General features: G+C 49.3%; 1 protein-coding gene and 1 pseudogene across 1 annotated transcript; both read right to left on the bottom strand.

The window, feature by feature from the left end:
- Positions 1-32,517: 32,517 nt before the first annotated feature.
- On the bottom strand, positions 32,518-127,105 carry LOC144142018 (sodium-dependent proline transporter-like). The gene is made up of 8 exons (XM_077673448.1): positions 126,748-127,105; positions 123,728-123,927; positions 106,975-107,089; positions 98,173-98,411; positions 58,929-59,172; positions 46,863-47,036; positions 38,223-38,534; positions 32,518-33,112 (listed from the first exon to the last, which is right to left on the bottom strand). The coding sequence occupies exons 1-8, from the start codon at positions 127,081-127,083 to the stop codon at positions 32,837-32,839; spliced, it is 1,896 nt and encodes a 631-aa protein (XP_077529574.1). The 5' UTR covers positions 127,084-127,105; the 3' UTR covers positions 32,518-32,836.
- LOC144141224 (V-type proton ATPase subunit E pseudogene) lies at positions 79,866-82,681 on the bottom strand (annotated as a pseudogene).
- Positions 127,106-144,179: the final 17,074 nt, after the last annotated feature.

Here is a 144,179-nt window from a genome sequence, read left to right as displayed (position 1 = left end):
GGACTACTCGATGATTAGTCGGGCACTCTATGACAGGCTCAGAAAGGTCAAGACCCCATGGGATGGACCTCAGATTCGGCCTGCCGGGGGTCACCCAATGACGCCTGTCGGACAATGTACCGCGAGGGTACGCATTGGCGACTCGGATTTCCTCGGTACGTTTGTCATCCGTCCGGAGTGCTGCAGAGAGCTTATTATAGGAATGGACTTGTTGCGCGATCATGATGCGGTAATCGACGTCGAAGATGGCTTTGTAAGTTTTTATACGAAAAATAACACACCAGAACATACCGGCAACCGACCCCCACACCTGCGGATTGTTGGCGATGAAGTTAGCCTACCCCCAAGGGCCTGCATGCTTGTTTTCCTTAGGTGTGATGGCCTATTAAGTGGCCCTGGTATTGCCGAGGTCTTGAGTCCTTCTGGAAAGTGGGATCGCCATTGCTAGGGGCCTGTTGGCGCTAGCGAGCGGCGAAGCAGAAGTCCTGCTGACATACTTTACCAATGAATGTCGACGAGTCGCCAAGGGAACGGCGGTTGCCGTCTTCGAAGACATCGACAACGCAACGGACTGCTTCGTTCTGCAGATTAAAGCGCCAGCCGAGAAGCCGAATAAGGTCGTAATCGACGTTAACCGCAACCTCCCGCCGACAGAGCAACGCCAGCTTTCTGAGCTCTTAAACAGTTTCCGGGACTGCTTTTCCTCGACGTCGGGCATCCGCCACACTCAGTTGGTCAAACACCGTATAATTACTGCCGCAAATGAAAGACTGGTTCGGCAGAACCCCTACCGAGTGTCCGCAAAAGAACGCGATGCGATAAGGCAGCAGGTAGACCAAGATGCTAGACGACGACATCGTTCAGCCATCGACAAGCCCCTGGGCGTCACCCGCCGTCATGGTCAAGAAGAAAGATGGCAGCTTGAGATTCTGCGTCGATTTTCGCACAGTGAACCAAGTAACCAAAAAAGACGTATATCCTCTGCCGAGAATAGATCACTCACTCGATCGATTAAGACATGCCCGCTACTTTTCGTCAATGGACTTAAAGAGTGGATACTGGAAAATTGAAGTCAATGAACGTGACCGTGAAAAGACTGCGTTTGTTATCCTGACGGACTTTATGAGTTCAAAGTTCTTCCTTTTGGTTTGAGCTCAGCCCCTGCAACATTTCAAAGAATTATGGATATGGTTCTGTCTGGATTGAAGTGGCAAACGTGTTTGGTATACCTAGACGAAGTCGTCGTCTTTTCCAGGACCTTTCAAGAGCACTTGGAGCGATTGACGTCCGTTGTCCAGTCTATCCGATCTGCCGCACTGACATTAGAACCAGAAAAATGCCACTTCGGCTATGAAGAACTATTCTTCCTCGGTAACGTTGTCAGTCGAGCCGGCGTACGCCCGGGTCCCGATAAACGTGATGCCGTGTCGAAGTTTTGCACCCCTACCGACAAAAAGAGCATTCTGCGTTTTCTGGGGCTGTGCTCTTCTTATCAGAGATTCATAGCGCCCTTCTCCAACATTGCGGCTCCACTCACTTGTCTCAAACGTGACGACGTAGGTTTCATCTAGAGTGATGAACAACAAGAGGCTTTTGACGAGCTCCGGCGTCGTCGCTTACAGACACCACCTGTGCTGGCCCATTTCGACGAGGATGCCGCAACTATGGTTCACACGAATGTCAGCAATGTGGGCGTCGGCGCTGTTCTCGTCCAGTGGTAAGACGGCGCCGAAAGAGTCGTCGCTTACGCCAGCCGAACACTATCACGGGCCGAAAGTATCTACTCGGCCACCGAGAAAGAGTGCCTTGCTGTTGTTTGGGCCCTCCTCAAATTCCGACCACACCTTTATAGGCGTCATTTTACCGTGTGAGCGACCACCATTCCCTCTGCTGGTTCATGAACCTTAAGAACCCTACTGGCCGTCTTGCGCGATGGAGCTCAACGCTCCAGGAATTCGACGTGACCGTCATACACAAATCCGGCAAGTGGCATTCAGACAGACTGCCTCTCAAGAACTCCTGTTGGCCTTCCCCCCGCCGATGACGATGACAGCTACGATGCCGCGCTAATCGGAGTTGTGGAAGCACCCACCATTTCGGAGTAGCAGCGCGCGGATCCGGAACGATCGGTGTTTGATTTTTTACAAGGCCACACTACTGTCGTACCGAAAGCATTTGCCAGAGGACTGTCCTCGTTCTGTCTGCAGAGCAACGTTCTCTATAAGGGAAATTTCGCGTCGAGTGGGAGTAACTACCTGCTTGTCGTACCCAACCTTCTCAGGAATGAAATCTTGCAGGCCTGTTACGACGAGCCTAGCCGGTCATTTCAGTTACACACGTACGCTGGCATGGATCAAGCAGAAGTACTACTGGCCGAAGCTATCGGCCACCCTACGGCAGTATGTACCAACTTGCCGGGACTGCCAGCGACGTAAAGCCCCACCCGGACGGCCAGCCGGACTTCTGTAGCCCGTTCAGGTTCTTAGAACGCCTTTTGAACAAGTTGGCATGGACTTGCTCGGCCCCATTCCAACTTCACAACTGGGAACAAATGGATAGTATTCGCCATGGATTACTTAACCAGATATGCCGAAACGGAGGCGCTTCCACGGGCTACAGCACTTGAGGTTGCGGAGTTTTTTCTAACAAGAATTGTGCGGCGGTATGGCCACCTGCAGTGCTGATTACCGACCTTGGAACGGCCTTCACGGCGCAGCTGCTGCAAGATGTGTTGAGATTGAGCGGCACGTCCCACCGAAAGGCCAGCGCGTACCACCCCCAGACCAACGGCTTAATAGAACGTCTGAATCGAACAATAGCTGACATGCCCAGTATGTACGTCGATGCAGAACACAAGACGTGGGATGCCTTACATAACGTTCGCGTATAATACGGCCCAACAAGAGACGACGCAAATGACGCCATTCGCACTTGTCCACGGTAGGGAACCTTCCACAATGCTTGACGCCATGCTTCTACCCGATACCCACGACGACCAAGACGGCCCCCTTCACGAGTTTGTGCGTAGCACCAGCGTTGTGACCCCGCACGCTACAATATTCGCCACCTACATGCAACCTTCTCCCCTGGGGACCAGGTCTGGGTGTGGACTCCAGTTAGGGGCCGAGGACTCTCGGAAAAACTTATGCGGCGTTACTTCGGCCCACACATGGTGATGCGACAGCTTAGCGATTTTACCTATGTAGTCGCTCCAGCCATCCCAAGCGCCGCCGGACGTTCCCGATCTCACCCAGAAATTGCGCATGTGGTACGCATGAAACAATACTTCTCGCGATGATCACACAATGCATCTAGCAGCGGACTACATTTCCCGCGCATAATTGTAGCATCGAGTCGATGCTTTTGAGGAAAGGGGGTGATGTCAAGTGCCAAACTGTGGAATGACAGCCTTATCAAGTAGGACGGACATGCTAATCTCCCGCGTGGGTACGTGCCGTGTGATGCGGCACAGCAGAGGACGACGAAGCAGAGCGTTAGCTAGTGGCTCATGTGCTCGGTTCTTGGTCACCATATTGCTAGCCAGCTACCGGTGCCCTCTGTATGTTTCCCCTGACAAATTAAGAGCCTCGCCTAATAAATACTTTTCCCCTGCGCCTTCGCGAAGACAACTTCCCTGTGTCCCTGTTTGACAGGACGCACCAATATCTAAATGAATATAATCATACCTACAACATCCACGCACGCTTGCACACGCACATGCACTAATACATGCATACATGTGCACCTAGCTTGCTATCTACGTACATAAATACATATGCACCCACACATTAAGGCGACAAGAGTCAATTTTGAAGAAGGCATAAGTAAGAATAATAATTTTCAAGTGATAATAAAATTTTTCGTTCAAAAAGATCAATAAATAATCAGGGATGCCTGCACTCGCTACAAGACTTCAATGGCAAAGATGTAGTTCAGCACTGCGAGACACATTGTTGCCCGCATAAGATTCCCGCATCAAAAGGGTGCGCGGAGGTACTCCCACGGCCTCCACTGCAGCCGTGACCTTTGTCACGGCAGTGACCTATGCAGGGTCACTGCTGGAGACCTAACTTCCTGGCTTAGGCATGCTACGTGTACGTTTGCGAGTATATTCATAGTTTATTATATTGGCTATCTTATCTGGAATACTGGGCACTATCGCAGTCGGATATGTGAATTTTCTTGAACTTAGATGAACGCTGGAAAGACAGGAAATACACGACACAACGAGAACTAACAAGTGTGGAGCAGTTTATGGCCCAGACGTTTTGTCGTAGCTCATCCGCAGTCACGGTGTCATACTGCGCCACACACAAAACTGAGGTTCGAAAAGTTACCCGCTTGTCCATCTACGCAGCATACCGACCAAACGTTAAGAGGATACTGGAACAGCAGGTTTATGTAGGCAGAACCATTCGAAAATCCTGCAACAGCTGGCACAGGTAAGAGAAACGGGTGCCTCGTTTGGCACAAAAACACTGCAGGTACATTAGAGGCATTTGGCCCCGTTTTGGCGCAAAGAAAACTGCAGGTACACTTCAGGCAAAATATATGTACTTAACTGGCATCAATTGCGTTCATTTAGGTATAAATTCTTGTTGAATTGGTTCACTTCCGCCTCCGAAATCGGACCTCCGCCTACCGCCTTCATAGCGCGGCAGGCGGAAGTCCGATTTCGGCCACGGGAAGAGTTTTCAAGGTCTGAGCAATTTAAGGGGTGCCGCCTTGTAGTAGTCGTAGCTCGTTCCATGTCCCGCTGTCTTGCCACCAGCACAGTGGCTTGGCGTAGCGACGTAACGGACCCAAGCAGAGCCCCACGGCGTAGCGGCGTAAAGGACCAAAACAGAGGCTTCGAAGAACAAGCAGTTTATATAGTCATAAATTCGAAACTCCTGAACAGCTGGCGTGTGTCACGCATCTCCCCGTTATTTAGCGCATACATAACTGCGGGTACATTTCAGGCAAAATCGGTGTTTATAACAAGCAGCCCCACATTCATTTAGTTAGGAATACAGTTGGGCTGGTTTTTACGTTGGTAAGCGAAAAAACTGCCCACCAAAAACAACGTGTTTAAAACTGCCAACCAAGGCTCAAGCTCGTGCGAGATGAAAGCGAGCACAAAAAGTACAGAACTCCCGCGTGTGCTGTTCGAGGCAGAGAGCGCGGCAGTACTGCGAAGACCGTAAATTTGAATTGCCTTGGACAAAACCTCTGTTCAGTTAACTAAGACAGGAGTGAGAAAGGGAGAGGAGCAGCAACAGGGGCGGCAGCAATGAGTAGGGTACGACACCAGAGCCCCAATGGTGGATTAATCTCTGCTCTGAGCTTCCGACCGCTCTCACGATCAGCCGAACTGTTTAATTTTTTTCTTTCACTTCAGCCACAATCATTCATCTTCATCTTTACCAAAAGTTGGCTTCCCTGCAGGGTTATTGGCGTACAACTCCATCATTGAGGACAATAAACCTACGCTCGTAAATAAACCTACGCTCGTAACTGTCCCTTTTGAAAACGTCCCTTTTGCGCCCCTTTCTCGTGACGTACTTCCGGTTAAGCAATGAGCGTTTGCAGTAGGTTTGCCGCGCTTGCGTTACGTCACTTCCGGTTCCGTTTTAGCCAATCAGGGCTTCCCAAAATGGACATTTTTGAAAGGGACGCAAAAGGGACAAAACTTGAGAATACCGCCCCAGAACTCTCTCTCGTGCTAATGAAGACAGGAGGTAAAGAAAAGGACTCCATCCAGGAGAGAATGCCCGGAGAAGATGCGGGACACTGCAAAGGCGGGAAAATTGTATTCTCTTGAACAAACCTCCGTTCAATTCATCAAGAGGAGAATAAGAGAGTGAGGGGAAGTGCGTGAGAGCTGGTAGCAGGGTTGAGAATTGCGCCACAGTCTCTCTGGCAAGTCAGTGCTTTGCACTTGATATTCTTCACGTCACGTGTAACTCATGAACCTTTTTTCGTGAAGGAAGCACTCCACACTCTACACAACAGCACACTACAATATAGACAAAATAGTGTCCGGATGTCATTTCCATGAATAGCAGGGATTGCTGTGCAGAAATTCTTTTCCAATGATTCAAAATGCCACACAGATGCATGCTTCCAAAGATTCGTCTATCGCCATAGCTAATACTTCTGGTTTAAGCTTGCTTTTCTCAGTTCCGATAACCTCTCTGCTGTTTCATAACTTTAAGCCGATTCCCATTCGTCTATGTACCATTTCACTATTCAGACCTGATTCTCTGCTCGAAACAATTTCTTCATTCCCAAAATCGTCCGAAATCGTTCCGTACAGCCCAACAGAATACTGCTGTGGTGTAGAGGAACAATATACGAAAAGAAGTTACACATTGCATTCTTTGCGCAAAGCACATAAAATAACGTGGAACAATATACCGAAAGAAATTTGCAAATCAAGTGAGACATTGCATTCTTTTCACAAAGCACTTGAATTATATAAATTAGAGGACTGTGTGTCTAATAAACTGTTTAGTATAAGTTTATTTTGTATAATTGCTGTTGAAGATTTTTGTAAGTCTCTAATCAATGAAGCGGCATTGCACGGTTCCTGCTTCAGGTTTTGTTGTTGGTTCTCTTAGGCATGTTGAATGTTCTAAAATCTGCTCAACTGCTTGTTTAGTTTTTTAATATAAATTAGGGATGCAATGAGGTCCCCCCGACAGTTTTCAATTTCTGGACCACTTTTGTTTTAATACTCGCTGATGTTATCCAAAAAGAACCCCCCGCGGTGGCTCAGTGGCTAAGGCGTTGTGCTACTGAGCACGAGTTCGCGGGCTCGATTCCCGGCCGTGGTGACCGCTTTTCTGACGGTGGCGAACAGCAAAAACGCCAATGTGTACGAGATTTAGGCGCTCATTAAAGATCCGCAGGTGGTCAAAATTAATCCGGAGGCCTCCACTACGGCGAACCTCATCGCCTGCGTTGAGTCGTTGCTTTAAACCCTACAATGAATCAATATCCGAAAAGTGATATACACTTAAACCCGAACTCGCACGTAACTGAGGCATTCGACGCAGTCCTAGTGCTCCAATCAAACTTTACGTTGAAATTGAGGTTTTAGGAGCTGAACCAACACGTGCGCTTTGAAGCGTGGTGGGATGGAGAGCCGTTCATGCGTTGAGACGAGCTGTGGATGTTAAATAAGGGCCAAAATGTCGCTACACAGGTGCGTTACTGCAAATGTGCGTTATGCTGCCGAGAATCGAATAGCCGGCTCCAGCTTTCATATTTCCTACTAGATACACCAACGATGCTTCGGAAAGACAATCTAAAACCAAGAATAACACATCTCATTGAAGCCTGCACGCTATAAAAGACCAGGAAGCGTAGCAGTAGTAGCAATAGTATTGGTATTGGTAGTAAATAACATTTATCCAGCGGAGTGCTGTTCGCTGAGAGGTATAAATGGTTAAGAAGAATGGCAAGTTGAGCTAGTTGGTTCATAGTGACCATATCGATCAGGCAGCGTGTGGTGTAGTGGCGTATTTCGCAGAGTGTGCGAACTTCTTTTGCACGGGAAGATGATGTGGTGTAGTGGCGCCCTCTAGTGGAGCGCCCGCTCACTGTGGGCGCTTGGTTGTGTTAATTGTAACTAGATGTCGTTGCTGTGGTCGCACGTGACGGGTCACGTGCGTATGCGTCTAGGTGTCGTCTTGTCGAACAATAAACGTTCTCTTTGGGTTTGGTCTTGGTACGAGCAGGCCGCACTCTTTCTTCTTGGGCTTGTGCGTGGGCCCGGCGCGCTGAGCCTTCGCTCCCGTCGCTGCCGAGGCCGCTCGCCGTCGCCCACGACACAACACAGCGCAAGAAGGACGGGACAAAAGAAGAATTAATGACGACACAGCGCTGCGTCGTCATTAATTCTTTTTTTGTCCCGTACTTCTTGCGCTGCTTGTTCGATATGGTCATAAATGGTTAAACCGCACAAGGTGTAAATAAAAGTTCGACTAAATCCTTATATGCGGAAGGAAAAGCTCGATCGAAGAAGGGTTCTAGTGCCCCAGTGCCCCAGAACTCCTGGCTATCTTACAGCGCGGCAAAATTTTACAACTCACCACCGGTGATAGTCCGCTTATGCCCCCCGTGGTGGTACCGTGCATATTCTCCGGTTGAAGAAAATGATGCCCTCAAGATCAAGATGAAGCAGCTGTCGGTGGGCGACGCCGGGTCCTCCGAAAATACTTATTCTTCTTCGTCTTCGATTTCTAGAGGATCACAGAAATTCTTGTTGAAAAAAATCGCCTTTCGTTTATCGTGTCGTTCTCTTATGGTAAAACTGAGGCGTGCAATACGCGTAAGAATTATCATTAATAAAAATATTTACTGAATCTCAAAGGCATTATTTTCCCGTCGTAACGCCTAGCGTGTAAGTAAATTCGCGTGGTTAAAGGAACCCGCCCGAATATAGCGCCGTGTATTGGACGCACTGATTCTCGTGCATTTTACCGAGGTTGTGTAAGTATCACGTAGAGTGGGCTCCAAAAGGTTAACATTAAAGGAAATGGCAAATTGCCCTCAATGTTTTTATGCTGAAAGCTTGCTTTCACCACTTAACATCAGCCTTCCGGCAATTCTTCCGATGTTCTCTGAAGTCGTAACTGCTCCTATGTCCATCGACAACGTTTTCCCCAATAACGCCAAACTGCTATTCACACGGATACGAAGCGGGCCTCAGCCAGGGCAGAGGCCGTTACCACGCTTGAGTGTGCAACGAACTTCCAGTGCAAGGAAGCAGCACAGTGTACATTCACCTTGCCAGTGCAGCAACAGCCTCAATGGCCACAACGCAGTCAACGGCAGCCGCCTAGATGACTTTGTGCACGAGTGAAGAGTGCGGCAGTGTTTCCCCGCGTGTGTCAGTGTGGTCACTGTTGTGGACAGTGCATGCACATCTTCGACCAAGAGACGTAGTGAACCAGACTGGGGTGGGGTGTGAACGCAAGCCTAGGCCACCATAACTAGCTAATCAGTAGCGCCACCTTCCATGCCATTACGCCGACACAGCTCCAGGCCTAAGCGAGGCCTTGAACGGGCTTGCTTCTTCTGTTGTTCTTTTGTGCCCGCCGCCGGCGTACTCAGTCGTGTCCTGCAATGGGCAAAAAAACGCCTTGTTTTCAATAATTCCGCTTCACTTCGCTTCGCCGCGATACTGATACTAGCAGGTTGGCTGGACGAGCATTTGGAGAATTTGCGCTTTCATGTAGTAGTGGGAACGGATGCATCGGGAAGGCGTGGCAATTGTGGGCCCTCAGCTTAATTGGTCATGTCCTTATCGTTTACCTGACTTTACTCCTGTATTCAAAACTGAGTTTTCTGCAATAGTTTTCGCCTTAAAATATTACGTCCACAATATTTATTCGCCACTGTTATTTCAGAATCACTGCTGGCTTGTATTGTATCTCTAATAAGTTGATTACCCATTCGTTCCTTAACTCGCCTTGTGTCTCCCCCATTTCCGCGACATTCGTCCGATTTGGGTTCCAGGTGACCGGGGCCTATGGCGCAATTAAATGGCTGATTTTTTGGCCAGATCATCTTCCGTTGACCCTTTGGTGGACCTCATCCCTGCTCCATTTCTCCTGGCGCGAGCAAGGTTCCGCAGATACCAATGGCTAAGGATAATACAAGAAGGAGCTATCACATGCTTGGACGACTACGCCCATCTAGTTCACACTTCGGATGCGCGATTTTGCGAGTCCCTCCAGTGTGAGGTCACCTTAACCAGCATCAGATGTAGCATACCGTAGCTTAATTTTTATTTGCTACGCGCTTGTCCCACTCCCACCCACTTTTGTGCTGCTTGCGGTGAAAGAGCAACAAGTAATCACTTTTTCTTCTATTAACGCTGTTTTTCTATAATTAGAAAACGTTATTGAGCCGCGCGAATTCAATGCCTTGGCCTTGCCCTGTCGATGCTTGGGCTACTTTAGTTCGGGGCCACATGCGTGGGCTTTTGTCACGTGATTGCGGCCATTCACTGCTTTTTTTTTGCGATAGTATGCTCTTTGCCATAAAGTCTTAGAGGTACAAGTTGGCACCCGTTTCCCGGAGGAAATCCAGAAGGCAGCGGTAGTGGGTCCCCCCGCAGCCATCGTTGGAGATCAGGGGGTCTCCCAGGATGCAGGCCTGTGCCGCGAAGGTGTCTGGATCTCGCTGCACTCAGGGAAGGGCACGTCCATAGCAGGTGGTTGGTGTCGGCGTCTTCGGCAGGAACCGTACAGAAGGGGCAGGTGTTGGTAAACGGGGTCAGGTATCGTGGTGTTCACGCCCGGGTTACCGCAGGAGATAGGGCCACCCCAACTCGAAGTCTACGCAGCAGCGAGCGAGCCCACTGGGAAGGTCTGTTCCACACGGTGGGATGAGAGCGCGTGTGACGCGACGCAGATCTTCCTTTAGTTGTTCACTCCTATATGCATGAGACCTGACGCCTGTCTTGTTCACTCGTGCAACAATTGGTTTTTTCGCCTATTCTCCTAAAAATGTCATCAATCTCTGATTCTTCTGCAGTTCTATTATAAATTTTTCTCTGTTTCCCTAATTAAATTCTACAGGCTGATTGTATAGGGTTATGAGGTGGGTGTGGGTGAGGTTGGTGGGTATGTGAAAGCCATCTCATTTCATGGCCAATCCCAACACTAAAGGAACAGCAACAACAACAAAAGAACACGCCCAGCAGACATCTAGAACTGCACTCGCTTCTACTCACCTTGTACTGACCATGGCACAGCTAGCGCAACCACAACAAACGTGGGCTCAGCCACTCTACCTCGTAGGCCGCTTACAATTTTGTGAGCCGGACAAGCAGCTTCGTCATGGCATCACACCGTTGCTTCCCAAGCCACAACGCGAATGACGGAACGCGACGAACGTCACTCGCACTGCCATGTCTACTCGGGCTGACCCCGTTTGGCTCCATCGGTCTCCACACCGCGTGGTACGGGTTTCGCGCGAGCCATTTTTACGTCAACAATATCCAGTCTCAGGATATCAATTACCCCGTCACCTTACAGAAACTACCTGCTGACCTCACTGAGCGCATCCAGCTGCTGGCCCCAGAACGTAGTACGTACGACGATCTGAAGGCCGCTGTCTTAACCCACTACGGTATAAGAACGCAGCGGACGACAACGGAAGCTAAACCGACGCCATCCTGTACCCCACCACTCGTTCCAACGGGGCCTGTAGATTCCACTTCGTCGGAATGTCAAGCATCGCCCCTCCAGGAAACTCGGGCCACAGCTACGACTAACAGCGCGACGATGGACTCGATAGTGCATCCTGACACCTCACCATAGGTAACCGCATCTGCTGCACAGACCCACGCAAGCATTGGTCCTCCTAATACTCTTATCTGGGAACCTTCAACGCGTTTGCAGGGAATGGCTGAGAGTGATCTCCTCCAACACCACTCCACTCCCTCTGAACGACAGCACTCTCCCTCGCCTCAGGATGTACAGCTGCCTCAAGTAGCCAACAACAGCTCGAGAAGCTCGGAAGTCCAACTTACCCTCACAGCAGATCAGTCTAGCGCCGACAATCGTCACGTACTACCTAGGATGGCAAGACAGGAACAGGGATTGCGGCACAAGCCGACCAACAAACATTGGCTCGGCCACACTACTTCTTCGGCCGCATGAATGCGAGGTGTTATGTAAATGCAGTCGAAAGACCACACTCTTCTGCCGCCTCTCTCCGCCCACCTCTCACGCTCTTGCCCTCCCTTTCAAACCTACCCGAAAACACACAGTGTAAGTAAACGAAAACCAATTTTATTTCCCCGCCTAATACCGCTCGCGCCATCTAGCAGAACCTATCGGTACTGTTGAATTACGCACACTGCCTCAAGGACCAGGCTTGCGCGACCGCTTTTCGTAAGATATAATTTTCAACTGGTATTTTAACCGCGGAAATTTTGCCCAAGCCCTAGGTCCTTTGTTGAAGGGAAAAACATTGAGAAAATGCCGACCTCTCGTGATTGCGTGCTCCGTGATGACCGCTGAGGCTCCGGCTGGCGCAGCAGCTTCAGCCAAAAAAAAAGGAAGCTCACACTACCGTGTTAGACTTGAAGGTAGCGAAGCTCTGTCGAATGTTCATGACCATAACGAAAATGTATGTGCAGGGTTGCAGCAGATTTACTTCTTTGCTGCCGCAAGTACCTTTACCGCATTATTGTTGGTACGAGTGTGAGCTTCTTACAGTTTTCTGGAAAGGATAATCATTGAAACTCACCTTGGAGGGCCGTGTGCCATGACGGGTCTTTTTTCGTTCCGAGGAGGTGCTGCCATGATAACGGCGAAGGCTGGAATTTTTTTGCTAACCTTGGCCAATCGGCCTAAGCAGGTATCCTTGGCTTAACAAACGTGCGAAGAGGCACTGGGAGGTCGTCGTGAGGCACGCACACACGAGTGCTAGGCATTTTCTTGGTTTTGTTAACTGCCGGGCGGTCACCAGGAGGGTGGCCCTCGCGGCGAGCGCCCGGCTCACCTGCTGGTGCTCGGAAATTTCTTGGCACTTTTTACTCCGGACACACACAAAAAAATTACGATTTGCAACACAGCTTCGCCGTTAAAAAAGACTCCAGCGCTGTCGCGAAGCTCTACCGTGCATCTAAAAAAACTCCGTGCTAATGCTGAATTTAAAGTACACCCCGATCGAAAGAGGCCACTCCGACCACTGAATTTTTCGGAAGCCATTATGAATAAATGGAATCACCGCTACAAGTATCCTTCCCGAGAGGACTTGTAGATCCCGCCAGCGCTACCTCGAGTAGATGCCGAAGAGCCGGTGGAAGTCTACAAAGCTGAGATTGAATTGCCTGCACCACTCACCGTGAAGAAGACGTCAACCCTTTGATGCATATGAGGACGACTTCTAGCACAGCTACAATACAAATAAACACTATGATACTGAATTCTTAACTACGTGTCCGGCAGTACTCGCTTACAACAGCTTCGCCAATAATGTCTGGCGCGTGAGTGGAAACTTCCCTTGTGTTTTTTTTTATTTTTTCGAGCAAATATCAAGCACCCATGTATATTTATTAGAAGAACACTGCGAATACCACTTATGTACTGTTGTTTTGGCTTAAATATGTCTAATGACTAATCGTCTGTCTAATTTCTAATGTCTAAATATGTCTAATTGGGGGCCCGAAATCGTCAGTCGCTCCACGTTCACCCTTCAAATGTTCCAGGTCCTAGCACGCCGGCTCCCCGTCAGTACTGGCCCGTCCGTAGATCTACAGCCGCTGACTGGACCCTGCGAAACCGAACGCTCTTACCTCGTTGGTGCGGAATAGCCAGAACACCCAAATCTGGGTCGCATTGGAACCTTCGCCTGGAAACAGCCGCCGTCAACAACGGCAGAAGTCACAGAGCCTGAGCGCGGCGTATATAATCTGTGCGATACCCCCCCCCCCCAACTCTGAGCATGACATCGTCAGTCGCACCATGTTCCCTTCTAACGTTGCATGTTAGTTATGTCAACCATTGTAAAGAATATCGCTGTAGTAATCGCTGTGTTATTGCGGTGCCATGCCTTATCGCCCTGTACTTCCACTGTATCGATTGTGCCTGTTGTCGCATGTTCGCACAAAGCTTGCTGAGCCAGCTACTGTTGCTACTTAGTGGAGACGTAGAGCTAACCCGGACCCCACTAAGGAAATCACAGCCATTCTAAATGCGATTAAAGAGCTAAAGGATCAACAGACTTCCACCCGCGGAGAATAGCCCATGAAACGCGGGGAGGTACAATATCAACGCTGTCCTGCAGGGTGTCTAAGCTAGGGGCCTTTCACGAACATCTTGACGCCGCACCCATCACTGTCGAGCCAGGCAATCTAAAACAAGACATTGCAGCTCTCAAGGCTGCAAGTGTTGATGTGAATAAATGAGTTTGAATTTTATTGGTGCAGCAGCCAAATTTGGCTATAATGTGAGCAACCGGCTGCACAGAAACAATTTAATTTTCCTTGAAATCGACGATAATGAAAAGGAAACGTGAAAAGACTCGGAAGATACAGTTTTGGCATTCTGCAAAGAAAAACTGTCCTTTGAAATCTTTCCGAACAATATCGAGGGAGTGCATCGCATCGAAACACCTTCGTCTGAAGAAAAACGGCCCATAATAGTTACATTCATGAACTTTAACACCAAAGAGAAAATACTGTCTTGCGGGCCCAAACTAAAAAACACTAACTTTGCTATAAGAAACGATTTCGGTTCTGCCACCCGTCTTGCTCGCTCAAAACTTCTAAAATTCATCAGACCAGCACAATGTGCATTTAAACTTCGTCTTGACAGGCTGCATGTAGGCAAGAAATGCTAGTATCACGATGCCGCGTCTGACTCTGTCCTAGAATGTACGAGAAAACTTGAAAATCTAACAAAAATCGACGATACAACCACTCACCCGACCGGAAACAGTAAATGAGGTGATTCTCCCCGCCCCAACCCTAACGACACCCCTTGGCATTTGTCATACTTGAACTTTTGCACCTCATCCCTAATATACGCAGCCTAATACCAAAGCGCGACCATCTAGACAGTTTCATATGTGAAGCAAATGCAGACATAGTCATCCTAGCCGAAACGTGGCTACATGATGCCATTCTTGACCATAAGTCGGCAAAACTGGATGCCACTCACTCACACTCACACAAGAAAATATATTTATCCTACCGCACTCACTCGCACTCGCCCTCGCCACTCCGCCCTCACCACGCACACTCACTCGCACTCACGCTCGCCACTCCGCCCTTACTAGTCCAACTCACTCGCGCTCACGCTGGCCTTACATAACACTCGCATTCACTCACGTTCACGCTCACCACTCCGCTCTCACAACTCGCGCTCACTCGCACTCACGCTCACCCCTCCGCCCCACCACTAGCACTCACTCGCACTCACGCTCGCCACTCGGGCCTCACTACTCGCACTCACTCCCGTTCACGCTCACCACTCGTCGTCACCATTCGCACTTACTCGCACTCACGCTCGCTACTCCGTCCTCATCACTCACACTCACTCACCACTCACACTCACTCCAGGCGGCGCCAAGTAAGCGCCGCCTGACTTTAGCGCGGGCGTCCTCATGGACACGAGTTGCCTGGCGACAGTCTCCCTCATCGTCCCCCTCCCTAAACGGCGCCAGCCTGTCATAGAGCAAAACCGCAGCTTGATCCTAAACTACACCGTCATGCCCTCATGTCGAAATTTTATACGAAATAACGGGGAGAATAAGTCATCGGACACACACATGCACACGTACGCGCACGCACGCACGCTCGCATGCACACACAAACACGAACGCACGCACACAAACACGAACACGCACGCAACACACACGAACACATGCACGCGCGCACGCACACAAACGCACATGCACGCGCACACACACCAACGCACTTGAACAAGCGCACTCACGCACACACATACGAACTCGCACGCACGCGCACACGCACGCACGTACTCATTCACTCACTCACCCACTCACAAATTACGCTATCCGACTGCCGAGAACGTGTACTATTCGTAACACCCCACAGTGGTCACAGCACCCCTCCTCTAGTCTGTACGCAATCGGCACGCGGACGACAATCTACATACGGTGCACAAGATATGAGGAACACTACACTGTGAAGCCCTTTTCAGCGAGTCAGCGCAGCAAGCATGACGGGCACTACAGTGTTTGGGCTGACCACTACGCTAAATATGAAAATAGCACCAGAAGCAATTTCGCCTTCATAACTAGCTGGTTGGCGACCGTGAACGGACAGAATGAAAAAAAGCAAAATGCGGGAGCCCAGGTTCCAATTTCAACTTGGGCAGGCAAATCACAAGCGTAATGGTAAATGACCGTCGCTGACAACAGAGCAGCGCGAACAGGGAGCATCTTACCTTTCGCGATCTGACGGTATGAAATATATACTTCACAAAATGCACGCAACAGTAACGCAATCAAACTAACTCCGCGATTCGGGCGAATGAGGAGACATAACGTACGATTCCTGTGAATCTGCACGAACAGATACACAAACTTCACAGGGAGACAGCGAACTAAACGAAGGGGTGCAGTCATCATGACAAATACTATGTGAGGTGATGCTAAGGCAAGCTTACTTCGTTTGCTTGCGAAAGGTACGCATATCGGCGTATATGAGTCAATGCTACATTCACGCAACCTAACGAAACGTAAACATTTTGGTGAAGTTTGCCATAAAACATCAGCGGTGAAGTTTTCAAGCGTGTCAAACACCTGGACAGCAGCAAATAAAATCCCTCAAGGCACGCACCGTAACTGCCGTAGAAGGATGTGTAACGCCAAGTCTGCGTGAAAGCGAGTGTCATAACAGAGCGCCGCCGTAACAAGTAATGGCAAATCCTGATACGTTTAATACGCCAAGGCCTCAAAAATGAGCTACTGCTTCCACAGCACCAACTAGCCCATCAGAACCGTTTCGCCAACCTGATACGCGAATCCGTGAAAATATGCGATACCTTTTCAAACGAATATGGGCACTCACAATTTGCGCTTCAAAACAGCCGGCCTATTGACAGCTGCAGCAAGCCGGCCAATTATGTACACCAAGTACTACTCCACTAGACCACGGTGCTTCCTAATGCCTCCATCGCAGCGCTCAGCGGGAGTGAAGTGCAATCGCTTGGTTGCGACGACGTTACCGGCACTAATTCCACCACAAAACGCTGCGAGCCAGAAACATCATTCGGCGAGAGTGCGGGCAACAGCTTCTCAATAAGTTATGAGAGTGAGAGTATCAGTGCATTATGACGTCAGACATCCATCCAAATCGTATTACTAAATGAACAGGTCACTGGAGAGTTGATTCCACGGTGCCTTAATTATAAAGGGGAGTAGCCACATACTCTCGAGGCTGAAGGCAGTCGTTGCATTAACTAGTGGCTGTGCGTACGAGTGGATATCGCCAGCAGCAATGGCCACAGCAAGCGGCTCCTGCGCCGAATGCCAACAGCGAGTGATTCTCACCGCGGTAAGCCCCGCACATCGCGCAGGAAGCACGCGTTCACTCGCTACTCACTCATGAGTGGTGAGCGGGGCTCGCCGCGAGGGTAACACGCACTCGCGAGTGGTGAGTAGGGCTCACCGCGAGTGGTGAGTGGGGCTCACCGCGGGTGTAACTCGCAATCGCGAGTGGTGAGTGGGATTCACCGCGAGTGCAACTCACACTCGCGAGTGGTGAGTGGGGTTCACCGCGAGTGTAACTCACACTCGCGAGTGGTGAGTGGGGCTCACCGCGAGTGTAACTCGCACTCGCGAGTGGTGAGTGGGATTCCCCGCAAGTGGAACTCACACTCGCGAGTGGTGAGTGGGGTTTCCCCGCGAGTGGCGTTCGCTGTCGCGAGTGCTGAGCGGGGCTCGCCGCGAGTGGAACTCGCACTCGCGAGTGGTGAGTGGGATTCACCGTGAGTGGAACTCACACTCGCGAGTGGTGAGTGGGGCTCACCGCGAGTGTAACTCGCACTCGCGAGTGGTGAAAGGGGCTCACCATGAGCGGCGCTCCCACTCACTCGCACTCGCACTCACCAGGCCAAAACGACGACGAGGCTCACTCACCACTCACTCCTGAGTGGTGAGGGGGGGGGGGGGTGCGAGTGCACTCATGAGTGAGTTTGCTGACCTATGAACTCCAGACGTATTAAGGCTGATCTTCTTTTCCTGTTCAAAATCATTCACCGCACATTGTCTTGTGGTGAAATGGTGTCTATGTCTATGTGCCGCAAAAATCCACCAGAAGACACGACACTCTTTTTAATCCGAGCTGTCTGCGTGGCTTGTGCCCCATGTTTCGCCTCCAGTGTACGTACAATCAGTACAACAAATATTTAGATATATTTAATAATTTCTCGACACAGTTCCGCAAACATGTCTGTGAGCTTGTCATGTAAGTGACCTTTTTTATCCTCTGTTCACACGCGGTTACTTGAGCATGAAGTGATGAGAACACAAAACTTTCTTTTTTTATATATTCCCCTTATTCCATGTCTGGTTTTCACTACATGTACATTCATTCCATTATCCGTTTGTTACTTATAATCTATCTTGATTCACTCCGTTTCCGTGCAACTAAATTTTGTTAACATATATGTATACTTTGAAATTATATGTGTGTATGACGACCATCGGGGTGAAGTCACGCTGTTCCCCGAGATGAAGTCACATGCCTTACTGCAAGGCGCTGTACCTGTTTTTGTGTGTATGTGTGTGTTTGTGTCTTCTGTGGGTGCATGTGTATTTTGGTGTGCGACAGTAATTTTTGTGTGCGTGTGTCAGTATCCCTGTCCTTTAATTGCATTACTTGTGAGGTGTGGGCATCTTACATCGCCTGTTTTTTTTTGTGCACCAGCTCAAAGGCCCTCCGGCTGTTCCTGGGCACGTTAATAAACGATTAATTAATTAATTAATTAATTATTAATTAATTAATTAATTAATTAATTAATTAATTGCTTGATTGATTGATTGATTGATTGATTGATTGATTGATTGATTGATTGATTGATTGATTGATTGATAATATTATTTCCTAAGGCACATCCATGCATCGTACAATACGCTAGATGTCCGCAAGGTTAGAAAAGCCGCAGTCTCTAGAGTTACGTTCGACGGAAACTAAATTGAAAACTAAAGTTATGTTATACGGAACTTTAGGATATTATTTAGAGTTATGTCCGAAAGACCCAAAAATTTAAAATTAAATTTAAAACCGACCCAACTTTCAGCCAATGTCTTGAGTTATGTCCTAGGAACCCAAAATTGAAAATTAAAATTATGTGCGACAGAACTTCATGCCAGTGTTTTGAGTTACGTCCGGCGTAACAGCCTGTAAATGAAATTGAAGTTATGTCCGACGTATGCCACAGTAAAAATTTAAGTCCGAAATGAAAATTAAACTGACGTTCGACGTGAGGTAAGCACTGAAAAACGTTTACAGCTGTCGGTACTAAATCCTGCTAGGTTCACTGAAATCTACGCAACATTGTTGCAAGGGTCCGTTGTACGATAGGTGACGTCAAAGGGCAAACAAAACGAATGTTGCTTATATACGGCCTAACCGGCGCAGAATTAATTGGTAAATAATAGTTGAAACGCTTACGTCGGTTTGTCCTGTCGTCGTAGATTACAGGGTGAGATTTTAGGACTAGTTTTTTATGCAATAATGAGAAAAAATTCCCATTTAGTCGAGCGGTTTGGAGCGTGTTACTTGCAGCCGAACAATGAGACGATGCGCGTTAGAATTCCACCTGGGTCATTGGAGTTCTCTCTTAAAATTTTTTATACGAATGCACGTACACTCTTTTCATATTTAACAAACGAAAAGAAAGGAGAAGTCGGGAATTACAAAATAGAACCTCTTGTCGAGGGCGGCGGAGTTTCAGTTCATAGCGTCTGCAGCTCGTGCCAAGAACAAAGTTTACATGCGCCAAGAGTTTTTTACAAATACAATTATGAGGAGTATGAGGAGTATACAAATATGAGAAGTAGAGATGGGACTGGCTTGGTACTCTCTTATTCTGCCCAGGAAAGAAGAAATCTCAAGAATTTTAATTATTATAACTGGCTCACTAACAAAAAATGTATTTTATGAAAGCGGCAACTACTATGGGCAGACGGGGTGATTGTTACGCCGTATTTAATTTTGGCGCATGCAGTCACTTTATACGCAGATGTCAGTAAAATGCTATCCATTGAAGCTGGATTGTCTTGAAGGAAATGGTTCGCACGCATTTTTTGTCCGGGAATTAAGAACATCCAAAGCTTTATTCTTTGTGTTTAAAGAGTTCCATACTGAAACACGTATATTAGTACCAAACTATATATTGGCGTACACGCTCTACAGAAGATGCATAGGTGGGCACGCGGTAAATGGTGCAGCACAATATAACCTTTATATTAAAGCTCATCGTTACGGGGGGATCTTTTGATTTGTTTCTCTACTTGTCGGCAAGCCCGATGCGCCTTTTTCGGGGAAGCTGCGACAAGCCGGCTGTCTGTCCCGGCTGGTGCTAACGCGCTGCGACGGGTGATGAAGAAAACGGAACGGCGTTCCTGGAACTAGTTCCTTTTGGGAAGAACGGATATACGCTACGGTTCGACTAAGGGCCGGTGGGACAGTAATGGTAACTCGTTAGGCTTACGAAGCAACAGCGAGGGAACAACGGCGTTCCTTCTGTAAACGAGCCATAGCTATAGGATTTGGCTCCTTTTCACGCCAAGGCTTTAGAGCGCTGAAGCTAGTACAAAAAGCCACAGACCGCTGCTGTGTTTCTCCCCCTATAGGCTGCCAAATTTTCCCGCCCTTTCGCGGAACGCACTTCCTCAAAGGTCAAAGGCAGAAGAATATCCCCGCCGCGAGCCGCACCTGTCGGTAGGCTGCACCTGGTGCGACCGGCCTCTTCGCAACGGCGGGTGAAGACCCCAATGAGACACGTGCATTGGTGCCCCTTTAAATTGCGCCATAGAAATGTATGTGAACAGCGAATGCCGGATTGCGGCTGGGAATGACTGCGGTGAGTTCAGGACTGCCTGCGGTTTGGCAATCAAAGGTTAGTTACCTAGAAGATGACCTGGACAGAAACAGTTAAAAAAGGTCATTATTGCGCCCAGTGCATATTAGAGCAATGGATACAAGTATGGTGTTTTTTGTGAAATCAAATCAAATCAATATGAAAGGCCCGGATGTCCTCCTCTGTCATTATTTACTTTAGAACGCGTCGGCACGCGACACTTTATGGCCAAGGCGCGGTGCCAAAGTATTGGACAGGTGCGGACGACCACTTCGTCGGCATGTTCATCTGTGCGTCTCGGATTTACAAGCCGCGCAGCACGCGCCGCACACGGCATTGAAGTGGCACGCGCGTACGCAGCGCGTACTATAGAGTTAGGATTGGCGACCACTTGAGGCGCAAAAAACTACTACCGCTTGCCTCTCACTTCACTATAGTGCGTTTTTTAGATGCAAAGCATCTCTTGATCTCGGCTCCGTCGTCCGTCGTCGGTCCATCCACCGGCACAGAAGACACCGCTCCAGGAGCCCTTTAAGGGGAAGCGTTCTCGTCTCGTGCCGGCCCAGGAAGACACCGGCAACACTGTCACTCCAGCATCTCATGGTCGGGGCTATGTCCCTCCCTTGTTGTGGCGCCGTCCACACCCCCACTGCGCATGCTCGACTCATCTCGGGCTGGCCCAGGAAGACACCGGCCACACTGTCGCTCCAGGAGCCATTAAAGGGTAAGACACCACCGGGCGTTCAGCAAGCCGAGCATGCGCAGTGGGGGTGTGGACGGCGCAACAACGACAAGGGAGGGACATAGCCCTGTCGCATCTAATAAAATTACACCATCTTCCCGTAGGGGAACCCTGAGCGAAACAGCCATGGGCTCGACGCAATTTCCCATTTCGTAGTTCCGGTAAGTGAAAAGTGTGGTAGTTGCCATAGAAACCAAATTGTAAATATAACGGTAGCAACGTACTTCAACCTAACGGAAACGACGAACTGAAAACTAACGGGCACTTGAATCGACCCCATGGCTGCTTTGCATACTACTCAGGGTTCCCCTACGGGAAGACGGTGTAATTTTTTTTCGTTAGTTCTCTGTTATATTTTTTATGACCAGGCAACACAACAGGGACCTGGGTAGGCTTCAGGCTTGTCCAGTGACGGTCCCTCCTGTAGTTTCCTTCCCCCATGCCGGTATGTCGAATAGGAAGTTGGAGTTAGACATGTCTGGAGTATGTCGGGTGCTCCCTCAAAAAATTCGCGTGGAAGCGTTGATTTTGGTTCTTTGGATCGCCAGATAATCTGTTTCCGGCGGTGTTCATATTAGTACAATATACGTAGTTCGATGTCAGTTTTGAATTGCTCACTTTATTTCGCCGCGGGATTATCCGGCACTGTATTTTAATACAGAAAAATCAAATGTAACGTTAATGTAGCGACAAGTTTCGGTGTTGGAAATATAACTAGATTGATTGATTGATTGATTGATTGATTGATTAAACTTTATTTAGGCCGGCAGAACGACGTTTTTACGCGCCGCGACGCGGTCCTCGGCGTCGTCCTGGTGGCTACTCATCCGAGACGTGAGCTCGCCGTTGCCGACTCGCGAGTCTCATGCCTTGCGAGCGCCCGCAGGACCTGCTGGACGGCCCAGTGTTGATTTTCGTAGGTGCAGCTCCTTGCGGCTTCTGCAAGCCGTGGCGGGATGGTTCTTGACCTCGCTTCCATTGGGCTCGTGACACAGTTCCATAAGATGTGTTTCTGGTCTGCAGTCTCCCTGCAGCAGAGCTGGCACATGGCAGTAGGGTATGCTTCCGGATACATTCGGTGCATCAGAGCCGGGGTGGGTAGGGACCCGGTTTGAAGTTGTCTTAGTAGCACTGCCTCCGCCCGGCTCAACCCCGGGTCCGGAGGTGGGAAGGTCCTCCGAGCCAGGCGGTAGGCTTTGGTTATTTCGCTATAGTCTGTCATTCGGTCCTTAGCACCGAACCACGTTGGACGGTCAGTTGCGGGGGCGCGGTTGGTGAGTGCTCGCGCCTCCGCGTGTGCCGTCTCGTTGTGGTTTGAGTTCTTACTCGACACGTCCTTGCCCGCATGCGCCGGGATCCACTTCACTCGAACAGTTCTTGCGCCTTCTAGACATGCATTGCGTAGCACCTGCAAAGCTTCTTTGCAGATGCGTCCCTTGGCGTAGTTCCGAACTGCAGTTCGTGAGTCGCTGATCACCGGCTGGCAGCCTGCGTCGGTAATGGCCAGGGCGATGGCCACCTCCTCTGCGCGTTCTGCATCGGTGCACTTGACGCTTGCCGCCGTCACAGTGTCTCCCGTGGTGGCCTTTATGACAACGGCAGCGAAGGCTTCGTGTGGATATTCCGCCGCATCTACATAGCGAGCGTGCTTATCCTGGGCGTGTAAGTCGACGAGGGCTTTAGCCCTTGCCGCCCTTCTGCCCTTGTTGTAGTCAGGGTGCATGTTTTTGGTAGAAGATCTACCCTGATCCGGCGACGTATCTCATCCGGGATGGTGAGTTTGTTGTCACCACCGCTGTGGCGTATGTATCCTAGGTCCTCTATGATCTTTCTTCCAGTCCTCGTTGTAGATAAACGCTCGAGCTGGGCCGTACGTTGTGCTTCCGCTATCTCCTCGAGCGTATTATGCACTCCTAACTTGAGGAAGAGCGGTGTGCTTGTGGATTCAAACAGGCCTAGCGCGGACTTATAGGCCCTCCTAATGATGGCGTTGATCTTATCACGCTCGTGTTGTAACCAGTTGTGGTATGCCGCGACATACGTGATGTGGCTGATCACAAAGGAGTGAACTAGCCTGATCAAACTGTCCTCCTTCATGCCAGCCTTCCGTGATGTAACTCGTCGGATGAGCCTCATTGCGTCCGCGGTCTTGGCTGTGATGCGTGCGATAGTCTCGCCGTTTCTTCTGTGCCGTTCGATGATCATTCCGAGTACTCTGATCTTGCTGACTTCGGGAACAATTTGACCAGACCGCGTAGTTATCCTGATCGTGCCTTGTTGCCTGTCCGTAGTGCGACCCCTCCGTGGTGGTATAACTAGGAGTTCTGATTTGCTTGGTGAGCAAACAAGTCCTGAACCATCCAGATGTTCTTCAATGGCGTCGACTGCTTCTTGTAGTTTGGTCTCAATGTGACCGTCGCTACCCCTGTCTACCCACAGTGTAATATCATCGGCATAGATAGTGTGCCGGATCCCCACTGTGGCGAGTCTGTTGGCTACTCCTATCATTACTAGATTGAATAGTAACGGCGATATCACGGACCCTTGCGGAGTGCCAGTGCTGCCGAGCTTCTTATCGTCGAGTTGTAAATGGCCTGCCCTTAGCTGAGCGGTTCTACCCGTTAGGAAGTCCTGGATGTAGTTATAACTGCGTTCACCCATGTTGAGCTTAGAAACTTGCGACAATATAGCAGAGTGCTTGACGTTATCGAAAGCACTCTGGAGATCAAGCCCTAGGATTGCCTTATTATCTCTTGAGGCACCGGAGTCGTCAAGGATTTCGTGCTTCAACTGAATCATCGCATCCTGGGTACTTAATCTCTTTCGGAAGCCGATAACCGTGGTTGGGTATAGATCCTCACTCTCCAGGTAATCCTGCCATCGATTCAAGAGGACATGCTCCAGCACCTTGCCTACACACGACGTAAGAGATATGGGCCTCAGATTGTCGGTGTCTGGCGGTTTACCTGGCTTAGGGATGAGAATGGTCTTGGCTGTTTTCCATTGCCGCGGCAGTGATCCTGTTTTCCAACACTTGTTGTAGAATTTTGTTAGGTTTTCAATTGAGTGGTCGTCTAGGTTCCTGAGACTCTTATTTGTTACTAGGTCCGGGCCTGCTGCAGATTTGCTGTTTAAGTCGTGTAGTGCTACTCGAACCTCTTCTACATCGATTTCCCGATCGAGTCTTTTGTTTGGTAGCCCTTGGTATGGACCATGTTGCACAATTGGGGTAGGCGGTAAGTATTTGTCATTGATTTTCTTAAGTACCTCCTCTTCACCGTGTTTCTGTATGGCGCGGTGCATAAGCTTGGTTAACCTATCACGTTGATGGGACTTTGATTTAGTTTCATCCAAGAGATGGCGTAAGAGGTTCCAGGTCCTTCCGCAATGTAACTGTCCATCCGCCGCGTTGCAGATCTCATTCCACTGCTGAACGCAGAGGGCGCGGCAGTGTCCTTGGATCGCCCTGTTGAGCTCAGCCACCTTCTTTCTGAGGCGCCTATTTAGCCGTTGTTTCTTCCAGCGGTCCAGCAAGGACCGTTTAGCCTCGATGAGGTGTGCTAGTCTGCTGTCCATTTGTTCAATGTCTGTATCCGTCTCAATGGTTTCTGTCGCTTTTCGTACATCCTCGGTAAGCTTCCTGGCCCAGGCTTCTATGTCCTCGATTTCACAGTGTTCTTTGGGCCTACGGTCTCTGAAGGCGTTCCAGTCGACCAGTTTGTGCGTCCTGATGCTGGTGTCGTTGTATTCCGGGATGTTGATTTCAATTATAGTATGGTCACTTCCAAGGTCGACTCCCGTGTTGGCCCAGGTAATTACTCCTTTATTATCGTTCTTCACGAACGTGAGATCAGGTGTGGTATCCCTGGAAACCGAGTTTCCGATCCTGGTTGGATTTGTCGGGTCCGTAATGAGCGTGTAGTAGAACGCGTTTCTTTCGCGATAAACTTGCAACAGCAACTCGTTTCAAACTTTGGAAGGAACGAGGAACGAGCTTTCGTTCCTGTTTGAGAGGAAGGTGTACTACCATTACTGTCTGGGAGGTAATGGTACGACGCTGCCGTCCCTCCCTTTTTATCGGGCGCCGATTGCCAGGTGCGGCATCCTCTGCTCCTTTGTTATATTCCGGGTCGCCTATTTAGTGTTCCGGACGGCCGATGTGCTCATTTTAATTTGTATTTCGCACTCTAATTTTTTACTTTGAAATACCTGGCTAAGCCGGACGTAACTGAAATCATCCGGTTGAAGTTACGTCGAATGTGATTTAATTGGCTATTTTCGGTTCCGTCGAACGTGACTGTAGACACTGGCTAAAGTAGGAAAAAAACTTTTGTTGTCAATTTCGGGATCCCTCGGAGGTAATTCTACTGCGTAGAAAAAAAAGTGAAAGAAGAAATGGAGCTTGCTGGTCAGCTGTTGTGGCCTCGCATGACACGAATAAGGCGACGCTCATAAATTTTGTACAAACACACAGAAGAAAACGACCAAGTACGCATGTACACAGTTGTTATCGTTTCTCGCTGCCTTACCGTTAAACGAATTGCTCAGAATATTTAATCATACTTCAAATCTGCATAGTATGCCCACTTTTTGTTATCAATGCTAATGATGCATTCGAAAACTCGTTCCTGCTATCACTGTTGTCTCCTGGTAGCATATGATCATTGCCTCTTGTGACGCCAGTGCTGATGTTCATCGTGAACAAGTTCTCGAGAAACGCATTCTTTGAGTTTTAAACGTTTTAATTAGATCAGTTGGTTATTAATAACACAAATATGAAAAATACTATACACTACGGCACTCCGTAACAACTAGAGCCGCAATTTTCTTGCTTTCGATAAAGAAAACTGTTCTATAATGTCATCGAAGCTTGTTTTTACAGTTTCTTCTTTTTCCACACTCAGCACAGCAACATGAGAAAGTCTGTCGTGGACCCTTGTGGCGCGCAAATAGGAAAGTATTAGTTTTAGCTTGCTGAAGGACTTTTAACAGCCAGCGATATGGAAACGGCTATGCCTAACTTTATCTGAATCGCCACGCGGAGGTTGGGAAGTACGTTGTATTTCCCATACTGTAAGATAAATTTCAGAAGTTCTTCATGTTTTGATAATCTCCGGTCAACACTCCGTGAAAACAGCAGTGGTCAATTTAAAGTCTCTTCATAGAGGTCCTGCGCGCTACCATCGGAACGATAAAACTCGTTCTTATTTGTTCTTATTTCGTTCTCGTGGTCACCGTAGCACAACTTTTTTATGTCCAGGAGACAGCCAAACTTGGAATCGGTATTTGTTCTTATTTCGTTCTCGTGGTCACCGTAGCACAACTTTTTTATGTCCAGGAGACAGCCAAACTTGGAATCGGTATCCTGCAGGCGAGTAAACCTCTCGTTCATTTCAGAATGAAGACGGTCGAATGTGGATTTCACGACCCTTTGTATTTTCTGCTTAGCCGTTCACGCCTCTCGTTTCCACTTTTCACCAGCCATTTGTGTTTTTTTTTCGTCTCGAACGCCTTTCGACAATGACATCCCACGACTCACAGACACCAAGCCCTTCATAGAGTGACTCACTCACCAGCGTTTCCCTTTTGTCACGAAACTGTTCTCGAAAAGCGTTCATGTCTAAAGCAGCGTCGTTAAAGTTCATTGTTGAGTCTTGCAGCCTTTAAACAGGACCTATTCGAACCAGTATCTTGGTCCAAAAGCCGAGCAAAATAAAAACATCATATATTAACATCTGCCGGTGCAATAGCTAGTGTGCGATCACTTCTCGTTTCACTCGTTTCTTTGTCGTTATTTGCCATAACTTGGAATACTTCAAGTATGTCTTCAAGATACCTACTGACTGGCTTTACCGCTTAGGCCCTTGCACTACGTCTCCGACTCATACTTGACAGCAATAGGCAGCGCTACTTTTAAATACCAGGATCTCTACAATTCCCTGAACGCTGTTCACCTTGCCTTGTAAGAATACCTGCGAAGGGCTAATGGAAATATAAGGGCGCAAATTTTAAGCACCCCCCCCCTCTCTCGCCGCTGTCGGAATACAAACAAGAACACACGAAAACACATGCGAACCGCACGCACGCAAGCACACTGGAAATCATCCCGTGTTGCCTCTCGAGCTCCCTCATCCGGGCGTACCCAAGTATTCATACATGCGTGCGGCGCTTCCCGAAAAGAACAGTTTAACTGCTTGAACAGCGGCATTGTAATTGCCGCAGCATTGCAGGATCCTCATCCCCGGTACCACCTTCCCACGACACCAAACGTCGTGCCCCATACAGTAACCATAGCGGGAGCTCATTCTCTGTCCTTTACACTAACATTTGTAGTATAATACAAAAGCGCGAATCCCTTGCCGATTTATTTCAGACATCAGAATTTGAGTCATACTTACAGAAACCTGGCTATCATCAACTGCATCCTTATATAACGACGTGACCGCATACTACAACGAGGGAGTGGTGTCATGATAGGCATGCAAGCATGCGTTCGTCACAGTAAAATCGAAATCAAAACCCCTCTAGAGAGGCTCTGGTTATCATGCGAACGCCCGCAAGGTCTTATCATCTTAGGCGTGTGGCGTGTGTTACCGAAGAAGTGCAGCTTGCTGGGCCAGTTGGTACATAATGACGAATGGGAAACTGGCGAAAAAAGAATGCAACCCAGAAGGCGATGCTGAAGGGATTGATTCTTGGGAAAGCAAGGACCGAAAGTGAGAGGGAAATACTTGAAGCGTCCTTCATCAGACAACAGCAGGAAGGCAACTGAATTTGCGCACCGTCTATTTCCCTCAGCGATAAAGAAATCGGGTTCCTACAAAGTTGAGCTGTGACTATACGAAAGCACAAGGAGTTTAGTGAAACTATCATTTTTTAATCGAGTCAGGCGTACGTATTGGCGAATGCGTTGGCTTTGTTGTTCACAGGGTGTATCGGTTTCTTCTATTAAATTTCAGTTGCTAGTCCAGCGTTGTGTTGTGTCGTCTCTCCTGTGTTGCGTCTTTTTAGATGCGCAGCATCTTATAGTCTGGCCATGTCCCGCGTCGGCGTCTGCACTCACACTGCGCATGCGCAACTCTCCTCCTTCCCTCTCTCCCACAGCTGCGCGATACTCCCGCCACTTCTTCTCTCGTACCAGCTGCGTGCACTTCGCTTTCGCTTCTCCCGCGTTCTCGCTGTGCTTTCGCGGCGCATGCTCGGCGCTTGCGCATCTCTCCTCTTCTCATCTCCTCTCCTTCAACCTTGAATGTAAATCGGGTAGCGCGCTGCGCGCGTTCAGTTCAGCGCTTGCTGCGGTTGACTCCACTTCCCTCCGTTCTTCCGATGAAGTGTGATGGAAGCAACAGTCCCGTCAGTTAGTGGGTTGGCGCAAGCAAGCGTCAGCACCACCCCTCAAACTAACAGCAAGGCTACGTCCACTGAAGACAAAGCTGCGCAGCGAAGGGCACGCGACGCTCAGAGCAAACGCTTGAAGCGAGCGGCGGTCCCTGAGCTTCGTCGGCGCGAATGCTCGGCGCTTGCGCATCTCTCCTCCTCTCGTATCCTCTCCTTCAACCTTGAATATAAATCGGGTAGCGCGCTGCGCGCGTTCAGTTCAGCGCTTGCTGCGGTTGACTCCACTTCACTCCGTTCTTCCGATGAAGTTCTACGAACACAACGGAAACACAACGGAAGCCCGAGATGCTCCGCTTCCACTCAGCGTTCCCTTCGGGAAGATGGGGCTAATTTTTTTCAATGGTTTCCCATCTGCGTGTTACCGACCACCAAAGCAGGACTTGGATTTTGTTAGAAGCCTTAACGATACTCTAGACGATCTGCACAAAAAGTATCCCCGTGCAGATTTTATACTATTTGGAGACTTCAGTTACCCAAATATAAATCCGAGCACGAGGTCGCGGGTTCTATGCCTGGCCACGGCGGCCGTTGTTCTGATGGAGGCGAAAAACAAAAATGCCCGTGTGTACGAGATTTCGGCGCATGTTAACGATCCCCAGGTGGTCAAAATTAATCCGGAGCCCTCCACTACGGCGCTCCTCATCGCCTGCATTGCGTCGGCGCGTTAAACCTTACAATGAAATCAATCAAATACCCAAATATAAATGGGGCTAATGACTGCCAAACTAGCTCGAGAGAATGCAGCGAATTTGTTAATTGCACTGAGAATTACCATGCAGCTAGCACGACTGATCCTCCATGCTACGAGGGAAGCTGAGCATATTAGATCTCATCCTCAAGTAGACCCCAGCAGCCTTCAATCACTTCACTACCTTAAAAAATTAAGTGACCACAAAGTAATTCTGCCTCGTTTTGATCAATGTCGAAAATTCAAACAGCCAGCCCTAACCAAAATAAATTGTATGACAGTGGAAACTACGAAGCATTTAACACTGAGCTTGAAGAATTTTACACACTATACAAAGGCAAATTCTATAGCCGTTCCGTGGAAACAAACTGGGTAAAGTTTCGCGACGAACTAAATGAATTAACGAACAAATTCAGTCCGCCAATTACGATAAAAAACAAAAAGTCTGCGCCCTGGTTTAACACTGCTATAAAAAGGTAATCAGTAAAAGAAAGTGTCTTTTTAGAAGGCCCAAAGAAAGAAATAGAGCGGACACTTGGGAAGCTTATAGTGCTGATAGAAAAGTGGATAAGGCCATTCACACTGGTAAAATAACTTTTTATCAACCAACACTTCCCAACCTGCTCAAAATAAACTTGAAGTAGTTCTGGAAAACCATAAATTCATCCGTTGCTCCCCCAGTTGCCTTATCTGACAGCTCTGACTCAGCGATAGTGAAGCTGCCAATTTATTTAACCACGCTTTTTGCTTAGTATTCGCGAAAAAATTACGCCCATCTTCCCGCGAGGAAACCCTGGTGTGATGCGACGCATCGGGGGGTTCAATTGGTGTTTCCGTTGGGTTGATTCTCTAAATCGCGTGAAACGTGTTGTGAACACGTATGATGCATTTCCATCACATGCGGGTGTTCTCATACGCGGGAAGATGGGCCTAATTTTACTTTTCATGCACATGCATACGCGACATGAGAGAGTACACGTGTTTGTTAGTTTTTTAAAGCCGGAGCGAGAGCGCTCCCGCTGCGCACAGCTGTCGGAGAGGAGAACGGAGGAGACTTGCACATGTGCAGTGAGCGTGCGGACGCCGCGACAACGGAGGGACATACCCGAGAGCAAGAGATGTGTCGCAGCTAAAAAACAAAACGGCTGTTTTCCAACAACTACTGACGGAGCTCAAGGTGAACTCATGCCACTCATAACAATAGCTGTTAAAGGAATAATATGCATTATCAGTGATACAAAACTTTCATCAGCTGCTGGTATAGACAACATCACCAGTAAAATATTGAAAAACACAAAAGAACTAACAAGCGCTCCTTCATAGTAACAGCGCTAACAACACGAGACAAAGAAAAGACGGCACAAACACAGCGCTGACTAACAACTGAGTTTCATTGCTTATGCCGGTGGTTTTTATCCACACATGAGCAAAAAACAACAAAAAGGAAAAAAGAAGGAAACACTAAATTAACACGTGGACATTTGTGACGGCGTGAGCGTCGCATCATAATGACTTGACATTTCTTTACCCGTTAATCTACTTACACGTTAACACAACACACCATCCCTTTTTGAAATCGCAAGAGCACTTTGGAAACTAAGCAAAGATTAACAGGGTGGGACATACTGAGCAAAGAATCTACACTATTTGTCTGTGAGGGCAATCGAAGGGGTGCTTACACATTGGTCACTTAACTTGTTAATTTCCGTAGCCTCGCACGATCATGGTTGCCATGCTCCCCGATAACAACGCTCTGGTCCAAAAGTGGCTGGCATTTGCTGTCGCAATCACGACAATGCTGGGCGAGATGGCCACTGAACGTTTTTGAAACGTTGTAATGGTGCTCCCTTAGCCTGTCATTTAAGCATCGGCCATTTTGGCCGATGCTTTTTGTTGTTTTTTGCCCATGTGTGTATAAAAACCACTGGCATAAGCAATAAAACTCAGTTGTTAGTCGGGGCCTACCTCCGACGAACCTAAAACGCGCTCCTCCGCAACTCAAACTACAGGCTTGTAGCACGCTCGTCCGCCCCAAATTAGAGTATGTTTCAACAATCTGGGACCCTTACCAAACTTACCTCATCAATCAACTTGGAAGCCATTCAAAATCGAGCCGTTAGGTTTAAAAATTCTGACTTTTCTTCCTTAACAAGCGTAACAATTAAAACAACGCGCCAACCTTCCTCTCCTTAGTAACCACCGAAAACTCGCCAAAATGGCCCTGTTCCACAGATACTATCATTCCCTCTCACCCAGTGGAACATCCGTACATTCGAATGTGGAACTTCGGATGCCTTAGGCTCTATAACCGAGGATCATGGTGCAGTGTAGCGGAGAGGGAAGACTCAATTACGGAACAAATTATTCCATTTTACCCTGTCTGTACACTGCAACGAGCCCACGGCCCCGCTCGCCAAAAGTATAGCGCGCGTAGACGACACGCCCTGCGATTGGTCGGGGAAGCTATGCACACGAATCTGCGATCGCACGGCTTTTGCCGTTCTTGTCACCACCACGAGAGACTAGTACAACGTATACGAGCGACCCTGCGTAGAGTTTCCGAACATTGCCGTGACGTCGATATTGATTGATTGATTGATTGATTGATTGATTGATTGATTGATTGATTGATTGATTGATTGATTGATTGATTGATTGATTCTGAGGTTTAACGCGCCGACGCAACACAGGCGATAAGGCGCGCCGTATAGTGGAGGGCTCCAGGTTAATTCTGACCATCTGGAAGTTTTTAACGTGCGCCGAAATCTCGCACACACGGGCATTCTCGCTTTCCGCCTCCATCAGAGAAGCGGCCGCCGCGGCCAGGAATCGAACCAGCGTCCTCGTGCTCAACAGCGCAACGCCTTAACCACTGAGCCACAGATGCGGGTGTTCTAACTTCTACCCAGTCGCTACGGCTGAGCTCCCATGGCACCGGAAGCGTCAGAAGAAAAAACACGAGGTGGACACTCACTTGACGTCCCAGATTTGTGGCCATATGAGTAGCGACGATTAAATGGTCAAATACTGCTGCATACGGCCCCCGTCAATATAAACGTTCTGTTGAAAGGAGGCGTTATTGACAAGTCTAATCCAAGTTTATTAATTTTAATAGAAGTGCAAGGATACATACGGGTAATACGCAAAGAGGCACCAGAAAGGTGGGACCTCTTATAGTCGAATGCGTGAATAAGTGAATACAGTAGCGGTATAGCCTTAGTAAATCATGCATCATTTTGCGACCAAACGAACAAAACCAGGCAGGGGAAGTACATACAAAGTAATAATCTGCGCATCTTTTAACGAGAGCGTTTAATTCAATGTCAATAGCACGTTCACACAATAAAACGCAATGGCATCCGCACACACACGTGCAGCGCCGGGCCCACCATAGTGTAGACAATGCGGCCGAATGGACGCGCACTTCCAATTGAAGAGCGAGTCCTACTCGCACGGGAAGGGTTCCCTGACGCGGGCGAAGAGGCGGGCGGAGGGCGGCGTCGCTTGGGCGGCCGCTCGTATGAAGCGCCCCATGTACTTGGGCGAGTGGCGCACCAGGTAGAGGGTGAACTTCTCGGCCACGGTCTCCTTGCGGTCGGTGCGGTGGACCTTCTTCTGCGCCGGCAGGTCCGAGTGCTTGATGGCCTCGTGGTAGGCGCGGAAGTAGATGGCCTCGCGGGGACCCCAGTGGGCGCACGGCAGCTGCGAAAGCTCCACGTCCTGCACGGAGCCATTGTAGGTATACACTCAGTGCTTCCCCGCCTCTGTGAGAAGTGGACGAAAGCAGCCGGTAAATCAAGTACAGTCGTCCACAGGCTTAGCTACAGCAACGCTTTACCCACCTCCTGCTTTGGTGTAAGGAAATTTAGTCATGACTGCGGCATTTCTTTCAAGTTTCAAGGGGCTCTGAAATGCGCCACATTCTTTAGAACAGCTCTTGTTGGGAACTTTTAGATATTCCACGCTAAATTCAAACCTGGTGCTCCAGCTAAGCCTGTGGGTGACTGTATGCCTGGTAATACAGGCACAGGCCATTGACCAAGTTGAAGAAATAAGAACGGCGTTTCTGGAGTGCTACTTATCCCTGTGAACAGTGATTCGGAACGAGGGACAAGTGGCGTTCCAGAAACGTCATTTTTATTCGGTCCGTGACCCTACTTTCATATTTTGTACTACGCTACCTGACAAGAAAATATATGCCGTCCAACCATCGACTTCATCAACGTTCCGGAAAGCAAAGAAGACAACTGATAATTTAACAAGATATACGAAGGCACAATTCCCCTTCGTTCTGAGTCCCTTTGGCAACTGCACTCCCCGCCGAGAGGCCCGACCGGGGCCGCACCCAGTCTCGCGCTCCCAGGGCCTGTGGCCGTAAACGCCATTTCGTCTTGCGCTTCATACGCAACAGCTATCACTTCACCATTCACAAGTGTCTTCTGGATAAAAAAAGGGTCAGCTTATGGCGGGCCTGGGTACAGTTGTACTTCGCCCGGAAGCAATAACAACAGGGCTGACAGCAAACAAAATACAAGGTGTTACAGGGATAAATGAAGCACCTTAAATTTTTAGGGCGCAGCCCTTTAGCGGCCGTCTATGGGCTGAGCCGCGTTGTCGGCGTAACCGGGAGAACGATGGCAAGACCGACGAGTGAAAGAAAAAGCGAACGACGAAAGAAAGCAAAGGAGACGAGTGGCGTGAAATTGGGAAGGGAGGGCGGTTCGCCATGGCAGCGCGAGCCAGCGCTCTCCCAAAGTGTGCGGTGGGGGAGGGGAGGAGGCAGTATGCTGTGCCCGCACGACGCGCTAGACGTCGCGACGCTTGGCCTTAAGCTTAAGCCTTCGCTTAAGCCTTCGCTTAAAGGAGCTTAAGCCTTCGCTTAAAGGAGTACTGACACTAAATTTCTCGCTTCCGCGAGCTTGCCATAGCAGAACTTTGGCGAGCTCGGTGAGGCGCACAGGCCGCTCAGATTAGACACCACGCAGTTTTCGGCACCAGTCAAGGGAACACCATGCGCCGGCCACAAACTGAAGAGCAAAGACGTGGAACACACAAAGTGCGCAAAGTTTACAAGCATTTCTCACAGAGGTACACCCACGCCTCCAGCCGAAACGAAGACCACCGACAACAGCAGCGCAGGTTCCCGTTCCCAAAACGACTATATGACGCCACCCTGAACCGGCCAGACACGTCGGACAGTGTGTCGTCACGCCGATAGCGATTTCGCTAGTGCTGCCGATTTGTGGTAACTCGCGGCCGGGACAATTAAACTCGATTTTTGATGTGATTCCGGCATCGGATCGCTGCAAAAACTTCTGTGAGGCATCTGTACCAATTACTGAAGCCAATTATATAATTTTTTAGGCGTCAAAATTTGGTGTCGGTTCGCGGTCCCTTTCTGAGACGCACTTCGCGCCGCCGACGTAGAGGCTCATCACCACTGCCGTCGAGAGAACTCACGAGTGAGTGCTGCCTCAGCGCACTGCTGCTGCGCCCAGATATCGCATTAGGGAGTATCGTAATCACCAGCCAATTTTTTTTCCTTGAGTGAAGCTCCGTTCGCGCTCAAACTTCGAACGAAGGCCGCATTTGGTGGTCTAATCTGACACTGGGAACAACGACGGTACTTACCTTTCTATTCTGAAAATAAAGAAGAACGATTTTCAACTATAGTAAAATGGCGGCTAATTTGAACGTGCAAGCTGATCTTGTAACGACGGTGCCACCTGGGATAGGCTAAACGAAACGCGCGATGACGACCGACGACAGGAAGGAGCCAGTGTCGTACGGAACGGCGTTCCTGGAACTAGTTCCTTTCGGGAGGAACGGAGGAACCTCACCACTCCATTAAGAGTGACTGGAACTGTAACGGTAACTCGTTACGTTTACGAAGGAACGGCAGAGGGAACGGCGTTCCTTCTGGAAAAGTTCCATCGCTGATGCCAAGCTGTTCTTGATGCCAGGCTGTTCTTGATGCCAAGGCTTTAGGGCGCTGACGCTAGTACAAAAAGCCACAAGCCGCTGCTGTGTTTATCCTCCTTTAAGCTGCCCAATTTGCCCCCCCCCCCCCTTCCGCAGAACGTGCTTCCTCGAAGGGCAACTACAGAGGAATAACCATGCAGCAGACCGCAGCCTGTAGGGCAGGCTGCACCGGGTGCGCACGGTCTTGTTGCTGCGTCGGCTGCACATACGGACGATACCGGTGCTTCGGTGGCTCTTTGATTCGTCTTCTGCCGCAACCTCTTCTTTTGTGCATAGAAGTGGAACGCGAAAGCCGAGAAGAAGAAGACGTGACTGTACCGTGTTCATCGCACACGTGTTATCTACAGTACAGGCAGCCGTGCCAGCCTAAGGAGCCGTACAAGACTTCTCTGCTGTCTGTCAATGGACATCATGGCCGCCGACTTGCGCTCACCGCATGTAAAAACAGGCGTCAAGTTTTAAGCCTCGGATTCTCGAAAAACTGCCGCTGCCGCCCAAAGCGAGGCGAGAGCTACCTTATCTCATGCGCAACAGCAACCATTCCTGAGAGCTGCAAGCCGAATCTGACCTCGGACGTTCACCGCCCTACGGCACGGCCATGGCACTCGAACGCGCTGCCGTAAACTTTCTCACGCACCGAGCGAACCATCGGTTTCGTGATGTGCCAACTACCAGGTTTGCTTTGACTATTAGTTTTGGAATTTTGCTGGAGGTTATTGCGCCGCCCCCTGGGGTGGCGCAATAACCTTCACACCATAGCAGTGCGACGACTGTGGTGTATTGTTAAGGACCGGTTCCGACCAGTGCTTCATCCGGGCACCGATGGCGAGCCGAGTAGCGCATACTCACGTAAGGTTACCAACCGTCTCGGATTTCGCGGGACTGTCCCGAACTTTTCATACAACGTCCCGAGTCCCGTGCCGTTCCTGTCGGGACAGCTTTATATCCAGGATTCGTTCCTGACCACCGTGTTAGGAATTTTTTCGTGATCCAAAGCACGCTCAACAAGGCACGTCACCCTCTGAAACACAAAGTTGGAGCGAACTTGTCCAGGCAGGGCTTCAGCTAAAGCTGAACTTCGACGTGAAGTGCGACAACTTTCACGAGTACATTCTCCAGCAAGAGAAATTAAGGCGAGCAGCATGTAGCCAGATTAATTACCACTTCAGGAGGCCGCAACAATAAAGAAACAATGAATTTGTCTGAAAGATACTGCCATTAGGAAAACTGATTTCGTTGCCTCTCTATGTTAGAGGTCCCCCCCCCCCTTTCTCCCGCCGTGCCGACCTCCTTCATTGAAGAGTTGGTAACCCTAAGCTGATGGCTGCTGCCGTGCGCAGGGTTCCTCCACTCCGACAACGAGAAGCCGGAGGCCAATCTTAAAAACTGTAGCATAAAGTTACAGCAGACAAGGCTGCGGCAAAATGGCGGCCATGAACTCTCAATCCAGCAGAGTAACACTCTGAATCTCTGTTGTTGAGGCTCTGGCTCCGATGCTCGCGCGTGCCAGAATTTAAGGAGCAATCCAGAACGGTCAAATTTATGCGCACGGCACCACAGAGTATTTCCATGGTCGTCAAACAAAATATACAGAAAAGAACCACTGTCCATGGTGAGCGAGGGTTGTATCATGCTAGCACCTATGAGAGCTTGCGGAGAGTCTCTGCCTGAGGGACTGAACCAACTTATCCTCAAGTACAACACGGTAGCGCCCTCAAGAGCATTGGTGGTACGGCTCTTCAACACTGCCAACGAAGCGTTGACGAAAAAAACGGGTTCGTCTGTCCGACACCAGCATCTATATGCAACTCTCGCTGAGTTTAAACCAGACTCTACTAAGTTGTGAATATGTATTGTGGACATTCTTTTTCCCTCATACAGTAATATTGAATCAGCATTCATTAAACACCTATGTATTGATCATTTCGATGTGGTTTCTTGTGCAAGACATTTATGTTCGTGCATGTGAGTAACTTTCCTTTTGCACATCTGAAGCGCAATATCCTGACTGCGCATTTGACCACCCAAGAGGAAAGCGCCATATGTGTTGCACTTGTAATTGACGAGCGCCGCATTTGCAGTTAAACATGTCTGGAGTATGTCCGAAAAAATCCGTCCAGGAGCGTTTCGTTGAATTCTTTTTATCTCCAGATAATCTGCGGCCGGCGGTGTTCATATTCGTATAATATACGTAGTTCGATGTGAGTGTTAAATTGCTCACTTCATTACACCTCACGATTATCCGAGACCAGATTTTAATTTTAAAAAATCAAATGTGGCGTCATGAGATCATTCACAGCAGACAAAAAGGCAGTCTGTTCACCTGCGGCGAATGATCTCATGACGCCTCATGATTCATGTCATGATTCGTATGAGCTCTTATGTAACTATTTGTGGCCACCATTAAGTATCGACAAAAGAGGTTTTCTGATCCTCTGCTACCTCATTTTGCTCCTTCCAACCGCGAATCGCCATCGCGCGCTTCATTTGGCACACCCCAGGTGGCGCCTTCGTTACAAGATCAGCTTGCGCGTCCAAGTTGGCCGCCATCTTCCCAAAGGCGAAAATCGTTTATATTTCTTTTCAGAATAAATAAGTTTGTACCGTCGTTGTTCCCGGTGTCAAACAAAATAGACCACAAAATGCGGCCTTCGTGCGAAGTTTGAGTGCAAACGGACCAGCGGTCTACTCACGAAAAAATTTCTAAGTGTTCCTTTTACCGATGTAACACCCTGCATGTCGCAAATAAAGCGACTGACAATAAACCAATGACGTGTACTGGGGACGGATCCGAAACGTTTACGGCGAAGATATATACTGTGTTCGGCTGTCCAACCGATTGGCGCACCAGGTTGTTCTCGAAGAGCCAGGTCATCACGAGCAGCGGCACACCGGCGAGCGAGCCGAAGAGCACGAAGAGGCAGGCGAGGCGCGCCTGCACGTCCAGCATCTCGATCTCGCGGATGAATTCCTGCAGGGTGGTCAGGGTGGCCCCCAGCACGGTCAGCAGCAGGCAGGGGGTCAGCCAGCTCCAGCAGCGCACCCAGTAGGGCTCCGGGTGGCCCTGCTCCATGAAGACCATGTCGAACAGCAGCCGGTCCACGCCGTAGCCCCACACGAACGCCACCGTCTCCAAGCACGCCACCAGCAGCTCCGGGATCTGCGCGCGACGCGGACAAGGCTTCTACGCTCGCCCTCTGTGTGCAGGACATGCCGAAGCAGTACGCAGCGTTCGCCTGGCCTAGCACTGATGCACTTGCACATGTACTGATCCGTTATTCTGCTGTCGACAGGTTGTTCGGTTGCGCACGCATTTCAAGCAAACCGGCCGGCCATCAAGGAACACTCATCGACATGTGCGGGTTGCTTGCATCGCCGACCTTCGCATCAAGACACCGAAGGACCAACACCGGCTTCGTTCTCTGCCACCCACCGGCGCTCCCATCGCTCTGGTCACCTGGTCTCTGCCGACGTCATGAAGTTCAACTACCGTCTACAAAATAACTGCTCCCGCTGACTCCCGTCGCAGTCGGCGGCAAAGCTGCACCATGTACTGATCCGTTATTCTGCTGTCGACAGGCGAGTCTAACCACCTCCACCTACCTGCCTGCGTTCCTGTTCTATTTTTCGCTCTCTGCCGCCGACTGCACTACAATGCCTGATTGTACCATTTGTGCCGAGTCATTGCCGCTAGACGACAAGTTTCTGACGTGTTCTATCTGCAGTGAAGCTTACCACCTGGGTAAAAACTTCTTGACGGCCGCTGAGGCAACTTTTTCGAAAATGCCAGCAGCAAAACGGCGATCTTGGGTCTGCCCGGCATGCAAGATGCAAGCCGTTAATAAACCTGCAACAAGCAATAAATCCGATGATGGAGCATTGGCGCAACAACTTCCGACTGTAAACGATAAATTGGACCGGCTGACATCCACAGTCGCAACGTTGGCGAGTCGTGTGGGAGAACTGGTGACCTTCAAAGCTGCCGGCGAAAAAACTGCACGAACTGTCCTAGAAATACAGGGGTCGCTCGATTCCCTTGGCGCGAAATACGAATCGGTACCGTCCACTGTAACTGCTAACCAGATAGCAGTCAGCGAGCTTGGTACGCAAGTAGATACACTCTCTGCTACGATTGTTGCCCGAGCTGAGCTGCGCGAGAAGGTTGGCTCTAAGCTTCCTGACTTAGAGCAATACAGCCAACGCTGCAATTTCGAGATTCATGGCTTGCCTTATAACCCCAACGAGGATCTGTCCTCGTTTTTGTCAGAACTGGCTGCTAAGCTAAACATTTAGGAATTCAAGGCGACCGATGTTTCTGCTGTTCACCGACTTTCTGCACGGAGCAATAGCATTCCTGCAATCCTTGTGCAAGGCTCAGTGCACGAGGGTTCCTACGTGAGCTCGCTCATGATAGCACCTCTCTACGGCTTTACTTCAATGACAATCTTTCGCGAGCACAACGAGAGCTGTATCGGCTGGCCAGGCAAAAAAGCAAAGAAAAAAATTTCAAATTCGTCTGGGCCAAAAACGGAAGGATACTGGCTGAGAGGGACGAAGCAGCACCTATCCTTTATATTAAGGCATCTGATCTTGAATGAGGTCTGTAGTTTATTCCCCAAATACCAATGGTTGCGCCTTCCGTGCTGTTCATGTCAACATTCGCAAAATTAGAAAACACTGGGACCACTTCCATGCCTTCATCCCTTCGTTTACCTCCTATTTCGATGCGATCGTGCTTACTGAGACTAACATTCCGTCCGCCTGTATCAACCAGTATAAGATAGCTGGATACCAAGTTTTTTCATACAATCGCCCAATTAGAGGGGGATGAGGCGTAGCAGTTTTTGTCCGAGACCCGTGGGCGATAACTGAGCTGGTTTTCTCGTTTTGCCAAGCTGAAATTGTTGCAGGGCGTCTTTGCGCACCTTCCTTGTCGCTAATTTTGCTCGCGGTTTGCCGTCTATTGGGGACGGCAATTCGTCGTCTATTCCTAAGTCTATTCCTAAATGAGCTTGATGCCGCCTTGGACTCGATGTCATCAATGGACCATGTATGCCTCATTAGCGATTTCAACATAGATACTCTACGCCCTTCAACAGCTATTGCTCGTAATTATCTGGACGTCACTGCCAGGTGGGCCTTGCAAAACACTGTTTGTGAAGCTACTCGTGAAGAATTCCTTGCTGGTCACCTTGTCATATCTTGTACAGATCATATAAATATACGTGCACATAACTTGGTTATCAAATCTGCCGTTATTGAATCGAAACTACCTGATCATTTCATGGTTTGCTGCTCTCTACCTGATGACACTAGTGACTCGGTCGCTTCAAGCGAACTGAAATAAATCTGAATTGTTGACCCCATAGCCTTCGACAAATTCGTAATAAACCGCGACTGGCATAACGTTTCGATGACCGTTCCTCCAGGTGATGCCTAAAAAAACTCTGTTAGCCCTCATTCACACAGCCGTCACCTTCTCCGTCACGGCACCGTCACGCCAAGAAACCGCGACGGAGACGTAAACGGAGTAGCGTTCGTACTGGAGCTCTCCGTCAAAGTACAGGGTCGTCTGCCTAGTGATCAGTTTAGCCTAGAATTGAGCGTGCTTAATCTGAACAGTAAAGAAAATGGCTTGTGCTCACTTTTCGCTAAATTTAGCCGTAAAAATTTGTTTTCTGATTAGCTGGTTTACCACGGCATAGTCCCGTCGCGTTGACGTGACGGAAACGTAGAGCTCGGCCTCACGTCACCGTCGCACCGTTTTCGGCGAGAAATCGCCCGAAAAACCGTCGCCGATGACGGAAGACAATGACGTGACGTTGACGTGACGGTGACGTGATGGGGTGAAAAACGGCTGTGTGAATGAGGACTCACGCTGTTCAAGAGTTTCCGCCTTGCAGCTAGGTTGGCCTGCAAAATGAAACAACGTAACTTGGACCGAAAGCGGATGTCGGCAGATATACTCGCGGCAATCAAAGCAAAAGGTCTGTTATGGGTGCAATCAAAGACAAGTACTAACTGTACTGCTTTGCCGCTTCGGTTTAAAGAGCTTAGAAATAAGGTCAAAGCTATGATACGTCGAGCAAAACGTATACGTGCAAAATTTACGGACGCTCGTTTTGGCATTAGGAAAACGTGGTCCCTAATGAGCAATCTAAGAGGTGCTGACGTAAACGCTAATCGTCATGTTGAATTGATGTCTCGTTTTTCTTCAAACGGACATAAAACCCCTAAGGACTTTAACTCGTTTTTTCGGAAGTATCTAGTGTAGCGAGACCTCAACGAGGCAGTTTCACCTTGCAAAGAAGTATTTCAGAACGCACCTTCCTTCCCATGCTTTCGGAACATGACCTGAAATCGCTCCTTTTCAGTCTGAAAGCAAGTAAGTCTCCAGGAATTGACGGATTTTCAATATTAGAGCTGCGCAGAACTTTCGAAGCGCTAAAGGATGACCTGCTGCTTCTCATTGTAAACCATATTATTATTACTGGTATCATACCGGATTATCTGAAAAATGCGGTGGTCATTTTTAAAAGTGGCGCACGCAACAAAATAGAAAACTATCGGCATATTCCAATCTCGTCATGTATTGGGCAGATACTGGAAAAACATATGCACCAAACAATGAGCAGCTTTTTAAACAAGCATAACGTTTTATCTCCTACCCAGTATGGGTTTGTGACGAATCGGGGCACGCAGCTGCTGCTTGAAGATTTTTCAGACACTGAACTTTGCGTTTGAGCACAATCAGATTGCTTGGGCAGTGTTCCTCGACGTTCGCAAAGCATTTGACAGCGTCTGTCATATCATCACGTGGCCAAAGACGAAGCAAAGTTTATTGGAGCGAACTTGTGCTGCCCTAACAACTTAAAGAATACAGAGCCGGCGAAGCAGCGGTCAACAAATTGACTTGCGCAGGCGAAGATTGTCGAAAGAAATGCCGCGACGTCTGCTCTGCAGGCTTTTATCTTTCGGCGCGAGTGTTTCTGGAACCGTCGATTTACATCCAGAACATTGTAGACCAGAGAAGATTATTCTGGCCTAGTGACGTTACGATGAAACAGTCTGCTTATCTGAATGAGATAGCCCTTGCGGCATAAAAGTAAAGAATGGAAGACGCGCTTCGCTTGGGACACAGATAAGAGAGCCGGGCGTGGCCGGGCAGTAAAAACAAACAATACATAAAAAAACCCATACATGGTTCGCGGCAATATACATTTATTGATTTATAAGCCTCCTGTGCTCTTTGATGCAGGAATGGCCTCAGGGAGCAGCAGGGCCACCCAGCAGCAGGTTGTGCCGTTACCATGTGTGGCAGCAAGTGACCAAATAAGCACTGCTTGTGAGACTACTGCAATTTTTTATTTAATTTAGTATGGCGTGCAATCAAGCTGTTGTGTTTTAGGGAATTTGTGGCAAGTGTGAAGCGCATTCGATAATTTTCTGAAGCGACGGATTCATGCCTGGATCAACACTTCATTTTAAGAGTAGAAATTATGCCTTTGGCTCAAGAAGCCTTCGTCACTCAGCTGGTACACCCGGGAGCAAAAGCTTCCAGGGCGAGTTTTCAACGTTCAAATTTAATTTCCCTGGTGGCTGAGTACTCGATAGTTATCGCATTTACTCGATTCTAAGCAGCACCCCTTTTTTGCACAATCGCGATGCACAAAGTGCTTATATTCGAAAAACCTAAATTACCCCCCCCCCCCCCCCCACCTCCGCAAAATTTTTTGCGACCCTATCTTGACGAGATGAGTGCAATGAATAAAGTTCTATTTGTGGAAAATTCCAAAGAAGAATGTGCAGGCAGTGAACCAGCACTATCAGCTGATACCCTAACTCGAGACCCTTGGACTCCACAGTGCAGCTTCGGCTGCCGCTCTCGGTGTCCCCCAGCAGGAATACGGCATTTCTCAGTGAAGCGTAACGATTCAGAGCATCATCACAATATGCGTATCACTGCCAGGCATGGGAGAAATTAACTTCTAATATTGAAATTGCATACTGCAAATAATTGACCCCAGGTGGTCATAGTCTAGCGTGAAATACTGGCCAATTTTGAATGAAGTGCTTGCGGTGCCAGATATTATGTTCACCTTTTGTGTGATTCTAAATTTAAGTTTCTTTGTTTCTCAGTTTGTGAATTTTCATATATGCTTGTAATCTTGTCTACTGTAAAAGAATTATTTTTGGGGACTAGTGTTTCTGGTTACTGGCTTTTCCTTGCTGTAAATGAGTATTGACGTTTGCTGTCACTTTTTCTGAAGCTGCAGGGGATTGCGCACCTCTTACGGACAATGAGCAGAGCATCCCGGATTTTTCGTTACCACTTGACGGACTTGTAAGTACTCATTTACAACTATTTTAAGTGCAAGCAGCAGAAAAATGCTTTGCACCATTTGTGTGATTGGAGCTTATATTTTGTGCACTGCACTCTGTTTTCTAGTTTCACCTCTGCAACAACACTTTCGTGAAGCCGCAGCAGGCGCAGAAAGTGTTTAAAAACAAGAAGGGAACCATTTTGGTGCGGGATGCGGCCCAAGCTGTTTGGAGAGTCGAAAAACTTGCCTAAAGATCCGTGAGGGCCAAGCTGGCGCCTGGAAAGGCCACCAAGGACGAAGATGGAAAGCAGCTCACACGAGCCAAGGTGGAAGTTGTGTATGGTGAGTATTTTACAAGGATTTGCTAGCAGTCGTTCATGTCATTTTCATGTACTTTTTGTAGGCTGCCTGGAGCACTGGGGGCGCACCCACAATGAAGATACGAAGGTCGCTGCAACTGCGCACACTCAGCGACAAGATTCAAGATGTCAAGCGCAAGCTGCACCTGAGTGAACTGATGTAAAGCCCAAGAGTGTGTGCAATACAGCTGTTCAAATGAACAGTTTTGCTTTTGTTTTACTATTTTCCTACACTGTGCGGCCAGTAGTGGCCACACAATGGAATCTCGGCAAACAGCTAGAAACGAGCTTCCAGCAAGGCATGAATTCCCGGCTGGATATGATTAAAATTCCGGCAATACTTATAATTTCCAACAAGAAGTTTCGTAAATTCCAGTGAGATTTTGTGCAGGTTGTAACAAAATAATTCACAGCCGGAAGTGCATGCTTTTCCAGCAAGGAATTTGATGGAAATCAGCTATTTCCAGCAAGGAATGCACATACTTCCAGCTGGAAGTGCTGCTAATTCCAGCAAGAATGAAGCTATTTACAGCTGGGAATGGGAGCAGTTCCAGGTGGAAATGATGAATTTTACAGCAAGATCAGAGCCAATTCTATCTGGGAATAATCCAAGGTCCAGCCGCAAAAGGTGCCATTCCTACCCGGGAATTTATAGCCGCCAGCCAGATTTTCTCCATTCCATGCTGGAAGTAGATTTTCTAGTTCCGGCTGGAAATGATTTCCTGTTTCGTAACACAGCCGGGACTGGAAATCATTTCCATCTGAGGTGCACATATCCCAAATTTGTTACTGTATCCCAAATTTGTTATCCCATATCCCAAATTTATTACTGCCACGCGTCAATTTGATTTGCAGTGAAAGAAATCGCGCTATTTGTGCGTTTTGGTTCATATTTTCGTGCTGGCGTTCCATTTGTCCATGACTGTACAAGGCGAGTGATACGTCACGACGCCATACCTAATGCAATATCGCGGAGCATACAACACTGGCATATCCGCTCGACAGTTAACCACTAATGATTTCGCGTTCCCAAGATCATAAGGAGTGCTATTGGGAGTCCAGTGTGTACTGAGGCACTTCGAACGTTGAAGTTGCGGAAGATCGAACTACGTTTTCTAAAAAGTCGCCAGAGGGACAGACAGATGAGAGAGTGAGTGAGAGAGAGAGAGAGAGAGAGAGAGAGAGAGAGAGAGAGAGAAAGAAAGAAAGAAAGAAAGAAAGAAAGAAAGAAAGAAAGAAAGAAAGAAAGAAAGGAAAGTGGCAGGTACATTAGCGCCCCATTTACAGAATTCATCGGTGCCGTTCTGCCACCGAATTATCGCAAAATGCTTGCGGCAGCATAATAATGCTGCCGCAAGCATCAGTTAACTACGCAGGTCGAAAATGCGCCGTCCATGCCACAAAAAAATGGCCGACTGCTGAAGCAATAAAGGAAAGCGCGGAATTACGCGACATTTCTCCGGAAAGCTCCTATAAAAAAGTAACTGAGTTAAAAAAAATTGGTAACCTCTTCGCTGGGCGGGATTCGAACCATGGTCCTCTGGAATGCGAGACAAGCACGGAAGCCGCGAATCAACACAGCTGGATGATCCCAGTTGACTAGAGGTGAACCAAGCGAACGGGTTCCGGCCTATCTGCTTGGAACGTGTGTTAGAGACACGTAGCCAGTACTATACACTAGAAAATGTAGCATGTTAATTGCGCAAGTATGAATTAGCTTGGCTGCACAGCACGCAGCCGCTAAAAATGCACATCTGGAACTCAACCGTAGTAACCGAAAAGGACAAGCATCACGACCACAGTAATTAGAGGACACACATGCGTACCACTGGACACGTGCCACTGTTTACGCATCACGTCGGAACCGTGCATGGAATGAACGCGGTGCACGCGATATTTTTTCTTCAAATTTTATCGGTACAGTGCATGCGGCGATGGACTGCATTACCAGCAGCTGTGAACCATGACGCCGCACTGCACAACACCAGCATATCCATTCCACAAATGAACACGATAGCCTTCACTGCACCACAAGAAGGGCATCGGTACCGTCGAATTTTTTCCACGCCATTTCCACAGCGATACTTGAACATGCATGCAGGGTTGGGTGGCCGATTCAGGCGTCCCTGTGGCACCTCCGCTGTCGATTGCAAACACAACTCGAGCGCATTCTATCCGTCGAGCTGCAGCAGCTGTTTTTCGTTTAACTGTTTCCACCACATCGAGGGCGATAGTTCGGAAACCCCTTCCTGATTGTGCGTTTTTTTTTTGTAATTTAATGGGAGGATGGTAATAACAGGCTTTTTTTGCCAAAAAATACTTGTTTCCCCGGTCATTCACTAACGCAATTTTTCCGCCATATTTTCGTTGTATCCTCCCCAACTTGGCAACTTACCCTTGGCCAATAAATTTGTCGTAGTTTACCGGCAACGGCGATTCCTGCCTTAGCACATAGGCGAAGGGTCTAGCCTTGAACAAGCTTGACAAGGGATTACATTCAGCAGCATTCTTAATTCGTTTCTGAGCGTCACCGGGAACGTGAACACAGAAAAAACGGAAGCAGCGGTAGGAAAAATACAGTAATACTCTGCTGCTAGTTACCTGGGTTTGTGATCTTGAAACAAATTGCAATAGCGCGCAAACCAAAGCGGATACGCGCAGACACACACCGACCCTGATTTCCAACAATTTCACACTCTAAACACAGCAGAAACCTCCAAAGGATATGAAAAGCAAACAGCTGGCCGATATTGTGCAGAGCTGAAGCAAGCTGTTTCGACGTTCACGACAAGGGCGCGCGAGTACCTGGACGGCGAAGCGGTTGATGAGCAGCGCGATGACGAATCCCTGGGGCATGACGTAGGGCACGCTGGCTGCGAAGCCCAGCACGCACACCACGGCGATCAGGCTGCCGGTCATGGGCCGCAGCGAGGGGAACTCGTCCGTCACACACGTCACCAGGGTCCATGTGCCGGCCACCTGCAGCGGGCCAATTTCCTGCAGTCTGCACCGCAGTCGCCATCTACACTGCAGTAGTCATCCACACTTCGTCATCCCTGCAGTCGTCATCTGCACTGCAGTCGTCATCCATGCAGTCGTCATCTACACTGCAGTCGTCTCAGCACTGCCATCTGTACTTTCGCACCACGCAACAGAGTCTCTGTTGCGTGGAGCGAAGGTACAGATGTCAGAGCTAAGACAAAACCTCTGCTCTTCTCCATCGAGAAAAATACGCCAAGTGGACAGGGGCTTTCAGAAATAGACAGTTGGGCTAGTTGGTGTTGATAGATCTTAAGCAGCGCCTAAAACTTGACGACAGCAGCGAAGACACACAGTTATGGGATAGCCCCGTCGTGTGTGTCTTTGGTACTGTTGTCCCGTTTCAAGCGCTACTTAATGAAGGGCTTATCTACCGGCGAAGCTACCCTTGACCTGCGAAGAAAGGCTCGGGCGCACTTAAACACAGCCTTCCCAAAGCACTCAAACAATATATATACGTGGACTGACACGTATATATATATTGGTAATACTCAGCGCGAGGTACTTCGCCGTTACCTTGTGCGCGCGTGATAAGCACTGCTGTGAAGTCTTATGCGTGGCGGTGAAGCCACTACATTCCGATCTTCGACATACATCGACACGTCGGAGTCTCGCTAGGGTGCCTCGATGCCAGCGCCGCCGTACGGCGGACGCGCGTGAATCGAGGCATAAATCTGGCGGCAACGCAACTTCCCCAAACCTATGAGTCACGACTACTCCGTGGTCACGACTGTTGCCGAAACTAAGATCCCGAACGAACCGGTTCCAGCGGCGGCGTGTGCGCTTCATCCCCCACCTCCTCCCTCCTCCATCTCTTCCGCAAAGCGGGCACCGGATTCTGGAGACCGCGTCGCTTATTCTAGGGACATTCGAACACTGCAACTAGGGAAGATGCTTTTTCTGTATTCGTACTTTTTCGTGCCGGGCGTAACACGCTGAAAGCCTGTGGACCATTGGGAATTAGGGTTATACACTCTCGCTCTTCGGCGAGCCGAGTCACTACGTCGTCGGCAGGGTTGCCAGGTCTGGCGATTTGTCGCCGAAGTGGCGACTTTTCCAGACCCGTGGCAGCGGAAATTTCAGTGTGGCGACTTGGCTCCTTTGAGCATTGGTGATTTGATCTATTTCCGGGCACTTCCGACGTTCCACTGCTAAAACAAAGAAGGGGTCTTATTTGACCCTCAGTTCATTTCAGCCGCCGAGACAAACTGAACAAACAGAACAAAACAACTTGTAGGCAGACGACGGCTACTTGGCAAAGTCTAGAACAGGTCCCAAGGAATCAGTCACTCAAACGCACCACCGTATAGCGCTACTTACCGACACAGATATAAATTTGCCTTGGTCTTTATGCTATCCGGCACCTGGTGTCGTATGCATAGCGTCAAAGCTGGCAAGCAACGCCGTCGGTTTAAAGTTTGGTGCTTCAGTAGGTTACGTGAGCTTGAGATTTCATTGCATAGTGTGTATGACGATGTATAAGAGGCACGGGAAAGTAAAGAGGCAGCGAAAGGGATAAAACATGGTGTGCAGCGAAGGCTCATTCTAAGTCATTCATATTTTTTGGATGCCTTACCCAAACCTACATATTTTAGCTTTTTTGTAGACGTCAGCTGCCGCCGCTTTCCCGTACCACAGGAAACGAAAAAAATCTGTGTTACGGTATATTCTACTTTCCGATATTTCAGCATTTTTTCCGCGAAGGTAATCCAAAAGTACTTATAGCATCGCCTTGCTGAAAGTAGCGACTTTTCTGGGTCCTTTTCACACGACCACTTTTAGGTGGCGACGTTTTTGGCTACTTTCGGCAATTTCCTGGCGACATTTCCTTCTGAGGACCTGGCAACCCTGGTCGGTATCTGAGCGAGACGTTGCTCTGCCCGAGTCATGTTGTAATCACGCCAGCGGGCTCCCTCCTGCATCATCGCTGATTCCTTGTCGCCATGCATTAAACAAGTTAAGCTTTGCTATCGGCTCTAGGTCGTTCTAAAGCCAACTCCCCTACAAGCCGCTCTTCTAGCGCGCTACCACGGCATTCGCGGAGGTCGCTTCTAAGACGCCTTCGCCAATTTATTAAACCCGAGTTGACATGTTCATTCTGTCACGCTGTTAATTTCGGCCGCACAGGAGGCGCGGCTGATTGAGGAGCATGAAATCGCTGCCAGGAGTGTACGCTGAGTGCGCGAGATCACGGCGCTTGTCGAGTACGCAGTGCTGCAAAAAATGAAAAAAATGCCGCTTGGTGCTTTTCAACGATATTTCGTGAGGTACTTATAAACGCGAATATTTTGGACTGCCCGCCCGCCCTTCAGCCTCCAGGCCAAATGGTAAAAGAATTCTTGAACGAGAAGTGGTTAGATGTGTCCTTGATACCTGCAATGGCCAACAAAAAATTACCGTTGAAAACAGCGTTTTACTAAAACTACAAAAATGTCTCGCGCCCTCGTGGCGGCATTCCAAAAACGTTTAACGGTAACGAAAGGTTCCACTAGATGGCGCGAGCAATGAAACGCGGTGAAATTGAGTTGACTTTAGCAGACGTTCACCGTGTTTATCGTTGGAGGAGCGAGACGAGGGGAGAAGAGCGTGAGAACTGGGCGGGAGGAGAGAAGAGACGCACTTACGTAGCGGGGGCGGCAGACGACTATAGTTTTTCAACATTTGCAGCGAAGCGAGCAGATATGCAGCCATTAAACACGAAATAAAACCCGAAAGTGTTTTATTCCCGGATACACAAAGATTTGACTGACGTCATATCCGTCACGGAAGTGACGCCAGTACAACGAAGCAAGCGGCCTGTAAAGGATGCACCCCTGTACACAGAGCCATCTTGTGGGGAAGCAACCTTTAGTACTAAAGGGTACGTTATACTGACGTTGTTTGTTTTCTGGTTTTATATTTTAACACGACAGTGTTTTATGCCGGGATACACCAAGATTTCAGTGACGTCCTATCCGTCATGGAAATGACGCCAGTACACCTTTGCCAAAGCACCTGCCAGCGCGACGTCGCTCGCCAAGCATACCCACGAGACAGTCGCCGACCCGCAAATCATGCTCAGCAGCAGATTTCGCTGCCGATTCCTATGACAGAGGAATCAACCACATATTTTTTTTTAAATGGAGCTTACTCGGCGAACAAAAATCCCGGACCATCTCCACTAACGTGAAACCTGGAAGGGGCGAGTATCAGAGTATTCAAAGATCGTAAGTTTCTCTCTTGCCCACAGCGCGCGCTGATAGGGCGGCGGAGAAGCGCCGGTGAGACGAGGTATCGCGCGCTTGTCGAGGCAGTGGCGCCCTCTCTTGCGTTGAACCGGATTTAAGGAATTCACATGCCCTATCTACCCAAGTTTAGGGCGCGGCAGGGGCAAATGGATAAATGCGTTCCTGCGTTTTTTCAGCAAGCCGGGTTCACCCGTGTTCAGCAACGCTTGGGAAGTTCACCCGTGCAAGCCGGGTGAACTTCCCAAGCGTTGTTGTCCCACACAAGGGCCGAGCGCCAGGCCGGGGAGTCGCTTGTACCTATTTTACCGGTAGGTGCCCGGCGTCACCAAGGGCACACGAATGCACATGGTGCTTTCCACAGCCACGGTGGACGCTCAACTCGCGACCGCCTGTGGCACGACACGCCGCCAGACTCTTTCACCCCCGGCAATGGCGCAACGCGGCATGATGGCCGTGGACCCCACCGGATGGACAAGGGTCAGAGGCCTCTCGCAAGGGTAAAGGCAGCTTTCCAGGCGTGATTTTCCCTTTCAATGGTCCGTACTGGACCAGGGACGCCTGTACCTATTAAAGAAACCGGTGGGTGCCCGGCGCTACGCCGATTCGAACCCGGTACCTCCCGCATACGAGGCGAGTGCTGTACCTCTGAGCCACTGCTAGTAGAATCGTGGGCCTGAAAATTGATATGCATAAAACTAAAGTAATGCTCAATAGCCTCGGGAGAGCACAGCGGTTCGAGATAGGTGGCGAGGCAATGGAAGTGGTAAGGGAATATATCTACTTAGGCCAAGTAGTGACACCGGATCCCAACCATGAGGCAGAGATAATTAGAGGAATAAGAATGGGGTGGAGTGCATTCGGTAGGCATTCTCAAATAATGAATGGCAGCCTACCATTGTCCCTAAAGAAGGAAGTGTAAGACAGCTGCATCTTACCGGTACTCACCTACGGGGCAGAAACTTGGAGGCTCACAAAGAGGGTTCAACTTAAATTGAGGACGACTCGGCGAGCAATGCAACGCAAGATGATAGGTGTCACGTTAGAAGACAAGAAGAGAGCGGAGTGGGTCAGGGAAAAAACGCGTGTTAAGGACATATTAGTGGAAATTGAGAAGAAATGGACGTGGGCAGGGCATGTAATGCGAAGGGAATGCCGTTGACCATTAAGGGTAACAGAGTGGATCCCTAGAGAAGGCAAGCGTGGCAGGGGGCAGCAGAAAGTTAGGTGGGCGGATGAGATCCAGAAGGTTGCGGGGATAAAGTGGTCGCAACCGCAAATCCCTATTGTGACAACTCTGGACTGCCGGAAACAGTTAAGCACATTTTGCTAGAGTGTCCGGCATACAGGCAGGAAAGAAATCACCTAGCACAAAAGATCGAGTACCTCGACTGCGGATCTATATCTTTAAAGCTCTCATTGGACCCTGGCCCTTGTTGGGACTAGGCAATGTCACCGTTACCACCACTGCTGCGACTGGCCATCCGAGCGCAGTCACCTGAGCTGCGACGTTGCCCTGGTTCGTCCGCTATCGACAAGGCGACGAGCAGAGCGATGAAGTCCTGAGCCGACGAAGAGTTGAAGCAGCATTTATATGCAGTATGTACGAGGGTAACAAAGGCGTTCCATGGCTCGCACGAAGTCGAAAGCACGTCTCCACGAGGTGCCTCCGAAAAGTGCCACGCCCGCTGTGTTTCCGGGCTGGTTTTATACCCCCGGGGGTCCGTCGCAGCCGCTAGCGGTTTGAATCGCTCCAATCAGAACTCTAGCTGGCCGAAGTTTGAACCTGACGAATGGAGGCGAAGCGGTTGCGTCAACCGAGCCGCCACGACGGGGAAAGGGAAGGCGACTCAGCGGCGCCGTCTCCAGGCGTGTAGCTGCGTGTCTACCGCGGGCCGTTCGTCCGAGGCATGATTCGGGCCAGCAATTGAGATGGGGAAAGGAGAGGCGACCCTGCGGCGCATTCAAGTTAGGGCACGTCTGCCGCGCGCGGTTTGGGCCGGGCGCTCTGCCACAACAGCACCCCCCACGCCAGGCAATTCGCCAGGAAGACGAGCTGCTTTCTCGTGGCTCGGATGCGTGGGCGTTAAGCGTCATGATCATCCGTCCGCTTGCACAGTCCCTCCAGAAGACGACTTCCACGTCGTATCTGTCGGCGACGTTTTTCACCCGTGCGAGAAGCCGCTTTCCCTGAGCCACCCGATCTGCACATTCAGGCTTTATTTTACGGCGTGTTGGCGCGATTTATACATAGCCTGCACTAGGCACGCTGTGGCTCTTCCTATTTTCACCAGTTTGGATTGCCCAGAGTCGTGTGGGAGCAATTTCTTCTGACTTCTGGTCAGGTACTTTCAACACGCGTGGCCACCTTGCAGTGCGAGGTTGACGTCCAGAAAACTAAAGGCACCCGTCTTCTGGCAGGTCGTGCAAACATTCGAGGCTTGCATGGACATTGCTGAAGGCTTCCAAAACCTTCGTTACTCTGTCTTCTTTCAGTTCTCCCCACGGGAAGCAAATGAGGAAGTCGTCCACGTATCGGAAGAAGCGCGTGATGGCCATCACCTTCAAAACCGGCTGCAACATGCGGTCCCCATATGCCGTATAGATATCGGAGAGTACTGGTGCAATGCACGATCCTATAGACATGCCGTCCTTCTGCGCGAAGACACTTTCTTCGAAGCGCACCCGCAGAGCATTCCGGTAAAGCTGAAGCAGCCCTAGAAAGTCCCTGGAGGCCATCGCACACTGGTTTTGGAAGAGGACATTTCCGTAGGTGTCAATGCACTCCTCCAATGCTGCGGTGACGCCTTTTTGGGGTACACTGTAAAACAACTCCTTCCCGTCAATGGAAAAGCAATACAAGGGCGGTGCCTGCTGCAGAAAGGTCACTAACTTCTGAGGGTTGCATAGAAGGTATAAGGGTCATCCACCTTGAGTGTGGTGAGGTGTTGCTGCAGAAACACCGCTACCCTTCGCTGCCATCTCCCCTTGTCCTGGATGATCGCCCTAAGGGGCATGCCCTCTTTGTGGGTATTCACGGCGAAGAAGACATTGAGCAAATACTCTTACTCACTTCTCTTGCTAACTTCTCACTCCGGCACCTTTGCAGAATGAAGCCGCATGGAACTCCTCTTTGGCCAGAGCTTTGTCGTCCTTGCACTCCTCCTTCGTAGTTTTTGAGCATCGCTTGCGTGGCTTTGTGTGTTGCTCTTTGTCGAGGACCACGAACTCCCCCGTTTTGTCTCCCAGGAGTACTCGGCAATCATTCTGTCTCAGCCACTTGACTGTTGACTTTTTTTCTGCCACGCTTCTCTTGTCCGCCGCCTTATGTTCGCCGTCCTTCGTCTTTGTCAATGTCAATTTTGCGCAGTGTTTTATAAGTATAAACAGACGCGGAGGTCGTGCTAGAGACGCCGAGTTTGCAAAGGCGGTTGCCGCGAGTTCTAGCGCGGCAACGCTGCGCGCGAGTTCGTCTTTGGGAGAGATATGAAAGGCTGTGGACAAACCGATCCGGGCCTGCCCGTCATGGGGAACTTTCAGCGGCAAGTTCGGAAACCCACGTGAGGTTCAAAAGTCGGGTCTCCGACCAAGGGTTAGTGGCTGTGAGCTCTGCTCTTTCTCCAGCCTCGCACGACGAGTGCAAGCTGCGCCAATTTTTTTACATTCTATCATCTCGTGGAGGAACGCTCAAATTGCCTCCCTAATTGGTTTACTCCGCTTTTTCTTTTGTTTTTGCTAAAATGTATTTTGAACGCTGTTTCTGGAGTGGGGCAAGTGCTTGTTGTTTTTGCGCCTCTTTAAAACTCGATCCGCTGTGCCAAGCTATAGGCAAAGCAAGCACCACGTGCAAGTACAAGGTACGGCACATGCGGAAATTCGTGAATCGTGATCTGCGCCCAGGAATTCGTCTCAGCATTCCATTGTCTTTTTTTCTTTATTATCAGTCTTCAACACACATGTACAACACAAAAATAACCACACGCTGCATGTGGTACGACACACACCGACATAAACCTACCAGACGTGACTCCGGCTAGGTTTTGTCAATTGTCACTTTAGAGTAATTAACGGCTCTAGAAAATCCAACCAATCTGGTACTGGCTGCTGGACTCTCAGCCCCTCAACGAACTGCGTGACACTCTTCCGCAGAAACTGCCGGGCCGGTCGGGCATCCACGTCGCCACGGAGCCACGCCATGCGCGCCCGCCATAGGCTGTGAAGGCCCAAGAGCATTATTAAATCGTATACAGGGGACTCCTTCGTTATTTTCTGTGGGTAAATACCGTATACCATGCGGGTTAAGTGGGAAGTCTTTGTGTAAAGTTCGCTGCGTAACATCCCACGGAGTATCAGCGCACAGGCACGTGTCCCCAGCGAGGCGCTGTTGCACGGGTTCTTGCAGCACGCCCAGCCAGGTGCAACTGCGGAGCCGCTTTTGAGCAGGCTGCAGTTTTGCCACGTTCGAGAGGTAGAATTTCCCGAGAGGAAGCCACGATGCATGTCGGGCCGTGAAGGAGGGCGTGCAAGCTCCCATTGTATCGCGCCGACTGCGCGTAAACGTTTTGGAGAAATCACTGTATGTATGGCACGTGCCACTAGCGTGTAACCAAAAACCTTTACCCCCACTTTTCGTAATCTGTCGTCGTTCTTGTGCTCCGCGGAGTGTATACGTTTTCTTCTCATTTGGAATAAACCCAGTCGTGAGTGCGCCGTCTTTACATCGACGTACACGCTTTTTAAAGCGACAGCTTTATTAATGGGACTGATGGCGTCCTGTCAAAAAACTAATGCATCTACCCATATACCGGTTGGTTGACCGACAAGCCCTGATAAGATCTGTGGTCACGCGGCGCGTGCGTGAAACCGGACATCCATTGTGCCAAAACGGGTACTTGAAAATCGCGAACAAGGAACGGTCTTAGATAAGACAATACGTACACCCAAGAGCGGAAGCTTACGGACCACGAGAGCAGCAATTTTGAGTTATTTCTGCGCCGCACGGCAGCCCGGAGTACTATGTGCGGTAGTTTTCATTAGTTCAGTACTTATACGACGTCTGGCATGCATTCGACAGTTTGACGGGTTGCTATAGGAGGAGAAATAACTTAAAATTGGTCCGTAAACTTTTGACCGTGGCTGTACATCCATAATGAAGGAGTATAATATTTTACCTATTTTTCTATTTTTCTATTTTCTATATTCTACCTATTTTTACAATATTTTACCAATAGTTTACCTTTATCTTGTAAACCGCGCGTCGCTATACATTTAGATCGTTCGTAGATGCGTTTACTTATGGCGCGAAAAATGGTCGCATGGGTTTGTTCTTTGTTTGTGATTTGGGTCTGGTTATTGCGCAGTGTTCATGGGAGAAAGCTTTCGCGCTTCTTCTGACTTTCTATAGGAAGGGGTTGTGAAAAGGAATGCGTTTGCGCAAAAGACGACGACGAGGAGAAGGGAGGACAAGACGAGCTGCCAGACACGTCAGCTTGTCGTTCTGCTGCGATTCCTCGCTGCGTTTTCTGAGACTGCTACGACTGCACATCGGTACCGTGAGTGGGTGTTTTGGCTAGGGCTGAAGTTTTAAATTTGGGCGAAATTGTTGCAAACCTGTACAAGTGGGGGATACTAGGGCTATGGCCCTAGGTTCTCCGGGGCCCAGCATGGCGTCTTGGCCCGCCAGCTTGCCTGCAAGCAGCTTACCCTTAGAAGCATTCAAGCGGCATGGCGTCGAAAGCATTCCGGTAGCACTTGTCCCCGCAGGTGACGCGGTGATCCGAGCAAAAAATTCCAAGCTCCCTCAGGGGCAGCTGAAACTAGTGAGCCAGCATTACATGGCTATCTCGGAAGTAAGGCAATCTGGCAGGGCAGGGCTGTTGTGCCGATCCAAAGACTTGGATTGTGTCGTGGACCTGCTGCGGTGCACATCATTCGCCTCGGTTCCCGTGAATGCCTTCATTCCGCCGCACCTAGCTTGTGTAAAGGGTATTGTTCGGGACGTCGATCCAACGTAGTCACCTGAAGAAGTCCTCGAGGAGTTCAAAATGGCAGCTGTGACGGCGGTCTACTACTGCAGCAGAGTGGAGAATGGCAGGCGGATCCCTACCGCGTCCAATTATCACGACTTTTGCAGGACTCAAATGTCCCTCTGAGGTGATGGCATGGCCGCTGGTGCGCAGGTTAGACCTTTTGGAGCCTAGGCCACTGCAGTGCCAGAAGTGTTGGAGATTTGGGCACACATTTCGAGGATGTACGTACGTCAAACCTCAGGTGCAAAAAGTGTGCAGGCAGTCATGATGCGCAATCATGCCGGTCCGACATCGAACTCTGCTGCCTCTGCAAGGAAGCCCACGAAGAAACCCATTCCAACTGCCCGGCTAGGTCTCATGAACGTTCCCTATTAGAGATAATGGAGAAAAACGGCTGCTCTAGGTTTGAGGCTTCGACTCTGTTGAGAAGTCGTACCCAGGGTTATGCGGCAGCAGTTCACAAAACAAATGCAGCTGCTGATGCCACGTTTCCAGCCACTATAACTCCAGTCATTGAAAAGTCTATCACGCAGGTAATGCCGCAAATGGTCGCTCCGCTTACTGAGACACTTGTCACGCTGACTCGTGTCCTAAGCCTTTGGGCGACAAGTTAGGATGCTCACTACCGGCTGTTTCTATCGACCACCAGGCCAAAGGTTCTACCTCTGAACCTCAGATTGTAACTCATTCCGAAAAACTTGATACCCAGGCTATTGCAGACTGCTCCGCCAGGAATAAAACAGTGTGAGATTCAGACTGGAACAGCGGCGAGCCGGTCGCTCCGAAGGGAGTTCAGGTTGTTAGTAATGACGAGGTTGGAACAGGTGCCCCGGCTGTCGACATCGAGGACTTCTACGTCATGCACGTGAATGACGTTTCTAAAACTAGGATTCTCCCAACAAAACAGAAGAGGTGCATCTCCCTTATAGATGAAGCTAAAGCTGCACGTTGCAAACCAGACAGGAAAAAGGTGTCCCCTACGACTGCAACTAATGGCACTGATGTACTCGGGGCCATTGTTGCATCAACAGTACACGAATCAGTATAGAATCTCTGAAGGTTGTTCAGTGGAAGTGCTGCTCCATGAATTCTTTTTCTGTCGATCTCAAGTATCTAGTTGCAAATTATAGTACTGAGGTCCTTCTTCAAGAATCGTTGCTTACTACTGATAAATGTTTTGCTTTGAGAAACTATCGGGTCTTTACGTCAGACCGCAGTAGTAGAGGGGGTGGTTTACTAACCTTAATTTCTTCAAAACTTTGTCACAGAGCATTTATCTCGTTAGAACTGATGTCACCCAGTGGCGAAGTACTCGTGGTACACTTGGTTCTCCCTGGGAGTCCTCCGATCTCCCTCGTCAATGTGTATTTTCCGGCAGCCTTCCGTTTTCCAGTAGGCTTCCGTAGAGCAGATAAACTGGACAGTTTCATGACCAGTAAATCGAGAGTTATTGTTGCCGGTGACTTCAATGATCACCATGTTTCTTGGGGCTCATGGTTTAGAGCTCTGGCGCTGGCTGGAGGAGCATGGCCTTTGGTGTCATAATTCCCGGACAATTACATTTTTGCGTGCGGGATCTCGATTGGCCTTATAAAAGGTGGTCACAATGCCATTGTCACCACCTTTTACACTTGTTAGCATGATTATACCTTGGTTGATTTTTGTTGTTGTTTATGTTTAGATAAGTCATGTATAAATTTCGCGTGGTTTGCTTCAAATAAACAGTTGGAAGTTGGCGCCTGTAATGTCTTACCTCGTTTCCTTCGTCCACGTCTAGTTTGCGGCACGTTTTCTTCTTCCTTAAAGTAAAGGCCTCCCTTTTTTCCCGCTCACCTCTCATTCCCGTCTCGTTCCTCCCAAGATGAACACGCTAGAGCATGCGCTAGATGTTTGCCCAGGTCCATTTAAATTTACAGCGTTCTACTGCTATAAGTCGGGTGTCTCAATGCCAGCACTGCCATACGGCGAAGACGCGCGTGAATTGAGCCACCCTACTACAACATTTATAGAACCACGACGCCCTGCTGCACGAGTGTTCCAGGCGGAAGGTGTATCCCATCTAGTGGAACCTCTCGTTGCTATGACCGTTTGATTTCTTTAATGCCGCCAGGAGGTAGCGCTGGCAACACCAGGCGACGGTTTTCTGCCGTTGATGTAGTATTTCTTTTGCTACCGCAAAAACCAAGCATCCGTGATTTTTTTAATAAAGGAACACTGCAAATATCCCTTATGTATTGATTTTCTGCATTATATTTGCGTAATTTTTTGTTCTTGTTCAACAATGTTGATAAGTATGAACACTCACACCGGACTTGAACGTTTAGATTTGGCTGCGAGTATATAAGACTATTGCGCAGATATTATTCCACTTTGGCTGGGTGGCTGAATTAGTCACAGACAGACAGACGAACAGACATACAGACAGACAAAAATTTCTGCGTTTACGTAGCCCAAGAAAGACTATGGTCTTTAAAATGCCGGCACCAGTGTTCCCCATCCTGTTATCGCTCCGTACATCCGCCATAGTCGCCTAAGTAAGCAACCGGCCCAGAGTGGGGAGAATGGTCGGAGGTGCTTACCGCCTGGTTGAGTCCCAGCTGGAGCAGCGTGACGGCGAGCAGGGAGGAGGCGTACTGCGGGTAGGCGGCGTCGCCCACGTACTCGCTGATCAGCATGAAGAACATGCGCGTCGAGCCGCCGTCCGTCACGTAGTCGCCCAGCGGCCGCTGCGTCTCCGCCGACAGGATGCCCAGCTCGGTGAACATGAGCAGCGACGACAGCAGCGACGTCGCCACGTCCATCAGCACCACCTTCTGCACCACGCTGCACGAGCAACGACGACGACGATGATGCAGGGCATATAAGCGTCCTGGTGTGAGGGGTTGGGGAAAAACAGCATTCGGAAAAAAAAAGTTTTTAGATGCGACTGCATCTCATTCACTCGCCTTGTCCCTGCATCCGGCGTCGACGTTGTTGTCGGCGTCCGCCCCTCCCCCGTTCTCCTCGCCGCGTGAGCTGCGCTCTCCACCGCTCACCCCCTCTCCTCTCTGATAGCGAACACACTCCCGCGAGTATTGGATTCGAATGGACTGGCTTGGATTGGCTTGGATTGGATTAAAGTGGATTGTGTTGGATTGTGTTGCGTCATAGCCGCGGCAGACGCACTGGCGCCGGCGCGTCCCCACACCGTTACGCGCGCTATAAAACGCGGTGTCTGCGCCGCTCCGCTCCATCGTTCCAGCGCCGTTCCTCCGCTGTCCAACGCTGCAACGTGAATCCCCTATACGTCGCATCTACACAGGGATTCCCGAGAGGGGAGGTGGGAAGAGGAGGAACAAACGTTTATTTTACATATTTAGAGCAGATGGGCGGCCGCCTTAGTCCAGGTAGCCGCGTGCTGTCGCTGCTCGGGTGGCCCGCTGGATCAGGCTTTGCTGGTCCTGCAAGTCCGAGCTGGTCAGCGCGCATTCCCACTGCTCGAGAGTAGGTGTGGGGAGTGAGGAGGGGTGGTGTGGGCAGAAGAATACGAGGTGGGGAGTTGTGTCTGGGGTGTGGCAGTCACGACAGTTACAGGTGAAACGGCTGGGGGAGATATGGGAGAGGATGGTGCCGTTGTAGAATGTATTTGTTTGGAGACGTCGCCAGATGCGGGATTCTTCGTTGGTGAGTGCAGGGTGTGGGGGAGGGTATTCTCGGCGGGTGTGTCGATAGTGCGCTAAGATGTCAGAGTAGGTGGCTGGTAGTGGGTGTAGCGTGTCAGTCAGGGTGTCCAAGTCGCCCGGCCTCGTCGGGAGTGCCTGGAAGTGAAGTTCGCGGACCGCAGCATGGGCTGCTTCGTTTCCGGGGAGGGAGGCATGACCTGGGGTCCAAACGATGGTCACGATAGGAGGTGATACTACGGCTTGTAGAAGCTTGAGGGCAGGTGGAGGAATTCTTCCAAGGAGGTATCTTCGACAGGCTTGCTGCGAGTCCGTGATAATTGTGAGGTAGTCGCACGTTGCTGTATGCATTGCTAGGGAGATTTTTTTTTTCGTTTTCTTTCAATCAAGATAATATCGAAAACAAAAAACAACACAGCTTTTCGGGCAAAATTTCTTGAGATGCGACCAATGTGCAGCGAGGGGAACGATTTTTGAAATCAATGCCTTGACCTGAAATCGTGCGGATATTTTGAGAGCCAAAGCTCCGCGGGACTTTTGTGCTACAGCATGTAACAATTCTATTCTTTTCGGTGTTAATGGAAAAATTAACGGAAAAATTACGTGATTTCAAACCGAAAGCCAGGGTTTATTCAAGACTTCTTCACTGCTGCATCGTGTTTTTGCAGTGTCGTTCATGTCCACCTGTCATGCGGCACGTATCTGGATAATTCTTGTTCCATCCTGGCACGGTGCAGGGCTAGGGCTATAGTCACCACATGTGGCTGCGGCTCTTGACGACCCGAGGGGGCGAAAGTCAACTAGGTCGGGTCAATGGTACATGAACAGCCGCGTTGTGGTCCGTACGTCAGGTGTGCTTGGAGTATTGGAAAGAATCCCCAAGGGCATATTATTGAATGGGATGCATAGAGTGCAGTGTTTGTACGCTGGTGATTCTTCTGGATTTGGAGAAATGTCTTCTGCTCAGTTAGATGCAGTGTTATTCTGCGCTTCTCTTATATAGTGGCATCGCTTGCTGCTGTTACGAATCGGCCAGCGCCACAGTACTTCCCTGCATCACTCCTCGGCTGTGCAGCGAAGCCACTCGTGCGCCTTTGAAAACACGCGCCACCATGTCGGCAACAAGTTGCGACAAAGCCGCGTCAGACGCTTTGCTCTCGGAAAAACTTCGGCGGCTGCCTGCAAGGCTCGTCTCCACGCTCTTCAAGGACACCGAGGCCCCGTCGATGGCAACGGAGTCCTCGTCTCTCCCTTCTCTCGGACTCAACGTGCCCGAGGCTATGAACAGCTTACGAACTCTGGAAAGAGTGTTGTGTGAGTCTGTGACGTTCGCGGCGTGTTCCAGCCTGTTGCGTTGGACCGTTGTCGCTTTTGGGTATAAATAGAGCTGCCCAAGCGTTGTGAACCATTCCTGTTTGAGCAGCGAATCGATGTTGTCGCTATGCTCGAGTCCTGTATTGTAACCTCGCCCGTCGGGGCATTGTTCTTTGGCTTCGGCTCACCTCTCGCTATGAAGTAAACAGTTACGTTAGCCTACGGCTTCTGGACTTCTTCACGGCTGCAACAGCGGCTGGCCGCTCGCATCATACACGCTACCACTCGTATGTCGGAGGCCACGGAGCTCGGATCGGGTGCCCCCGCCCGGTCGCAACAACTGGTGGCAGCGGTGGGATGGCAACTTCGTAACACCTGAAGCCAGCGGTGCGAGACCCAACACCACGGACGTCAAGGCGGCTTCGGACTTCGCAGAATTCACGGCGGTCAAGGGTGAGTGCGGGACTTTTCTTCACTGAGTTTTACCAGGCTTCTGAGGATAGCTGGTAGGGCGTGTTTTTTTGTCGCGTGGGTTATTCGAGTTTAAATTCGGAAAACAAAAAAACGTAGTAGACAATTACATTAGGTAGGCTTTCGCGAAACACCTCTATAGTTCAGTATATTTAACCATAATTAACTCATATATTTCGGTAATATTCAGCTATACTCGGCTGTCGAAGCGGATATATCTAGTTCTCCTCGAGCCTCTTCGAAGCACCCACGGCCTAACGTGCGAGTACCGATTTCCCAGAAGTCGCCTAACTTTGCCCTCACTGTGACGCAAATATTTCAGCAAGCCAGTATTGAGGAGTAGCGACAAGTGGCCCAACGACACGCCCGCGGCTGAAGCGCCTTCTAAGGCGCAAGTTACACCTCATTAGATGGCTCCCACACTTCCACGTCTGCTGGCGCTGCATTTGTCGTTTTTTCAGACCTTGACACCATAGAAGCCGTCCAAAGATTCCGCTTGGTTTCCCCCACTAGTTCTTTCAATGCTGAAAAAATAGCCCTGCACCAACTAATCCAGTATTTCTTCTGTAACACACCCACTTCCCCGTTGCACATATATACAGACTGCCTCTCCCTACTCATGGCCCTGAACAACCCTTTCACCATTTCAAGCAGCATCCAAATCCTCAAGGACAACATCAGCTCTCTTGCATCCATCGTACCAGTACATACATGCCACGTCCCCAGTCACTCTGGAGTCTGGGGAAATGAACTTGTTGACATAATAGCAACTCACGCCGCAACGCGAGGTGTAGTTGTGCGCGGCAAAATCACTAAGCACATGGCCCGTTCTGCTTTACTAAAAGCTGGTCGCTTAGTGTGGCAGAACTCCTGGTCGACCAATCACTGCAGTACAGAACTGTATCGATGGACCCCGAGTGTTTTGGATATACCGAGGTGTTTCCCGCCCCCCAGGCAGTAGCGGTCCCAGAGATCGGTTTTGGGGGGGGGGGGGGGGGCGATTTTTTTTTTGGGGGGGGGGGGGGGCGAATTAAGAATCGCTCCTCGCCTTGCGGCAATTCTGCGGAGGTGGTGATAACCATGGACGCGTGTGCGCGTATGCGGTGCACCCCGCTGGGATTTAACTTCGCGCAAGTGGAATGCTTAAAAAAACTAAAAATAAGAAACTCAGGACCTCTTTGGGGGGGGGGGGGGGGCGACCGCCCCCTTCGCCCCCCCCTTGGGACCGCCACTGCCCCCAGGAAACTGACTACATTGTTAACAGGCCATGGACGTTTCCCGCACTACTTTTACCGCCTGCAATTACAGAACAATTCCCAGTGTTTTTGTGGACACAGTGCCTCATCTGTGGCTCATTACTTACTGGACTGCGTTAAAACAAGACCCTACATCCACAAATTGCAGAGGCTCACAAGGCACCCTCTTGAACCACCACACCTGAGATCTCTACTTAATGACAACGCTGCAATCAAAATCCTTACAGACCTTGTGGACTACGTGGCTAGGTCTGTACCAGAAGTTTGACTGCCTCGCCTGTCTTTCTGGAAGCAAACTTCAAGATACGAAGTCATAAGCCGTCACGTGAATTGTGTGGTGATGTGTTGCGCAGTGTAATACAGCAGTGCGGTGATCTGTGGAGACTGTACCATCGGCCTAATACGCGTTAGTAGTAGCTCATACGTCACCTAAGTGCGGTTTGGTGAATGATGAACTCTAGTTTTGGACCACGGTGATGCAGACACGGCAGCGCAGTGAAGTGTATTTAAAGTGAATGACTGTACAATGTGAAAAGCGGTGCAAACTGTAGTGCACGATAGTCTTTACTTTACAGCCGAGTACTGTTTATTTGAACTATGTGGTTTTGTGTCACTTCTAGCCGGTTTATTTCTGGTTGATTTCTTTTAGAGTGATCGTTGTGTCCATGGGTCTGCATGTGGTGAGAAAAGGGTCATTGATGTACCAACTAATTTTGCATAGTTCTGGAACTCACTGTAATGACATTGCTATAGTGGACTGTTTTGCACGTATTTTTTTGTGTGTTCTCATTTTATAACGCTTTTCAACTTTTTTCGCATCTTCACTGTCATATTGTTAGATTTAAAAAGTAGCTGTGATGTATAGGATTATTTTAGTGTGGATGTAGACAGTAGCGCCTTTGGATGTGGAGTGTGATTTTTTTTTCTTTTTATCAACATCAAATCGGCTTTTTTCTAAAAGTATTTTGGCCTAGTGCCTATTTTATTTATTTTGAATTGGTTTAAACCTGCGATAGCTTTGTTGGTGCGGGTTTTGTCCTCGATTTTTTTTTTAGTTTTTTTTTAGTGTGTACATTAGAGGACAGGAAATAAATGGGAAATGGGTTATTCGCGCAAACATTTTTGGAGCAGTGGGAAAGCAGTACTCTAGACCGGCCATAAATTTGAAAGCGTTGAAAAAACCGCAGTTGTTGGAGCTTGCAAAAGAGTTGCGCTTGGATGTTACGGACGCGCTGAGAAAGCCAGAGCTGATACAGGCTATACTCGCTGTTGGCTCTGACGATGACGAGCTGTCGCTGACGATGACGAGCGCATTGAGACGATCAATGGCAGGGAGACCGCTAAACGTCAGGCTGCAGAGGCTGAGCGCCAGCGTGAGGAACGCGAGGAAAGAAAGCGAGAACAGGAGCTCGAGAGGCAGAAACAGGAACGCGAGGAAAGATGGCACAAAGAGGAACGAGAGCACAAGTTTCTACTTGAGCGAGAAAGACAGGAACACGAGGAAAAGATGCGAGGGTACGACCTCGAGCTCGAGCGCCTTGAACAGGAAAGAAGGGAGCTCGAGGGAGAGAGACTCCAACGGGAGAACAAGACCCTAGAGCACAAAATTCAACTCGAGCAGGAAGAAGCGAAACCTGAGTTAGAATTATTGCTCGAAAAAGACCTCGTTGTCGAGGAAAGCACCGTGCCAGCGCTGCCAGTAGCAGACGCTCGGGAGCGCGAGTCGGAGGCGACGGTTGCGGCACAGGTTGCGGCCCAACAGCGCGTCAAGGTTGCTGAGAGAGATAACGACGGCGCATTAGCTCAGACTGTCGGCAGAGGCGGCAGAGGGCAGTGCGTGTCCACTGAGTGCGATAATGTGTCGGCGTGTGTTTCGGAGATCTCGGCGGAGTGTTCGGACGGTCCAAATTTGCGGGAGGCCTTGGCAACGGCTACCGACTTGAACGTGAACACTTCGCGAGATAGCGACGTTTCGCAGGAATGCGTAAACGATGAGGCTACCGAAAGGCAACACGAGTCCGCCGAAACGGAGGTTGTTCTTTCGGACGGTAGCACAGAAACGAGTGATGTGGTGGCAAAGCCTGCAGTCGAGGCAGCTAACGGTTTGCACGGTTCGGTTGGGAGTCGTGACGATCTCGCCACTGACCAAGCCGACGCCGTCCTGCCACCAGCTCAGGTAACTGACCTCGAGCAACGGCCAGCCGAGCTCGTAGAGATTCAGGTGTCTGGGGCGGCCGAGCCGTCTTTTGAGACAGGGCAGCCTGGTTGTAGTGTAGTTCTGGCAGTGAGGAAGGAGAACGGGAACACGCCTCGGTCTTCGCGTGCCGAGGCTGTCGCTGAAAGCGCGAGGGACGACGAGGTAGTGACTGTTGGGAACTACAAGGTGTCTAGTGAGCACGTCGTGCCCTTTTCACTCCCTGCTGATGCTCCCGACGATAGGCCAGCATCGGCGGAGCTAGTTGAGGTTCCGGTGTCGCCTGTGGCTGAGCCGAAGTTGGGAACCGACCAGCCAAGAGAGAACGTAAACGCGTTCCGGCGTTTGCTTGCCGAACGCGTTCGCGAAAAGGCGAGCAAGAAGGACAGAAGGAAAACTTCTGCGCGTACTTGTGGCGCGTGTTTCAGTGCGGGCATGCCAAGGGGCAAAGCCGTGAGCTCACATCGCGTCAAGAGAACGCTCCCTCCAAGAAGGAGTGCGCGCCTAACGTATGAACCAACGTTGGTATGAACGGTGGAAAATCCCGCTCGCTCCTCCGCACGCTCGACTGTTGTCGAAAAGAACGGCCGGTGTCCTCTCACGCGGTCGCAGCAGCGTTCAGAGAACAGCCGCACCTAAAGTGCGGTACAAAAAGGGAAAAGCTCGGGGCATTGAAGAGAGCTGGGATCGCAGCTCTCAGCGCGAGAAGTGGCCTGTAGACGCCTGACTTTCTCAATTTCAGTATTTTTCCTGACGCAGGTTTCGCCCTTTACGATTACATTTTTTTTTTGCGTGTGGGACATTTCCAATCACGCGAAATGTCACCTTTCAGGTTTGTTCACTTGTCTAAAGTACTGCTGGGCAAAAATATAACTAGAGTAGTTAGTTAGCGTATTTTATCGCAACTAAAAGCCTGGTAGATTTTCAGTGTGGATTTGTCTTCGCACTTGCCGGCGATGCGGTTGTGTCTTCCTGTGTTGTTCTGTTGCTTGCCTGACCAAGCCAGAGACGTTCTTGGGGAGCCACTACTCGTCCAGTGACCCGCCCGGTGAAGCTCCAGCACGGTGTCGTACAGCCAAGGCCTGGAGTCGAGCGTCTGCCGAACACTTCACTTCGACAGCATCCCTCCGGACAACGGTTGCAGACCCTTATCCATCGGGATCTCGGACCCCCGGCGGAGAAGCTGTTACGAATCGGCCAGCGCCGCAGTACTTCCCCGCATCACTCCTCGGCTGTGCAGCGAAGCCACTCGTGCGCCTTTGAAAACACGCGCCACCATGTCGGCAACAAGTTGCGACAAAGCCGCGTCAGACGCTTTGCTCTCGGAAAAACTTCGGCGGCTGCCTGCAAGGCTCGTCTCCACGCTCTTCAAGGACACCGAGGCCCCGTCGATGGCAACGGAGTCCTCCTCTCTCCCTTCTCTCGGACTCAACGTGCCCGAGGCTATGAACGGCTTACCAGCTCTGGAAAGAGTGTTGTGTGAGTCTGTGACGTTCGCGGCGTGTTCCAGCCTGTTGCGTTTGACCGTTGTCGCTTTTGGGTATAAATAGAGCTGCCCAAGCGTTGTGAACCATTCCTGTTTGAGCAGCGAATCGATGTTGTCGCTATGCTCGAGTCCTGTATTGTAACCTCGCCCGTCGGGGCATTGTTCTTTGGCTTCGGCTCACCTCTCGCTATGAAGTAAACAGTTACGTTAGCCTACGGCTTCTGGACTTCTTCACGGCTGCAACAGCGGCTGGCCGCTCGCATCATACACGCTACCACTCGTATGTCGGAGGCCACGGAGCTCGGATCGGGTGCCCCCGCCCGTTCGCAACACTGCCGATATACGCTACGATGAGGAGTTTAAATAAGGGAATAAGTTGGCGACACAGTGTCGGATCAAAGTGGCGCTTCTGGCGGGAACATAAAAATTCGGTGCCCTTCCGGTCATTGAAGAAGGATGACCAGCGCAGCTGGTCGCAATCTAGCCAGTGCACAGAACAAAACACGTTTGTTTGTATTCGGATGGTGTCGATCTTTATTCTAGCGGACAATCATGGAGCTGTCTGTTTCCCTCTCGCGTCACACGCATCTTACCGTCTGTGTAACGCACTATCGCGGTGCACGCCTTTATCACCACAGCGCACGAGTAAACCGGCGACCGATGATAGACGCGAAAGACACCGCCGAAAATGTTGTTCCACGATCCCTTTAAGCCACACAAGAATTACTGGCTCACAAACATTGGCGTTCCATGCAGGCAAGTTGCCCTCCATTCGGGAGAGAGAGAGAGGGGGGCTAATTCGGGGGAGGGGTGGTGACCGAGGGAGGAAGGTCCCCGGTGACTTTGGCAGCCCGGGCGACGATGGCACCTTGCACCGCCGAATCCGAGCTGCCCAACGCCCTCGCCCACTGCTCACCGTCTCGATATGGGGGTAATGGGTTGTGGGGCCATTGCCAGAGGAGGCGATCCATGGTTTGGACCACCCCACAAGCGGGGCAGTGGAGTGAGGAGTACAGAGCGGCGTACATGCGGTGCAGGCGGGAGATGCAAGGAAGGGTATACGTTTGCACTACGCGGCATAGGCGTTCTTCGGCGTGAGAGAACGCCGGGTGTGCAGGGGGCAGTAGACGGCGGGAGAGGCGGTAATGATACGTAATCTCACGAAAAAAAAAAAAAGGAGCCGATCTCGAGCTGACAGGGCTCCAGGGAAGGGTTCAAGGCTAAGACCCTCTCGGAAGCGGCTATGTTGACGCGGCTAGCTACAGGCTGAACATGGAAACAAAGGACTGAATGTAAACAAAAATTGACAGGGACAATTTTAGTCCGTTGTTAACATTTATTCCTTTGTTTCCATGTTCAGCTGGTTTCTTCTAAACTTAATATGCACCAACTAGCCCAGCAACAAGCTCTCCTGTATTAGCTACAGGCACCACGACGCCTACGCGGTTGCAATCATCAACGGTCCCAACAGTCCCCCTCTTACCACCCATCCGGGAGGGATTCATAGCTAATCGACGAGGTGGAACTTGAGGAAGCAACTGCGGCAGCTGCACGTTCTGCGGCAGCGGCTGTTTGTTGTTTTCGCGCCCATTCCCGCTTCTGTGCGCCCAGGCGCTCCTTCAGTTTCCGTTCTTCTTCCACCGAGCGGACGTCACGCATCCGTACCACACCCAGTTGAATCGTTATCAGCCGATGGCGCAACTTGTGAAAGAGGCGTCGGCGGAAACGGTTTACAACTTGGCCCAAGAATAAGTGCACCAAAGAAAGTCCACGGGAGCGGACACGACGAAACAGGTTTGTCCGACTCGTTCGCTCCCATGTGGAACCCCATAAAAACAGGGCAAACACATGGTGCAATCTTTGTACATTGGCACGGCTGCAGTGTAATACCTGCATCACGAACCACAGTATGGATACGGAATGAATGAATATGCTTAAAACAAATTACCAACCGCAGCACGTGCAAAAACGGATAGTTGCTTTCCCCTCAACTTTTCAGCCTTGTCCCGTATCTCGATTGCTTGCCTTCGCCAGTACGGGTCACTATCCTGGTAATCTTCAAGCGCCACACTTAAGTACTTCGTGGGCGTGGCTACCCAGTTTACTAGTGCAAATACGCTGGGCTTCTATTATCATTTACCATGCAAAAAAAAGAAAACTGGCTCCAATCCACGCCGTCAGGGTGGTTGGAAAGCAAAGCTTTAAACGACACCCACAACAATTGCCCATGCGACATCACTTCAATTCACACACGTGGCTCTACAAAGAGTGAAACCATAGATTCTGCCAGCCGTTACCTGGAACTCACGGGGGCGGCGTCCCGAACGCAGCAGCAGCGTCGGCCACGGCCGTGCTAGAGCGGCGGACGCCGCCGCTGTAGCCAGACCGCGAGTCGGCAGAAAGACACCGAAACAATTCGGCATGTGAGCTTAAGGATTCCCATTTATACCGATTTAAACAACTTAGTTTAGGCGTTAGAGAATTTAAGTTTGAGAATAGCGGGAAAGCTGACAGATTTTTCATCATCGCTATTTATCAGAACCAGTGGCTCATTTCGCCTTTTGTAATACTTGTTAAAACACAACCGAATTATTCACAATTTCGAAAACGGAGTCCCATTCGTGGCAAGCAGTGCGCAAAAGGTAGCGTTTCTCTGGCGGCAAGAAGTCTGTATGGGGTTTGTACATTTTGTTTCCCCGCCAGGCAAACCAATACTCAACGTATGTTTGCCGTACGACCCCTTAATTCCGTTGGATGCGGGTTACCCTGGAGGTGCTGTCGAACAAGTTAAGCCGGGCGAAGGCACCGCGCAATGGACGCGAAGCTGCACCGAAACAGGGCCAGAACAACCGCTGCTGAAGCAGACGACAAAGTCGTACCGCGGACGCCGCCACCGGCGAGCAGGCACTCCCGGGCGGGGAACGCTGATGATGATGATGATTATTGCTATTGGTTTCCTCTTTGAAGCGGGGTGATGCCATGTCATCTTACCAAAAAGGACTAATATAACCATGTTTTACACTCTTGGTTTAATACTAGCGCTGCTTAGGGCAGGCACTAAAGCTTATTAGGCCCGAAAGACTTTTTTTCCCCTGTTACAGCTGGTAACTGTCCGAGGCAATATTCCCCTCTCTGCTTTTCGTCCACCAGCATTCTAATCTTCTTTTCGTCCCCTCGATAGCCTTGAAGTTAACTTCCTCTCTGATACCCTTAAATCCTAGGGCTTCTGGAAGCCCAATATTCCCGTCATGTAGATTTGGATGGATACCCTCACATTCTAACACTATGTGCCGCATAGTCTGTTTCTTTTCCGCTGGGAAAAGAAACAAAAGAAAAGAAACGCTCGGTAAATTCGCGGCGCCATCTCTAGTGTGCTCCTTGAGTGAAACACTCGGCCCCTCTCCCTCCTCTCCCCCCCCCCCCCCCGACCCCCCGCCACCGCCTCCAACGCTTTAAATGGACAGACAACCGATTTTTCTCGAGTATATATATGTTCGCTATCCCAAATGGAAGGGCATCGCTTCCAACACCTCAATCCGAAACGGTTTTGGTGATAGCGCCCTAGAACATTTTAAATCGGAATTTTTAGATCTACGAGCCGTATGTGTCCTCTCGAAAAATAATGCTGGCAACCAGGACATACAGTAGCGCGCCAACATACTTTTTTCTGTATGCGAGATGAAAAGCGATATTTAAAAACTTGTCCCCAGCTACAAAAAGAGTGAATCACAGGCTTTCTTATTCATTTATGTGTTTTTTTTTTATTCGTGAGTCTATTTTGCACGGATGCGCCATCTGTTGGGACACACGATAGGTAGAACCTGGCTTCATGTTGTGGAGGTCGGAAGTTCGATTCTCCCCGGCCAGACCTTTTTTTTTTTTTTTTAAGCTGTCGTTGGTGTATTTGGAAACTGAAATCAAATATTTTGGCAGAACAAACGCCCCTGACTCAGCCAGTCTCATCAAAACTCCTTCGCTCGGTCTGTTTACTTCCCGCTGCCGTTGATTCTGGGCATGGAGGTTCAGTTAGCCACACTGAGAACAACCCAGCGACGGCGGGCGGCGTGTCTTAAAAATTTTCAGTATAATGCTTAAAAATACATATACAAATGAAACTTATACCAAACAGTTGTGTTAAAAGGTTTTCAATAGGTAAATAAACGTTTCAGCAGCTACAGTAGCTGCTAGGTTTGCAGGTCACGTGACAGGGACACATGTTGTAGTGTCAACTTTCGACACTACGAACCGCCACCCTTCCGATTTCAAAATGTTTGCTGACAAATTAAACTTATTCCCACCCATTTGTTTATAAATTGCTTGTGGTTACCGGGCTATATAAAACGCTGGCTTTCATATGAGCTAGAGAACATACACGCGACAAAAATCGCTTGTCTGTCCCTTTAAGAGCGTGTTGTACCGCACGACACGAAAGAACCGTCGGCTGGTAGAGCCAGAAATCTTTGCTTTAAAAGATCAACTTCCTTCAACAGCCCGGGGGCAAATCGTTCGGGGTGCTGGAAAACTTCCGGCGGGGTTCATTTCTCATGAATTCGCACGTGATTGGCTACGCTGCTACGCGGGCCGTTTTTCCGGGCGTTTTTGCCCGCGCATCCAATCACGTGAGACCGCGTGAGAAATCAATTCCGCCGGAAGTTTTCCCGCACCCCTTACGATTTGCCCCCCGAGGGCGTGGGGACGATGCAGCTGGGCTTTATTATCTACAGGGCGTTAACTGGGGCAGCTTGAGCGTGGTTACGTTATCTGGATGCGGAAAGAGCAGCGTAGAGAAAGATAGGCTTCTTTCCCCATCAACACTATCTAGATGCCAAAGCCCAGTTGCGTACCAAAATCGTTTTCATTGATTGTTTCGCGCCGACGCAACGCAGGCGATGAGGCGCGCCGTAGTGGAGGGCTCCGGGTTAATTTGGACCCCCTGGGGATCTTTAACGTGCTCCGAAATCTCGTACACACGGGCGTTTTTGCTTTTCGCCTCCATCAGAAGAGCGGCCGCGGTGGCCGGGAATCGAACCCTCGACCTCGTGCTCATCAGCGCAGCGCAACATCGCCTCCAGGTCCCAAGTCTGCTGAAGTTGGTACTTCTTTTTTTCCCTGTTATGCCCCCCCCCCCTTTTTTTTTATTATGGGACATCAGATTGCTTTTTCATCTACGAGAGAAGCACGAGGGCGGAGTTGGCCCCATGCCAAAGAGCAGAGGTTTATCCAGAATTTCGATTTGGGGGGGTGTCGATTTCCTCCTGGGGGGGGGGGGGGGGGGGGGTATGTACTCGGTGTTCTATCTAGACTGAGATTTTGTTTACCCAAAAGTGTTAAACTTCTTCTTTATAACTGGTTATTTTTATCGTAGTCAACTACTGTCATTTGGTATGGGGCACTACTACGGAATCCAATATCACTAAACTTCATGTACTGCAAAAAAAAGACATCCCGAATAATTGGAAACGCAGCATACGATAGCCACAGTTAGCCTATATTTAAAGATATGAATTTAGTTCCAATGCCTGAATATTACAGAACCACACTGAACAAACGATATGAAAGTGGAATAAGAAAAAGTAACAATTTTCTACCGCATATTTCAACACTAACTGCAAAACAATACCAGCGTAACTTCCGTACTTTTGAACGCTGGGAAATGCCGCGGGCCCGCATGAACTACGGCACACAAATGCTACGCCACGTTCTTCCCTTTTATCTAAACAACCTTTGACAGTGAATGATCTTTGCTTGAAAAAACTATTTTTTTACCATGCTGTTCAATTGATTCCTACTTCTTGTCTAGTGATTGTATAACTATATTGTGTAATTTCTATTTTTCTTCTTTTATCTTAGATAACTCGTGTTACGTTTTGCTTCGTCTCTAGTTCAAGTTGTTTTTATAGTGTGTCGTTATGAGAACGTATATCTTCTTGCGATGAGATTTGTGTTTTAATATACAAGTATTGTTCAAGTATGTTGTTCAAATATGTAGATGCTTATGTTGGCAGCAGGCCGCTGCTGCCGCTCAATTGCCTTGTACACGGTGCCATGGACCCTGTCAAGCCCGTTTGGTGGCTTTTTGTTCACGGTTCCCAAAACAGATGTTGTTGAAATAACAAGATTGATTGATTGATTGATTGATTGATTGATTGATTGATTGATTGATTGATTGATTGATTGAATGATTGATTGATTGAAAAATCCCTGCCAAGGAGATAAGAGGCGATGAGAGCTCGCTTCTGGGCTAGTTGGTACATTATCTCTTGCAAAACCACTGCGCTAAATTGAAATTACGAAGACGAAGGACGGCGGAACACACGATGCACACTTACGAAAGCGCAAACTATCACCTGGCCTTTATTTTCCGACCCTATAGGAAAACACTGGAAATATAAACATAGAAACAGAAACGCTCAAAACCCCGAACAAAACCCTATCTGTGTTAAGTTCTTGATAGTTGTTATCGTCACTTCACTTTTTGCGCGGTCTCGCTCGCTGCTGGCCACGTGCGCTCGTCGTCCCCTCTCTCTGGCTCACTGTCACACGGGGAACGTCTTTCCGCAGAAGGTGAATTTCCTTGTTTTTTAGAATCGCCGATGGCTGGCTGACGCATGCGCCTGGTCTCTCCGATGCCATACTAAAGGCTTCAATAACTTCCCTGGTCTTCCTGCTGTGGGAGCGTGCCAATACTGTTGTTTCATTGAACAGGGGTTGGCATTCGCATTTTTTGCAGTGATCGGCCAAATGCCCGGGCGCTTGTAGCTTGGCGCACGCGTTCTTATGCTCCCGCAGCCGCTCGTTCAGGCACCTTCCAGTTTGTCCTATATAGGACCTCCCACAGTCCAACGGAATTTTGTAGGCGACTTCTGACTCGCACCCCACGAAGGGGTTTCTGTGTTTCACCTCACAGCGTGGGCGTTCAGCGTCTTCCTTGTTCACCCGCTTGCACAGTCCTTTCAGCTTGTGTGGGGCGGAAAAAACAACTTTAACATCGTACCTTTCGGCAACCTTTTTCAGCCCGTGTGAGACATTGTGGATGTAGGGAATTACTGCCAGTGGTCTTCTGTCATCCCTCTCTTGCTGACGCCCAACGCCGCGTTTAACTTTTTTCAGGCAATTCTCTGCCTCTCCTAAAAAGTGTGGTTCTGGAAAGCCGCTTTGTTTGAGCCGCCCGATCTGCACATTCAGACTTTCTTTTACGGCGTGGTGGCAAGATTTTGACAAAGCCTGCGTTATGCACGCTGTGGCTATTCCTCGTTTGACCAGTTTTGAATGCCCAGAGTCGTGTGGGAGCAATTTTTTCTGGCTTCTGGTAATGTAATTCCAACACGCGTGGTCACCTTGCAATGTGAGGCTGACGTCCAAAAACTGGAGGCGCCCGTCTTCTGGTAGCTCATGCGTGAATTCAAGGCCTGCATGGGCATTGCTGAAAGCTTCCAAAACCTTCGCTACTGTGTCTTCTCTCAGCTCTCCCCACGGGAAGCACACGAGGAAGTCATCCACGTATCGGAAGCAGCGCGTGACGCCCATCTGCTTCAAAACGGGCTGCAACATGCGGTCGCCCTTTGCCAGGTATACAGGGTGTCCCAGCTATCATGCACCAAGGTTTAAAAAAAGAGTAATGGCGTAACTCGAAGAAAACCTAGTGCATAATGTTTGCAGTACTGTGGAGAAGCGGGCAGCATTTTTTTCGTTAATGAGACTTAACTAATTAATTGTAATTAATTATCTAACTCGAGAAGTACTGTCCTAATCACTAAAGTGTCAATGAGGCACTTGTAGGTACCCACGAGGGGCATCTAACTTCAGTATTTTCAGCGACGAACTAATTGCGTACTAATTTATTCTGACTGATAAAGAAAACCCGCGAAATATGAAAAATACCACGTGACGGCGCCTCCGCGCGCATTAGCGCGCACCGTAAAGCAATGCCCTCAAACAGGCTGCCTCTGAGTTAGCCAGAATGAAATAAACAAAAAAAGAAAGAATAAATCGCGACCGAGTTTGTGCCTTATCTGCACACGCACCCCGCGAATCTTGCTGTTGTTGCTCTTTCCATGCATGCCATTATCAAGGTGATGCGCTGTATCTTCAGGCGGGTGACAGGCGAAGCAGTTGCTTTCAATCAGCTCATTTGGGGACGCTACTTTACAATGCGCGCGGAAGCGCCGTCACGTGGTATTTTTCATATTTCGCGGGTTTTCTTTATCAGTCAGAATAAATGAGTACGCAATTAGTTCGTCGCTGAAAATACCGCAGTTAGATGCCCCTCGTGGGTACCTACAAGCGCCTCATTGACACTTCAGTGATTAGAACAGTACTTGTCGAGTTAGATAATTAGTTACAATTAATTAGTTAAGCATCATTAACGAAAAAATTACTATCCACTTCTCCACAGTACTGCAAACACTACGCACTAGGTTTTGTTCGCGTAACGACATTGCTCTTTTTTTAAATCTTGGTGCATGATAGCTGGGACACCCTGTATATCGCAGAGTACTGGAGCAATGCACGATCCTATAGATATGCCATCCTTCTGCGCGAAGACACGTTCTTCGAAGCGCACCCTCAAAGAAACCCCTTCGTGGGGTGCGAGTCAGAAGTCGCCTACAAAATTCCGTTGGACTGTGGGAGGTCCTATATAGGACAAACTGGAAGGTGCCTGAACGAGCGGCTGCGGGAGCATAAGAACGCGTGCGCCAAGCTACAAGCGCCCGGGCATTTGGCCGATCACTGCAAAAAATGCGAATGCCAACCCCTGTTCAATGAAACAACAGTATTGGCACGCTCCCACAGCAGGAAGACCAGGGAAGTTATTGAAGCCTTTAGTATGGCATCGGAGAGACCAGGCGCATGCGTCAGCCAGCCATCGGCGATTCTAAAAAACAAGGAAATTCACCTTCTGCGGAAAGACGTTCCCCGTGTGACAGTGAGCCAGAGAGAGGGGACGACGAGCGCACGTGGCCAGCAGCGAGCGAGACCGCGCAAAAAGTGAAGTGACGATAACAACTATCAAGAACTTAACACAGATAGGGTTTTGTTCGGGGTTTTGAGCGTTTCTGTTTCTATGTTTATATTTCCAGTGTTTTCCTATAGGGTCGGAAAATAAAGGCCAGGTGATAGTTTGCGCTTTCGTAAGTGTGCATCGTGTGTTCCGCCGTCCTTCGTCTTCGTAATTTCAATTTAGCGCAGTGGTTTTGCAAGAGATAAGAGGCGCTCCCCAAAAGCTCCTTCCCCTCGCCGTTTGGCCGCACGTCACCGGAGCAGTGCGGAAAGCCCGCCGCCGCGAGCGGAGAACGCCGGCGCATGTTTTCGAACTTCGAATTACGTACCTGGAAACTTTATCCACCATTTACAAATACAGGTTTTCGATGCGAAGCCGAATTAAATTTCGCGTCATTAGCTTCGAGATCGGAAAGCTTGGAATGTTCGCACGTCCCTAGTGTCCGGCTACCATTCTCAACTAAATTCCCTCGCAAGCTCCCTCAGGAAGCACATGCGAAATGCTTAGCAGGATTTGCGCGGCTCTTCATTGCAGGAATTTGTTACAGGAGGTCGGAATCCTTTCGGTGCTGCCAGGAAGCATCGGAAAGTCGCGGTTCAGGTGCAATTCCAAAGCGCTTTTTGAAACCGTATGCACAGCCAGTCGCAAGCAAACACCTCAAAGATGGTTTCTTTCCTGCTGAACGGGAAATCGCTAAAATTAGTGAAATGCAGCGTCTCTGCACAATTATTGGCCTATTTCTATCACCTGCACAACAGTTTCCAGCATTATACTGCGTTCGAATATCTCACAAGTTTCATTCTTATCGTTGTCCCTTACTTCGTTGGACATGTCCCTCGGAATAACCGGGCGCATTGAAACCAATGTATTCTTTCTTGGAGGCTTACTGTGTCCAGCACAATAAATTAATGACGACGATGACTTCAGGTTTAATGGCGCAAGGCCATCAAAGGCAAAGAGCGCCATGACAATGGTGAACCGCACAATAAATTAAACTCCGTTACTTGTTAGGTGACGGCCCAATCTTCCAACAGATAACCATAACTGACACCTGCCTATCAGTACAGTATGGCTGTCACACTTGCTTGCTACAGTGCTATGAGGAGTCTTCCAGGGGGTCCAGTAGCTCGCTTTTATTATTCTTTACGCGTGACATAACAAAGTACGCTGACGTAAACCTCCAACTCTTTGCCGACGACTGCACGCTCTATAAATGAAGTATCATATCGCGACAACCATCATTTAACGGGTCGTGTTATATTTAGGGTTGTTCGTTCTCGGGATTTATATATTTTTTTAAAAATCAGGGGGCAAAAATCTGGCGCTATTTCCCGAACGAATAGTTGGGGAGAAATCGGGTTTTTTTTTAAACCATTTCGAAATTGGGGTTTTTTTTTCGGTTTAGATCTACAGATGTACTAAACAATACAAATTATTTTAGATGGTATGTCGAGTTTTTAACTCTAACGCGTTAAAATTGGTGGTTGTTTCAAACTAGCGATGTAGGCGACATCGGGGTTTTCTAGAAAAAGCTCTCCGAAATTTGGAATTTGTTTGGAAATGAACCCGTAAAGAAGAAAGTAAAGAGCAATCGATAATTTCTAAAAATTAAGACATTTTATTCGCGAGAAGCTGGCCGTCGATTTTTCCCTCATGCTTGTTTACGTACGTGTCGGTCTTTATACGATACCTGCCTGATCTCTGAATGCATCTCAACTGGGAGGAAGTTTTCTCGACTACACAGCTTCCTTCAGCTCAGAAACAATGTCAGCGCAGCATTTGCCAGCGAGCGGTAGAGTCGTGCCAATGCTCAACAAGTTTGGAAGCTCTGTTTGAGGGGCTTTCTTCCAGCAGGTACTGGTTGACAACAGCGCACGATTGTGCAGATCGCTACTTTGAAAAAGGTCCGTTCCGGTAGAACCCGATTTTCCTGAAAAGTGTTCGGGGTGTAAGAATCGGGTGAAATTGGGTTGCACCAGAAAACAAACAATCCCTAGTTATATTCAATACACAAAGTGAAGCTTTTCACACACACGTCACATTTGTCGGCTCAATTTTGGAATACGCGAGTCTTGTGTGGTTTCTGCGAACAATATCGCAACACTGGAAAGGGAGAGCGCAGAACACTACGCCCTATTTTAAACCGAAACGCACGCACCCACTCGCCTACACTGTGCAGGTCTAGCCAGACTGCAAAGTTGCGGAAACCCCCTTCGGATTACGTGTTTACGCTGACTCTTACAAAGATCCTTTTGCGCAAACCCCAATTCCTATTTCAACATTTTGTATTGCCAGACTAACCAGGTGAAGGCATTCATAGGAACTCATGGCACAATTCATTCATCACCATACTTAGTCTTTTTCGTGAATGGAAGACATCAGATGCAGTCATAACAAGGCAGCCAACAATTGAAAAATGGAAGGAACTAATTGACAATATGGTATAACCCTGAAATGCTTTGTTTTCACACATGCAGTTAACATAAGAAAAGACCATTGTTTTCGTCATGCAGTCCATTCAGCGATGCAGTTCAGCCAGGTTTAGTCTGCTTGGTATGATGATGGCATCTGAACTGATACTCTTGCTCCACTCCTTTTTCTTGTTGATCACAGTTGCCCTACTGGTTTTCTTGTATGTATGATTTACGAATTTAATATTGCTATATACTTGTATACTTTCAATGATGTGCTCTTTTCTTGTACTACCTTTCCAAATATCATACATGAAAAGCTGTGACGTTGAATAAATGGCGAAATTCACCTCAAATGTTGAGTATTTCTTTTATCTCTCCTTAGCTGTTTCCATAAGTGACAACCAAACAAGTGCAGGCTCATCTGCTTGTAGGTAAGTGGCACCATTTTTGGGTACGTAATTATTACAAGTTCTGTTACCAGCAAAAAATGTAGTAACTTTGTCTTGACTGCACTGCAGTGTTTATGTCCACCTGCCTCGGTCTTGCCTGATGCACACTAATGCATATCGCCTTGAGACCCGGCTATGAGGATTTGTCCAATATATTGGACAAAAGGTAATGAGGCAGCACTCCAATGGCAAGGCATTTATCCACATAAAACCCCAATTTCCAATCAATTGGACACCTGCTGGCGCCATCTAGGCAGCATTAGTGAAAATACATTGTTCACATTACCGCCAAAGCCGTTCCATAATGGTGGCGTTCAATGGCGCAGTTTTCTCGCATTTCTACCTCTTTCAAGGCATATCTTTGATTCTACAATAAACTTAATGCAACAGTGAATGCGCAGAGTACAAAATTTAAACTGTTCGCACGCTTAAACCAAACACAAAGAGGGCTGGCTATCTTACGGGGGCTTTGCAGCGCATCTGTGTTTCACTGAAAAGTCCTAGCACCACTGACAACTCCAACTTAGAAAAGCACACAAAGATGAATTGTTCGCTCATACTCGACTGCGTGGGAAAAAACTTTATTCCATGGCATGCTGGTAGCAAGTGCCCTGCCGTACTTTGTGTACACTTTTGTCCGAGAGAACTCTGGTTAGGCAGACTAGACTTTGGCCACACTACGAACATACACCTGGCTTCCTTTCCAGGTCGCAGTTTCGCCTCGCTGACAACTAGAACTCAGCAGTGACACGCTTGAGAGCACTACAGTTTATTCTCACCAGACTCTTACTTCGGAAAAGCTATGGTACAGCACTGTTGCCACGTGGCAGACACTGCACAGTAGTGCGTGTGACAAGAGGAGAGGCAGGCAGCCTCGACTGTGCCCACATCGCCCGCGCACAGGCAGAAAAGTGGGGAAAACAACAACAGGTAAACTCGTCCCAAAGACAAGGTGGGAAGTAGCGGCCATGTTGAAATCACTATCTACAATCAAGCCTGCACGATTATTATTTCTCAGATAAGACAGAAATTTCGCCCAAAAACGGATACATTGGCAACACACTCTTACGACTTTGCACAATCTCTAAGATGACATTATTTGCATTATAGTACCTAAAGTATGACTTTCCCCCTCCAAACTATGGCAAAACTTTATTCCAGAAGTGCTGCCGGCACTGCATCATTGCTTCCTGCCCTGTCACCATTCCTTTCTGTGATAGCCCCTCAGGATGTTTCGCCTTCTGCCTCATCAAGGCTTTTTGATTGTATTCGTTTTGAAAAAAAAAAAAAAGTTTGTTGCATGCGCAGCAATTCCCACTCGGGAAATTATAATATATGCTAAACATTTTCAATCTTTTCAATTTACAAAAATTTCTTTCTGTGGTACCTAAACATACTGCAATGCCCGTATTTCAACGTTATCATGACACTAAAAGCTTACAAGTGCTACGAAGAATGGTTTCCCCAAATATAAATTATAAACATTCACGACATTCTTTTACCTAGATGAAGATTTCTTTGTGTGTTAACATATCGCCACTGCTTTGTTTACACATGGCAGTACCAATTAAATGTCATTATACTTATCTTTATTTCAGATAATTTAGCATTCACACTGTTTCATTCTGCTTGAAACGCAATACTTCAATCTTTTTCTTTTTGATAGACGAGATAGGAACAACACTTCCCCTACACTTCAGGAGTCTCCAATGATTAGAATCCCGTCACCATTTTTTTACTCGTGAAATACAAAATACTATCACACGGATCACAATCTGAAACAAGCATACAGAAAACAAGTGCCACGGCAGGTGCCTTCCAGATTTGGTTCAGAAAATATATTACCACCCAGATGCCCACCCTGTCATTCTGTTGCACAGCATTCTGTGCAACTGACTGACAACTGACTCTGCAACTCTCAGCAACTGACTGTGTACTGACATCAGCTACAGACCATCTGCCCTCAAAAGCGCACGGGTCAGTTTCAGCGTGATAGTGTAGTCGGCGTTTGTGGTATGCAACATCAATGTTGAACACAGCCAGCTTTCGTTTTTGTGCAATTGTTCGCTAGCCGAGACCAGTGCATCGGAGGAGGGCAGGTAATGATTGCACGCAGTAAAGGAAGCAAGTGGAAGAGCACACTAAGACGACTGAGGTTAGGACTCATCGCTGGAGTGCCACGTCCAGAGGCAGCAGTTCATGCGAATTTCATGCACACCTGCTAAGTAGAAAACGGTTAAACAGATCCCCAATCGCATTTTTCTAGGTTAGACGGATTTTGCACTTTGAAGATGTGTTCGTACATTTTTGAGCACTGTATGCTGTCTTATAACAACCATTTTTGCATTTCAGAATGTGCCAAAGCCAATAGCTATGCTTTACTGAAACCTACCAAAGTTGCGGCCCTGCCTCTCTGAAAATAGTTATTATCGAGCCTCTCAAGAACAGAATGTTAGGATTAGTTTTTTACATGCAAGTGCGACTGCAACACCGTTATTTTTATGCCGCAGGCCACTTTGTGGGCAAAAATAAACATTTTCATGCTCCTTATGCTAAGTGCTACACTTCGAGACATCACAAATCGCTCTAATAACTTGGTGGAAAGCTTGCAACGCAAGCTGTGCGAAGTCGAACTGCAAACTCATAAAAAGGGAAATCCAAACTCCAATAAACTGCGTATTTCCATTAGGAAAGCGGCATTACTACGCAAACGATTTCCAAGGGAGCACTTCCATCTAACTAGTGCTCATACATTTGAACAAAGGACTCAGGAGCTGCAAATCTTTGTATGAGCTGTGAGGAAACCGCAGAGTGTACATACGCTGAACCAAATAAAATATGGAGTCTTCCCAGAAAAGCAGGTTATCAAGGACAATGCAGCACCTGTGTTAGTTTTCAGAAGAACCCTTTCAACGAGCATGCCAGCAAATGACAGGCAGCTTTCTCACTGCATACGTACTGCGTTTTGAGCTGAAGTAAAACGTGGTGAGGCACAAAGATTCTTAAAAAAATAGCGAATGCATGAACGTCAAACAAATGTTATGTAAAGCTCCGCTGACATTCTGTGAGATAAATTCTGGCTTGCAGACCAACGCAGCCTGGACCATCGTGGAGGCTCTATCCAGTCAAACGTACACTTTACAAAATACACACCAAATAGAGCAAAACACGACATATTCCACTCGACAGAGTAGACCACGTGACGGCCTCGGAGATTCCAAGGGCAACGCCACTTCCCTACCTTGCCTTACGGACACTAGCTTTTACACCGGCACCAGGCACAGTGGAGAGTTCCTAGTCGTTGAACTTCCGGTTCGGGTTCCTCCCGAACAGGGCCGTGCGGATCTGGGGCAGCAGCTGCACGGCGATCATGTTCAGGCGGGCCTCGAGCGTGTTGCAGACGCGGATGCGGCCGCGCTTGGCCTGCAGCTCGACTCCGCCGCTCGTCGAGGCCGACAAAGTGGGCTCGAGGCTGAGCCGCACCGTCTGGCCACCCGTCGCCTGATGGTAGTTGCGCGCGGCGGCGTCCAAGTCCAGCAGCGCTTCGTCCTGGGGCCGGCAGAAGACGGTCACTTCGGGCTCGAGCATCTGCAGCAGGCCCTGGGTGACCAGATTTCCAAGCAGTTCCCGGTAGCTCTGCTCGTCCAGCGAGACGTCCTTCAGACTCCGGCGGGCCTCCTCCATGACGTTCCGGATGTGCACCTCCGCCTCGCGCAGTACGCGCAGCCTCGCCTGGTTCAGCATGTTGGATGCCTGGATTTTGCGCTGCAGCTCCACCTGCTTCCCTCGGCGCGCGTAGTACTCGGTGATCTTCTTGCACTGCTCCTCGACGAGCCGCGCTTTCTCGCTGGCGAACGTCGCCTCGGCGTCGTTGTGCGCCCTCACCACGTCTTCGTTCGCCGATTCCTCGATGAACTTGAGCATGCGCTCCATCGTCTCCTTGCGGAAAGCGTCCGTCACGGGTGGAAGCTTCTCGGCCATGACCAATTCGTACGGGACGGCGACTCAGAACTTACGAACACGAGCACGGGGTGTGCCGTATCAGTCGGATCACGGGGTTTACGGGCGCACTCCTCGGAAAGAGCAGTGATTGCGACTCGAGAGGCAGACCGGTATGGCCATCTGGCGGCCGTTAGAAAAACCGCTTGCCGCAGTTTACCCGCGTTACTGTAGAGGGCGCTGCCTAACCACAACGCGCGGGCCTTTTGAATCTTAACTGTGGCTGCGATCACAGTAGTTCCGCTAACACTGCTTCACCAATAAATTAGCGAGCGCATTTGACAACAGCAAGCTACCATGGTGAAGCCAGTGAAGCCGTAGTCAAGGGGGCTAGAGACCCATTTTGTGGAATCTTGGTGGGGAGGGTTGTACAGCACGGGTCATGCCGCATCCCTGCGCCAAGAAAGCGTGAATCGGCTCACCGCGTGCAAGGATGATTACATCGCCAGCCGAGTGGCTGCTTAAAGGCCGACCTCCATACAGCGAAGTTTCTCGGCGAACTTGGTGCGGCGGACGCCGTGGTTTGACGCGCCGCTCAGTTTTCGTCCACCCCAACCTCCATGCAACGTGACACGGCGAACGCCGCCGATGGAAGACAGGACAGGAAGTACAACGAAGTACGAGGCTGTGATTGGCTGCGGCCTCAAAATGCAGTTTGCCGCTTCCGGTCGCGTTCGCCGCCGCGCGTTCGACATCTAGCTCGCGTAGATCGACGGCGAACAGCCGTATTTTCGACGCCGGCGGCAGAGCGGCCGCCGCCGGGCGACGTTCGCCGCCTTTTCGCCGACATTTCGCTGCATGGAGGTCGGCCTTAATGTAAACGAGGGAGAGTGTGACGAAGCAGCGGAGGACTCCGCACCTAAAGCTGCGCCCCCTCCACCAGGCCACCTTATTTCGGTGCCCTGCCCAGCGACGTAACTAGGTAGCACGGCGCCCACGGCAGATGTTATTTTGCGACCTCCGTTAATGCTATTGGGAACGTCGTGCCTTGCTAGTCTACGTTTTTCTTTTTGTTCCGTGCGCCAGCACAACGACTTTCCGGCCGTTCCTGGACACGCTGATACACGTTTGATTAGTTGATTGATCATTGGCATCAACACCACTATTAATGCGCCAAAAACAAAGGTCATCTGGCCATTTCTCAGATAATATACACCGTAAAATTTATTGATTGTTTGGTAATTATTGTGAATAATTAGACCTGTATAACAGCACAGCAAGTAAGGATGCCACCCGTCTTCTTTTTCACCTTGATCATTAAAACGTTTTCCCTCCTCCTTCTCTTCCTCATCCACCACCTTCCCTCCTCTCACTCTCTCTCTCCTTCGCGTAGCATAAGCAATAGACATTTCAAGAGCAGCCGTTTGTTCAGTTACGGGGACAGTTTTTTTTTCTTTCTTTCTTTAGGCGATGAGGCGCGCCGTAGTGGAGTGCTCCGGATTAATTTTGACCACCTGCAAGGGATATTTAACGTGCGCCGAAATCTCGTACACACGGGCGTTTTTGCTTTTCGCCTCCATCAGAAAAGCAGCCACCGCGAATTTCTTTTTTTTTTTTTTAGCTTCAGCTTCAACAGTCGTGCGAACGGAGACTTCAACAGTCGTGCGAACGGAGTCTGAACGGAGACATCCACTAGCAACACGCGTACCATAGCGGAGTAATGTGTAAACTCGCCGACTGGTGCGCTAATTTGAAGCCGGTGTACCACAACATTGTATTGTTCACTTTGCATATCGATGCGATGCGATGCGATGAGGTTTTTGAGGGCGCCCGAGCCATTGCGCGATTGCTAGGTTTGTGCCGTTTCGCGGCGCTTTTCCCCTCTCTCCTCGAAATGCCGGCTCGTCTCGGCGCCACTGGGTAGAGCCGAGCCGTCTTCTCAAACTCCTGCCTTATCTGAAGGCTGCAGCGACCGTAGGCTAAAATTGTTTTTATTTATTTTCAGAATACAAAGGTAAGTACCGTCGTTGTTCCCGGTATAAAACAAAATAGACCACAAAATGCGACCTTCGTGGCAAGTTTCAGTGCGAACAGAGCGGTGGTTACCTCAGGAAATTTTTTTAAAGTGTTCCAATTATCGTCGCAACACCCTGTACAGTAAACACGGGAGCGTGTATCGCTCAGTACATGCAGAGAGGTCTAGTGATGGGATAGTGAACTGTCGCAGCTCGTACATTTGGCAGATCCACCCCCTGGCAACGGTTGGTTGCGCTGCTGCAGTAGCTACGTTAGATACCTGGGCATGATTCCAGAGAATACATGTGCCGATGAAGGGCTTTTTATCAAGCGCGAAACGGCGAGAGTGGATTAAAACGTTTTCTTTTCGCTTTCTAATTGGGTGATAAAAAAATGTCATCCTCCGTGACTAACTGGTGCAGCAGGCAGGCATGCGATAAGGCGTTTCAGGGAGTGCATCCGCCAATCGCGCGAACTGTGAGAGCACGCCATCCTCTCACCAGAGCGCTCTGCATGTATTGGGCGGCATTCGCTTCCGTGTTTACTGTAATAAAGCTTTCAACTGTACCAGCACTTCAGTGTAAAAGCAGGACTGTGCAAAATACTTCAGGATTGTCCAGAGCTCCCTGCAGAAAATTCAGCATTTCCTTCAATATAGACGGCCTAGAAATATGTAAAAGCTCGAGAACTACCTTTTGGGTCACTCTTGGCCATGTGAACAATGTTGAGAAGGAGCTATTTGATGTGAGTGCTTCTTCGGCCGTAGCAAGCCCAGTGACGGGAATGATTCGCTGTCAGGTTTTGTTGATGAAAGGAAAGTGTTGTTTGGTGATGGCATAACTGTTAGATCACAAACCCCTTTTTATGATGCTGCATGCATTAGTATGTGATGCTCCTGCTAAAGCGTTTGTTTTGTGCACAAAAGGCCATCCAGACTTCTTCTGCTGCTCAAAGTGCATTGTGAAAGGCAAACATGAGAACAGGGTGTGTTACCCAGATATCAGACAGGAGTTACGCACAGATCAGAGCTTTCGTGACAAGGCACAGGAAGAACAGCACGCGGGTATACCTATAGACCTTATTGAGAACGTTCCCCTTGATTACATGAAACATGTTTGTCTTGGTGTTATGCGCAAACTACTTGCTCTGTGGTTTCGGGAGCCACGACAAAACCTGTGGACACTTGTAACCAATGAGGTTTCAGAAGGAAACTTTGAATTAGCCGAATTTGTTCCGTGTGACTTCAATAGGAGGCTACGAAGTCTTCCCGAACTGGATCACTCGAAAGCTGCTGAACTACGCTTTGTTTGCTGTACGAAGGGCCTGTAGTCCTTTCCACAGCATTACCTGAAAACTTGTACCAGAACTTTCTCACTTTCCATGTGGCTATCCTAATCCTTACAACATCTTGTACGCCGGCATGCGATGTGCTGTATGCAAATAGACTTTTGAGGTATTTTGTTAAGGGCTTTGCTGCTGCCTATGGTGAGCACAATGTCACGCACAGTGTGCATGGATTGTGCAATTTGGCATCTGATGTTGAGCATTTGGGCCCCTTGGACGCATGGAGTGCGTTTCCATTTGAGAACCATGTCGACACTAAAGAGGGTGGTGCGTAAGCCCCAGTATCCCCTAGTGCAACTGTGCTGTAGGTTGGCGGAAAAGGATATAAATCTGAAAAACCTCAAAAGCCTACAAGGTGCCCTTGTTTGTCCATTGCACATGATTCTGGACCACTTGTTGCTCCCTGTCAGGACCCACAGTTTAAGAAAGTGATGGGTCCCGGAATTGTTGTTCTTGGAGTTGTTGCAAGGAACAGCTGCTGCCTGCTCAGTGATGGGTTTTCATGCTACGGGTTTTCCATGTGTTTTCATGCTACCTGAAGCTTCTAAAATGTTATTGTAATGCACTTCACGGTCACTATCGACTTTTTGCTTAACAGGTTGAGGAATAGCCATTCACTTAAATTTAAATTTAGCCCACCTGTGAATTGCGAGTATGTTGATAGATCTAATTGGCATGGAGGATGGTGTGAGGGAAAGGGCATTTGGAGCGTGGTCTATGCATTCTGCATTCTAAGCTAATTTTCGTAAAGGTAATTAAATAATGGCTACTACTCATTCAGCACACCTTGGAAGGCACTGCACCATGACCGGCAATACTTCCCCTTTAGAACTTTGAAAATATAGCCGTGCAGCTGGGTGAGCAAATTTTTTTGCATTTTAGTCAGGTTGTCAAAGTCTTTAATTATGCAACGAAGTTGCAATGCACTCATTTTTTATAGACAAGAATTTTGCCGGGTTGGCCATTTTCTGGCGACCGATGCACCACCTGGCGAGCATTTCTTGGGGACTGCGGGGCCAACAGACGACGCCGCAGTCACACACACTGTTGGGCCGTACCGTGCGTGGTTATCAGACGTCCCAGCAGCATGGAAAATCGGTAGGTGTCATTTATTCGGTATGTTAGCAGCGTGAAGTTTAACAGTGCCTAAAGGGGGACGTTTGAAGCGTTGGACAGCTATCAGCTTTGCCCATTAATTACGTTCTCAACCCACTAAGCTAGCGTGCCCCCCTACGCGCGCTTTGTCCTGATGGGGGTTGCCTGTGAGGCTACATTTCGCCGCACCAGCAGGTCGTACACCCGACCTTTTATCACCAATTGATATTTATTTTTTCTTCATTCAGGGCAGGTTGCAGTCATTGCCTTTACTTGGCAATGTACAGAAGCTATCCGTCTGAGCGTCATTATGCCATTGTTGGCTGCACCAACAATCCGCGTAAGCGCAAAGTGCTCATACAAGAAACGTGTGAATTGCACCACAGCAAAGAAAGTGTCGGCGTGTGGGGAGTCTATTTGCTGCACAAATTTCCTGCAGCCCTCTAGTCCCGCCGCGAATGGGTCGTTGTGCTGAAGCAGAAAGACTTCAAAAGTAGCAAATTTGTGAGAGTAAATACCGTCGTACTCTACTTTGGGAGCACTGTTTATTCACCCTCATGCTAAACACTTATTGCACGTTTAAAGAGGTTTTGCATTTTAGCGATTTACCGAAACGAGCGGGCATGCTTCGCCACCGCGACACTCCTAATTCGCTTTCAGCTCGCCGTTTTCGCGTACCCTAGCTGCAGCAAAGGTGTAGGGTTGATTTTTACCACTTTCTCGTCGATGAAATGAACAGAGAATACCTCCAGAGCACAGACACATGCGATAAGGATTTAGCATGACAGTGAATAAACAGTGCTTACAAAGCAGCGTTGGACCGTACCTTCTCTCACAAAGTTGCTAGGTTCGAACACTTTCCGATTCAGTACGACGACCCATTCACGGCGGCTCTCGAGGGATGCAGGAAATTTGTGAAGTGAATAGACTCCACACATGCAGACACTTCTTTTGTCGTGGTGCACTTAACATGTTTCTTGTGTGAGCACTTTGCGCTTATGCCGATAGTTGGTTCAGCGAACAACGGCGTAATGACGCCCGGACGGGTGGCTGCTGTGCATTGCCAAGTTAAGTCAATGACGGAAACCTGCCCACAATGAAGAAAATAAACGTCAATTGGTGATAAAACGTTGGGCATTCGTCCTGCTGGCACAGCAAAACATATCCTCACAGGCAACGCCCATCACGACAGCACACGTAGGGTGCACGCTTGACGCCTTAGCGGGTTGAGAACGGAATTAATCATGGGCAAAGCTGGCTGCTCCCCGTCGCTTTAAAACGTTCCCCTTAAGCACTGTTAAAGTTCACGCTGTTGACATACCGAAAAAGTGACACCGAGTTTCGATGCCGCTGGGACGTCTGATAACCAGGGACGCCACAGCGCAACAGGGTGTGATTGCGCTATCGTCTGCTCGCCCCGTAGTCCCCAAGAAATGCCCAGAAGCTGGCTCATTAATTACAAAATGGCGGGGTCCAGTTCAGAGAAAATTCTTGTGTATATGCTTTGCTAATTTGTTCTGCTTGTATCATTTTTCTAGGGTCGTTGGGGCAGTTGGACTCCAGTGACTACTAGGCTTTCCAGTGGACTCCGGTGACGATTCACAGCATGTGTTGCCTCACATTGCACTGCGATGCATTTGCTTGTGCAATAAATCATTATCTCCAGCATATTTTGCATACTTGTGTCATAACGAGGAGGCTTGGGCAGTACTGGTTTTAGATTAATGCTACACATAAAGGCTGTACCCAGTGGAGATTCCAGGGGTACACGAAGTGACGTATCTTGGCAAAGAGTCAATTGCACAAATACCTCGGGGATGGCAGTATCAAGCCCAGGCCCCTCCTTTCTCTAACACCCTGTGCATAACACCTAGCAAAAAAAGCACGGCTAGAAAGTAGTCCTCAAATTGTCCTGACGTCGTACAGTAGTCCTGTGAATGTACTGTAATCAGCCTTGGCTGCATCTTGATGTTCTGAGGATGTGCTGAGGCCGGACAATAGGACCTTTTCAGTACCAATTGAGTATCAGAAGAGGACATACTGAGGACATCATGATGTCCTCAATAGAACGTTCTCGGGATGTGCTCAGGATGTGTTTGTGTTGTCTGGGGTTTGAACGATTCCCGAACTCCCCCTCTCGCCGGGACGCGAACGCGCGCCCTGCGCGGGGGTCCGTTCGGGGAGACGCTTCCAGGACGCCAAAGGCGTTGGCCGAAGGTATGTGACGCTTTCTTTACCAGCCGGCTGCAACTCTGTTGCGCCGGCGAAAGCTCACCAGCCCTCCCTGCTGCCGGCCCGTGCCTTAGGCTGCTCTTGTTGTCCCTACCCTTGCATATAGTAGGGTCGTACCTAACACTTGACGATCACGCCGTGCGGTACGCGCCTGTGAGCGAACGGGCCGCGTCTCCCTCGCTGCTGCGAGCCAATCTGGCCAGCACGGCGATGCGAGCGCGCGCAACGGTTGCGCTGCGCCCCGGATTTTGCCCTGACCGAAGAGCCCACTGGCTCTGCGCCGACGACGCGCACACTTGCGCGTGGCGCCCCATCGCCCCTTTCACCTAAGGGAAGTACGCACCTGTACTGTAAATCATGCAACCGGGACGTTGGTGTAGAATGTACCCTAGGCATATTCCTGTGTCGCCCCTTCTCCACCTGCCCAATAGAGGCGGTGTAGAGTTGGCGCGACGGCGTTTCAGTACCGCGAGCGTGCTCAGTTAGCTCGAACCCACAGTGGTTCCTCGCAGTGTGCATTAGTGCCTGCCTTGTGCAATGCTAGGGTTATGCGTATTGTGAGGTAGAGAGACCTCAAATGCCAGGGTGCCTTTCTAGAATTCGTAAAATGTAACGTGTTTATTACTTGAATCCATTCCAGACGGAAATCGCTAAAAGGAGCAGACAGAGGTAACTGTGCCGACGCATAGAATGTTAAACTTAATGGAAATTAAGGATATTAAAGTAAAAATATTACTCTCCGTATATTGAAGTGAAAGTTCTTCAGGCAGACCACTGAGTTATTTTTACTGTCGGTATGAAGCTTAATTTTTCTGCAGTTTAAATGTGTCCTTCCAAACTTTCTACCACAGTTCCCATTCACACCGTCCCATTTCCTTCCCCAAGACAAAGAAATGCGCAGTGTGCTGTAGGATACATTCATACAGCGTAGAGGTAAGAAAGCCACGCTCGGAAGTTTAGCTTAACCGGTGCCACACGGCGAGTTTAACGTCATTTCCATGGAATGTCATTCGTTCAAAATGACATTATTTCGGTGCCACACGAGAAAATGTAATGACATTCCATCAAAATGGCATTAGGGACCGAATGAGCCAGCAAATGTGTTTTCTCGACACCACAGACTCAATAGGAATGTCCGCCCACAACAGATTACTAAAGCGTTAGTAGCGTTATGATATATCTTTACATGCGTATAATTTTTAGCAGTTTATTTATTCATATGAAACAAGGCGAATAGAGTTGTAGAAAAGAAAACTACTATTCTCGCTATCAGGCCAGCCTCAGCTGATGTGGTGGGCGTCAGCGGCCATGTTTGTTTATATGATGTTTAACCGTGCTCAATAAGTTTCTGTAACTCTGCTTAAAGTGCATTCAAAATTGCAGTAAACGTTTTTCAGCTATTTTCGCTCAGTTTTCGCAAATACTAAAGCGCTTAGTAAAATATTTTCTATAGGCAAGTTTTTAGCCATCGCAACTGCCATCATTTACAAATGACATTAATTTGGGCCGTGTAGCAGCGCGTCAAGAAAATGGCATTAAGTCGATCGAATAACATTCGATGGGAATAACGTTAAATTTGCCGTGTGGCGAGGGTATTAGTCTTTGAAAGAAGGACATCTTTTTTTTTAATTTTTTTTCTGTTTGCTTATCCTACATTTCCTTTTACATCTCTGCTTGCGTGATCTTTCCTTATACAGACTTTGTTTTTATTTCCGTTGTCTTAAAGCATTTGCCTCTACCAGCAAGCGGTTCATTTGCGGCGTGCGGGACGATAAACACCCAACTTTGCGGGGGTGGGGCCGGAGGGGGAGGGTTTCACTCACGGAGCACACTGTAGAAGGCGCGGCGAATTTACCCAGCGTTCACCACGCCAAGGTGCCTGCTGGCCGTCGGATGCGTCGGCGGTACGGCTTTGTCGTCTGCTTTAGCGACAGTTGTTTTGGGCCTGTTTTGGCGCAGCTTTGCGTCCAATGCGCGCTTCATTCGCACGCCTTGATTAACTTGTTCGACAGCACCTCCTGGGTTGCCCGGACCCGACGAAATTAAGTGGTCGTACGGCAAAGATACGTTAAGGATTGGTTTGCAGGCCGGGATTCGCCTTCTTAGACGCGGGGACGTTATATGGGGGCGCAGGAAATGAATCTAGGTTTTCATTCAGACCGCGAAAAGCACCCTCCTAGCCCTCTTTTCAAGTCGCCGACTTCGTGTTCGCCAGAGAAAAAGACAGCATGCGAATAGGCAAGAATAAAACAACATCTGGGCCAGGTCATGCCAGTATTCATTCCGTACTGTTATCTGACATTCTTGGCTAGCACCACGGAGTAAGATACTACAATCTTCGCTTCGGTCATATTAGAGAACGCTCGTGTCCGAGCATGGCTGAAGCGTGCCGTCATCGGAACTATATTTTCTTTCGTGCGGCAGAATAAAGCGTGCTTCGGCGTCCTGGTTATTTTTACACTGCTAGATTGCTGCTACCTGACACAGCTTTTTGGGGGCGGTATGTGATGCCATCTGTTAAGCAAAAAAGTGCGAATCTGAGTTGGCGCCGCACTGCTGAACCTTCTTAAACCCTACAATCGATCATAAACAAGGGTAGAAATGCGCCCGCGTTTGCAGAGTGAAGGTAAGTAAATAAGTAACACTACTATTGTGGCATTGACACTACATATCAACAGCACATGGCCAAACCATTTATCGTCAGCTGGTAACCCTTATTTCTTTTTTTCTGTTCAGTTCTCATTCGGGTTCAGCGTGCAAAAAGAAACGGTTCATGCAAAACATACCGGTTATATTCCGGTTCGCACTTCGGGGTTCAGTTCCGATTCGACCCCCTGTTCAAAAATGGTAAAAACCTGCCTGTACGACGGCCTACGGGCGCGTGTAGCCTCAACCATGTTTGTTTTGGAATAGTTGCACGTGATGAGCATAGACGGCAGTAAAAAAAAAAATAGTTTTGCGGAAAAGCACCAGCGTCTACAGGCAGCGCAAGCTGTAACGTGGCATATACGCAACAAGGTGCGTGAAAATTTAAAAATATATATATTTTTTCATTTACCAAGGTAAATATAATCCAACGTGTACTCAACTAAACTAACGTTGATACTCTCGCTACTTTGTTTCCCGCCAAATATGCCTAAGGTTTCTTTCGCGCTGAAGAATACTGACGTGCACGAGCCACGCCAGCAGGTTTGGTTGTTTCGAACGCTCTTTCCTGTGTATACTCGCCGTGTTCAAGCTTTCTTTTACCCCGTGTTAATTCCTTGAGCCGTCATCCACCTGTTGGTCGCCACGTCGGATTCCGACCCAAACAAGTTTACTAATGCTTTCAAAGCAAAGCTTTACTAGCCTCGTCGAGCGGTTTCGCCGTCGCTGGCAATTTGACCTTCATTTGACCGCAGCTGCGCCGTACCCATGGCAACACATCACGTAACTTGACAGGCCGACCTCCGCCGACGGCTGCATTCGCCTCCGCCGCTGATGCTGCCGGCCTGGCGCATTTAGAGTTCCTGTATATAGCTCCCCTAAGGGATATACAGGAACTCTAGGCGCATGCGCTCTCCGCAGCGGGTTCGTGCCTGACCACGTGACTTTCCGCGTGCACGCCAGCTTGGCCATGTATGAAGGTGAGGCCGGGCCGGCTCCTTTGAGCGTTGCGCGGGATCTGGAGGCTTTGAGCCACCGTCGGCAAGCGGCGCCTGACCACACCGCAGATATCGCCGGGCGAGCCTTTCGGCTCGGAAAACATCGGCAGGGGGACCAAAACCACAGACAAAGGCAGGCTTTGTACGGATAGTATAATAACTACAGCTGAATCATAGATTAACCAATTGCGTGCAACCAAGAGTTAACCAGGCTGAACCAAGCTTTCGCTTTGCATATCCAGGAGGGGGCTGAGCTAAGCCGCGGCCATTTTTTGTGTTAAAAACGTGCATGCAATCAATTCCTACGTACAAAAAATAAAACCCAGTTCCACCCACTGTTAAATCTGCTGAAACAGGGGAGATGTGGTTCTCTTGCGTCGGCTTAAACATTACAGGGTTTTAGCAGTTCGGATGTTCCGTGTTGTACGTGGTTACCGTGGTTACCGGGACCCGTCTGGGCACTTGCGCATTCGACGCGGTAGGATTTGTTCCGCGGGCAGGCCCTTCTTCTTCTTCTTAGGTGGTTCGATGGAAAAGGAAAAGAAATGGACTGGGGATATAATTGAGCCCAGCTGGGGGCTCACCGGCATACAACCCAGTCCGGGGGGTAGGGAATATAGAAGGGGATGAATAGAATAGGGTAGAGAAAAAGGAGATAGGTAAAGAGAAAAGTTGAGGCGCCGCGAGGAAAAGACGCGTTGCCACAGTCACTGGGGGCCACCGAGCACAGTACACACCACAAACACAGGTCCTGGCGTCATGCTGCGTCCGGGAGAAGTTCTCGACGGGAGCGGTGGAGCGTAGAGGCGAGGCTGTGCTGCGATGAGTCGTGCGCGGAGGTCCGAAGTGAGGGGAGCTTGCTGGGTGATGTTCGTGGTAGACGAGCGGTTACTGGCGAGCGGGAGCAGGCGCTCGACGGCCCCACGCAGCAGAGCGCGCGACGCCCGAACGAAACACCCATGGCTCGCGACGCGTGGCCGGCATAATCGCGATACCGCCCCGGCCTCGCAGGAGCGAACGAAAAACACGTCCGCACCCCACGACGACCGAGGCCAAACTCCATCAGGCCCTCACCTTGCTCGTTCATTCGGCACGGTAGGGTGAGTCTCCTCGCTCTTCCTCCTCGCCCTTCCGCGCACGCTGGTGCAGTCGGGTCCCGGTAATCACGGTAACTACGGAAACGACTGAACAGACGGACTGCTAACGGGGCTCCCGCCCGAAAAGGGCAGCGCCCTCTCCCCGCGAATTCTATGGTTGCCGCAAAGAAATCGGCACCTAAACACCAGCGCCGGGATTCTCCTTTCCCTGACACCACTTTCAACGCAGCCTTCACTCAAATAAGCTATGTAATTAGGAAAAGGGAGAATGGCCATGCGACCCACTGGCTCGGTTCCCGCACTAGAAACTACGGCGTATTATAGGCAGCTGCTCGATTGGCTGGGGCCAGCTAAAGAAAATGCAAGCTAGGCAGGGCTTATCAGCTTGCAGAAGGAGCTATTTGCGCCTAAATTTAGTGCACATTCTTTTTATAGCAGTAACAGATGGTGGGGAGAACAAGGAGAGATACGAACGAACACGTAAAGCTAGAAGCATCAGTGCATACAGCGCTCACTTTGTGGGGTTTTACATTTCACACACTACGTTATTTCCCATCCGCAGCCATCCGCGCTCAGCAAACATGCCTTGCGAATGCCGGCTGCGGACGGGTCCGTTGTTTGTGGAGACAGACAAAGGCAGGAGGTGGCGAGGGCAAAACATCAATGGCAGCATTTATTGCAAAGTGCGAATCAAATACACTGCATACAGACTGATCGTCCGCCATAGCGGTAACACTGTGAGCCGGGCATTAAACAACGCTAGAGATCTAGATGGTTCGACTCACCGATGGTATACCGGAACAGCGCAGCGCTGCGCGTGCGAGCGCGGTTGCAGTCTCCCGCTCGCTACCGCATCCCCAAGACAAGAGAGTGTCCTCTCGTCATGCGACAACCCACCAGACCTCGCCTTTTCGTGGCGCTAGTGGTGAGGAAGAGAAGGCAGAGGGGAAAAGGGTCAACGCCTCCACCCTGGCGGCAACGAACCCTCCGGTCGCTGGCGCCCTCCCGTATGGTTCCCGTCGCGTGAGCGAGGCGCGTTGTGCAACACCGGCCACGATTGGAAGCTAGCCAGAAAGGGGTTCGCGTGAAAGTCGCGATCCCCACAACTTTGACGGCCGACTCAAATGCACTGGCGTCAGGATTGTCTGACACGACTCTGGCTAACTGGCATAAGTGGCATCGCCACTTACGTGGCCCAATCCGTAGAGCATGCCCAAATTTTCACGAACGATTACTTCCAATTGTGACAAAAGTAAGCCAACTTCAATCCGGTCTGAAACAGAGCAAGTGTGGACAGCGGCCTCTTAGCGGTATTGTAGTGTCACGCGTGAAAGGACACGGCAAACAAAAACACGTTACGCGGTCCGCAGGAGTTCTAAATTTTACCTGGATACTTCATTGCTGACGCTCCGAAATACACGATCTAAAGTCAAAGTCAGAACATTTTACTATAAATAGAATGTTGGGTACATGGTTAGGATATACAGAAGGAGGTCCTAAAGTCACAGGCTGCAACGGGACCTCCTATAAAGATTGACGTACGTGATTTTACAAAGTTTAGCAAACAGGAGATTCGATGAAAAGGTTGTTTTTAGCATAAATATCTAGACAGTACGTTATTATTAGCAAGATTGCAGATGTTCAGTTCCATAAAATACTAGTGAACACAAATATAAATATAATACAAACGGATTTAGTGAAGAATTAGAATTTGGTTTAAAATGTTTGATTTCTCAGTCAATAAGCATCGTTTTCTGTCGGACACGCGCTAGGAGCACTATGAAACACCAAATCTTCCGAGTAAAAGAATTGATTTGTTGTTGTTGTTGTTGTTGATTGTAGGGTTTAACGCGCCGAAGCAACGCAGGCGATGAGGCGCGCCGTAGTGGAGGGCTCCGGATTAATTTTGACCACCTGGGGATCTTTACTGTGCGCTGAAATATCGTACACACGCGCGCTTTTGCTTTTCGCCTCCATCAGAAAAGCGGCCGCCGCGGCCGGGAATCGAACCCGCGACCTCGTGCTCAGCAGCGCAACGCCTTAGCCACGGAGCCACCACGGCGGGTTCGAGTAAAAGAAACTTGTATTTTGTCTGCATGGACCCTTTAAAGCCCCACCCGGCCACGAAAAAGGAAAAAAAATCCCGGGCCATCTCCATTAACCTGGAACATGGGGAGGGGCGAAGCCTGCGGTGTATAAGTGTATTATTAGCGCCTTGGCGTTTTTGCCCACAGACATGATACGGCCGGGGACTAAGGCATACAGCTTTACTGTAAAAGTCTCATGTCTTTTAAGCACGAAGCGTGAGTGTCCCGGCGTTTTCTTTTAGTACGCGTTTTTGCCCACGGGGGTGAAATGTTCTAGTGCGAGGTGTTGGAAAACGAGTATCCCGGTGTTTTAGTACCGTGACTGCATGAGACGACGACGACGACAAAAAATGCCGACAGCACGAGCTCCTACGGGGCTTCGCCCCTACAAAACGGCAGCGAGCTACCACGTGACTTCGTACCGCCAATGGTGGCCGGCGCTGGCCGGCGGAAAGGAAAATGGCAAAACACGGACGGGGAAAGGAGGGTGGGTGAGGGGAAAGGCGGCGAGATCACAGATTGGCGCTACCTTAGTTATGTTAGGGGTTGACGTTGCGCTAGTTGGGTACACATCATTCGCACTAAAAAACAGCGCAGGCATGAGGACGGAAGAACTAGAGCGTTCTAGTTTGTCACTTCTTCCGTCCTCGTCTATGCGCTGTTTTTAGTGCAGAGCACTTTAGGCCCTCGCCTTGTCGTCCAAGTATATAGAGCACCAAGGCGGCGTCCCGGGGTAACGCTGTTGTTCGCGGCGTAGCCCAGAGGCTTCGAAAGCCAAGCGGTTTATATAGTCGTAAGCGTTTGAAACTCATGAATCGCTGGCGCTTGTCATACATCTTCCCGTTGTTTAGCGCAAAGAAAACTATAGGTACATTTTAGGAAAAAATATACGTAATTAACCGGCAGCGCCCGCGTTCCTTTGGTTAAAGACGCCCGTTGGGTTGGATTTTACGATAGTAAACGCGAATTGTGGCAGTGCAACGCCGCCACGTGCGGGGAGAAAAGCACAGAGAACACAACTACCGCTGGCGCAGTTTCAGGCAGGGGGCGCGCGAGCACTGCGATGGCGGGAAACTTGAATTTCATTGGGTGGTAGCAGTAAGCAGATAACGGCGGTACAGCCCATTATGGCGAATCACTGCTCTGCACTACCGACAGCTTTCACATGGAGTGGAACAGCTTTAATTTTTTTAGTGCGAATAGGCAGTTTTAGCTTATCGTTACCGTGTCTACGTTACCGTTTACCGTGTTACCGGAAGCCGGAGTTTCCGTTTCCCGGTGAAAACGGTAAAACGCGTTTATGCACACGGTTTGCGGTTTGCGGATTCAGGCTTACCGGCCGCCGTGGGACACACAGCGACATCTAATGCATTAGTATCGAAACAAATCGCGCATAATTTTGTTGCTCATGCACAGCTATCTGCTTTTGTTTAAGGTAGCTCAAATGTTTCACGCTTCGGGTGCAGCGTTCAGAATAACATTATTAGTTTTGAGAATACTGTAGCCGTTACTTGTATAGCTTTAAAAAAGAAAAGTGATTTCGACAGCGCCATCTACTGAGTACAGTCGGAATCAAGGTAAACTAGAACTTACGTCTGCGCTAAATATTTCGGCATGAAATGGGTAAGATATGTTGAAATAATAACTCAATAACCTACACTACCGTGCCCGGCACAATTTTGGGGACGCAGAAGCGCTTTGCGTGCGCAGAAACTTATCTGAACTATTTGAGGCGGGCGAGGCTTAGCACGAGTAGGGGCGGCCATTTTGCTGACCCATCCGGAAAAAAATAGTTGTTTGTCGTACTCCTGAGCACCGTTTAACGAGAAAAATGTAATAAACAACGTCATCTAAGAATAGTTTTACCGGCTGTACCGAGCATCAAGCGCCGAGCGAACTGCGTTTGCTGTGAAGAAGACGAGAAGGTACATTTCGCCTGCTCGGGAAGCGCCGGTAAGTCACCGTTCGCGGTAACCCGTCGCGCATGCGCAGTCGACTCCCACAAACCCGGTAAACGGCAGGTCTGGCAACCTGCTGCTACCCCAGCGTGACGAAAAGACTCGACCTACAGCACACCGCTGTGAAAAACACGGGCTCAAGTTGAGCGAGCGCGAATGGCGCGCACCTCTTGATGGGCGTGTTGATAGGGTTGAAGGAGGCGAACACGAAGATGGCGCCCGTGGCGATTCCCAGCGAGCTGAGCACGTCCGAGGCGGCGCTGTGCCAGATGCGGACGTCGTAGAACGAGTTCATGTCCACCGACAGCATGCTGGTGATGCCTTTCAGGGCGCCGCGTTTGTTCACGCCGAAGAAGAAGAACATGCCCAGCACGACCAGCGGCGAAGGCGCCACCAAGCGCAGCACCTGCCGGAGGAAGACCCAGTGCAGATTACGGTATGGGGAGGAAAGCAGCTGCCGTAAAACGCATTGTCGGGCAAGTTGGTCCGCACTTGTTCGAAACGTTAGAGCGAGAAAAACACGACGGTACTGAAAAAGCGCTCGTGCCGTCGTTCTTTTGTGTCATTGCAATTGTTTGGAAAAGTTAATTAATGAAAAGTAATTCTTAGCACTGGGATTTTTAAAAAAACGTAGCTGCACTTGTACATTTCTTATTCGTATGTCGTTCAAACTACCGCAATGGCGTCACGGTGATTTGCGGTGATTCGAGCCCTCAAAATCGGGTATCCACACATTTCGTGGTTCATACCGACATATTGCTTGCTATAGCTATGCAGTTTTCAATAGATGTCTTTTAAACTGAAAAAAAAAAGCGCATTTGCCTTAGTAAGCTAGGTGGATGCGGTCTTGGAGAAACGTTTGTAGCTCAGGGGACAAGGGGCTGAAAAATGCGTGCACTGCGGCGGCTGCGTTATTTGTCCTGTTTGGTGCCTTGTCTTTTGCGTTGCATTCCTTGATACCGCGTGCAGCCCTGCCGCCGTGGCTCTCTCTATTTTGCTTTGAGCCTCGTTGCCTTTTTATCGCAAAGAGCAGAGGCCTCGGAAGTGTTTTAAAGGTTGCGGGGACTGAAGACAGTGGTGATGATGATACTAATGTTGCGGTTCTTTAAACCATAATGAGCTTCTTCTCGACTTTGAGAATTATTTCCATCGAGGTCGCCCCTGGTTTTTCCCAGTGAATGTTCAAATACGCAACTAACACAATTGAATACACTTCAAACTCTGCATAATGTAATAATCAAGACCTAATTGTTCGTATAGGGGAGAGCAATGCGCCCCCTGGGCGTCACTCGAAATGCACTTGCAATCGTTCTCCCGCGTGATACAATCTACACCGGGAAGAACATTTACATGGAAATCATCTACAGTCAAACCCGGTTATAACGAACTGCAATATGCGCCACGATTAGTTCGATATATCCAAAGTTCGATATAGCCGAACCCGCCTATATAACGAGTTTATTGTTACGAGTTCGCAATACGCGGGAATCCCCTTGCCATCCCCGCATGCAGAAACGAACAAAATAAAGTACGTCTTGTGGGGAGCGCCTTGGCACGACACCTTCTGGCCTAAAGGGTGTTGCTCGTAGCCCCTCGCCGCGAACTCCCTTCCCTCGCCCTCCTCGCCTACCGTGCGGCCCGGTCGCCGGAGAGATGGCGTGAGTGGGCGTGTAGGAGCGGGTGGTGAAGAAGAACCGCGCGCGGGGACTCGGACTCGGGACGAGCAAAGTGTTTCTGGTGATGGTGTGTGTGTGTATGCCCGGACGGGCGACAGCGCGTTGGAAGATGTAAGTAAAGAGTTCTTTCACGCAACCGCAGTGTGCCTCATTCCTTGGCATGCCGTAGAGAGCAGGCCCACAGTCTTTACCAGACACAAAACAATGGATTTATAGCAAATAATAAAGCTACTTTTCGACTTAACGCCTTAACTGCCTACTTCCAAAAAAAGCGGTGATTTTTGTTTTCCCTTTCGTTTGGGCAACGTCAACTACCACAGCATTTTTACACGAGACATTGTTTGCACTAGTTCGAGTCCGTGTCCTTCAATACCGAAGGAATAACGGCGGAGGACATCGACTGCCGAAAGCACTTCATTAAGCGTCGGACGGCTTCCACTCGCGACATCCTTTGCCTCCTCGGTGCTTTTCATCAGCATTATGACGGTTCTGCTGACGGTGCCCGCATCCAACGGGCTTACAGTGACGGCAACGTCGTCGTCGACACCCAGGGAACCTTCGAAGGACACTTCGAAGGACACTCCTTTCGGCACAGCATCGGGAAGGTTGGCGAGCTGCCGTCTTGGTCCGGACTCAGTGACTGGGCGGATTCCGTCGTGAGTTCCGCGCGTCGAAAACAGTTACGGAATGTGTCGGGCGTCATGTCACTCCCTACGAGGCGCAATGTCTCAGTCGCGGCCTTTGCTCAGCGGTCGCGGCCAATCAACATATCAATCGCCGCTCCGAGACCATGCATTTTGGCGGCCATTCTAGGCACGTCGAGTTCGATATATTAGATGTGAACTTCGTTATAAGGAATATGTTTCGCGTGTATTTCCGTAACTGATTTATTGTTGTTCTATATATAGCATAATTCGCTCTATCGGGGTTCGTTATAGTCGGGTTTGACTGTACTCCTTTTTACGGCAACAGCAAAACTCGAATGATAGTAATATGTGAGGAGCAAGCTGTGAGGAGAACAGAAACCTTGCGAGTGGGGAAATAACGATCAGCCTTGGATGTGCGACCTGTAGAAACGACCGTCGTCTTGAACTACTCCAGCCAGCTTTTATTTTCAATCTACACTTGCGCAATCGCGCCCCGACCAGAGAGGGCTGAGCCACTTCTCCCTGATTTTCCCTTCTTTGCGGAGCCCCTACAGAGGAGCTGGTTTGCTTGGTGACACGAGAGCCCGATGCAAATTCAGTGAAATATTGCTGCTGGAGCTGGAGCCCGCGCCCGAACGCTGCGCCCTGCTGTGCGACTCCCAGGCGGCTCTGCTGCGCATCCGGGAGGGCTAAGTATGTCACCTCTATCATCTGTCTCTCCTCTCTCTGAATCTGTCATCCTCTGCCCCAACTCCCACACCAGCAGGCGTTCCGGTGTCCACCCCTAGGTGTGACAATTTACGCCTGCTGGTGCTCTTTCCTTTCCTTTTTCTTGACAATAAATTCATTCGTTCTGCGTAGCACAAACCAAAAGCGTCCACCGACTTGCAAGCGTCATGGTCATTTAAACATTTTCATTCATGGTCGTTTAAACGGTGATATCCACCTATGTCACGTGTGATCAAGGGCGTCCGCAGAACTTTTTGCAAGGGGGGGGGGGGCATCCATTAGCAAGGGGGGGGGGATGAACGGTTGGATGGCACCCAAAAGGCGCTATTTGTGGTTACAAAAATTACAAACAGCGAGTTAGAACCAGACTTGCAGAATATACATTGGAATTCGTTACCGAACAAAGAAATACAGTTAATAAAGAAAATGCGAAAAGTTACTGTCACTTTGTAAAGAAGGGTGGGCAGCCTGGCTGCGTGAGGGTTCTTGACTCACGCCAACTGATCGCCAGCACACAGCAAAATACGTTCACATACATACAACCGCACTCCGTCAATCTTCCTTGAATAGCAGCTGCAGACGCCTCGAGTTTTTCTGGGCAAATTGCGAGATGGCATGTGTGATGAAGTCTGTTGAAATGGCTCACACAATAAAGATACTACTGGCCTCCCTCACTTTCAATGCAATAAAGGCGTACAAGCGTTTTGAGGGGCTGATTTATATGTTTTGTTTCGGGGCTTGGGTGGTGCCGATATTTCGCAATTTCGAAGGAAAGGGTGTACAAGGTGATGGGACGGGACGGGACATGGAGGAAAGAAAAGGTTCTCCTCCGTTACCCGGGAGGATGTTACACTCTCCTTGTAGCGGTGAAGATTTTAGGCTAGATATAGCTGCAAATTTGTCCGAAAACTGATGTTCTTGCGGTAAGACTGCATAAATTTAGAGCTAAGAGAAAAAAAAAAAACGTCAAGCCTTTCATAATTGTTCGCTTGAAAATGCTAGCTTAACCACAGAGACATTCCGTAAATGGTACACCCCATCCCTGCCGCCTCGATGTCCCTTCTGCGCCTCCCTCACACCCGCCAATCTCCAGCACCTAATTTGGCACTGTCCAAAATTTACGCGTTACAGAAACTTCAAGCCTCCTCCAAATGCCTCCTCCTCATACATCGACCCTCGAACACTGGAACCCTCCACGCTGACTTCAATTGCGCACTACTCTCTAGAAAGCGGTCTAGCTCGAGCAGTTTAGAGCCGTGAGCCTGCTCTCCTCACCCCACGTGGCCTCTTCCGCCTTCGTAAGGAGCCAACCAGCTTCAACTTGAACGGTTTATTTTCAAGATGTCCAAAGCCTCGAATATCCCACCCTCTACTCCCACTTCCCCCACTTGACCTAGTGTCTTCCTAATGTAATAAAGGCTATCTCCTCCTCCTCCTTAAATAGCCAGCAGAGGCAGTCTGTTTCACTGCCGTCACATGAACGGCAATGTCAGTCAGTGGGGCTCTTAGATTTACAGTCTCGGACTCACCGTGTAGAGTCCGCGGGTAGTCCGAGGATTCCCCGAAGCCATAAGTATGCATGGGAAAATTTAATGCCGGACTGCTTCTCGGGGAGTCGGTGGCGAGTCCGAGACTGTAAATCGATGAGTCCCACCGTCTAAAGTGCAATGTTGACCGCAGTCCTGAAGGGCGTTCCATGCGGATACGCAGGACCTGAGTGTACTAATCATTTTAGTAGCATGGATTGCTGGGCAAGTTGGCACACGTGCATAATTAAATAAACTTTCCGCTAAAGGGCGGGACAAAGGAGAGAACGTCGGCGTCATTCTCTCTTCTCTTCCGCCCTTCAGGGCAAAGTTATTTTAATTATGGGCCAACCAAGCTGTGCAGCTTTTTTGTAGTGCATAAAAATATCCGAATCTCCAAGGGGGGGCAGTTGCCCCCCCTTGCCCCCCCCTTCCGGACGCCCATGCGTGTGATCAAATTAGAACAACACGCCAAAAACATCGGATGAGACTTAACGAATTCTTATTCAAGACAAACAGCTTTGAGAACTCATTTTTTTTCGTTGGCAATTAATGCATGGAATAAACTTGAGCCGAATCACTCCAGGATTAGCGAACACTGGCCGTGCTTATGCAATACTGAATGCAATATGCAATACTCAAGACAATTAAAGGAGCCATGAAGAGAAAACACAAGTTTGGTTCATTCAAAAGATTGCCTGGTTAGAATCATACTGACACCACTTTTAACGTAAACTTCGCTCAAATAAGCTACATAATTAGGAAAAAAGGGAATGTCCATGCGACCCACCAGCTCATTTCCTGCAACAGAACCTATGATGTCATTCGAGCCAGCTCTGCGATTGGCGGAGGCCGGCCGAAGCAGACGCAAATTAGGTAGAGCTTACAAACTAGCCGAACGAGCGATTTGCGCTTAAATTTAGGGCACATTCTTTACAAAGCAATAAGAATGATGGGACAAACAGGAAGTTACGAAAGCACATGTAAACATAGAAGTACTGATGCGTACTGCTGTTCGTACTGCGCACAGCATGCTTGGTTTAGCTGCACAGCACTACGGGGCTTGGGGTTGTCTCAGAAGACACTGGCCGATTGACGCAAGCAACGGTGTCTTACGTGACCACATTTGTCGAGCGAGCACTGTTTCAGGGAACGAACATTTTCTCCCAGAAGAAAAACAAGCCAGGTTTAAATACCGGCAAAAACAAAGCAAACGCTTGCCACGGTATGGTGGCGCCATCTAGGTTCGGGTAACGTAAAGAAACGCGGGAACAAACCAACACCGCTGTACAGGGTGGAGACAACCTTTGAACGGTCCCGTGCCGCCGCAATTGGGCCAACGTGCTCAACGCGTTGTTCTTTTCGTTTCCCACGAGACCTAGCAACGCGAAACAGACAATATCATTCAAACTTCTTCAGTAAACCGCGTTGCGGCGATAATTTTAGCGCGGTTTTGACATTGCTTCGGCGGCGAGCGAGCGACCCAAAATGGCGGCGCCAGCGTATACGTGTCTGTACCCTGTACGGCGGATGCGCGAATAAAGGTATTCTAGGCTGCAGAGCTAGCAGAGCGGTCAGTTCCTGTGATGTCATTGCAGACCCCGAAAACAAACGATTTAGCGGGAAAATCAAAATTTTAACCTAAGTTGTTTAATTTCTCAGTGAATAAAGCATCGTTTGTATCCGGACAAGCGCTGGGGGCACTATAAAACACGAAATCTTTCGAATAAAACCAACTTGCATTTTCTCTTCATGGCTCCTTTAAGGGCGAATACCCTGATGTTTGTTGGCCGTGTTTTCTTGGCGTTCACATAAATCTGTTCTCAGTTAAATTACTTACCTGTATTGTAGTCTTTCTTATTAATCTTGTGTTACATGATGCATATGCCAATGTAGCAACCATTAATCAAGTCGTTGCATTTACTTTCTTCTAGACCTTTTATTTATTTATTTATTTATTTATTTATTTATTTATTTATTTGTTTATTTATTTTTTTTATTTATTTATTTACAGGTGCCCTCAAGGCCGAAGCATTATAGAGGGGAGTGGGTTTTAACATTCTTGAACAAATACAGCTTACAGTGCATATCAATTAATCGTACAAAAAAGAGGAATTGCGCGAGAACAGACCATAAAGAAGTTCAGAAATTCTCTGCACAAAGGGTCAATGACTACAATTAGAAACCAACAATGCTTTTACACGAAAGATAAAACCAGCACAAGAGGAAATTTATTATTCATTCATGGCTATTGTAGTGGTTTTCATAACCGATAACTGATCGGAAAGCCTCATTGTTCACGATAGCCGAAACAATGGTCGCTTTTGTTGACGCTTATGTTCTTATATCCAGTTCCTGGGGCGCTATTCCAGAAGGGCCGAGTTCCGCCTACTCCCGAGTTTCAACAAGGTGCCGCCTAACCATTTCTTTTTATAGTGGACTGCGCTGACGTCAGCCCAAATGCTGACGGGGCTGAATAAACGCGCATGCGCAGTACCGTGCGGACGGCGGACAACGACAACTTCGCATCTAAAATGGCAGCATCTCCACTCCGCGAGGGTGCGGAGTAGGGGGCTCGAAATGACATCCAAGCTGCGCCCCGAGTGGAGCATACGATACACCTCGAGCGATACCGCCGGAATCGGGCGCAGCACGCCTGGCATATTCAGCCCGTTGTATTGGGGCCGCTTACGTTGATAAAGTACGCCTTGTGCTATCTTCTGCATGCCGCCCCATCGCTACTTTGAAATCCCCAGCCTGGCTGTTGGCCACGCCCGTCGCAGGGCGGTCCGTTTTAAGTATGCACTTTATAAGCGACCCCAAACCATCCACCGCCGGCGTCGGCGACGGCGTCGGCGTCCGCAGTGCTCCTCTATAAAGAAACAGCATCCGGCGCCAGGTTTCGATCCGCGGACTTTGCGGCCGCAGCGCGACGCTCTACCGACCAAGCCACGGACGCGACGTGATATCAGTGTTAGTGGCACGCCTTATCTTTAACGCATTCAAACTACGTCGTCAGCGGCGTGCGTTGGCGACTCAGCGGCGTTATAGCGGCTTGATAACTGCGTGGTGTACACGTGATACTACAAACCCGATGGAAGAGATGGAAGAGAAGGCGGCGAGGCGGTGGGCTGCGGGGGCCGAGCGCAAGCGCCGCAAGCGGGCCGACAACCGTGCATTCGCACTTTCACATTCTCCCCCTCGGGGAAATGTTTTTTTTCTCGGTGCTCTCTTCTTCCAATGAATTATGTTTGCTACGTGGGTTGAGGGTGACACAGTGCAGCTCTGCGCAAGCACAAGCCAAGTAAGCAAAGTGGTTCACAGTAGCCAACGGAACGCGCCCTGCAATGTCACGGGAGTAGGACAGATGCGCACCACCCTCGCAGAACCCAGGCCGGAGGCTGTGGCGTGTTCCAGTTTGCTTGCCGACGTAATTGAAACACTAAGACGAACAAATTAAAGAGAAGAAACTGACGCAAAAACGGAATAGCAGAAAAGAAGCCGTCTGAAGTAATCCGTGCCAAAAGACAAGGAAGCGAAAGCGAGGAAAAAGGCGCAAGTAGAATGTATCAGAGTAGTTGCTATTATCACCAGGCTTATGCAGACTGGAGTGCCCCGAGGAACTTTTTTTGCCAAAAAGCGGAGGGTTTTGATAACGCAATACGAGCAGGAACTGTTTTAAATGTGGCGCGCTTTCATCACCCGCTTTCTTTTTTTGCATTTCAGCCACAGTCACGTGATTGCATTGTCTGCCACCGACGGCCCAAACCGCTTCTCAGGCCGAAAAATTCAAACAAAAAGCTCATATGATCGCCTGGAATAAAAAATAAAATGAACTTCGTGGTGAAATACAGATTAGTAAAGTAAAAGTAAGATCAAATAAAGTAGTGGGATTTGCTTGCCTCCAGTAGCCACTGGGGAAGTAGTGGAGCGAGAGAACGCACTGAAAGATGCGCCACGCCTTAATCGCGCATCCTTGGAGCGCGCTGCCCTGGACCGATTACGTCACGTGAATAATCGGCAGGTAGCATGAATCGCACTTTTTAAAGCATTTTAACCCTGCCCCGAAACATTATCATGAGCTTATTATTAACGCCCCTTGACCGAGTTTCGCTCAAACTCGGGCCTTCTGGAATAGCACCCCTGGTCCAAAGATTTAAAAGGATCGCATTCTGTCAGTCTTATTCTTTCCTTTCCATTGCGATGTAGGTGTCTTTATCGTGTACTTATCTGAAATTTTATCTTCACGCCCTTCCTGCTGCAATCCCTGATGGGATCGCCAGTATATGTCGGAGTAAATTAAATAAAGAGCCTACCGGTGCAGCTCAGAGCGGGAGCGAAATGACAACCGGGATTCCAAGGTGTTCTCGGGAATTTCAGCGCCCACTCACTGTGGTATAGGTGCGGATATTGACGGAGGCGAGGAATATAAGGATCCAGACGGCGCCGTAGTAGCCCAGCAGGTCACGGCTGATCACTTCGGGACCCTTGTTGAGCACGCGGTACCTGCGCCATCCACACCTCTTACAACCTTCGTTCAGCTCGGGGTTCCTGCACGGCTCGCAGACATCCTCACTGCACCAAAGCACATGCATCAAGACAAACTGCGACGCGAAGAAATGCTAGTTGTGCATGTCAGCGAAACGAGCCTCCCGTGACAACCTAATTCCCAGCTGCAAGGCCATGAATGCAACAAAACGTGCTCAGTAAAGCAGCGTCTAAGTGAAGAATTCGATCTTTCAGTCCAGTTTTGAGTGTCTTCAAGGCAGGCCCAAAACTTTCTGTGCTTGTATAGCCAGCAATTATGTTGTTACGGGGATGTTCTGTCGCGTTACAACATCACAAGACCGGATCCATTAGAAAGGACACTCGATACATAAATTCCTCATTTTGCCGAAAAAGCCCACAATGAAAGGCTAAGAGGGTACTCAGATTTTTTGAACAAGTGACCAAGCAGTTATTTACAAAAACACGTGAAAGAAAGCAAATACACATGAGTCGGAGGTTGTTTAAGAATGTTGAATTAGCACGTCGAAAATCATCGTGATTCTCGGCTGCTCCATCTGCGAGTGACTATATATGCCACGAATCTCGCATATTTTGGCAGTGGTTCATGGAGGCGCTGTGGACTTTTCAGTATATACACTGTCAGCCATGCTTCCCATTGATTCTTCCGCGGTCTGCGAATCCCACTTTCTGAACGCGGGTATTGATGTGTCGGGTTCCCCTTATCCGTTCTTTACCTGCCGAATGCCGAAATGCGATTGCGAAGGTCGTTTTTCGGCCGCATCAGGTCTTATGCGGGTGCTGTCCTCAGCACTCTTGCTGTCTATGCTCCGGTTGCTCTGCTCTGCGACGTGGGAGTAAATACGGGGCCTAATGCGCTCACTTTGCATGAAGGGGCCCTGAAACGCTTTTCTTACAAGTAATTTTCCGGACCTGCGTCTGTTCTTCGTGTCGTTCCGATAGAGCCGCAAACACGAATTATCAGGATCGGTGCACAAATAAGAAAGTCATTCAATATTTACGTCTACAGATACAGATATATTTGGTTATCAATGTGACTAGTTGATGTATTTCTTTTTGTTACTCCCCCCTTTGTAATGCCAAAAAGGCTCAGTGGGTACCAAGTAAATAAATAAAGAAACAAATAAAGGGAGGAAGAAAGAAAGAAATAAAGGAAGGAAGAAAGAAAGAAAATGCGGCACTTCTACGTCACACCCAAAGCCTATGGATACGACGACGCAACGCGGAACCTTGTACGCTCCCTACTATTGGCTGAGCTTGCAATATTTTGTATGTGTCGTCGTATCGAATAAACAAAGGAAGCAAAAATAACTCAACCCCAGATATTAATAGAGGACAGGCACTAGTGCCCTCTTCGAGCGCTTGTGTGCCCTTTCAAGTCACGATGAAAGGGACCTTAACGATGAATCGCTCTCAGCACCGCTAGGCGTCTGCGCGATTCGCTAAAGCGGGATTCACATGACGGAGAAACCCTCTCACGGAGGCGGACGGATATGTGACGTCAACAGCACGTGACCGGATTATCCGGCCTGGCGGCGCATCCACACGTGCGGAGCTACGCGGGGTGACTAGGAGACGACAGCGCCGAGGAACAGGTTCCATTCCCCGCCGAGGGCCACCGCCGTCGAGCGAAAACATGCGGAGGCATTTTCTTTCGCGGAGCCACCGCGGGCTATCCCCACCGAGGGGCGGAGCCTAAAACCGGTCACGTGAGCGGGTCCCGCGGGCCAAAAAGAGAGGGTTTCTCCGTCGTGTGAATCCCGCTTAAAATGCATGCCAAATCGTCCGTTTGCGTTCCGCATGACGACATCTATTTCCGGTTGATATCAGCGTCGACGCGAGAAGTGGTGGGAAACCGTGTATCGGCGAGCATCGCAAAAAACCGGACGGCAGCCTAAGGGTTGTCGGTCCGTCCCGACATTCGGGTACGCGCTTTTGCACTGGGAAGCGCCGTTCCGTTCAAAAAAAAACAACCATACCTTTTTCACCTAGCACCAGTGGGGTTCCATAAGACAAATTCAACCAAGCTATTTTTGTTGTAAAGCTTTTGCGAAAGACAACTGTAATTCTAACGGTCCATTCCTTACACGACTTACCTCGCAACTGTGTGATGGCTTTTTATGAATTAAACGAAGGAGCTCTTGTATGTAGTATTGTCAGGACAGAGCTAATATACAAGCTGGGTTCACGATAAACAAACGTTATCACATCCAGAATTTCTCAAAAATGACGAAAACTACACACACATATAGATTATCGTTGAGGCCCAGGCATTGTACACGACGAATTTTTGTAACTCGCCGTGTTGCTGGAATGGTTAACGCAACAGGCTGTTCTTAAAGGTCGGTTTTATTTATTTTTGTGTTTGTGTGTGTGAGCATCTCCCGAGTAATTTCTTTAAATATGCGACTGTTTCTCGCCTTTCTCAGTGAACCCACAGGTGGAGGTCACGTAAAGCCTCAGTAGGAGGGCAGCGCACACACTGCACACCTTGAATCACTCGGGGCATAACTTTAGGGCAGGTCTCGTTATGAACAGCCGCCCTGTTAACCAAGAAATAGCTTGAGTATGGTAGAATTCAGAAAGAAAAAAGGCCTATACTCGGTGACAACTTAAGGACGGCACCAGAAGTTGCCGCTGCGCCTTATCACCGTAGCCGGATGTTTCTCCGCGCGGCGCAAGTAGGGCGTTACTGGGAATATTTTGAACATGGCGTGAGCCGTTCCCGTGATTTTATGGACTTAATATGCTTATAAACACTCCAGTGACGACAAACAAACTGCGTGAGACAAGACAGACGATATTACGCATTCATAGCAAACCCCTTTCAAAACGCGCGCGCACTGACATCACGGGTCTGGCGCTTTGGCGCAGTGATACACTACATGAAGTGGTGCCGTTCTTGAGTTGTAACCGAGTATAGCAACACGCAGCGACGGGAAAATGATCTCGGCGGTATCTGTCTTCTCCTCCTTGTCGGCGCGGTTGGTGAGGTGCCGACTGACGATGCCGTCCATGGAGAAGCGCAAAAATCAGCTTCCCAGGTTAGGCAACCACGGGCTCAAAGCTACCGGAACGCGGCGTTTTTCGCTCTCCTCATTGGTCCCGCGATGCGACGTCATCGCGGAGGGTGGAAGGCGAGGAGCAGTCGATCCCCCCGTTTTTGAGGAGAGAGCGAGGTTCGATTTCCTTGTATTTTTACATTTAAAAATCGCATAACTAATTTCTGCACGAATCTTGATAATACATTTTGCATCTATCTCTGCATGACACGAACAACACATGTAAAACCTGAGAAGTACCTGAAAGAAAAAAGCGCTGGAGTGTTATAAGGACTGCCACAAAGAATCCCAATAGAAACCAAGCAGAAGATCAACATTCAGCTCCGTATCACAGGCGTAGAAAACCCGTGAGAGCTTGTGGAGAGGAATTGTCTCAATTCACAAACGTATCTTTATCACAATAATTTCTATATTAATTTAAGGAAATAGCGACATGTTCCCACTTCGTCCCCGCTGGTAGCGTAACCTAGCTGTAACATTATTCTGCTTGCCGCGTCCATTTCTTGTGGTTTTATAGGCCCTAAAAGGTATTGTCTCTGCAGGTATCTAACAATACCTTGCTTTATAACCCATATCGACATTACTCTTCGGTGATATACACGTGAAATTCCTTGAATCACTGAGCATCGCAGCCTTGAAACTAGGCAAAACTTTTTAGAGCAAAGCTTTCTACCTCTGCCAGCCAACGGTAATAGACCTTATGCAAAAGTGCCGCCATCTACCGGAAGAAAAACGAAACGAGCCCGCGACGCCATGTTGGGGGATGGCGGTCGCGCGATTGCTTGGTCCAAGAATTCCATCCTAGCCCGATGTAGAACGCAAGGCTCAATCGCTGACTACGCAAGAAAATTGCGGAGCCCAATCGCGAGATTGAGGCCCACTCTATCGAACTGTCCAAACAGCAGTGGAACGAAGTATGGGCTTCGGTTAACGGACAGATGAGAGTGGGGGGCGAATGGAACCTCCTCAAACAATTACTTGATGAGTCTCAGTCCAAGGGTAATCAGAGATAGGCTATCGACAGAATCGTTCACAGCCAAAAGGCAAAGGGGGTGTCCGGAAAGGCCCTCCTGCAGGGGTTAGCGGACAGATATCTTCCTCTGGGCCCTTCCGGTGACGCGGATTATCCTCGTTACCGGGGGGGAACGGTGGAGGAGCTGGACGCACCTTTCACTGAAGCCGAAATCTGGGGCGTCATACTCGAGCTCAACGGGCGCTCTGTGCCGGGCCCGGATGGAATCTCAAATAAGCTCTTACGTAACTTGGACGGAAAAACTATTGCGAAGTTAACTGAGGAAGCCAACAAAATCAGGGAGATCGGACTCGTTCCAGATTCCTGGAAGGCGGCCTCGGTGGTCCTCATCCCAAAGACAGGCAAACCTCTAACGCCGGACAGCATCGCTTACGTGCTGTGTGGGTGAGGTGGCTGAATATGCGATTCACACTCGGGTTTCCCGATACACAGAAAGCCAGGTGCTGTTTTCCCACAATGTGGTAGGATTTGGACCTGCACTATCCACACAGGACGTCACGCTCCTTCTCAATAAACAAATTATTGACAACTACACCAGGGATACTGGAGGCGTACTCGCGCTGGACCTGGCTAAAGCTTTTGATAATATCTCGCACAAATTTGTGCCTGAGGCGATCTCGGATATGGGCCTGGGACAACGTTTCCACGCATATGTTAGCTCCTTTCTCAGGGTTCGCAGGGCTACCATCCAAATCAGTCAAATTAAATCTGAGGAATTTACCTTGGGAGCGAGAGGCACCCCACAGGGTGCAGTATCTCTCCACTTCTCTTCAATATTGTCATGAAGGGCCTTTCGGAGCGACTGGCCACGGTGCGCGGGACCAACCATGTTCTCTACGCGGACGATATCACCGTGTGGTGCATGGGAGGGTCCGACACTGAGGTAGAGCAGGCGCTTCAACAGGCATTAGACATAACGAAAAATTTTCTAGTCGATTCGGGAATGAGCCTGTCACCGGCCAAGTCCGAGTTATTACTCTACAGACAGAGTTCTTTCATCGCGTAATGACACTGACAGCTATTTTCATGGCAAGGCGGCAGTCATAAATCTCGTTTGTGGAAATATGCATCATTGCCGCACGCCTATGTCGACTGCTGACGTAAACGTTGTTTGTGGGCAGAAGAAGCGTAAATCGCTAAGCGCGCGGCAGAATAGCGGGCGACCAAGAAAGAGCAATTTTTGCGCTCTATAGCTTTACGGTAAGCCGAATCAAACTAGATTGCATGTTGCAGTGTGCGATATTACTCTGGCTCATTTGTTGTGTGGTTCTTTCGAAATCGTCGTCGTACGATTTTACCTTAGATCTCCTGGGTTATGTCGATATTTTTCACTCCGCCTTGATTATTCCAGACTAAGCGTTACCTGTTAGAGTATAAGCAGTGGTCACATAAGTGGCGGTGTGTGGTTACCTCGCCGCTCATTGCGGCCGCACACGGCTATTTAGATTCCGCGCGCGTCTCGTGATCGCGCGCAGAGTTTCAGATGTTAGAAGACAGATGTCGTGGCGAAGGGAAACAAGCTGCTGCGAATAGCGAGCAAGGGGAGAGCAACGTACAAAGGCACAACGACAACAGGGGAGCGAAAGAGGAAGAAAGCAAAGTGAAAGCTGGGCGCCCGGTGGCGCCGCGAATTATCGTCCCTCGCAAATGATTTTTTCTGGGCCACAGTCGGCGCTCCTCTTTATCATGCTCCGTGGCCGCGACCAGTGGCCGCGACGCTCAACCGTGCACGGAAACGTTCGGAGCCGGAAACAAACACGTTTTTGGGTGCAGTGTTGCCTGTCGTGAAATACATGGGGTCATCATCATCACCAGCCTATCTACGCCCACTGCAGGGCAAAGGCCTCTCCCATTATTCTCCAATTGCCTCGGTCCTGTGCCAACTGTGACCAATTCATCCCCGCAAACTTCTTGATCTCATCTGCCCATCTAACTTTCTGCCGCCCCCTGCAACGCTTGCCTTCTCTAGGGATCCACTCTGTTACCCTTAATGACCAGCGGTTATCTTGCCTTCGCATTACATGCCCTGCCCACGTCCATTTCGTCTTCTTAATTTCTACTAATAACATGGGGTAGACTTCTGTTTATCGTGACGTGTATATAGTTCGAGTGCCGAAGCTATGATACAAACAATTCCTGCGGAAAAACGTGGGTTTATTTGTTCGCGTTCAAAGTTGGCACATCGGTAGCACTTTACTCCAGCCATATGTTATAGTAAAAGCTGTTCTAACACTTGCTTCGTTGTTTAGAATTAAAAAAATCTAGGGAAGCTTGCACTCATAAGCAAGACTTAAATAGCGAAGCTGCCCGCAGGGGCACCTTGTCTATTCAAGGTGACGGTAGTGGCGACACCGCGGACCCCGAGCCCATGTGGGTTGGACCCACCCACGCCCCGGCTGTGCGAGGCTTAGCCGTGTCCAGGGAAAAGGGCATCCTGGTGGCTGAGCCAAAGCCAGGGTTGTTTTGGACCTTTACAGCCCCCTGGTGGCGGCAACACGCCGCTTTGGCCCCTGCTTCCTGCAGACGGTACCCCAGGATTGACCCGCCCTGGGGAAAGCAGCCAGTCGCCTTTTCCTATCTCCCTCACTCTCTCTTTTTCTGTCCTGTCATCTTTCCATGCCTGTCGTATCACCTACTCTTTTCCTGTTTTTTTCTCTTTTACCCTCAGGCGGCAAGGGTTAACTTTGGGCAAAATAGCCTACCTAGACTGTTTTACATGAAGTTATAGTGGCCACGTATGGCTAGCGTGACTACCTGCACGCTCCCCTGGTTGGGCTCCGTGGTGGGCGGCCAGCGTGGCCACTGAATCAGCAGCTAAATTCATGGCTAAAAGTAAAACATCTCTTGATCGGTCCCTGAAAACGGCCCGGACCGAAGTGACTGCACAGTACATCCCGCAAAAAAACAGTGACAACTTCGCACGATTCTTTGTTATTCAAGGAGTCGAAGAACCCATGCAGACGAAATCCCCCTTTGCAATAGCCAAGGCGATCAGTCAACTAGCAGGGAAGAACTACAATGCCAGGAAACTCCAGAATGGTGACGTGCTGGTAGAAGTGCACACCGGAGAACAAAGTGCAAAAATCATGGAGCTTTCAAAAATCGAAGACACGAATGTCACAGTGACAACACACCGCTCACTGAACTTCTCTAAAGGCGTGGTCTCCGAGTCCGAGCTATTCCACTGCTCCGACGCGGAGATTGAGAGAGAACTGGCGGAACAAGGAGTGATCGCATCACGTAGAATATTGATCAGGAAAAATGGAGAGGAAATGAAGACCAAGCATGTAATCTTGACATTCAATTCGACCACACCACCATACTCAGTGACTGCAGCCTATCTGCGTTGCAAAGTGCGGCCCTACATCCCAAACCCTAGGCGATGCTTTCAGTGCCACCGGTTTGGGCACGGGTCTGAATCATGTCGCGGCAAACCCACATGCGCTAGATGTGGAGGAAAAGCGCATGAGAACGAAAGGTGCGAAAAAGAACCCCAGTGAGTTAACTGTTCTGGTAACCATGGGGCATACTCAAGATCCTGTCCGGTCTGGAAGAATGAAAAAGAAGTCATGACGATCAAAACCACACAGAATGTGTCATACCCCGAGGCTAAGAGGAGGCTTAGTTTCCAGCAAAAAGGAACTTTTGTGGAGGTGGTGCGGCGGGGGCCGGCGCCAACTATGGTGTCTGTAGGCACGCAGGTCGAACTAAGGGACCTGGTGTCGGCGGTACGGCCCCCGCTCTTCCCAGAGGCTGGGCTGCCCCAACACCCGGCACTGACTCGGTCCACGCAAGTGGATAGAGTGGACCACTCAGCGGACTGCTCCGTCTCGCAGCCCTCTACAAAGGACGGGCCAGAAGCCGTTGTACCGGCTGTTGATGGGGTGGAGGAGGCTTCGGGGCTAACACGCAACTCAGCGGGTTCTGCCCTGGATGCACGATCGACCCCCTCTTCTCGGGGGACGGTCGATATGCCCCAGAAGGCGCCACCGAGAAGTGGCACTGTCGCAGGTGCGGCTCCTGCGCGACAACGGCCTGGGGAACCCCCCGACCCTCAAAGGGTACCGAAGGGCCGCGGAAAGCCTAAGCGTCCAACAGGAGGTAGTGGAAAAGAGGCAGAGGAGGAGATGGACGTAACCCCACCCACACCTCCTTGAATACAGGAGAGCAAACCCGAAAAGACCGGTATGGTGCGAATCATATAGTGGAACTGTCGTGGGCTATTGCGCAACATAGATGATATTCACTAATTGTTGGAGAAGTCCCAACCGTCTATTATCTGTCTGCAGGAAACTCATTTGTCTTCTATCCACAATAATCCATTCAGGAAACACAATCTTTACCGCAAAGACAGGACAAATTCGCTTGTATCTTCTGGAGGAGTGGCAATCGTCACTCCCCAGTCGATCCCAACCAATGAACTGAAGCTTCAAACCACTTTGGAGGCAGTAGCCATAAGAACACACATTGGAATAGCCCTCACGATTTGCTCCTTATATATTCCACCAACCTTTTCAGTGACCCAGAATGATCTGTTCAGACTCATAGATGAGTTACCTGAGCCTTTCCTGTTGCTGGGGGATCTCAACGCGCACAATGTACTGTGGGGATGTGCTAGAAGTGACACACGAGGCCGACTTATCGAGGCTGTAGTGTTGGCAACTCCATTGCATTTATTCAATAATGGGAGTCCCACTTACAGATTCAAACCGCTCATCAACCCGCACCGAATCATGCATCGACATCTCTCTTGCAACGCCATCCCTAAGTGCCTTTTTCACTTGGTCAACACTTCAAAACCCTCTCGGGAGTGACCACTACCCAGTTTTTCTGGACTCAACACCGGCGGTACCCATGCTACCATAGTGCACCAAAAGGTGGAAGTTGGAGGAGGCCAACTGGTCTCTGTTTGAACAAGCATGTGAAATCGAATTGCACGAAATACAAGATTTGAGTGCAGATGAAGCTTGCAGCCTAATAACTTCACGGCTTTTGGAAGCTGCAAAAGAGTCTATTCCCGAGTCCTCCGGGACACTCCCCAGGAGGTCAAAGCCGTGGTGGAACTCTGATTGCAGGGACGCCCGTAGGAAGCAAAACTGCGCATGGTCCCGTTTCAGACGCTACCCCATTGTCGAATGTCTAATAAACTTCAAACGACTCAGAGCAGAGGCACGCAAGATAAGACGGCAGTCGAAAAAGGCTTCATGGCAGGACTTTGTAAGTTCCATAAGTAGTAACGTAAGCTCAAAAACCGTCTGGGATAGGGTCAGGAAAGTGAGTGGAACTTACAGTGCATTTACCATGCCACTTTTTGATGGTAACAAAGGCCTTGCCGAGCAGGCAAACATTCTAGCCGAATATTTTACCAAAGTGTCCAGTTCAGCCCAGTACTCTGAATCATTCCTCAGGTATAAAGAACGGGCTGAAAAAAGTATAATTAGGATAAACTTGAGTAATGAAGAAGCATATAATGCACCTTTCTCAATGGCTGAACTACTTCTGGCGATTGCTCAGGGAAGCAGTCGGGCTGCAGGACCAGACCGAATACATTATGAAATGTTAAGACATCTGACCCCAAGAACCTTAAAAGTCATACTACATTTCTTCAATAAAATATGGTTTGAAGCCTACTTTCCAGTAGCGTGGCAGGAAACCATTATGCTGCCACTACTAAAGCCAGGTAAAGACCGTAGTGAACCAGCAAGCTACAGGCCAATTCCCTTGACAAGCTGCCTTGGGTAATGTTTTGAACGGATGGTCAACAAGCGGCTCACTCACTTTCTGGAAGAAAATGACGTTATTGATACCCTTCAGTTTGGTTTCCGTGCAAGGCACTCAACAACTGACCACCTTCTCCGTTTAGAAAGGAAAATTATGGAGTCCTTTGTTCAACGACAACACTGTGTCTCCGTATTTTTCGACTTGTCAAAGGCTTATGACACCACATGGAAACATGGTATAATGCTAGATCTGCAGGGTTATGGTGTAAAAGGCAGAATGCTTGGGATGCTGAAAAGTTACCTTTCCAATCGCTCCTTTCGAGTGAAATTTGGAACAGTATTATCGGATGAGTACACTCAGGAAAATGGTGTACCTCAGGGAGGTGTTCTTAGTGTTACCTTGTTCCTAATCAAGCTAAACTCAGTCGCACGTGTAATACCGAAATCTTTGATGTATTCGCTTTATGCGGACGATATTCAGATCAGCTTTTCCTCGTGCAACTTAGCATCCTGCGAAAGGCAACTGCAAATTGGCATCAACCGTCTAGTGCAGTGGGCCGAGGAAAATGGATACAACTTTTGTGCAGAAAAAACAGTCTGTGTGCCTTTCAGTCTGTACCGAGGAATTGTGTTAGATCCTCAGCTGCACATAAAATCGGCCCAAATCCCTGTTCGAACTGATCACAAATTCCTTGGTTTAATATTTGACCAAAAGTTAACATTTAAAAGCCATGTTAATTATCTAAAACACAAATGTCTGAAGTCAATGAATGTTTTAAAACATTTATCCTACAGAACGTGGGGCTCAGATTGTACCTGCCTTTTGCGGCTGTGCAACAGTCTAATTAGTTCCAAGTTGGATTATGGCTGCTTTACCTATGGATCTGGTCGCGAATCTGCACTCAAAGCGCTCGACACCGTTCACCACTGTGGCTTGAGAATAAGCACCGGAGCTTTCCGGACATCTCCGGTACAAAGCCTGTATGCAGAAACCAATCAATGGTCACTTAACAAACGGAGAGTACTCCTCGGAAACATGTACATAATGAGAATTATTTCCTGCACAACTCACCCTTGTCGACAGCTGTTTCTGAAACCTCACTTTGAAACTCTCTTTACCAACAGGCCTCGGACTATTCCAACCATGTTTTTCAGGTATCGCATTCTTAATGAAGACCTTGACTTTTATGTAGATGATACCATGCTGGTCACCCACATTACCGGTTATGCTCCATGGGAATACCGCAAGCCACAATGTGACTTTTCCTTGCTGAAGTACAATAAGCGCAACACTCCCAAGGAACTACTGCAGCAAGAGTTCTTAGATATCCAGTTCAGGTATGCCGGATGTGCTACTTACTTCACGGATGGTTCCAAAGGAGAAAGGCATGTGGGAGCAGCTGCAATTGGACCTTATTATGAAGAATGCCAATGGCTCAGACCTGACGCTAGTATCTTCACTGCCGAACTGCATGCCATACAGCTCGTTTTAAACAAAGTATGCACTGAAAGGACACCACAGTCAATCATCTTCTCTGACTCTCTCAGCGCGCTAGCAGCCCTGTGTTCAGGAAACAAAACCAAAAATCCACTTGTCCAACAAGTGCTTAACCAAATAATGGACTGTGGCAAAAATCACTTAGACGTGAGTTTCTGTTGGGTACCGAGTCATGTAGGAATTGTCGGCAATGAAAAGGCAGATGCCCTCGCAGCCCAGACAAAAGAGCTCGAGGTGACGGAAACTAGTTTACCTTACCAGGATTACAGACGGAGACTAAAATTATCAATAACGTAGAAGTGGCAGTCGGAATGGACAGAGCTGAATGAAAACAAGCTCCACCTTGTGAAGCCGCACCTGAGAGAGTGGCAGAGCTGCAGACACAAAGAAAGATTTGTAGAGGTGGTGTTCTGTCGCCTAAGAATTGGGCACACGCGCTTGACCCACAACTTCCTATTGCTGGGAGAAGACCCTCCAGAATGTGAGCAACGTGGGAAGCGCCTTACAGCAATACACATACTTATCGAGTGTCCTAGTTATGAAAACAAGCGTCGTAAATTTTTTTCTCATTTTTTATAAATTTCATATTCCATTGCACCCTGCTTTACTGCTAGGCGATGAACCCCTGGTTCCCTTGGAAACAGTTTTTAAAATTTTGAGTGCCATCAAGATTTTAGAGAAACTTTGATTTTACCACTTTACATAATTTGTACATGAGACTTTTGCCGTAGTGTGTTCAAAATATATTACCTTGTGTCTGGCGCATTATAGCCAAATTTGGCTGCTACGCCAATAAAATTCAAATTCATTCATTCAAATCGCGAAGCTGTTGTAGGTGAGCATTGCCGGACACATACCGTACTTACCCGATTCTAACGCGCACTTTTTTCTGGAAAAATAGGTCGAAAAATCGCATGCGCGTTAGAATCGGATACGAAACCGAAACTGCCGAAACAGCGGGAATTTCGTCCCACCCATCGCCATGGCCATCTCAAGATGGCGCCAAAGCTTTTAGCAACGAGTTTTCGGACGCAGGAAGCATAGGCGCCTAGGCTTTTCTATCGGCGTTCACACAAACCGTGAAATCGTTCCACTCGCGCGCTGGATAACAGCAATGGCAGCAGCGGCTCTCACGCGTTCGAAACGAGCGGTCGGCTGAACCGTGCGCCTCTGGAGAAGCTCGCGGGATGGGCGTGCGAGGCGTGGGCCACGATCCCATCGACCATCGTTGAACGTTCGTTCAGAAGTGTGGCATCGCAAACGCGCTTGACAGCACCAAGGACGAGATGTTGTAGTCAGCGGAGAGCGACAAGGAGTGAGATGAGTGAGATTACTTCGAGAAATAAATCGCCCTTTTCTCTCGCATTCGTTATTCTTGCGCACAAAGTTCCGTGCGCGTTACAATCGGAAGTTCAAGTTTTTCGGTTTTTTTGCCAGGAAAATCGGGTGCGCGTTAGAATCGGGGGCGCGTTAGAATCGGGTAATTACGGTAGTTAGTTTCAGTAGCACCCCCTGCCTTTCCGTTGGTGGCCTATTCCTCGGCCATGCGAACTATCCGCAGCTGCGCCATGCCGAGAGCTGCGGAGACGTTGCGCGCGAGGTCTCTTGTATACGATAATGAGCGCTTCCGCACGACGACGCGAGCTCCCGCGCGAAGGGCTCCCCTCTGATTCTGGGCGCATGCGCACGCTTCTCTCGAGGGCTGCGGCGCCGCTATCAGGTGTCTTTCCGTTGTAGAGTGGGTAATGCGACAGCTGCGCGACGCCTACGCGATAACGTTCCTCGCGGGGAGTTTTCGGCGCGCACGAACCCCGAACTTACGGCCAGTAACAACAGCTCCACTGTTAAAATATCACCCCCGTCTCAAAACGAGATGTCGCACAGCGTTCCTGCCGTTCACGTATGTTCGGTGCAACAAGTGTATTGTTATAAACGAGGTAAGTACTTGATGTTACAAATTGAATATAGAACGCGGATTGAGTCGTATGAAGACTGAGGGCGAAAGAACGAGCGCTTGCGGTGTGCACCTCGCTTGGGCGCCTGGACCGCGGCGGCGTGGATTATGCACGCCCGACGGGCGGCTCTACCGTACCAACTCGGATTACAAAGCGGCGGATGGTCGCGCAACTCCTAGTTCCCTGCAGGAGTTACACAGAGCAGGGGTCGGCCATCCGCAGCCCAGGGGGAAGTATTATGCGGCCGCCAGCACGACACCCGAACCCCCCTTTCCCCCCTACATTTGCCACTTCCTGTCTGAAAGCCGACATGGCAGATTTGACCTCAGATTATTCAGAAATTTGCTTTCCCCACCAGCCGGGGAACCCGTCTGTCGGTAAGCAACTTTGATATAAATGTTTTCGATAGGTATGTTCATCATCAAAAGCCGTATCGAAAGAGTTCTTTTTTTTTGTTATACCTACGTATGTAAATTGCAACCCTGTGACATGCGTGCTGAAAATAAACACGATTTTTATACCAGTTTCGTACATCATCGTCAATTCGCTGAATTGTTTCTCTTTGCCTGCAAAGCTTTCTCTCCCCCACGCCTTTCCCCGTGATTGGCCGTCCGTGTCCGCTTCATGCAACTTCGCCCTCCGCCTCAAAACGTTACCTACCCCCCCTCATGAAAACGGACGTTGAGTTTTAATAAACCCCCTATTGTGTTTCTATTGAGTCAATAAAAAGTCAATTAAAACTCATCGTTTATAGACTGCGCTCGCTAAAAAGTCAACAAACTTTGTATTGCAAAACCTCAACCAACATTTTATTGCCTTCAAGACATTGAGTTTTAATACACTTCATATTGCGTTTGTATAGAGTGAACCAAATCTCCCATCTTAAAAATGCGGCCAATATAAAATCAATCAACTTTTTATTGCAAAAATGCAACATGAATTTTATTGCCTTCACTATATCGAGTTTTAACAAACTTTGTATTGCCTTTCTATAAAGTCGTTTGAACTCTGAATGTGTGGACTGTGGTCATTAGACAGGCAATAAACTTTTTATAACGAACACGCAGCAAGAATCTTATTACCTTCATTATGTTGAGTTTCAATAGACTCTGTATTGCGTTTCTATAGCCTACCCACGGAGGTCTGGTAGCTTATCGGTGCATATATGTGGGGTGCTATAGCGCCGCCTGCCCCGCCTCATCAATCGAGATCGCGCGATGGACGTCCCGTCACTTCGTCTTGGGAGCACTTGGGAGTGGTGGCGCCTGGGATGGCGGACATCAGCGACGGAGAGTTCGAGCCCCTGCAAAGCTCCTCTGCTAATACTTGCCAGAAAACCTGACTCACAGGCAACAGGATATTACGACTACACTGAATAAGAATTTTATAGAAAGGCAATAGAGATAAATTTAATAAAAACTCATCAGACATTCTGTTCAGACCTAGCTCATATGCAACAGGTTGTGATGACTGGGCACAATAAGAATTTTATAGAAATCTAATTGAGATAAATTTAATAGAAACCCGACAGAAACTGTATTCAAAGCTGACTCAAACGCAACAGGTTGATACGACCACGCTCAATAATAATTTTAAGAAAGCTAATCCCGGCAAATTTAATAAAAACTTTTCAAAAAGTCTATTCAAACTTTATTTACACGCATCACGATGTTACGACTATACTCAATAGGAATTTTATAAAAAAATTAATTGCCACAAATTTAAGAAAAATCCGTCAGAAACTGTATTTAAACCTGATTTCCACGCAACAGGCTGTTGCGACTGTACTCAGTAAGACTTGCATAGAAAACCTATTGAATATATTATATAAAAACCCCATAAGAAACTCATAAGAAACTACATTAAGAACCGATAAGGCCTACTGACTTGGCTCTATAGACTTTTAATTGAAACGCGGTGGCCAATTTGTAATGGAAACTCAATAGAAATATTCTATAGAATGTTGGCAAAATGTTTATAGGATTCTTTTGAGCAATGTCTATAACAAGTTTATTAAATCTCGGTAAACATTTTCATGAGGGCCTGACTCCAGTCTAAAAGAAAGCACGGCGCCAGTGTGTGGGAACGAGCCAGTGCAATGACTGCGTTTGCCTCGTTGCGCGCAAAATGTCGTGCAGGGCGATAGGGAAGCGGGCCGGTTGTTGTTCGATTTGAGAAGGCAAGACAGCGCAGTAATGGAACAAGACGACTTTGCAGACCTTGTCATCTGACTCGTGTAGTTCCCTCCATGCGCTATTTTACTCTATTACGTCATGCAGCTGGAAGCACGGCAGCGAGAGCGCAAATGCAGGCGCGGCAACATAGGGTACCTCGATGCCAGCGCCCGAGGCACTCTACGACAACAGAGCCAACATCGCTTCTTGCGGCCTCTGCTCGTGCGCGCGTCAATGAATAAAGCAGGAAGCCCCGCGAACATAACGCGTGTTTTCCTTTCAGCCCTTCCGAGCAGACGAGAGCAGGGAGATGGGGTGACACTTGAGAAACCCCGCAACACGTTTTCCAACTTTCTTCTAAATTTGAAAGGTTTTCGAAACGTGGGCAACAAGTGCATCCGCTACTTGAAGTATTCCTCAGCCAAAAATTATACTGCTATATGTCCGTCAGATAACCCAGAAACTCGCCCAAAATATTTTCCTCTCTGTTCCGGTGTTGGCGTTGTTCAGTGCTCGAATGACGTCATTAGAGTGACGTCGGAGCTATTGGTTGGCATGCTTTCAGCTGCAGGAGTGAACGCCTTCGATGGCCGCTCTGAAGAACACCCCAACGCAGAAAGTGAGGGCTGGGGCGCGCAAATCACGCTACCAGCTGGACAGCGCTTCCAGGCACGAAGTGGTGCGGAGTCCCTTGAGGAGTGGGAGAAAAAATGGAGGAAGCTCACATTAACGTGTATGACTTGAAGAAGGCGAAGCTGTACGCAACCTTCACGGCCATCACCACGGTTTAAGTCCACGATTGCAGCCGATTTCGTTCGCTGCCGCAACGGCCCTTATTCCATCTTTGTTGCTGAAAGCGGGAGCTTGTTTCATTTTTTTGTATACGTTAATCATTGGACATCACCTTTGAGGGACGTACGCTTTGACGTGCCTTTCTCGTGCCTTTCGCGAACGCTGGAGATTTTTTAGTCTACCTTGCCAAATCACCCTAAGTGGGTATTGCTTGGCTTGACAAAAGCGCGCAAGGGACGCTGGGCGGTCGTCGCGAGGAACGCACGTGCGCACGAGCGCTAGGCATTTGCTTGGTTTTGTTAACCGCGGGCGGCAGTCGCGAGGTACCGCGGACAGGAAAAATTCCGACTTGCTAAATAGCTTGGCTGCGAAGAGAGGCTCACTGGTAGTACTGCTCGGCGGACGACTGGTTGGCGGTGACGCATCCGTGCAGGTGCTCCAGGTAGTCGTCGTAGTGTATCTGGCGCATGCTGCCGTTGGCCAGCTCCATGGGCACCGCGCTCGTCTGGCTCACTTCGCCCTGCCCGTGCACGCGTTCCACGTCCCCGCCCAGCAAGGCCGTCAGCAGCGGCCCGCACAGGCGCTGCAGAGAACCGTGCACCAGGCACAACGTATATGCCGGCGTGCAAAGGAAGGCGCTTGTGTAGGTGCTCAAAATTAATCCCGAGCCCTCCACTATGGCGTGCCTCATGACTCAGGGGGAGCTTCGGCGCATTCAACCCTATAATGTGAAAGAGGATACGCTAAACTGCAAAAAAAGCGAACGTACGCTAAGTGTCTAAGATGCAACCCGAAATGACAGAAGTGAAAGAAAACGTGGCCAATGTTCACTAGTGGGTGTTTCTTCGTAGCTTCTTTGATGGCGCAATTTGGTCACCCACGTGCTCGCGTTCAAAGGCACCGCTTTGTAGGCTGTGCGAAGGCATCAATGTATTCTGCCGCCTTCCGAAATGGTGTGACGACTGCTATACACTCCGCCCATAACGCCGTGCGCTCCAAAACCGCTGATCTGTTCTTGTCTATTGGTTGTCTAAAACGCGCACTGTTCTTGTCTATTGCTCAATACAAATACAGTTTATAAACATGAGGACTTACGGCGCGCTTGCTTCCACGAGCATGTATCTTTTTGCTAGAGAGTGGGCGAATGCAGCGTACCATCCGCCATTTTGCACCGGAGCAAATACACAATTAACGAGTGAATCCACGCTTATGTTTGCGGTTTGAGTTCCTTCATCCGTGCCCCATGGGCGATCTTTTTCAAAGTTTTGTGACAGTATAGATAGAAGGACATCTGCACACAGTGCGGGCTATCAGCTGCTGCACACATGGCTTGGGCCTGTAATATCGAACCGCAGCCCAGTAGCCACGAATCAGCAATTACGGGCAGCAGGAGGTCGCGCTGCTCAGCTCCATCCCCGAAGTACATTTTGCGGTCGTCTGGCTGGAGGAAGGCGCCGCCAGGGCCGTGCGTGATGAATACAGGTCAAGGTACTCCTCATGAGTGCACTCATTTGTACTACAACTCACGAGTGAGCACAATGATGAGCGAGTGCAGACCCAACCAAAAAAGTGAGTACGATTATGGGTACAGCCCCGGAAAAAAAGTGAGTATCATGATTGGCGAGTACACACGTGAGCACATGTACTCGCGAATAAAGTACAGTACTTGTAAGTACAGTACTCGCGGATACTGTACTCGCGTGTATAAACTTTGGGGTTTGATCACGCACTCGAGTGGCGACGTGTGTGCACGAGCCTCACGAGTTTCGCGTCGGCTCCTAAAGAAGAGTTAAAAGGGAAAACTGCGGCTCTCTACTTTTCCTCCTCGTCCGTGTTGCCGCTCTCGAAAGCCCGGGCAAGCACGCGTGGCTTCGCTCCACTTTGTTCAAATTGTTCGAAGGGAGAACGCGGGAGGCTGCTTGCATGCACAATGCAAGCTGAAGCCACTCTTCCTCGGGCTTCAGAATCGTTAGCCAGAAATGCTTTTGCCTGTTTAATTTAGGCAAAATGGGGAAAAGGGAACCAGCAGTACCAACTGGTACTGACTGGAAGCTTTCTCTGGCCCTCTTGCTATGGCTTAGTCAAGTGCATAAACCTAGTACCATGCGTGAATGCAAGGGGTTCATTGCGAGAACAAATTTGTAGAAAAACTTTTGAATACGAATAAATATGAATACAGGTTGAGTACGAGTGAATAAAGGCTTGTGCGAGTCAGTTGAGTACGTATACGTGTACAAGTGAAGATTTAGTACGAGTACAGACGAATTGAGTACGAGTGAGTACATTGAGTAAGACTGCTCGTGAGGACTAATAAGTCTGATTACAAGTGAGTACGATTACAAATGACTCCGTGATGAGTGAGCACGAGTGATTTTGAATGCGGACGAGCTTTTTGGGTCTGTGTTTGAGTGAGGAAAGCTTGTAGGAATAAAAATTGTGATTGAGTTTGAGTGAGTTTCTTCTGTTTTGTCGACCTATGGCGAAGCCGGATCCCATTCTTAGGTGGTGCGCTCAGCAATGATAACAAAGGAAGTCTTCTCTCTCGTGATTTCAGTGTTGCCGTACATTCCTTCTATACTATACAGGGCGATCAAAATTAAGTCGACAGTTTTTTTTTTAAATTAGGCGCTCAGCTTTGCAGGAAAAACCACCTCTACAGTGAGTTTATGCGCGCAGGGGGACATAGAATAAGGTGGTAATTATTGACGTTGGTAGCTTGATTAACTAAAATTGAATAATTAAATTTTTAGTGGCTGCAGTAAGCAGACATGTTTGTATTGAGAAGTTAGACGCAATCGTGTTTCTACGCAGTTTTATTTGGCAGAATTCTTCTAGCGCATTCGTACTCCGAGACATTTAACTGCAAAATTTAATTGCCGTTCACATGATTACGCATGCTAGGCAGTGACGACCAGCGCAAAGCTCCTCCCTTTTGTTCTGTGTTTTGATAGCGGTTCCGCCTACTGCAGACTGCAATAACGCCAGCCAAGACTGAAAGGGCGCCAGTTATCACTTGTCAATGCCTACACCCCGTTGTCAAACTAAACACCGCACACGGCAGGCACGTCACAAAAGTGAGGAGCTTTACGCCCGTATTCACTGTCTAGCATGCGTAATCATGCGAACGGAAATTAAACTTTGCAGTTCGATATCTCGGAGTACGAATGCGCCCGAAGAATTCTGCCAAATAATACTGCGTAGAAACAAGATTCCGTCTTACTCTTCCATGCAAACATGCCTGCTTACTGCAGCCGCTAGAAAGTTAATTATTCAATTTTAGTTAATTAAGCCACCGACATCAACAGTTACCACCTCATTGTGTGCATAACCTCACTGTCTTCGCGTACATGTAAGCCTGTCGACTTCCCCAGGCCTGCACGCGTGGACGGGGGCGCTCACTCACAATGCCGGTGGAGCGCACGTAGCAGGAGTGCGGCTGGGCGCCCCAGGCGACGTCGCACAGCATCCAGGGCATGCGCGTGGTGAAGGAGGCGCCCCAGTAGAGCGTGCCCTGGGCCAGCACCAGGGCGGCGTCGAGCAGGCGCAGCGCGGCCAGCAGGCACATGCTCAGGCCCAGGCCCCGACCCAGCGGGAAGCAGGCGAACACGTGCAGGGGCCCGCACGAGCTGAACTGGCCCATGCTCGCCTCCAGCAGGTACAGCGGCAGGCCCACCAGGTACACGAAGCCCAGGTACAGGATCAGGTACGCCCCTGCCGACGGCGAGAGAAACCCTGTCATGCTCTTTATCGGTGGCCTATAGGTCTGCGGCCACCAGGTTCCGTGACGTCATAGAAAAAATTCCCCCGCATTTCCCCGAGGGGGAGAATGTGAAAGTGCGAATGCACGGTTGCCGGCCCGCTTGCGGCGCTTGCGCTCTGCCCCCGCAGCCCACCGCCTCGCCGCCTTCTCTTCCATCTCTTCCATCGGGTTTGTAGTATCACGTGTACACCACGCAGTTATCAAGCCGCTATAACGCCGCTGAGTCGCCAACGCACGCCGCTGACGACGTAGTTTGAATTCGTTAAAGATATAAGGCGCGTTACTGACAATATCAGCGTCCCGTCCGTGGCTTATTCGGTAGAGCGTCGGGCTGCGGCCCGCAAAGTCCTCGGATCGAAACCTGGCGCCGGATGCTGTTTCTTCTTGCGGACGCCGACGCCGCGGACGCCGACGCACTGCGGACGCCGACGCCGCCGACGCCGGCGGTGGATGGTTTGGGGTCGCTTATAAAGTGCATTCGCACTTAAAAGCATTGTGTGGTCTCCTCGATTTGGCTACACTTTCTGCACCAGTTTGGGCGGTGCAGCACTCTCGCACTCGATTTGCCAGTGCAGCTAGCGCCACCTGCACTTCGGCCCTCGATTTGACGCTGTGCTACACGAGTCCTCCTACACTACTGCACTAGCCTCTGTGCGAGTTCTCTCGTTCAAGGTGTAGTTTGCTTTGGCGCGTTTTTTGGTGCGCATCGTAGCAGACGGCTCCAGCATGATACTTGTGTCAGTAAACGGAGTAGAAACGACAGCGTTTGCCGTTTTAGACGAGAATGGTTGTCTCGTGCAACAAGATAGTGCATTTGTGAACAAAACAGAAGGTGAGTGCAGGGTGACGCCATTTCGAAAAAACAAAAAAATCGCGCCAATCCACCCTGTGAATGTGGTTGGAAAGCAAAGCTGTAAACGGCACCCATAACGATTACTCATGCGACGTCACTTAAAATCACTCACATCGCTCTACAAATAGTAAAACCAGAGAGAAGTGAAATGCACTTAACCACACCATTTATTACTTCAATGAGATATTCTTGGTAAGGTTAAATCAATGCATGATGCATGAACGGTGTTTGGTTGAGTTGTATTGGTGCAGCACAAGAGTGGAAACTTTTTTTTATAAAATCAAAGTAAGCTCCAACCCGGTGTTAGACGATCTCACTTCTCCGTCTCTGCGCCGCGGACGGAGGCGACGAGACGGAAAGGTCAGGGTAAGGTGAAGGTACGGTCTGTCTCAGAAGGCGATAATGCTGGATTATCTCCCTGAACATGGCAAGCGGGTGACTGTCCTCGTGCAGCTCCATAGCACGGGAGGTAAAAGCGCAGGCTTGTTGGGTGGGCGTATTAGTTGCCCTTCATTGAATGGAACCGTTGGGCGTATTAGTTGCCCTTCATGAGCTGAATGGAACCGTTTGGGGAGTGGTTTTTTAGCACGCACAGTGCAGGTCAGGACACCCAACCCGACTGGTAATTCCAGTAGGCTTGCTGGGAATCGGTGACTACCCTCCGAACCACTGGTTGAGTGAGAGCCAAGGTGATGGCTGCCTCTTCTGCTGCCGTCATTTGTTCGGTCCTAAGCGAGGTACACGCAAGGAGGTTGGTTCTGGAGGTAGCCACGATGATGGCGTGTTGCTGCCCTCGATGTTTGTAGAAGTCTGTGTAGATAACTGCATGAGCCCCGATGGTGGTGTTTAGCGCTTGAGCCCATGCTTTTCGTTGGCCCTCGTCATGTGAGGGGTTCATATTTCTAAGCAAAGGGAGCATCTTTAGTTTTAGTCGCCAATAGTCTGGGAGTACGTCAAGCGGAGTGACATTCTGGGCTGCCCAGCCAATCTGGTGAAGCATGCGGTTACCCACCGCAGTTCTGAGTCGGACCTTCTGGTTAGAAAGATGGCCTTCTATCAGCTCTTCCACCGTGTTGTGGAGCCCGTGCTAAGCAGCCTTAGTGTGGACGCACTCATGGGAAGACCAATGGCCTGCTCGACCGCCTTTCTAATCATTATATAAAGCATCTCTATGTCTTCCTTGTCGAGAAGAAGATAGGGGTTTGCCGTAAGTAACTCTCGAGAGGACAAAAGCTTCAATTAATCTAAAGGTACCGGATTCTTTTAGGCCTAGCTTCTTGGTGGCAACTCGCCTGATCATGTGCATGATTAGATTAATGCTGTTTTTGAGGCGCTGCAAGGAGACGTCACCCTTGGTGTTGGCCTGGAAATGTAGGCCCAGGATCTTCATGCTGGGGTTTGGAGTGAAGGCCTGGCCATGAAGGAGTATTTGAATGTATTGCTTGGTTTGGCGAGAGGGCGGACGACAAGGAGCTGTGATTTTTTACCTGAACACTGGAGGCCACAGGCTTTAGCACATTGGCGTACTAAAAGTGAGATTCCATGGATTGGTGTGAGCTTCCCTTAATTTTTGTAACTCTTAGCACATGAGCAAGGTGCGCACAGGACCGCTAGACGGGCGTGAGTGGTCATGTGACGCTTTCACGTGGCATTCAGCGTAAACCCGTAGATGTGCTTGGTCAGTACACCATTTGTCTTCCCGTGTTCGCGTGGGCTCGTAGCTAAATCGGTAAGACAACGGGCTCTCGCTTTGTTAGTCTATTAGTTCCAGGTTCGATTCCCGGCGGTGCCAGTAAATTCTTTTATTTGTTGTCTGGAGTTTTCTGGTGACACCAACGGTCGCGAAAGAACCCTTGGGGGGTAGAGGTAGAAAGCTTTGCTTTAAAAAACAAAAAAACGCCAGCGCGCATACACGGACCGCAGCAGCCGGCGTTTGTGCACTTTTGCCCTCGATTCGGCCGCTGCACTGAAAGCGCTAGTGTAAGGCTGCACTCTCACTGAAAGAACTGGCGCTGCACTTGCACGACACTTTTGTGAACTAGTGCACAAACTGCAGCGAAATCGAGGAGACCTGTGGAAAGCCGGGCTAGTTGAAAATGGTTTATGACTGGAACTGCGCGCACACACACACATACAAAAACGGGACCACGGAAGAGAACACACATAACGCAGGTTTCAAGTAAATTTATTATCAGAAAAAAACACACATATGCAGGCTCTATCACATGACTCTTGATATGGGGGCACACATGCGCACGGGGACTCCGCATACACGTTACATGTGCGGCTCTAGCAGGTTAATCTCTTTATCTAGTAAGACCAGCGATAGGTTACTGAAACAGTCATCTTTGTGAGAAGAAATCTTTAAGGCTTCTACCAATTCTCTTGGCACCTGTTTCTAGAGGGGAATATAAAATATCTGTGTCATCGAAACATGGTGTGCAACCACATTTTGCGCAATGGAGGGCTAAGTGAGTGAAGGGGCGGCCTTGGAGGCTCGACGGATGCTCTCTTATTCTGATGTCAACACAGCGTCTAGTTTGCCCTACATTCACATGACCGCACGTCATCGGGATACGGTACACGACGTTTTTCTTGCATTCAACAAAACGGCGCGTACGACGTACTGTACCTTGGGGCTGTTGTTCGAGCTTCTTTCGAACGACAGAGCACACGCTACTGAGCTCATTCTTCGCCAGTAACCCAGTAACTTCCTTCCTTCATTCTTCGTCAGTAACCCATCGTGTAACGTGCATGCTAAGTCCCCGTGCGCATGTGTGCCCCCAAAATTCATGTGACAGAGCCTGTAAATGATAACAAATTTAGTTGAAAACTTCGTTGTGTGTGTTGTCTTCCCTGGTCCCGTTTTTTGTGCTCAGTTAGAGTCATTAGTCATAGAAACATTGCCCGAAAGTGGCTAGGGAATCGTTTCTGTTGAATACGTATTCTTTAATATCTCGATTATTTGTTTGACTTAGGCGACAAAACTAGGTATTTTTGTCACAGGGACAAAATAGTCTTTTTAATGAGCTGAACTTGTAGTTTGCCTTCATGGGCCTTTTAAAAGAACACTCAAGTGAATTTGTCACAATTATGTTTTTGTTTGCATTCCATAGACTGGCTCAAATAAGCGCACTTTTCATCGTTTATCCGGTTGATAAAGCAGTTTTTAATTTATAAAGCCTGAAAGAAAAAATTAAAGACGTTCCATTCATTGTGGAAGCTGTCAGAAGAGCAGAGCAGTGATTCGTCATAATGGGCTGCAGCGCCGTTATCCGCTCACTGCTGCTACCCAATGCATTTCAAATTTCCCGCCTTCGCAGTGCTCGCGCGCCCCCTGCCTGAAACTGCGCCAGCGGGAGTTCAGTCCATCTTGCGCTTGCTTTAATTTCGTATGCCGTAGCTGTTTTGCGTTACTTCGAACGCGCTATCTTTTTTTTTCCTGCGTGGCTGGAGCCTTTCTGTGGCATTTCCAACGCGCCATGTTTTTCTTGCGCGGCTGGAGCCTTTCTGCGTCATTTCTAACGCGTCATGACGTATTTGCGCGGCCGCTTTTTTTCTCTTAATATCGTAAAAACCAACCCAACAAGCGCTCCTATGAACGCGGGGGCTGCCGGTTATATACGCAGCTTTTGCCTGAAATGTACCTGCAGTTTTCTTTGTGCTAAATAACGGGGAGATGTATGACAAGCGCCAGAGGTTCACAAGGTTCGAACGGTTATGACTATATTTTAACCGCGTGGTTTTGGAAGCCTCAGTGTGTCTCCCTGACGCCGGTATAGAAGGCTCCACCTGGGTCCGTTACCTCGCTGCGCCGCCTGAGTCGCATCGACCGTTAACGAGCTAAGACGACAAGGCGAGCAAATAAGTGATCTGCGCTTTAAAAATATACCATGGGACATTTGCGGCGGCTGCAACAAACAACAGCAACCCGCCGCGGTGGCTCAGTGGCTAAAGCGTTGCGCTGCTGAGAACGAGGTCGCGGGTTCGATTCCCGGACACGGCGGCCGCGGAGGCGAAATGCAAAAACGCCCGTGTGTACGAGATTTCGGCGCACGTTAAAGATCCCCAGGTGGTCAAAATTAACCTGGAGCCCTCCACTACGGCGCGCCTCATCACCTGCGTTGCGTCGGCGTGTTAAACCCTACAATCAATCAACAAAACAAGCAGCAGCAGTGACGCACATTCGAGATGCGAGGTGATTGGAAGATGTCGAAGGCTAGCATTCAAACAAGTTTCGGTTTCGGTTCTGCGAAACAACATGCTTGGCATCCGACGTTATCGTTGGCGCGGCATTCTCGATATCTCAGGAATCGACATACCACGCTTCAGCATTTTGTGGGCTGTAAAATGCGACAGATAAGAATGCCAGCACGTCTTAGAATCGTAGTTGTAGCCGAGGCGCACGCAGTGTCTAAACGCCCTCCGCGCTGCCGGAGATTGATTGATTGTAGGGTTTCGCTGATGCAGCGCAGGCGATAAGGCGCGCCGTATAGTGGAGGGCTCCGGATTAATTTTGACCACCTGGGGATCTTTAACGTGCGCCGAAATCTCGTACACACGGGCGTTTTTGCTTTTTGCCTCCATCAGAAAAGTGGCCGCCGCGGCCGGGAATCGAACCCGCGACCTCGTGCGCGCCGCCGGAGACGCTCAACTGCGAGGTGCTCTGACCCCACCTTTGGAGTCGTGCCTGCAGTGTGTCGTAAGAGCCGTGTTCGCTCCAGGCCGACAGTCGGCTGACTCGGCACTCTTCCCGCAAGCAGGAGGCGCTTATTTCAACACTACGCCAACGAGAACTCGCCAGCGTGTCAGTGTCAGTCTGCACGCATTTTGCGAACTCGCTCGTGGAGCAATGAAGGTTTCAGCGCAAAATGGTGAAGTCAGCACAGAAAACCTCATATACCCAAAAACAAAAAATTTCAACTTCAGAAAAAAAAAGAAAAACTCACATGCGCTAACGGGGATTGGAACTTGCGAATTGCAAAACACCTTAGCCTGTGCTACAGACCACTCTGCCATAAACATAGCGCTGTCAAGGAGGAATATATAAGGTATATATCATATAGCCTGTATTTTTTTTTTCAGTTTCAGCATTCTCAGACGCTTAGATAACTATTTCTTGATTAACGCTCTTGCAGTAAGCGCCCCCCGATTCCCACAAATATCTAAACTCTAGCGACGGCATTCCTTAGGCAGAAAAGCGATCGCAAATGTGATGTCGTGCTGCTGAACGCTGAGGTAGTTCACCCAGCGCATGATGTGCTTTCCGCACCTTGCATTTACTCATCATCATCTCATTTACTCATTTACAATAAAAGTTTCGTTGATTCTGATTCCTTAGTATGCCTATATTAACTTCACTTATTCTTCTCCCGCATTTAATTGGCTTTAAATTTTTCTACTAGCGTACCAGTCAGCGAAGCATCGCGTGTGCTCTTGTGTGGAGCAACTTGTATTTCATAGACTCTACTAAGCTTGATACAGTCTACAAACTAGCAGAGTAAAGGTACATTATTCCAGGCAGAAATCGTGTCGTGGCCGAGTTTCAATTGAGCGAACGACTTGCATCGATCCGCATTGTCGAAAGCGAAACTGACATGAATAAACGAGGCTGTAAACCATTATTTATTTCCGCGGCGACCGACCATCTAATGTGCCATTCCATGATTAGTGACAAGTAGGCACCCATAACAGCGAATAAAACGTAGCACGAAAATTCCGCGTCGGTATACTCCTTTAAGACTTCACGTTGCTTTCAAGGCCTTAGATCTCCATGATTCGAGGTGGCGTTCGGTGGTGCAGAGGTGAGTTAGAGGGAAAAATTGCCCCCACCTCCCCGAAGGGAATCGTGAGGAAGTGCGAATGCATTTCTTGCGCCGAGAGTACACGGCGTAGTAATTCTGCCATCGCCTTGAGAGGCGCAGTACCGGCGAGGGGGAGCTGTCAGGCGAGGGGAGAGGCGCGCGCCGAGGGTGAGAGCAAACCTAACGGGGGGAGAGGCGCGCCAGCTGCAGAGCATGTGACGTCACGGCGCGAGGAGAGGGGGAGCAGACGCAAAGTCGCCAGCGCGCGGTCACGTGGGAGTGTGACGTCACGGCGCGAGGAGCGGTGCGGGAGCCGGCGCGGGCGCGCGCAGCCACGGCGCGGGAGGCGGAGCGCGCGCGGGTCACGTGGGGTGTGACGTCGCTGCGCCGTTGCTACAGACGCTCCTCTCCGCTCCTCGCGCCGTTGCTAGGGGAGAGGAGGAGGAGCAATGCGGACGGCGGATTCAGGGTCGCTTATAAAGTGCATCGCACTTAAAAGTTGGGAGGCAGGGAAACGGCAGCGCCGGAGGAGGGTTCTAAGGAAGGCCGACAGACCGGAACCTCCGTACGCGCCTCGTACACGCCGACACGTCGGCTTAGAGCTTCGTTATACATCGCCACATGAGTGACCACGCACCAGGCTATAGACGCGGAAGACCGAGAAAGTACGCCTCGGCGGAAGAAGATAGAGCAGCTCGAATTGCCGCTAGTCGCAACCGCTGTCAGGGAGGATATGGGCGAAGCTGAGCGGCAGAGGTCCGCGGGAGCGACGCGTGAGTTCAACGGAACGTTCAACCGTCAATCACCGCAAGCCCCAACTAGGCTTTCGCTTCCTTATTTAAGAAAGTTCTGAGCATCCCGTTTAACTTTTCTGCCGTCCCTAGTCCGACCACAGGGACGGTAAATTATTCGGCTCCGCTGCCTACTGGCAAATCATGGAGAATTTCCCTCGTTGGGGTGTTTAATCCCGAAAAAAAGTGTAATTGACTCTTTCGCTAATGCAAAGTATGGGTCATTTCTGTTGAGTTAAAAACGCCGTTGTCGTCTTTCCTGCGCTTTTATGACAAATATTTTTAAATGTCAGTTATTAGACAATTTTTAGTATACGTTATCATTGTGTCATCACGACAAACTATGGCTCTCTAAATATGCTTACGTACAGTCGGCCAAATCTAACCAGCGTTCGCGAACGTAGATTTTTCTCTCTAATGATGTTCAAATTCAAATTCTCAAATTTATTTTTTCTCAACATAATACAATGTCGATGGCCTCGCTGCCTAGAAACCTGTTGCTACAGCTTGACGGGGCTAGGGAGACAAACTGGCAGCTCAATGACGACTGTTGAAAGTACAGTGCGGTTATAACAAGGGATGCAGCATGACAGTACCTTTGAGAAGGCCGATAAATGTCACAGAAAATAAAAACAATAAAAATACTTGTGTCACGAGCTTGAACGAAATGGTTCGGCGTCATATAACTATGAGCAGGGAAAAGAACAGACCAGACCATTGACGCATATTTACATAAACAATATAGCAAATAGAATAAAAAAAACAGTCATTTCCGACAAACGCATTACGCAAGGAAGCACGAGTTGGTGTTCCATAATTGCCGCTAATTCCCCGTAATTTATTTAACATGCTTGGAATGTTGTATGCTGCCAAAGATAATTGGCTCGTGGGCGTAGAACGAGCCATTGCCTCGAGCCACGAGTTCTATAAGTTCTAATTCGTCGATCAAGACCTCATAATTGTGTTAAGAATTGCTTAAATTTATCATTTGAAAAGTGAACTGACGGTAGACCGTAGGAATAAAACTGCCTAATATTGACGCTGCTCAAACAATTGCTTAGTCGGATGAATATACGGGACATTATTTATACGTCTGATAGCTCTAACAGCAGTAACGTGTTAATATTTTTCTTGGTTGTCGTGGCCCAAACTAAAGTACAGTAATTAAAGTGTGACCGGAAAAGTGAATGACATATTTCAAGTTTAATTCATTATGAAAAAAAAGATATGCACAAAAAACCCTATATTTTGCTCTTGAGGGCTGTCTCACACAAAAACTAATGAAGCTACATAAGAACTAAGCACATATTTGGAATCAGCATTAAAAACTCAATCTATGACCAAAGTTTCATAACTTTAGGTATAATACTAAAGAAAAAGTGTTTTCGAGGAGCATCTCCCCTTAAAGGGGCACTGACACAAAATTTTGAAGGCGAGATAACTTCGCAGATAGATTGGTGGGAACACATATACATCATCTGCAAAATATCAGCGGCGAATACAGCCTAGAACATATTTAAAATCAATTTTGAAGTGTGCGAAACGTAACCGAGCAGCCAGCAGAGGACCACGCGCAATTGTAAATAAACAACATCCAAACACGTCACGAGTTTGTGTTTGCCGCTTCCGCACTAACGGCGTTTTTTGCCGGCTCGCCTGGCTCGCCGCTCCAATCGGAGGGCCGGAGGGCGGAGCTTCTGCTCTCGAGAACGAACGACCCGATCGTTGGCGGCGGAGGCGCCGTGATTTCGTCAGCTCATCGGGCAGCTGGCCGCTACCAAAGATCTACAGCGATTCCAGGCGCTCTGTTTCTATTACTGGTTATTACCATTAGATGCGAAAACGCACCGGAGGCACGGAAAGCTGACTGAGCTAGCCGCACGGTCGCTGTGCTGGCGGCGGCTACGGCCGCGAAGTGGCCCAGGCCGGCGCAGGTAGCTCGAGTGATAGCTTGTTACCGCTGCACGAAATTGTCCCCAAGTCCCGACCATGGTGGCTTACATGAGAAAGGAGTTAATGATGCGATGGCGGGTTGCATTAAAAATTGTCATCTGCGCCGCTTACGAGAGCGGCACTCGAATATCCGCCGCAGTGCTGAGCCGAACACATCTGTAAGCGGACCTGTAGGCAGACCGGCCGGCTGCTCCCAGCGCGCGTCTTGCCACCCACCGTCTCGAGCGTCGCGCGTCGTTCTTTAGCCGCGGTAGCATTTGCACTCGCAGCGCCTGCCTCACATCCACGGTCGCTTTTTAATTAAGCGCCTCACGAGATCAGTACGTGGGGGCATTCGCAGAAACTGCCGTCGATGCGGATTCGACAGTGTTACGGCGGCTCTGCTCTGTGATATCCCTCCGACGGTCACGTGGTCAGCTTTGTTCACACAAAATCCACAAAATCCATCGTTTCGCTGCACTCGCTGAAACCGAAACTGCGACTGGCCGCATTGAAAATGCCTCTAATTAAACAACCGTCGCACGCTGAAGCAAATGAGGTTTCTACAGGTGGTAAGTAGGTCACTAGCTACTTATCGCAACAAAAAAAACAAGATGCAAAATTTTTGTGTCAGTGCCCCTTTAATGTTCAGCGGAAACAGGTGGCGGCATCGGCACAGTGCGTCCACTGCGCATGCGCATGACAGTTTTTTGCCAGTAATTCAACATGGCCGTCCCATGTCCTGCGGTGCGAGAGCACCACCTCCAATACTCTGTGCTGCTTAACAATGCCGATTTGCGAGGCCCCCAAGATCTAGTGACGACCTTAAAGGAGTACTGACACGAAATTTTTATGTTACGTTTTTTTCGCTGCTATGCGTGCCTACCAGCCCACTAATCATAGAATGACAGATTAGACGGTCGAGCGCAGCGTAAACATTCATTTATGGCGTCGTTTATTCGTGCCAGTTTCGGTTTCGACAAAAAAACGCCGAGCGGCCGCCATGACAGCATGTATGACATGGCGTCACCATTCTTGCCGTATCGCTGCCTCTCTGGAAGCGCGCGCGAGCGAGCGCACGCGCGCGCCCAGACCGGCCGAGGTCTTCGCCGTCCCCACAGACCCGGGCAGCATGACGTCAGTCCCAGAACCATGACGTGCACACACGCCCGAGCAGCGCGCGCCAACCACAGCCAGCGCGTCGGCTTCGTCACGGGAGCCCCGACGTCGGCAGTTTGGGGCACGTAGCAGATGATGTCACGTCGGCCCGCTCCGGGCTTTCTCGTGCGGGCGAAGATTAAAATGGATTTTAAATATGTTTCGCTGAACGGTTGCTGTTGAAACTTGCTGGGAGATATCTCCTGATAAAAAGGAAGCGTTTTACATAGTTATCTCAGCTTTGAAATTTCGTGTCAGTACTCCTTTAAGACGGAACATCCTAGCAGACCATGGGCCCAGCTGAGCGTTGTTTCTGAGCAACACCGCCTGTATAAACATTGCCTAACGCGTGAGCGAAAAATGGCCTAACAGCCACTCTCCTGCTGCTCTCTCCTTCCCTTCCCCGCCACGAAGCCTTCCTGCGTGCTTTCATGTCCGCTGGCCAGCACTGCTTCTCGGAAACTATGTAAAATAGTTGACAGTTTGTTTAGCGTTCCCCAGTCGGTGCTCCTACACCTTCTTCTTTTTCACCATGCCTGTCTGTCTTGGTCCGTCGCTGATAAAACCGCAGGAAAATCACTTGTGCTGCCGCAGGCTGACTCCGTCTTTGCGTGCTTATCTACTTGGATCACGGGCTCCGAAATTGTCTGAGTGGGGCATGCCCCTCTGTCCCCTCTGCATTTCGGCCTTGTTTTGTCTCCACTGTTCGCACTGTGCACCGGTACCCACTTTTAAAATTGAGGACTGTACTGTAAAAGCGCCCGGACAGCGTAGCGGACCCCTCAGCTGCTTATCCTTTTTTTTTTCTATAATCTTCTGAAATGTACAAGCACGCGATATTTTGGAAAGTAATGGTAGAAGTGAGCGCCTGAACAAAAAAAAATGTGCACGCAATTTTTTTCCCACTAAACCCTCCAGAGAGAAAAAACATCAGTAAAATATTGGCTGCACCATCCGAAAATGTCGGTTTTCCGTTCGCTATTTGTCTACCGCACAATTAATATGTTCTTGCACTATTTCAGTCCCGCCTCCGTCAGTTATCTTTGGAGGAATGCAGCAAGTATCAAGCGAGCGACACGTTGAACGAGATCCCCAGTGCGCCCCAGAACTATCGCCCCGTCGCGGCTAAGATGTGAGCGAAACGGTTCTTGAAACCCAACAGGCAAGCTGACAAATACACGTTGTAGAAGTGGGTGCAGCGTTCGCGACTCGCGAGCAGTGACGTAACCCGCCATGATGGCTCAGTGGCTAAGGCGTTGCACTGCTGAGCACGAGGTCGCGGGTTTGATTCCCGGCCGCGGCGGCCGCTTTTCTGATGGAGGCGAAAAGCAAAAACGCCCGTGTGTACGAGATTTCGGCGCACGATAAAGATCCCCAGGTGGTCAAAATTAATCCGGAGCCCTCCACTACGGCACGCCTCATCGCCTGCGTTGCGTCGGCGCGTTAAACCCCACCATCAATCAATCAATCAGCAGTGACGTAAGGCGAGATGTCCGCCGGCGCGCCACATAGCGGATGAGTGCCTGAACTAAGCGTCCCTACCCACGGCCGGACTGGAGGAGCGGCGAGCGCGCACTTTCATACGGCCTGCGCACCCAACAAGGAAACCATGTTGAGTAGTGTTTTCTTTGTCGAAAACAGTACGGAAAACCGCAGGCGTGAACTTGCCTTTAGATATTAGCGAGTTCCCGCTCGACTGCGCGTAACTTAACGGGGCGGCTGGTGCCGCGCGCGCAGGAGATCTCCAAGGAACGATGCGAACAGTATGGGTTCACTTGAAGCTCTGTTTTATTATACGCACAGGTATACACTACAGAAAGAGGATAAGGGCACGAACAAAGAGGAGAGTCTCGGTGCCTCAAATGGCGATGGTTGGCGTCGGTTCGTCTGCAAGCGCGCACACACATAAACACACGTCGCTCGCTGGCGCCGCACCGTCCGGGGTCAGTGGCATGGTGTCGGATGCGCCGCATGGTGTAAACAGCGGCCGCTTTTCATTCCGATCCTCGTCTTCGGTTACTTGATCCGGGGCCTCCAAAGTCCTCCCGAGCTCTTCCCCGTCAGCGACGTGTAAACTTTAGACCCGCCTTCCGAGAACAGAGGAATTCTTAACAAACCATACAGCAGATGCTTGACAGAGTGAGGGCGCTTCGAACCAACCCTCTACCCTCCCAACCCTCTTTTTTTTTAGTCGACGCATCGCCTCTGACCGAGCGAGCCGACAACGCTTGCCGCACGTGTTTTGGATCTGCCGGGGAATATCACCGGTACCAATGAATGCCTTCGCTGCTATATCTCACTAAAAAAAAAAAAAAGACTCGTTGTGCACGTCAGTTGCATGATTAAGAGTTTTAGCGGTATGTTTTAAGTGCGAATGCACTTTATAAGCGACCCTGAATTCCGGTGACCGCCGTCCGTCCACATAGCAACAGCTGCGGGTGCGCGCGCTCCTCGTCTTTCTTGGCAACGGGGGGAGATGGGCGCGCGCTGCCTGGCCGCTGACATGGACCATACCCACGTGGGGGATTGGCCAGGAATCGGGCGTGAGAAGGGCTAATGCACCCGCTTAAAGGAGTACTGACACGAAATTTCAAAGCTGAGATCCGCTCTAGCAATCAAGTACAACGACAACACAAATAGGTGTCTGTGAATAAATGCATCTTTCTTTCTTTGTAGTTGTGTGTGTGTGTGTGTGATCTCTCTTTCGCGAACATTACCGAACCGCGCAAATTCAACTCGTGCATTCGCACTTTCACATTCTTCCCCTCGGGGAAATGCGGGGAATTTTTGACAGTGCGCTCGCTGCCAGCGGTCCGCTCAGCCCGACCGGAGCGTGAGCAGCAGAAACACTAAGCGATAACCGTATCTGCCCCGGCGGGAAATCATTCGCGTCACTGGTCATGCCCTGTGCGCGAGCAAACCAAGGCATCATCCGAAAGGAAAAATAAGAATTGATATTTCAGTCACGGAAAATGCCGCGTTTATTGCCTGCCTCACCATTTTCATATAATACAGTTGCTGATAAGATATGAAGGCCTCGCATATTTTTCTTCATGTGCCCCGAGTTAAAATGTTTCTTTCAATTTTTTGGTTAGGCGCTTCCGAGTGATAATGTTAGGCTGTTTGACCCTATTAGGCCGAAAATTCAAAAGGGGGGAAGGAATCGCCTATTGTAATGACGCACATGTAAATTTACACGGACAGGTATCACGACACTCACGTGTAGCCACGGCAGGGCTAGGGCAGTGGCAAATTCGCGCGCGCCGCCCCTCTACCCCGCCCGTGCTGTAGCTCAACCGGCAAGGGTTACGGTCCCTAAAATTACTAAGGTAGCGCCAACTGCTCCCTCCTTCTCCGCTGCCCTCCTCTTTTTTCTTTCCCCTCACCCCCGGCGCCGCGGTCCCTTTAACTCCGTGCCGGTGCCGCCATATTTGTTGGCCACTTGAGAGCAGACGCCCTCGCTACGCTTCAGGGCACTCGCTGCAGTTTGCTTTTGTTTTCGCGCCGAAATCGCTCTTTGGTAGCATTTATAGGATATCTAGAGCCCCGTTTTACCAACACGCACTGAGTGATAGGGTTTTGTTTTATATTTTTGTCTACAAGGGGATATTTGAGGGGCGGATGCCGCTGGCGCATACGCACAGCGCGGTTTTTGTTTACGTGTGCGCCATTCTGTAACACCTCAGGATAGCTCGTGAATGCGAAAGGATCGAGAGTGGACATTTCAAACTGCTCTGTTACGGTAGTTCCGTTCTTGCATTCGCGTGACTGTGGTCGTACAATCACTGCACAGAGGTCTTGCGCACGGTTCGCGGCAGTATACAGTGCGCTTCATTCGTTCGAGCGCTGCGCTGGCGTCCTTGCACTCGCCTTTCTTGCGATAATTGTGAATCCTCAGCGGCGTTCACTCTGCGCCCGCTTTTACTAACGACCTACATCCTACCTTAATTCCGCGCAGTTTAGAGTGCTTTGCCTTTTTTGTAGAAATGTTTCCTTCACCTTCATGTCGTTATAGGCTGCTGTTAGTAGATTAAAAACATACACATGCTGTTGTGCGTGTGTGCACGTACAGCGACGTGAAAAGCCCCTGCTTCCCCGACTTCGCAGCCGGATACACTAAACTACACTCGCGGCCGTACGTTCATGTGCGAACCTAGTGAAAAATGCAGACTTGTAATTCTGGGAATACGCGCCAGAGAAGACTGCGATCAATCGATCGGGTAAACTGAAATTACAGATTTGTGGCCTCCTATTTCTCATACGAACCAGAGATCGAGTCCCTCTAGGTACAAATTATGTAACTAGTTACTGCAGTTAATTAATCATGCAATACGTTTTTTCACCGGGCGCGGTCGTTTACAGCCGTTATTAATGGAGGCGCCTGGACAGAATTGTTTTGTGCTGGGATATATTCTGGCATATTTGTACATTGCACTAACACAGGGATACACCCGAAAGAAATTCGAAAGAGGACCAATGTCACGATGATTATCAAGAGAAAACAATAAATCACAAAAATGAATTGGTGCCACCAAATAGATATTTTATTGGAACAAACGTCCAAGATGACGTCGTGCCGGTGGCTTGTGCTGCTGACGTGGCTTCCCGTGAGAAAAAATGTTGGGAGTGGCATTTCGGTTTAGTTTTTTTAACGCCAAGCTTCTCCGATATCCGTTGCTCAAATTGATCCGTGAAATAATCCTATTGAGAAGGGAAAAAAATGTCGCCACCGAGTTTGAGATGCGCCACAAACACTCCGCAAATATAGGCAATAATGCATTGCAGAAGGGAGTTAGTGACCGTTCTACCGTAGCATGGTCAAATTCGTATTCGCGCATCTGCTCAGTGCCACGTCCACTCAACTCGCTACACTAAACCCGTTTAGCAAGCGCTTTGCTGGACAAAAATACGTCTGCTGAAAATAATATAGTCGACCAGTGTGTTTTGCTTCAAATCGCAATGACTGGATACGCTGCGCCATTGACTACTAAGATGAAGTAAGCGCGCACACTGCAAATGTACAGGGGGGATTAAAAGAAATACGAACAACGGAGCACACAGCCTCCGACGCATGCCGCACCGTCTGGCTGCACTGTCAGTAAACTGCGCGCATGCGTAGTTCTTTCGGAGCGCTTGAGACTGTGGCCTACATTTATGGGAAATGCTTGATCAAAAGGGACGCCAGTCATTTATTTTGAGGCATCTTTTTATGATCTGTCGCCACTGGGCATACTGTTATCTACTACATTCGCTTGCCAAGCCCGCAGCAAGCTGATTGCAGATAGCAGATGCCATTCAACGATCATCCTGCTCAGTGGCGACACAGCGTGAAAAGGCCGCTCAAAATAAATGACGGGCGTCGCTTCTTGATCAAGCATTCCCCATAAATGTAGGCCACACTCTCAAACTCTCCAAAACAACTACGCATGCGCGCAGTTTACTGACGGTGCAGCCAAACGGTGCGGCATGCGTCGGAAGCTGTGCGCTCCGTTGTTCGCATTTCTTTTAATCCCCCCTGTACGGCATCACGTGTAATGCAAACGTAAGTTGTAATTAACGTTCCTCTGTGCATACACGGAAGAAAGGGCGTACAGCCGTTACGGTGCGAATATGCATTTGAAGTGCTCATTCAAACGTGCACGAATTTAATAAAGCGATAACAGAAATTGCGACTCAAACGTACGTCAACGGCGCGGTCACTATATTAGCTGGCCTTAAATTGTTTTACCTAGCCGAATTTTTTTTTTCTCGCAACAGCCTCAATTTGCGCCGCACCGACCAAGCCCATATTACGCAGCAAATCACTCCAATGTCATAACAACGGGATTATAATACCACCCGGGTCGCTAACACACAAAACATGACTTCACGCCAAAAAGAGCGTACACGCACTAGGAACGCACACGATACATGGTCAGACGCAAGCTGCCGTCGGCCAAAACAAGCATGAATTCAGGTGAACAATTCTCGCGTCACGAAAACGTTACGACAACTGACTGAACATGCTACGCCGCTGATATTGATGCTGGAAGTTAAGCGCGCACATGACAAATACACGGCTTCTTATCCAAAGCAAAGCTTACGACGGGACGAACTCGGCGCTGCGCGCAATGCCTACTCAGAACAAAGCGTGGACGACGGTCGCGAAGGGAATACGCATTTCTTCGTAAGTGACCGCTCAAGCTCGCGCAGAATTTAACAGAGCATGCAAGAACAAACATTCAGAAACTTACCTCGCTAAAGAGTGATGGCAGCGTCGGCCTGAAGTATGCCTGTTCAAATCTATGCAACCAAACTTTTCTCCTTTCTGCGTCGCGTTTCCCGGACGGAATAACGAAGTCTTGTGCCCTGCCTGACGATATTCGCGCTGCCTAAGGCACAACACATCGGCACCGAGAAGCAGCATAAAACGACACCGGTACGACATTTTTTCGAAACGAGCAGCTAATTCTTACTTTGCTATTAGCTGGCGCCTACGATGAAGCCGGTACTGAAGCTCGGTGGCTCAGAAGCCAGCAATGGCGTCGCAGCCGTGGC

This window comes from Haemaphysalis longicornis, unplaced genomic scaffold, assembly GCF_048455015.1.
Source record: "Haemaphysalis longicornis isolate Haplotype H1 unplaced genomic scaffold, Haemaphysalis longicornis Haplotype H1 scaffold_6, whole genome shotgun sequence".
In the NCBI taxonomy this organism is placed as follows: domain Eukaryota; kingdom Metazoa; phylum Arthropoda; class Arachnida; order Ixodida; family Ixodidae; genus Haemaphysalis; species Haemaphysalis longicornis.
The sequence above is the reverse complement of the archived record's forward strand: the minus strand, read 5'-3'. Positions and strand labels throughout refer to the sequence as shown.

Coding starts and splice junctions, on each gene's coding strand:
- LOC144142018 (XM_077673448.1), bottom strand. CDS start 127,083: ATGACAGGGTTTCTCTCGCCGTCGGCAGGGGCGTACCTGATCCTGTAC. Junction 98,412..106,974: donor ATATCCGCACCTATACCACA/GTGAGTGGGCGC, acceptor TTCCTCCGGCAG/GTGCTGCGCTTGGTGGCGCC. Junction 47,037..58,928: donor AGCTGGGACTCAACCAGGCG/GTAAGCACCTCC, acceptor GGCCCGCTGCAG/GTGGCCGGCACATGGACCCT.